General features: G+C 59.9%; 11 protein-coding genes across 11 annotated transcripts; 5 read left to right on the top strand and 6 right to left on the bottom strand.

Annotated features, from left to right (window-relative positions):
* Window positions 1-730: 730 nt before the first annotated feature.
* Window positions 731-7,120, bottom strand: LOC141477596 (uncharacterized). The gene is made up of 10 exons (XM_074166828.1): window positions 7,009-7,120; window positions 5,273-5,515; window positions 4,221-4,511; window positions 3,828-3,925; window positions 2,290-2,482; window positions 1,948-2,059; window positions 1,563-1,809; window positions 1,243-1,282; window positions 853-958; window positions 731-773 (listed from the first exon to the last, which is right to left on the bottom strand). The coding sequence occupies exons 1-10, from the start codon at window positions 7,118-7,120 to the stop codon at window positions 731-733; spliced, it is 1,485 nt and encodes a 494-aa protein (XP_074022929.1).
* A 2,085-nt stretch (window positions 7,121-9,205) lies between these two features.
* Window positions 9,206-19,219, bottom strand: LOC141477197 (uncharacterized). Its single transcript, XM_074166284.1, has 9 exons — window positions 19,108-19,219; window positions 13,715-13,957; window positions 11,476-11,766; window positions 11,051-11,148; window positions 10,599-10,791; window positions 10,405-10,483; window positions 9,967-10,013; window positions 9,462-9,533; window positions 9,206-9,327 (listed from the first exon to the last, which is right to left on the bottom strand). Exons 1-9 carry the CDS (start codon window positions 19,217-19,219, stop codon window positions 9,206-9,208), a joined length of 1,257 nt encoding a protein of 418 aa, XP_074022385.1.
* A 4,041-nt stretch (window positions 19,220-23,260) lies between these two features.
* Window positions 23,261-31,734, bottom strand: LOC141477198 (uncharacterized). Its single transcript, XM_074166285.1, has 7 exons — window positions 31,623-31,734; window positions 27,741-27,983; window positions 25,735-26,025; window positions 25,367-25,464; window positions 24,915-25,107; window positions 23,517-23,588; window positions 23,261-23,382 (listed from the first exon to the last, which is right to left on the bottom strand). The coding sequence occupies exons 1-7, from the start codon at window positions 31,732-31,734 to the stop codon at window positions 23,261-23,263; spliced, it is 1,131 nt and encodes a 376-aa protein (XP_074022386.1).
* Window positions 31,735-43,157: 11,423 nt separating this feature from the next.
* On the top strand, window positions 43,158-54,152 carry TESK1 (testis associated actin remodelling kinase 1). The gene is made up of 10 exons (XM_074166451.1): window positions 43,158-43,376; window positions 50,296-50,417; window positions 50,557-50,605; window positions 50,835-50,981; window positions 51,157-51,239; window positions 51,601-51,691; window positions 51,938-52,021; window positions 52,528-52,617; window positions 52,740-52,890; window positions 53,119-54,152. The coding sequence occupies exons 1-10, from the start codon at window positions 43,158-43,160 to the stop codon at window positions 54,150-54,152; spliced, it is 2,070 nt and encodes a 689-aa protein (XP_074022552.1).
* A 2,451-nt stretch (window positions 54,153-56,603) lies between these two features.
* CD72 (CD72 molecule) lies at window positions 56,604-60,112 on the bottom strand. The gene is made up of 7 exons (XM_074166589.1): window positions 60,028-60,112; window positions 59,852-59,941; window positions 59,534-59,623; window positions 58,496-58,810; window positions 58,101-58,249; window positions 57,619-57,770; window positions 56,604-56,771 (listed from the first exon to the last, which is right to left on the bottom strand). Exons 1-7 carry the CDS (start codon window positions 60,110-60,112, stop codon window positions 56,633-56,635), a joined length of 1,020 nt encoding a protein of 339 aa, XP_074022690.1. The 3' UTR covers window positions 56,604-56,632.
* A 1,698-nt stretch (window positions 60,113-61,810) lies between these two features.
* LOC141477558 (uncharacterized) lies at window positions 61,811-64,113 on the top strand. Its single transcript, XM_074166768.1, has 6 exons — window positions 61,811-61,961; window positions 62,073-62,171; window positions 62,748-63,020; window positions 63,153-63,301; window positions 63,526-63,623; window positions 63,978-64,113. The coding sequence occupies exons 1-6, from the start codon at window positions 61,817-61,819 to the stop codon at window positions 64,111-64,113; spliced, it is 900 nt and encodes a 299-aa protein (XP_074022869.1). The 5' UTR covers window positions 61,811-61,816.
* A 4,583-nt stretch (window positions 64,114-68,696) lies between these two features.
* Window positions 68,697-71,937, bottom strand: LOC141477590 (killer cell lectin-like receptor subfamily G member 1). Its single transcript, XM_074166816.1, has 6 exons — window positions 71,889-71,937; window positions 71,309-71,419; window positions 70,714-70,794; window positions 69,917-70,065; window positions 69,548-69,651; window positions 68,697-69,027 (listed from the first exon to the last, which is right to left on the bottom strand). The coding sequence occupies exons 1-6, from the start codon at window positions 71,935-71,937 to the stop codon at window positions 68,832-68,834; spliced, it is 690 nt and encodes a 229-aa protein (XP_074022917.1). The 3' UTR covers window positions 68,697-68,831.
* A 587-nt stretch (window positions 71,938-72,524) lies between these two features.
* Window positions 72,525-76,020, top strand: LOC141477199 (uncharacterized). Its single transcript, XM_074166286.1, has 11 exons — window positions 72,525-72,670; window positions 72,728-72,936; window positions 72,976-73,033; window positions 73,133-73,470; window positions 73,589-73,663; window positions 73,782-73,859; window positions 74,803-74,859; window positions 74,938-74,973; window positions 75,061-75,105; window positions 75,299-75,445; window positions 75,542-76,020. Exons 1-11 carry the CDS (start codon window positions 72,525-72,527, stop codon window positions 75,877-75,879), a joined length of 1,527 nt encoding a protein of 508 aa, XP_074022387.1. The 3' UTR covers window positions 75,880-76,020.
* A 12,717-nt stretch (window positions 76,021-88,737) lies between these two features.
* On the bottom strand, window positions 88,738-94,645 carry TMEM8B (transmembrane protein 8B). The gene is made up of 12 exons (XM_074166332.1): window positions 94,464-94,645; window positions 93,748-93,955; window positions 93,460-93,593; window positions 93,066-93,325; window positions 92,441-92,796; window positions 91,912-92,008; window positions 91,562-91,685; window positions 90,196-90,338; window positions 89,871-90,049; window positions 89,634-89,780; window positions 89,443-89,559; window positions 88,738-89,239 (listed from the first exon to the last, which is right to left on the bottom strand). The coding sequence occupies exons 3-12, from the start codon at window positions 93,489-93,491 to the stop codon at window positions 88,904-88,906; spliced, it is 1,791 nt and encodes a 596-aa protein (XP_074022433.1). The 5' UTR covers window positions 93,492-93,593; window positions 93,748-93,955; window positions 94,464-94,645; the 3' UTR covers window positions 88,738-88,903.
* A 4,142-nt stretch (window positions 94,646-98,787) lies between these two features.
* Window positions 98,788-103,273, top strand: LOC141477474 (TATA box-binding protein-associated factor, RNA polymerase I, subunit C-like). The gene is given in 15 exon segments (XM_074166677.1): window positions 98,788-98,919; window positions 99,020-99,113; window positions 99,338-99,444; window positions 99,537-99,632; window positions 99,722-99,792; window positions 99,884-100,131; window positions 100,216-100,326; window positions 100,452-100,575; window positions 100,693-100,764; window positions 100,875-101,010; window positions 101,105-101,233; window positions 101,378-101,552; window positions 101,693-101,830; window positions 102,122-102,954; window positions 102,956-103,273. Coding segments are annotated over 15 exon segments (2,784 nt in total).
* A 298-nt stretch (window positions 103,274-103,571) lies between these two features.
* HINT2 (histidine triad nucleotide binding protein 2) lies at window positions 103,572-104,807 on the top strand. The gene is made up of 5 exons (XM_074166159.1): window positions 103,572-103,634; window positions 104,042-104,191; window positions 104,303-104,407; window positions 104,552-104,624; window positions 104,716-104,807. Exons 1-5 carry the CDS (start codon window positions 103,572-103,574, stop codon window positions 104,805-104,807), a joined length of 483 nt encoding a protein of 160 aa, XP_074022260.1.
* The last annotated feature ends 6,592 nt before the right edge of the window (window positions 104,808-111,399 follow it).

Genomic DNA, 111,399 nt, shown 5'->3' on the forward strand with positions numbered 1-111,399 from the left:
ACAGCCACAGGAGAGACAGAGGGCCTGGCAGCCATCAGCACTGAGCTGGGGTCATCCTCCCAATCTTCTCCGCTCCCTCTGAATGTCTCCTGTGGTCATGGACAAGGACTGGAGTGACTGATCTCCAGCCTGGCCACCTTTACCTGTGGAGAACAAGGGTATCCAGTGCAGAGGCTGCTGCCTGCCCTGAGCAGTGTGGGCAGCTCATGCCACAACCACTGCCTGCACACATGAGTGTCTGAGACAGGCTGGAGCACAGGGCAGTGCCTGGGACAGCTTGACCCCTTCATCCCAGCTGTGCCCATCCACAGGTCCCCGGAGGTGCCTGCTGGTGCCCAGGTGAGAGCATCAGTCCATCAGCCTGACCTTTCTGAGACCCCTCCCAGCAGATCTCTTCCTTAGGCAGGATGACAAGGCTGTGGGTCCCTCAAAGGGCTGAACCATGAGCCACCCTTTGGGGTGCCCATGTCTGCCCCTGACCCTGCTCTAGGCTGGGAGCACTGCCTGGAGCCACATGCTGCCATGTGGGGCTTAGTGGTAAGAACCATCCTGACCATCCCAAACACCACAGGCCTGGGGCAAATGGAGAGACGTGTCAGTGAAGAGGATGAGCAGATGTTTCTCCTGAGGGTCAAGCTCTCCTGGGAGATCTCTGCTCTCCTCGCAGTGTCAGCCAGCCCTACCGCCCCTTCTGTGACGGTGGTCCAGGGAATTGCATTTTCCTACCTCTTTAATTGTCCTCCTTAGCTTTACTGGGAAAAGACTTCCTTTTCCTGGAAAAGCAAAGGGAATTCCTTAGTAAGAGACTGGTGTTGCCCATGACCCTGCTGAACCTGTCCCCTCGATACTCACCTGCACAGCACAAACCACAGGATCCCGGCAGCCAGGAGGAGGAGTACCAAAAGCACAACAACCCCGATCACAGTCCCACGCCACGGGGCTGGATGCTGCCCTGCATCTAACACAACCAGGAGTGAGTGCCACAACCTGGGCCACATGCTGGCAACAGTACCAACGACGGCAAAGGGTATGTGCAAGTGTGTAGCTGTATGCCTTGGCTTAGGTTTCTTCTGGGTTGGAGGATTGCCCCATGTATGAGAAACAAAAGGCTTCCTCTACCCCCAGGAGACCCTGCAGGTCCTGCACTTGGCCAGTTCCTCTCTGGAACAGGAACTGGCCAGGCTGGGAAAAGGGAACATCTAGGAGAAACCCTTGGGCACAGGGAGCAAGGAGCCCACTTACCTACAGAGAAGCTGTAGCAGACGCAGGTGAACTTCTCTGCCTGTAGAAGGAGATGGGAGGGAGAGCTCAGGCCACTCCTGCCCCACTACCCACCCTGCGGGCAAAGGCCTCCCACTCATGGCCACCGAATGCCCCAGCTGTGGCCAAGGACCCGGAGACACTGTCCTGCCAAGGCACTCGGGCTCTCACCGCAGGGGCTGGGAGAAGAGTCACAAGAGTGGCATTGCCACTCGCCATTGGCAGCTGGCCCAGACCCCAGAGAGGGGCCCGGCCATGGCTGGCAGTGTCCCCGGGGAGCAGGAGCCTCCCATGATGGGTACCTGTTGCGAGCGGTGGACATGGCGGAGAAGGGCCATGTAGTCCCATCCCGGCCGGAGGGCAGCGTTGTGGTAGCCTTGCCCATGGGTCCCATTGCCCAGCACAAAGTCCATGGGGGCGGTGAGGTTGAGCACGGCGGCCACATAGGTGCCAGGCTCCTGGCTGGCGTTGAAGGGCTGTGGCTCCCCCGAGCAGGCGCCTTCCAGCGCCGTGCCGTTGTGGCCCACGGCCACGATGAGCTGGTGCTCCCTGCAAGGCAGGGCGGTGAGAGGGCTGGGGGAGACGGGGATGGCGAGAGCAGGACAGAGGGGGCTGCGGGCAAGTGCTGCTGGTGGGGAAAGCCATCCTGGGGCTGTGGAGAGCAGAGCTGCCGGGGGCTGCCCTCACCTCGCTGCTGTGGGGGGACGGGCGATGGGGCGTAGGGGGAGCACGGCCGTCCCGTGGGATGGGGAGATGTCATGGACGCTGCGGCAGCTGATGTCAAGAGGGTGCGGGGTGTCTGGAAGGGAAGATGCAGAGAGATTCCGGAGGGGAAGAGGGATGAGCAACAAGCGGGCAGTATGGCGGGGGCAGTGCCGGGAGCAGGGGCAGCCCCGGGCAGTGCAGGCTGCAGAGCACAGCTCCTCTGTGCCCAGGCTCCTCCGCATCGTCCAGGAGGCCACCGGGGGCTGCCTCAGCCGGGGCACACGCCATGCCCACCCCGGAGGGATGGGACACAGCGAACCTTACTTGAGCCCTTGGTCTGAAACTCCCAGAGCGACGCAGCCCCGGCTCCGGCGGCCGTGAGTCCCTGAATCGTCACCACGTAGCTGCTGTCGGGGCTGTGCTGAGGCAGCTGGTGCTCAGTGATGGAGCTGCTCAGCCGCAGCCGCTCCATCTCCAGGAAGCTGCCATCCTGCACACTCCTTGTTGTGATGTTCAGCTGGGGAGAGGAGACAGAGCTGGAGGGCAGCAGCTCCCACCTGCCCTCTGGGATCTGCCCACAGCACCCCGAGACAGAGCAAAGAACCCCTGTGAGCCTCCCCTTCCCTCTGACTGCTCCAGGTGTGGAAGCTTCCCGGAGAGGAACCAGCAAGAGCCTTAGCCCCATGCATGGACCTCAAAGCAGAGAAGAGGAGGAGAGGAGGAATTTGAAGCCCACGCTCAAGACGTCAGAGTGGCTGCCTCTGTGAGCAAAGGGTCAATTCTCTGTGAAGGGCTGGGGGCAAGAGGGAGGCCATTTCTTTGAAGAGGTGTAATGAGCCCGCAGCCAGGTCACTGGGATGATACTGCAACACCACAGGCACTGTGTGACATCCCCCACAAGATGAGCCCTGAACTGCTCTTTCTTCTTGTGCAAGATTGGACTCCAAAGGCTTTGACTACATAGAAGAGGGAAGATAGAATTCCCACAAGGGGTATGGGTGGAGGTTCCCCATTTGCTTATGCATCATCCAAATTTCTCCTGAGATCCCAGACCATCCTTGTTGCTGGCAGGGTCTTTATAGAAATCACATCTTGGTAATATGCAAAAAAAGGAGCTAACTGAAACCAGAAAAAGCATTCTTTTCACAAACAGACATATCTGGGAGCAGGTAGCAGCTCAAACAGATCCACAGCAATGCCAGCAGGGCCACTGTTTGCTGTTTTCTCCAGGAAAGATCTAAGAGGGGCATGAAAACCCAGCATGTCTGGGTCCCTGTCACCCCATGGAGAGGTCTATTCTCAGAGAGGATACCGTCACACTTCCTCAGTGTCAGAAAGCAGGGTTGCACTGTGGGAAGAGCCCCAAACCCACAGACAGAGGAGGTGCTTCTAGCCACACACTGAGGAAAACACGAAGGAATGGTCCAACTCTCCATGAAGAAGAGGGGTTTTCAGGGGACAACCAAAACCACAGGGTTCCCTGTGGCAGGAACCAGAAACAAGAAGACAAGCGACACAGGAAGCCCTGGGAGGCCACCCCAGCAGACACGTCACCCAATGGTGCACACCGAAAAACCGCAAAGTCTGCCAAACCCCAGCCTGAGCAGATCCAGGGAGGAAGCCCAGAGGGGAGGAAGCCCCCACCACCTCCCCGGCCAACACCATAGCACAAAGAATGTCGAGGGTAAGAGAGAAAATACTTCTGTTGATCACAGCCAGATATTCGCCTGGACTGGCTGGGAACTGCAGGTCATCACAGCTTTCCCTTCCCCACTCTCCTCACCAGCCTTCACAGAGCTCCAGGACAGGAGGAGCCTGGCAAGGTGAGGGGGACCGTGAGGAGTCTGTGGTCCCCCTGATACCTGGTATCCAATGATCTCTCCTTTGCAGGATGGCAGCGGCTTCCATGTGAGAGACCCCGTGTTGGGATCCAGCCACAGCTTCTCTGGTTTGTCCGGCACTGGAAGCACAGGAGGATGGGGTCACACATGGGGCCAGTGAGGAGGGTCTGAGCCCAGAGCAGGGTGCAGGCAGCTCCTGGCCCAGGGGAGAGTGAGGAGGGACGTGGTGTTTCCAGGGTCCTGCACAGCCCCTTCCCCAGAGACCGGGATCCGAGTAGCCCTGGCTCCAGAACCATCACTACAGGGAGTGGATAATCAGGTTTAGCTGCCGGGCAAAAGGGACATTGATCCACCTCCCCTACCTGTGGCATAGCCCAGGAGTGTCCCTTCTCTCCTGTACTCATCTGCACATACCTGTTTCCTCTGTGCTGACCAACCATGAGAAAAGAATCGTGCTGGGGGGCAGGGAGATGGTGACATTGTAGGAAGTGTAGGGCTGCAGAGGGGGACAGGTGAATGTCCCCTGCTGGCCTTGCAGCATCTCCTCTCCCTGCACCTCCTCAGCCTCACAGGGAGGGGAGGAAGGCAAGGCCAGATGGCACGTGGCCCGCATGTGCTGGCAGGCATCAGGGAACTTGCAGGTCCAGTTCAGTTTGATGCTGGTGCTGGAAATTTCCAAGGTCCCGGGGACAACCTGGAGGACCTCTGTAAAGGAAACATTGCAAGAGAGTTACTTCCTTCCCTTCCCCTGGCAGCCTTGCACAGGCGCTGCGGTCAGACAGCCCTGCTCCCCACCGAGCTGAGTGCGAGGGAAAGGGAGAGGCTGAAAGGGGTGACTCCAGCTCTCTGGCAGGGGAGCACAAAGAGGCTGGACAGGGATGAATGTGGGTGAAATGTCTGGACTACTACTGCTCAAGCCAATTTTTCCCACCGAGTCAAAACTAAAGTATCTCTGGGTCCCAGCATCTCTATGATCCAACAGATGCAGCTCTTAGGAAGACCCAGCCCTTTCCTGCTCTATATAGATTCCAGAAGAAAGGATCGTTTTCCCAGGCTGTATAGTGAGATATGGATCTCTAGGACACCGTATGGAGTAGCCCTCCTAAACCACATCCCCAGGAACGGGCTGTGGGAAAAAGACCCCTTGCTGCTTCCCTCAGGCCTCCCAGGAAAAGCCAGAAGGAGCAGGAGCTCAAGGAACGGGGGAACCCATGAGGGGCTCATACTATGCACAAAACTTGTACAGTGACTGATGGACCAGCATTTGACCCTGGCACCTTGTGGCATAATCGAAGAAGCCAGGGATATTTCATGCCTCATGGACCTGCCACATGAAGTCAGCAAAGCACCCAAGGGGACCAGATGGGGCACCCTGAAAGTTTGGGTCACGCATGGCACAGACCGCCTTCCCCTGCTTAGGAATGGCAGAGCTGGGCAGCCAGAAGACCTCCTGATGCATCCCTTACCAATGCACTCCAGCCTGGACTGAACGCGGGTCCAGTCACCTCTGGTGTTTCTTCCACGCCAGACTTCCCTGTTTACAAGTTTCCCATCATGGGTGGACTGGACTTCACTTGAACATTTGACGTGGGTGAAGGATGGCTGAAAACCATCGATGCAACTCAGCATCACTTCTTCATTCTTCTTGTAATTTTCCTGGTCTGGTGTCAGACGCAGTCTTGTGTCCCATCGGGGCCTTTGGCACATTCCTGGCAGAGGTGAAAGTGGGTGTTAGTTGGTGCAGGAGGTGATGAGGTGGGACATGGAGGGATGGTGGGAGAGAAATCTCCAGCAATCCATCCAGCCCCCCACATCTGCCAGGATGTGACCTGCAGGCAAGTCTTGTTGGGAGGGGGCTTTTCTTCATTTGCCCAAAGTGTGAAGGATCACCCTTCCATGAACCTTCCCCATCCACCCTCATGTCCAGGGGCACTATATTTTCTCCTCTACAGCCCACAGCAGGGACCTTCCCAGGACAATCACCCCTGCACTAGGAGACTCCCTCCAGCCTGTCCTTCAGAAATGTCACCCACTCCGGCACAGGCTGTCCTTGATGGGCCTTGGCACCACCAGCCCTGCTGGGATGCATGTCTCTCCAGCTATGGCTCAACTCATCCCTCCCACAGGGACCACAGGTGCCCCTGTTACACTTCTGGAGTCCCTGTGTGGGCTCAGTCAGTCCCTCAGCTACTCGCCTCCTGCCCCATGCCACCATGCAGTGGGACATAGGGATGAGCAACGCCTTCTCCATTCACATCCTCTGCTTTACCACAGTCCATGCCCCTTTGCCCTGCCACAAGCCCTGCTCCGTCCTCCACATCCCCTCCTCGCCATATTCACTATCCTTTGGGCTGAGCAGGCACCGCCTGTCCCATCAATTTGCTGAGTGCTGTGATGGGAGGCTTTGTGGCAATGACTCCTATAGTCAAGGGTGCTGGCACCTGGGAAGGAGCACTTCCCTGTTCCAGCCTCTGAAAGGGGCTCTGGGAGTCCTCAGAGTGCTCAAAATACAATCTTCCTTCTTCTGAAGGGACAAAGATGGGATGTCACAAGGTTCAGACCATCTTCTGAACAGCCACAAAGAAGTAGAGACATGCTGCTGAACACGCCACTTACGTTCAGGGTTTGCTCTCAGACAGCCCTCATAGCAGAAGGCAAGAGATGCCCATCTGAGCACCACAGCCAGCAGCTATGTCCCACTGATCCACAGCCACCAGCTACCCCATGCACAGGCACCCAGCTGCTGCCCACGCCCAGGACCATCCAGCTGTCAAAGCAAATTCCCTTTTGTTCTGCTCTCAGCAAGCACAGTGTCCCTTGGGCACATGTGGGGACAGGGTGGGTACAGAAAGTGGCAGCCCTGCTCGCTGAAGACCCTTCGCCTGATTCACAATGCATGAGTTCATGCCTGATCCAAGCCTGCAGCTTTCAGGGAACGATTGGCAAACCAGCTCTGTGCAGGACATGACCCATTCCCGACCATCCAGCCCAATCCCATCCTTCCCACAGCACCCCCAGTGAACCCACACAATAGTTCCTGCCCCTAGGCTCTCCCAGAGATAGCAGGCATCCCAGCTGACACAGCCTGAGGGGTCCTCTGGGCTCCTGCCTGGGGCTGCAGGCAGTGAAGTTGCCTATCAAACTTGCAGGGGAAGGAGCAGTAAAATCTTATCCTGAGGGGAGAGGAGGAACCCATTCTTACCTGTTTCCCAGGGTACTCCATGGACCTTGGGATCAGGTCCTTCCTGGCCCTGTGCTGCCAGCAGAGATACAAGGACCAGGAGAAACCTCAGAGCCAGCAACTGCAGGGCCATGCTACCATGAAGTCTTCAGGCAGGACTGAAATCTCAGCCCCCCTTGCTGCCCCTGAGCCCAGGCATCCGTTACTCACTTCGAGACTTGCAACCACAGGAAATTTCGTGAAGCACAGGAGACTTCCTCTTTGGTGCTGCCTTTTGCTGCCTTTTTTCCCCAGGGGCATCCAGGCTCTGGTACTCAACAGAAGAACCCCTGTCACCAAGACGCCAGGGTTTCCCCCCAAACCTTGTCTAGTTACTGGACTGCATTCAAGAAGCATGGCTCCTATTCCTTTGCCTGTTTCTGAGGCAATATCCATGTGCTTCGCAACACCACTGCATGGGCTGTAGAGTGTTGATGAGTCACTGCACTTCCCCTCAATAATCACAGCAGATGGATGACTTCTGAGAAAGCACATAAAGAGCTGTCAAGAAGCTGGGATAGGAATAGGGATGTAAAAGGCAAGGAGTACCTCAGGGCCTGAAAGAGTCCTTGACCCTTCTGAAAGACACACTCAACCCACACCCTCTCTCATCCTTCCCTGATCCTCCATCCCCAGCTACCTCCTCCTCCTCCCCCTCAGCCTGGCAACACTCTGTCCCCAAGTGCGCAGACCACCTTGCTCTCCAATGCCAATTGAGTGTCTGAGGAAGCTCTCAGAGCTACTAAACCCTTGTTCCTCAGCAGCTCCTGATTTTCTCTTTCTCCAAAACCTCCCAGGGGCCTTCCTGGGATGCCTCAGATCCCAGAAGGCTCTATGATCAGACATGGGGATTGCATAGGAGCAGAGATGATGCTTGTCTCTCAGCTTTGCCCGTGGCACATGCACAGGACACACTCCTGCCCAGGACAAATAGAGGGGAGCACCACCGTTCACTCCACTACACACCCCATTAAACACATGGCAGAGCTACCCAGCACAGCAGAGGAGCACAAACCAACCCTCCATTTCCCCATATCCCAACGCTGTGCATTCCCCTTTCTCAAACAGCAGCAGCCACATGGAGTTAAGCTCCCTCATCGCCTCACTGCCATCGAGACCACCTTCATCAGGCATGCAGATCACACCAATGAAAGTCCATGGGAAGACGTTTGGTCCCAGGAGCCAGTTGCAAGTACCATGATAACGGCCAGACAACTTATATGAAGGACTATCAAAGCATGTGTTTACTGGCACATGCAGGTCATCCCAAGGTGAAAAAAAAGGCTGGAGAAGAGTGTGGTCAATTTCTCCATCTTCTAACAATGTGCTCCTCACCAAGGAGAGCCTTCGGGCTGTCCCTCAGCAGCACACAGGCTGCACTGGGCACCAGCATCCCAGAAAGCCAGAGAGGCAGTGGCTGATGGAGGCTGCACCGGGGCGGCAGCAGCCGGGATAGAGCAGATGCCAAAGGACACAGAATGGGGTCTTCCCAAGAAGGACAGGCCCAAATGCACCTCACAACATAGGAGAAGAGCATTGAGACCAACAGAGCAGGTCACAGACCAACACAGAGGTCCAGCTAGACCTGGTTGAGACCATGCTGCCTGCAGGGTGGGGAGGAGGGAAAGTAGGAACTCAAAACATTGCACGGGGAGTACGCGGCTTCTCAGATGTGCTTCCTCAGGGCTGCCAGGGGCAGGAGAAACCTGGTACAAGCTCCTCCACAGGTACAGGGCTTTCACACACAGAACAGGGAGGAACCACAACAAGGCGGGAGCCGTCGTGGGACAGGCAGCTGCTGCAAACCAGAACAATTTATTGGTTGTTGGGACACAGCAGCACGTGCAAGGGCAGCGCGGTTAGGCCAAACTCAAGCAGAGGCCAGGGTCTAGAAGGATGTGGGGCTACAGAGTGGGAAAAGAGGGACTGGGACCCAGCGAGCTGCTTTGGTCTCAGAGGGCACCTGCAGGCATCAGGAGGAGGGTGATACAACTTTGCCGGAGCACTGGAGGACTATCAGAATACATCCTTGCTGGCACAAGCAGGTCACCTCAGGCTTTGGGCTCATCCTGCTCTGTGACAGAAGATGCTGGAGCTTGATGAGAGGAGCAATAACCCAGCACAAGCTATACAAGGTCCTGCTTCCACCCCAGGAAAACCAAGCCTGGAGAAGGGGCCGTCAGCACTGAGCCGGGGACTTCAACCTCATCTTCTCCTTTCCATCACTGCTCTCACTGTCTCCTGAGGACTCCAGGACCGGCAGGGTCTGAGGCAACATCTCTCCAGCCTGGCCACCTTTACCTGCAGAGACCAATAGCACCCAGGGCAGAGGCTGCTGCATGTTCTGGAGAGCCCGGGAAGCTCACGCCACCACAGCTGCCTCTCCAGCCTCTCCCTGCCATGTGTGGGAACAGGCAGGCCTCTCTGTGTCCTACCTGCGTCTTCCTCTGCCAGAAGCGTGCCCTTGACCACACAGTAATTATCCACGTTCTCATAGGGCTGGAGCTCTGGACGGGATGACAGAAACAGGCTGAGAGCCCAGGGGTGACTGGAGAAGGAGCAGGGCAGCACCTGGGGACTGCAGGACACCCTGGGACACACCCGAAGGGCCGCAGGGTTGGGCAGAGGTCTGTTTGTAAGGGAGCAAGCACGAATGGCAGCTCCCAACCCTCACTGGCACCACGGGTGGACCCCAGCCGGAGGTGGACCCCAGAGCTGCTGGAAGAGGCAGCTGGAGGAGGTTCTTATCTGGGGAGAGCAGGTGTGGGACACGCTGCTCTGTCAGGTCAGCCAGAGCCAGCTGGGCTGCCTACAGTCACCACAGGATGGCAAGAGGACATGCAGATGTTCTTCCTGATAGCCAGGCTCTCCAAGCACAGACCTGCCCCTCTCCTGGCTCTCTCCCCAGCCCTAGAGCTGTCTCTGTGATGGCAACCATACCTGTGTAGTGGTCCTCTTCAACTTTGCTGGGCAAGGCCTTCCTTCTCCTGGAAAGGCAAAGGGCAGTCCTGAGAGTTGTGAGAGAGGATGAGGTGTCCCAGGGCTCTGCTGAACCCAGCAGCAGAGGCATGAAGAGCTCTGCACACCCTTCCTCTGGGCCTCTCACGAGCATCCCAGAGAAACAGCAGTGGTGGCAGCAACAGCAACAAGGGATGGGGTCTCTGAGTGCATATGGACCCTGACCTAGCCATCAAGGAAGATGGTCATGAGCCACAGCCAGCAGCCCTACAACTAAGACACAATGACACCGCCAGCTGTGTCCTGGGCACCCAGAGAAAGGTGGGAGCAGTGAGAAGAACCCCCTCTCCATCCCCAGATACCCCAAAGCACAGCATGGCCTGAGGCAAACCTACAGCCCCAAGCTTCCTGCCTACTCACCTGGACAGCACAAACCACAGGATCCCTGCAGACAGGGCGACCAGCACCACCACCACCACGACCACCGTGACCACCGTCCCTGGCCACAAGCCCAGAGGCTGCCCTGCAACTAACATATAGCCGGGAGTGGGTCCCAGTCTGTACCATGTGCCAGCCATGGCCCCAACCACGGCATTGGGTGTGTGCACCATTACCCGAGACGTAGGTCTGAAATTCCAGGATTGATGCAGCCCCAGCGCCAGCCGCTGTGAGGCCCTGCACTGTCACCATGTATTTGCTTCCAGGTGCCTGACGAGGTGGTGTGTACTGAGTGACAGACTGGTTCACCATCACCTGCTTGAACTCAAGGAAGCTGCCATCGTGTGCTCTCTGGGCCGTGATGTTCAGCTAGAGGAAGGACAGGGATCTGGTGGGGAGCAGCACCCACCTCCCCTTCTGCACAGGGCAGCTCTTTGGAGAGGGGCTGCTACTGCTGGCTGAGGACAGGAGGGGACCTCAACCCACCAGAAACACCAGCAGTGTAGAGCTGGTGTGCCCTGGCCATGGAGGGCTCACACCTCTCCCCAGACTGCCTGCACAGAGCTCCAGGCAGGGAGGAACCTGGCAAGGTGAGGAGGACGCTGGGGAGTCCATGGTCCCCTGGTACCTGGTATCCAATGATCTTCCCTTTGCAGGAGGGCAGCGGCTCCCACGTGAGAGACCCCATGTTGGGATCCAGCCACAGCTTCTCCGGTTTGTCTGGCACTGGAAGCACAGGGGGACCAGGTCACACATGGAGCCAGAAGGAGGGTCTGAGCACAGAGCAGGGAGCAGGCAGCTCTTGGCCCATGGGACAGGCTGCAAAGGGACGCCCTCAAGCAGGGTTTGCTCCCCACAAAGGCTGCATGTGCCACAGCAGCAGCAGCAATGGTGTGGTGAGGAGGAGAGTGAGGAGGGGACATGCTGGGCCCTGCACAGCCCCTTCCCCAGAGCCCCACAGGATCTCTGGAGCCCTGATCCCAGGAACATCACTGCAGGGAGCAGATGCTTGGATGAAGGGCACCTTTACATTTCATGAAAGAGGACACGTACCTGTTTCCTTTGTTGTGAGAAGCTGTGTGTACAGGACTGTGTTGGGGGGCAAGGAGATGGTGACACTGTAGACAGTGAAGGGCTGCAGAGGGGGACAGGTGAATGTTCCCTCCTGGCCTTGAAGCATCTCCTCTCCCTTCACCTCCTCAGCCTCACAGGGAGGCGAGGAAGGCAAGGCCAGACGGCACGTGGCCCGCATGTACTGGCAGGCATCAGGGAGCCTGCAGGTCCAGTTCAGTGTGATGCTGGTGCTAGAAATCTCCAAGGTCCCAGGGACAATCTGGAAGTCCCCTGCGAAGGAAACATTGCGAGAGGGTCACTCCCTTCTCTTCCCCTCCCAGCCTTGCAGCCAACCTCCATCATCCCCACCATTCCCTCACCAGCCTGTCCACACAAAACCATCTTGAATTCTCCCAGGCAACACTCAGGCACTGTCTGCACCTTCCTCTGGCCCTGGACCATTCCCAGGGGTACTCTGGGTGATGCAGGGACTCTGGCAGGGTAATGGCAAGTACTTGAGGCTTCTCGTGCTCTTCTCCAGGCAGACCTGGCTGGCTGGTCTGGGCACGCTGACTAGGACCCTATGTGCAGCAGTGAGGACTTGTCCCCTCGGTGCTCTGCTGGTTGGCCCAGCTACCAACAGCACGGACACAAACCTGGGATGCATCAGCAGTGGTTTTCTATGGAGTGAATGTCCACGCCATGCCCTGACCACCCCTCTCACAGGGCACCAACACTGTGAGACACATGTGGCACCGCTATCTCTGCCTGGTGAGAACAGGCTGCGAGCATTGGGAAAGTGGCTGGTCCTCTCACTCACCCTCACAGGTCAAGTTCCCCTCCACCGGGTTCCAGCGGCCTGTGTCTTCTTTCACAATCCAGCCGCTGCGAGGAATCAGGGAGTCTTGACCTGGGTACAGCTTCACGCAGACCATCTCCGTAGCAGAAGACCAGTACCCTTCAGTGCATCTCATTTTCACCACTTCCATTGGGTTGTAGGTCCCCTGATCTGGGTCAAAGATAAACCTGGGGTCCCACTGGGGCTTCTGGCATTTCCCTGTACCGACAAGATAGGAAGGTGTTAGCAGGGCAGAAGGTGCCCCCACAGGGCATACAGGGGATCCCCTCCCTGGCACAGCACAGTGAGGAGTGGAGCTCCAGGACACCATACAGAACAGCCCTCCCACACCACGTCCTCATCAAGGGGATGAGGACAAGAAGGGCCCTGCACTGCTTCCCCACATCTGCCGGGAAAGGCCAGGAGGAGCCAGAGCTCCAGGCACTCATGTCTCCATGCAGTGCTCAAACTTGCACTAGGATGAAGGGCTTAATTTTTGGCCTGGGGCCTCACAGACCCATTGGTCTTGCCTAGCATCGTGTGACAGCACCAGCTGGCACAGGCTAGAAGGGCACAAGAAAGCTTGGGTCACACATGGAGCTGCCCCCGTGGGACCTGCTCAAGGATCCAGAGGAGAAGCATCCCCTTCTCCTCCCACCCATGTCTCCACACTCCCCCTGCTCCAGGCAACCAGCCCCGAGCCTTCTCCCTGTGGCCCAGCCTGAGGGCTCACAGTGCACATGGCGAGTTTCATTCCCGACATTCAGCACATCATACTGGGCTTCTGAATCCAGCACAAGCTGGCCCTGGCCTCCCTCACAGAGGACCACAACACCCTGAGGCCTCCTGAGAAGGCAGCAGAGCCTGAGCCCAAAAGCTGGCTGCTGCAGTGACAGCATGCAGCAGGGACCAGGAGGGGAGACCAGCACATGGGGACAAGGCCAGGCCTTTTCCCTGCCTGCACAGCCTGAGAGGACACAGGGGACAGAGACCTGCGATCCCTCAGAACCTGGCATGATGGTTTCGGCCACATTGCCACACATGCCAGTCTGACCTCCAGCACTGTAGCCCACCACCCCTTGGCACATGTTCTTTCCAGAAGCCCCCAGTGAGCACCATGTCACCCATGCATCTACACCAGGAACCTCCCAATCATTTGTGAATTGCAGGCTGGAGCCCTGCATCCTGTGAGCTCTGCCCTGGCCACGCACAGGCATCTCTGGCCACTGCCCCCACCTCGATCCCAGAACCCATTCCTGTGTGACCCTCCAGGACTGATGCTGGCACCAGCCCAGGCCCCACAGAAGGTCCCCTGGAGCCCCTGTGCATGCACAGCCCACCTTCCCCTGCTCAGGAAGGGCAGAACTGGGCAGCCGGGAGACCTCCTGATGCCTCCCTTACCGATGCACTCAACGTTGACTTGAATGTGGATCCAGTCACCTCTGCTGTCCCTTCCACGCCAGTCTTCTCTGTATACTGATTTCTCACCTCTGATGGCCTGGACTTCGTTTGAACATTTGACATGGGTGAAAGATGGCTGGAAATCCTTAGGGCAGCTCAGCATCACTTCCTCGTTCTTCTTGTAATTCTCCTGGTCTGGTACCATCTGGAGTCTTGGGTCCCACTGGGGCCTTTTGCATGTTTCTGGCAGAGGCGAGAGTGGGTGTTAATTGGGGCAGGAGGTAACAAGGTAGGGCAGGGGTAGGTGGTGGCATATGAGCAATCATTCGGTTTGTGGTAGAGCAGGGCAGCTAGGAGACCTCCTGATGTCTCCCTTACCAATGCACTCCACCCTGGACTGAATGTGGATCCAGTCACCTCTGCCATCCCTTCCCAGCCATAGGTCTCTGTATAAAGGATTCCAGCTGGTTATGGTCTGGTCTTCCCCCAAACATTTCAAGCGGGTGAAGGATGGCTGGAAATCCTTGGGGCAGCTCAGCACCACTTCTTCGTTTTTCTTGTAATTCTTCCGGTTCGGTGCCAGCTGGAGTCTGGGGTCCCAGCTGGGCTTTTTGCACGTTTCTGGCAGAGGCAAAAGTGGGTGTTACCACAGCCCGCAGCAGGGAGTTTCCCACATTGTCTCTCCCTGCCCACCACCCCTGTGTACTAGGCTACCTCCACACAGCCATCCCCACACTCAGCACAGCTCTGTGCCTGCCCGGGACAGCCCACGTCCCCATCACCCAAGGGAGGGCATTGCTCTTCCCCCAGCTGCATCTCCCACAGCCTCCAGCCCCAGCGCCAAGGGCTGAGCCAACCCCAGGCACTCGGAGCTCCCTTCAGGCCCCTCCACTCCAACTCCTGGGGCTGCATAAGATGTCCCCAAGGACCCTCACTTGCATGGGCAGCAAGGGGCACATGTAGACTTGTGCACTCCCAAGTGGCACCTGGAGGTGCAGCAAAGACCATAGCACTCCCGTGGGCACCTCATTGCTGGTCCCAGATCCTGCCCCAGGCCCTGGCACCCATCAGCAGGGCCCCACGCCTGGCCTGCTCAGGAAAGACTGCAGGAGCTGCCAGCTTGCCCAGCTGGCTCTAAACTGTCTCTTGTCTCCTGCCTGGCCTGGCCTCTTCAACACTTTGCACAGGCAACACAGCATCAAGGAGGGACTGTGGCGTGCCTGCTGCTCAGCTGGACAATGTCACAAGTGGCTATCAAGGGTGAAGGCAGAGCGGGTACATGGGAGAGTTGCTGCTACTTCACTTACCAACACACTCGACGGCTCTCTCAATGTGTGTCCAGGCACCTGTGCTGTTCCTGCCCCACCAGGCATCTCCATAAACTGCTTCTCCAGAACTGATTCCCAGAAATTCCCTTGCACATTTGACCTTGGTATAGGATGGCTCCAGATCTCCAGAGCAGTTCAGCGTCAGTTCTTCATTCTCTTCATAACTGGTTTTGTTTGGAACAAACTGGAGTCTTCCATCCCACTGGGGTTTTGGGCACTTCCCTATCAGGGTAAAAAGTGTGAGATTCCTTCTCAGGGACAGGGGATGCTTAGGCATTGGAGGAAAGATTAAAGAGCTCTTTGTCAGTTTTTCATTGAAGAAACTCTCTATTCTGTGGAAAAGTGGAGCCTGTGTCTCACTGGGACACTGGCAGAGGGGAGAAAGATGTCAGCACTCTGGGAATGGGGCTACTGTGGGTCTGCAACTCCAAGGACATCACCCCAGTAAGGCAGTGGCATGCTTAGCTTGTTTGTTTAGAGCTTTCCTGTGCAACAGGCGACAGGAGAGGGACTAATTGGAGCATCTGAGCCAGGACCAAGAGAGAGACCAGTAAGGAAGACACCATGGTGCAAGTGCGGCCATCTCCCTGGGTGAGAAAATGGACAAAGTCTTTTTTAAACTACCCAGTGTCCAGCTTGGCTAAACAGGGAACTGAGCTGCAGCACAAGAGGCAGTAAATAGGAGGTGGAAAGAGAAGCTGCAAAAGATCAAGAGAAGCACTGTGTCTGTGTGCAGAGAAGGCTCTGGGAAAGCCCAAGCTCAGCCAGAGCTGACCCTTGTAAGGGATGTCAGGGAATGCTACTGGGCGTGCAAAAGGGGAGCACTTCCCCATCCTAGACTTTGCCAGGGTATCTGTGGGTCACAAAACTGCTGAAAAGAGGAGTTTTTCTATCCCAACAGGATAGGGATACAGTGAGAGGTTGAGCGAATATGGCTTATTTAGCTTGCAGAAGAGGAAGTTTGGCACAGCTCTCTCCTCCTCATGACTCTGACCACTCTGATTCGGAGAAAGAATGGTTAAACATCGTTAGTGTAGATTTAGTACAGCTTGACAAAAAACAGAGCTCAGAGCCCAGCATTCCAAGACAAGGACCTGGCCTTGTGTTGTAAGCACAATGTATAAGATAGTAGGAACAGCCTGCACACTAAGGAAGAACCCGATTGTCTGGGTAAAGTGTCCATCTGGTCAGGACCAGTTTCACGGCTTGGGGTCCAGCCAGCTCAACATTCTAAGCCAAAGGTAAAGGTACACGGTGAAGAAGACTGTGAGCCTTCCTCCAGAAGACCCCGGCCCACAACCACCGGACAGCAGTACACATGCGGCAAGGGGAGGAGACTTATGATAATGAGTTCCTAGAAATAATTAGAATAGTAACGCCTTTTCTTAGAATTAATTATAATAACCCAGCCCATATTAATGAATATGTAAGCTTTTTATCATAAATAGACACTTGTTTTACGAGCCGGTGTGCAAGTTTGGAGGAGCGATCCCCCTTGCACCTGGTGCCACAATAAACATGCCTGCTTTATAACTCTTTGGGAGTTGTAGAGTCTGTTTCCGCACCTCAACTCCCTGACACACGCGAGAGTCCGGTTATTTCAACCTTGTGCCCAGGCACTGCTCAGGGGCACAGGCCTTATCATCACCCCTATCTCCAGGACTCCCAAGCCTCCCCTCGGTGCTTGAGACCCCATTCTCTTGGGCCCCCTCATGCCCAGGTGGGCAGTGCCGCAGCGACAGCCTCCACAACCAGAGCTCACCCAAGCTCCAGAGAAACTTCCCAGGGAAACAAGCAGGGCAAAGTGCCACAGCCTCAAGCTGAACCCCTCCAGCTGCTCCTCCTCCTCCCAGTTCACAGCTGCACCTCTCCATCTGGAGCCAGAAGACACTGGACTGCTCTCTCCCATGCTCTCTCCACCAAAGACAGGGGGTCTGGGAGTGCACCAGCCCCAGTGGGCATCTGCTGCCATTGCACACCCTCCTGACTTGGACCCTCAAGGAACCTTCCAGTACCAACAGCCTGCCCTGCGACCCCCAAAGCTACGTTCACAGCGCTGGACACAACACTCCACTCCACCCCACTCTGTGCACCCAGCCTTTTCTCTGCACTTCAGCCAAAATGAGCCTGCCTTCTCCTGCTCTGGTAGACATGCCACCCAGACTGGCCTCACCCAGTGCAAACCAAGTCCGTGAGGAGTCATCGCAGCAGCAGGTGGCCTCCACTGAAACAGGATGAAACACCTCTCTGCAGCCACAGGCATCTCCACGACTGCCCGCTTCCTGCCAGCCGGTGCTTACGCTGGAACAGGGGCATCACCACACTTCCCTTATCAGGCAGCAGGTTTTCATGCCATCATCTCAACCTGCACCCAGGTCCTCCACCGCAAAGGACAGTGGCCTCCACCCCCATCCTTAGTGATCATGTGTGTTGTCCAGGCAGTACACTTCTTCCCTTGCAGATGAACCTCTCCCTGACAGGTGAGGCAGAAATAGCCTTGTGCAGAAGGAGGATGGGGGATGCAGCGGGAGCAGAGCCTGGATCACTCAGGAGGCTAATGATGACCTGCAATGCGAGAGGACACACGGACAAGCAGGTGGCCCTCCAGAGGGAGTAGAAATCAACACAAAGAGCCACTGAGGAAACAGCTGGCAAGGCCAAGGGACAAGAAGGGACATTAGCAAGTGGGAGCAACGGGAGCACGAGGTGGGCGCGTGCAGACCTCAGCGGGCAGGGGAAGGTGAGCAGAACTGGGCCATAGGCACAGTCAGCAACTGACACAAGCCTTTGCTCTCCAGGTCTGGTCTAGAAAATGCATGTGGGTAATTCAGACGTTGATGGCTACCTCTGAACAGCAAGGACACAGGAGACAAAGAGAAAGTGAAAAAAGCATATGGCTATGGCCGACATGATTCCTTGACAACACTAAAGGATAACAGCCAGAACTTCATTTTGGTACCCCACACATCTTCTGCAGACACAGATCCAAGGACTCTCCCCCAGCCCCTCAGAGCCAATGCCTTTACCGAGCCAATCACAGCCTCCCCCAGCTGGGACTCCTCAGGACAAGGAGGGCAGAGCCATGACTATGGACAGGCCTTCTCGGGATGGGCTGTGGGGAACAGGAGAAAGGGCCAGGAGCTGCTGTTGGGATGAAGGGAACAGGCTCCATCCTGCCCTGGGTAGCAGAGGGCATTGCTGGAAGGGCAGCCTCCCTCCAGCCACCAGCGATGGGTAACATGACTCATGACCCATCCAATGTCTTGGTAAGCCACTTCTGCTCCCATTTCCCTCCAGAGGGAATGACTCACACCTCAGGCCCCCCTAGACCCTGCTGCAAAGAGCAGCCCAAATGCTGTGCCCCAAGACCAGGTTGGATGGGTCTTTGAGCAACCTGCTTTAGTGGGAGGTGTCCCTGCCTATGGCAGGGAGGTTGGAACTCGATGATCTTTAAGGTCCATTCCTACTCAACACATTCTATGATTCTATGATTATATGGCCTCAACAAGTACCAGCAACCCCAGGACACAGCAGACAGTTTCCACACAAAGAGCCCAGCAGAAACCCAGGAGGTGCCTGTACTCCTCCTGGCATGGAAAAAGAACAGAACAACACTGTTAAAGAACAATCCCACCAAACTACAGCTCTACCGACCATGTGGGAGAGAGCAGATGCTCCAGCTAACACAGGGATTATCTTACAGCTCCCCATGCCTTTGCTGAGCATCACCACCATCTTCCCCTGAGACAGGGATCTGCTCTGATTGTCCCAGGAAGACCACGTACCATGGCTTCATCTGTCCACTGTGCAACAAGAACCGGCCACCTCCTGCTCCCAGGGACACTGCCCACTCCCCAAAGGGACAGTGCAGCTCTCATGCTCATGGAGACTTTCCCAGCACACCAAGGCTTCCCCCCACCATGACCCAGCGGATGCCTAAGTGTCTCAGGACCTGCTTCAGCCCTCCCCAGCACCCCAATGAACAGGGTAAAGCTGCACAGCAAACAGGCAGGGAGAGGAGCAGCAAAACCTTTTCTGCAAGACAGAGGCACGACCCATCCTTACCTGCTTCCTCGGCTCCCCCCTGGTTCTTGGGACCAGGGTCCTTCTGTATCCATGCAGGCAGCTGAGGGGCAAGGACCAGGAGAAAGGACAGAGCCAGCCCTCGCGGGGCCATCCTGGCACAAAAGTCCCCAGGCAGGACTCAGTCTGAGCCTCTCGGGAGAGGTATCAGTTCAACCCAGCGCAGGAGAGGTGCCAACACAGAAATGAAACAGCCACGTAGGGAAATCACATGTGGTGCAAAAAAGCTTCCTCTTCAGATAGAGAGCATCCCACTGGCCACAGGACTTCTCCTTGCCCATCTGCCCACAAACAGCACCAGATCCAGCCTCGATGGGGTCTCCTGGGTGCCTCAGTCCAGCCTTTTTGCTGGCTACCTCAGGCCCCTGCTCCCACAAACACCTCCAAAACCTTCTCAGCTCCACTTCACTCCTCTCTCCCTCCAGATCCAGTGGTACATGTTGAGAAAAACACCACAGCTTCACCTGCCCAAGCCCATCCCGGGGTGTTCTCAGCATGCATCCCTTTTGCCTTGTGCTCTCTCTACTTATTCCCTTGAACTGACCCATCCTCAACAATCCGGCCACTGATCCAGCCACTATAGACCTCTCATATCTGATAAGCTCCTGAACCAGCCAGATGTAGGTTTTTTCCAGTCTCCTCCAAAGCTTTCTGCTACCCTGCTCTGAGTTCCACTTTCTCAGTACCTTCTAGGATGTGAAGTGCCTTGAGATGGACAGTGCACACAGCACTGGGACTAAGAGGGTCTTCCTGCAGCTGGATGGAGAAGACTTCTTCCTGTCCCTGGCTAGGTCACGTTCGGTCTTCGGGTATGGGAGGGAATTCCCTGGGTGCTCCTGGTTTTGGGCCATAACCCCAAGGATGGCTCACTCACACTCCCCCAGTCTCCTGTCCCGGAAGACATCACCACCAACCTCTTCTCTTAAGTCCATTTCCAGCTCGCACACTGTTGCATGGCTTCAAGCTTCCATGAGTCTTGGCTCCCTGTGCTGTTGCAGCTTCTCCTTCAACCCTGTGGTTTATATGGCGTCTCTCTCTCTTTCAGTTCCTCATGCTGAAGGGCTCCGGATTCATTCTTATTAATTGCTTATAGTCTTATCCTGCTGTGGTCCATCCTCCTCCCTCACCCTGCCTTCACCAAGATGCAGGCAGCAGGCTGGCATGCAGCTCTCCTGGCACGGGGAGCATGGGCACAGGCAGTTTGCCAGAAAGCTCTCTCTCCCTGCCTACATTCCCTGAGAACTGTGCTGACCTCATGTCGGTAGGCACATGTGTCCAAGACAGACAGACTTGGGACAGACCCAAGTTCAGCAGCCCGAGAGCTTTCTGTCCACAAGCTCCCAGCGTACATCCATTGCAGAGTGGGTATTATCCATTCTGGGATTATTTCATTCAGGGACCCTGGGGTAAGATCCTGCTGGAGCTACACCAAAGACTGAGAACCAAGCCCTGCCTGCGTGACCTGATGGCTCTGAGGTTGCGTTTCATGGCTCACAAGTCAGGATACTTCACTGGCCCTCCTGTCTTTCTGCTGTGGCCTGGGATTCCTGCAAACTCCTCATATCGCCTATCAGACCTCCACCTCTGTACCCCACTGCCCCTCAGCACATGTTTTTGCCAGAAGGCCGCACGGAACCCAGTGTGACTCACGCACCTACACCAAGAACCTCGCACCAACCTGTGGGTTGCAGGATAGGGCCCCGCACGCCAGGCACTCTGCCCTGGCGTGGGCAGCTCTGGCCACTGCCACCCCTCTGACCCCAAAGTCCCTTCTTGCTGGGACTCTCAGGGACTGAGGCTGGCACCAGCCCCAGCCCCACACAGGGTCCCCTGTAGCCCCAGGGCAAGCACAGGGCAGGCTCAAGGGCTGTCTCAACACCGCCCTCAGCAGCACCTACCATTTCCCCAGGCAGGCAGAGCCCAAAACCTGCGCACAAACAACCCACCTTCCCCTGCCCATTCTGGCTGTCAGAAAGGGTGGTTCTCTCGAGGACTCAGAAGATGTGCAGGAGATGCATCCTAACTCCATGCATGGCAAGTGCAGGAAAGCCACAACTTGCAGATTTTGGAGGTGACTCGTGAACCCAGGAGGCTTGTGGCATTCCCAAGGAGAAAAGATCACAACCCCAATCGAGCTACCAAAGGAGCTGGCAGCTGTCCAGCTGCCACCTTCTGTCCCTGGGCACCTAGCAGAAGTGTGCAACCAGGACAATGCCTCAACCCTGCACTCGTGGGGCCGTGCTGCATTAATTGCCAGGGCAGGACCGAGGTCTCAGCCTCACACACTCCCCCTCAGCACACATCTCTGCGACTGCCTGCAAGAGGTGCAAGCACAGAAATCAAATAGCCACGGCATCTGGTTCAAGAGGCTTCCTTGTCGGAGGAGAAACCTCCGTCAGTGTCAGAGCCACTGCTTTCTGCTCTCAGTGCATGGAGACGCTGTGTTCAAGCTCCAAGGCTTCTCAGGATCCTGCAGTAGACAAGCCCAGCCTGGTCCCAGCTGGATCATACTGCCTTCACATATAATCCTGCAAAGAGACATCCCCAAACCTCCCCTGGACATTCTCCTGCCAATGGAGGCTGTTCCTGCACCTCCGTGCTCCCAGATTTGATAACTTTGTTGTCCTGTCCCACTGAAAGACACTCCAGCCAGTCTGTCCTCTGTTAGCTGGGCAGGACAGCCTCACGTGTGCAGTGATGCTGTATCCCAGAATCCCAAAACTGCGATTCCCAAATGGACTCGAAGGTGCAGTGCTGAAGCAGCTGCCCAAATCTCTGAGACAGGATGAGGGCACTGATGTCCTGGAGAATACTCAGGAACAACACAATTGTTAAGATTGATAGGAATCAGCTATGAAAGGAAGCAGCAGAGTAAGAGTGAAAGAGGTGGCACACTCCGGCTGTGACAGAGCGTTGCTAGAGCGGCCTCAGGCAAATGACGAGCTAGTAGAAAGAGGAGAACAAACTGAGCTGTGGACAGAAGGGGAAGTACAGCACTGGAAAGACAAAATATCCAGGCAAAGAAAACAAAGTGTCGGAGTCAGAAGGTCACACGATTGGCTAGAGGTTTGGCAGGGGAGGGAGATGATACTGAAGCAAAGACCACAGTGACTCTGTGTTCAGGGTTGTAAAAAGCACATCCCACAACCAGCTTATCATCCCTGAGTCCAGGGAACTCAGGAGAACCCATGTGCCCAAGGGCAGGAGAAGAAAGGGAAGCATCCCAGGTGAAAGACAGAGGTGGAGAAGAGTGTGGTCAATTTCTCCATCTTCTAACAGTGTGCTCCTCACCAAGGAGAGCCTTCGGGCTGTCCCTCAGCAGCACACAGGCTGCACTGGGCACCAGCATCCCAGAAAGCCAGAGAGGCAGTGGCTGATGGAGGCTGCACCGGGGCGGCAGCAGCCGGGATAGAGCAGATGCCAAAGGACACAGAATGGGGTCTTCCCAAGAAGGACAGGCCCAAATGCACCTCACAACATAGGAGAAGAGCACTGAGACCAACAGAGCAGGTCACAGACCAACACAGAGGTCCAGCTAGACCTGGTTGAGACCATGCTGCCTGCAGGGTGGGGAGGAGGGAAAGTAGGAACTCAAAACATTGCACGGGGAGTACGCGGCTTCTCAGATGTGCTTCCTCAGGGCTGCCAGGGGCAGGAGAAACCTGGTCCAAGCTCCTCCACAGGTACAGGGCTTTCACACACAGAACAGGGAGGAACCACAACAAGGCGGGAGCCGTCGTGGGACAGGCAGCTGCTGCAAACCAGAACAATTTATTGGTTGTTGGGACACAGCAGCACGTGCAAGGGCAGCGCGGTTAGGCCAAACTCAAGCAGAGGCCAGGGTCTAGAAGGATGTGGGGCTACAGAGTGGGAAAAGAGGGACTGGGACCCAGCGAGCTGCTTTGGTCTCAGAGGGCACCTGCAGGCATCAGGAGGAGGGTGATACAACTTTGCCGGAGCACTGGAGGACTATCAGAATACATCCTTGCTGGCACAAGCAGGTCCCCTCAGGCTTTGGGCTCATCCTGCTCTGTGACAGAAGATGCTGGAGCTTGATGAGAGGAGCAATAACCCAGCACAAGCTATACAAGGTCCTGCTTCCACCCCAGGAAAACCAAGCCTGGAGAAGGGGCCGTCAGCACTGAGCCGGGGACTTCAACCTCATCTTCTCCTTTCCATCACTGCTCTCACTGTCTCCTGAGGACTCCAGGACCGGCAGGGTCTGAGGCAACATCTCTCCAGCCTGGCCACCTTTACCTGCAGAGACCAATAGCACCCAGGGCAGAGGCTGCTGCATGTTCTGGAGAGCCCGGGAAGCTCACGCCACCACAGCTGCCTCTCCAGCCTCTCCCTGCCATGTGTGGGAACAGGCAGGCCTCTCTGCGTCCTACCTGCGTCTTCCTCTGCCAGAAGCGTGCCCTTGACCACACAGTAATTATCCACGTTCTCATAGGGCTGGAGCTCTGGACGGGATGACAGAAACAGATGTGGGACATGCTGCTCTGGCAGGTCAGTCAGAACCAGATGGGCTGTCTGCAGCCACCCCGGGATGGAAACATGCCCTCCTGCAACAGACCTGCTCCTTTCCCAGCTCCCACCACAGCTCTACACCCCTCTCTGTGATGGGAACCCTACCTGTGTAATGGTCCTCTTCGGGTTTGCTGGGCAAGGCCTTCCTTCTCCTGGGAAGGCAAAGGGCAGTCCTGGGAGTTGGGAGAGAGGTTGAGGTGGCCCAGGGCTCTGAAGAACTCAGAGGCAGAGACATGGAGAGCTCTGCACAACCACCCTCTGGGCCTCTCATGAGCAGATGGACAGCAGTGGTGGCAGTGACAGAACAGCAGCAAGAGATGGGATCTCTGAGCGCACATCCCTGCCCCATCCCAAGGAAGATACTCATGAGCACCAGACAGCAGCCCTACAGCCAAGCTGTGTCCTTGGCATAGAGAGAAGAGTGAAAGCAGTGAGGAGAATATCCTCTCCATCCCCAGACACCCCAAAGCACAGCATGGCCTGAGGTAGAGTAGCAACCCCAAGACTCCCGCCTCCTCACCTGGACAACACAAACCACAGGATCCCTGCAGACAGGGCGACCACCAACAACACCAATACCACCACTGTGACCACCATGCCTGTCCATGAGCCCAGACGCCGCCCTGCAACTAACACACAGCCGGGAGTGGGTCTCAGTCTCTACCATGTACCAGCCATGGCCCCAACCATGGCACTGGGTGTGTGCACCATCTGTAGACATGCGTGTCCAGGCTCTGCCATCCTGTATGCTGCAGGGTCAGGCAGCGAGGCACAGTCTTCCCTTGCCCTCATGTTTGCTGGGCGGGGCAGAGGGAGGCTGGCTCTGGAGCACAGGGGCTTGTCCCATCTCCCATATAAACCAGAGGGTCAGGAAGCCTGCTCAACATGGCTGCACACAGCAAGAGGACACACAGACCCAGGCTCAGAAGCCCTACTGCTGTCAGACCTCGAGCCCCTCATGCACCCAAATACAGGGATGGGTATCCTCTTCTTTAGTGGAAGAGCAGAGGGGCCAGCTCTGCTCTCAAAATCACAACCAGGAGCTGAATCCATGAAGCTGCTCTGGGGACCAAGTGATGCACCACCTGGAAACAGGACTCAACCAACCCCATATCCCCCACTGCTGAGTCAGGCTTTCAGGGTGCCCATGCTTCCTGCCCTGCTTTTGGTGGGACAGGCTGGGTGCACACACAGCTCTGGAAGCTGCTCCAGACTCAGCACTCACTCCTCAGCCAGATCAAAGGCACAACAACCATTACCCGAGACGTAGGTCTGAAATTCCAGGATTGATGCAGCCCCAGCACCAGCCGCTGTGAGGCCCTGCACTGTCACCATGTATTTGCTTCCAGGTGTCTGACGAGGTGGTGTGTACTGAGTGACAGACTGGTTCACCATCACCTGCTTGAACTCAAGGAAGCTGCCATCGTGCGCTCTCCGGGTTGTGATGTTCAGCTAGAGGAAGGACAGGGATCTGGTGGGGAGCAGCACCCACCTCCCCTCCTGCACAGGGCAGCTCTTTGGAGAGGGGCTGCTACTGCTGGCTGAGGACAGGAGGGGACCTCAACCCACCAGAAACACCAGCAGTGTAGAGCTGGTGTGCCCTGGCCATGGAGGGCTCACACCTCTCCCCAGACTGCCTGCACAGAGCTCCAGGCAGGGAGGAACCTGGCAAGGTGAGGAGGACCGTGGGGAGTCCATGGTCCCCTGGTACCTGGTATCCAATGATCTTCCCTTTGCAGGAGGGCAGCGGCTTCCACGAGAGGGACCCTGTGTTGGGATCCAGCCACAGCTTCTCTGGTTTGTCCGGCACTGGAAGGAGGATGAAGTCACACGTGGAGCTGGTGAGGATTTGTCTCCCACAAAGGCTGCATGTGCTGCAGCAATGCCAGCAATGGTGTGGTGAGGAAGAGGAGAGTGAGGAGGGGGCATGCTGTGCTCCAGGGCTCTGCACAGCCCCTTCCCCAGAGCCCCACAGGATCTCTGGAGCCCTGATGCCAGGAATATCACTGCAGGGAGCAGAGGATCAAGCTGAGCTATTGGGCAAAGGGCACCTTACATTACATGTAGGAGGACACGTACCTGTTTCCTTTGTTGTGAGGAGCCGAGTGTACAGGACCGTGCTGGGGGGCAGGGAGATGGTGACACTGTAGACAGTGAAGGGCTGCAGAGGGGGACAGGTGAATGTTCCCTCCTGGCCTTGAAGCATCTCCTCTCCCTTCACCTCCTCAGCCTCACAGGGAGGCGAGGAATGCGCTTCCAGCCGGCACCTGGCCCGAACATGCTCACAGGCATCAGGGAGCCTGCAGGTCCAATTCAGTGTGATGCTGTTGCTGGAAATCTCCAAGCTCTCAGAGACAACTTGGAGGATATCTGTGAAGGAAACATTGTGAGAGGGTCACTCCCTTCTCTTCCCCTCCCAGCCTTGCAGCCAACCTCCATCATCCCCACCATTCCCTCACCAGCCTGTCCACACAAAACCATCCTGACTTCTCCCAGGCAACACTCAGGCACTGTCTGCACCTTCCTCTGGCCCTGGACCATTCCCAGGGGTACTCTGGGTGATGCAGGGACTCTGGCAGGGTAATGGCAAGTACTTGAGGCTTCTCGTGCTCTTCTCCAGGCAGACCTGGCTGGCTGGTCTGGGCACGCTGACTAGGACCCTATGTGCAGCAGTGAGGACTTGTCCCCTCGGTGCTCTGCTGGTTGGCCCAGCTACCAACAGCACGGACACAAACCTGGGATGCATCAGCAGTGGTTTTCTATGGAGTGAATGTCCACGCCATGCCCTGACCACCCCTCTCACAGGGCACCAACGCTGTGAGACACATGTGGCACCGCTATCTCTGCCTGGTGAGAACAGGCTGCGAGCATTGGGAAAGTGGCTGGTCCTCTCACTCACCCACACAGGTCAAGTTCCCCTCCACAGGATGCCAGCGGCCCGTGCCGTTCTTCCCAATCCAGCCGCTGCGAGGAATCAGGGAGCCTGGCCTTGGGTTCAGTTTTGCACATTTGATCTCCATGGGAGGAGGCCAGTGCCCCTCAGGACACCTCACCTTCACCGCTTCATTTCGGTTGAAGGTCCCCCGATCTGGGTCAAAGATAGACCTGGGGTCCCACTGGGGCTTCTGGCATTTCTCTGCACCAAGATGGGAAGGTGTTAGCAGGGCAGAGGATGCCCCCACAGGGCATACAGGGGATGAAGCAGGGGATCCCTGGCACAGCATGGTGAGGGATGTAGCTCCAGGACACCATACAGAACAGCCCTTCCACACCCATCAAGGGGATGAGGGCAAGAAGGGCCCTGCGCTGTTTCCCCCACATCTCCTGGGAAAGGCCAGGAGGAGCCAGAACTTCAGGGACTCGGGGCAACCATGAGAGGCTTGTACAAAGCTTGCAGAGAGGCTGGTGGACTCTGTGGGGACCACAGCACCCTGAAGCCTTTTGAGAAGCAATAGAGCCCGAGCCCAAAAGCTGGCTGCTGCAGTGACAGCATGCAGCAGGGACCAGGAGGGGAGACCAGCACATGGGGACAAGGCCAGGCCTTTTCCCTGCCTGCACAGCCTGAGAGGACACAGAGGACAGAGACCTGTGATCCCCCAGAACCTGACATGATGCTTTTGGCCACCTTTACCACACATGCCAGTCTGACCTCCAGCACTGTAGCCCACCACCCCTCGGCAATGGTTTTGCCAGAAGCTCTCAGCGTGTCCCATGTCACCCGTGTTCCTACACCGGGAACCTCCCACCCACCCATGAATTGCAGGCTGCAGTCCTGCACACTGGGTGCCCTGTCTTGGCCTGGCACGGGCAGCTCTGGCCACTACCAGCACCCCTATCCCAAAGCCCCTTCCTGCCAGAACCCTGAGAGACTGATGCTGACACCAGCCCCAGCCCCACAGATTCACCAAAAGCACTGAGGCAAGCACAGGGCAGGCTCAGGGGCTGAGTCAACACTGCCCTCACCAGCACCTGCCATTTCCCCAGGCAGGCAGAGCCCCAAACCCCCTGTGCCCACACAGCCCACCTTCCCCTGCTCAGGGAGGGCAGAGCTGGGCAGCCAGGAAACCTCCTGATGCCTCCCTTACCGATGCACTCCACATTGGACTGAATACGGATCCAGTCACCTCTGCTGTCCCTTCCATTCCAAGCTTCTCTGTGTACTGCTTTCCCGTTGCTGATGAACGGGAATTTTCCTACACACTTGACATGGGTGAAGGAGATCTGGAAATCCTTAGGGCAGCTCAGCATCACTTCTTCATTCTTCTTGTAATTCTCCTGGTCTGGTACCATCTGGAGTCTTGGGTCCCACTGGGGCCTTTTGCACGTTTCTGGCAGAGGTGAAAGTGGTGTTAATTGGAATGGGAGATGTCAAGGAGGTGGGGCAGGGGTAGGTGTTGGTATACAAGCAATCCCAGCAACGCCTTCAGTGACTGAAGGGAGAGTGAAGGTTACACATCTGTCTGCCAGGACATGGACCCTCCACAAAGCTTGTTGGAAGGGGGCTCTCCTTGTGAGTGTCAGCTTGGTCTGGGGTCTGCCCAGGCAGGGGATGGATGAAGCTGTGCCAGAATTCACTGGGGGAGTGGTCTCAGGGGGATCTGAGAGGCCCTGATCAGGCATCAGAAGTGCATCCCAGGCCACAGTGGTGATGGTGGAAGGTCAGAGATGGATGAATGGGACAGGATTTGACCACAGGTCTCCATAAGAGGCAAATCTTCATAACCTGCTTACCAATACAAACTATGTTCCCCTCAATGTGGATCCAGGCATCACTGTTTTTCCTCCCCAGCCACTCATCACTGTTTAGAGACCCAGAATAATTCCGTGGCTGAGCTCCCCCTGCACATTTGACATGGGTGAAGGATGGCTGGAGACCATCGTTGCAGCTCAGCGTCACTTCTTCATTCTTTGTGTAATTCTCATGGAATGGTGCCATCTGGAGTCTTGGGTCCCACCTACCAGGCCTTTGGCATGTTCCTGTCAGAGGTAAAATAGGATGAGGAATATTTTTTGAGATCTGACAAGAAGCTTGTGACAGGTGTCTCCTCCTCATGACTCTGACCACTCACCGTGACACATGCAAAAGTCCCTCTATTCCCACCTTGTGCCCAGGCACTGCTCAGGGGCACAGGCCTTATCATCACCCCTATCTCCAGGACTCCCAAGCCTCCCCTCGGTGCTTGAGACCCCATTCTCTTGGGCCCCCTCATGCCCAGGTGGGCAGTGCCGCAGCGACAGCCTCCACAACCAGAGCTCACCCAAGCTCCAGAGAAACTTCCCAGGGAAACAAGCAGGGCAAAGTGCCACAGCCTCAAGCTGAACCCCTCCAGCTGCTCCTCCTCCTCCCAGTTCACAGCTGCAGCTCTCCGTCTGGAGCCAGAAGACACTGGACTGCTCTCTCCCATGCTCTCTCCACCAAAGACAGGGGCTCTGGGAGTGCACCAGCCCCAGTGAGCATCTGCTGCCATTGCACACCCTCCTGACTTGGACCCTCAAGGAACCTTCCAGTACCGACAGCCTGCCCTGCGACCCCCAAAGCTACGTTCACAGCGCTGGACACAACACTCCACTCCACCCCACTCTGTGCACTCAGCCTTTTCTCTGCACTTCAGCCAAAATGAGCCTGCCTTCTCCTGCTCTGGTAGACGTGTCACCCAGACTGGCCTCACCCAGTGCAAACCAAGTCCGTGAGGAGCCATTGCAGCAGCAGGTGGCCTCCACTGAAACAGGATGAAACACCTCTCTGCAGCCACAGGCATCTCCACGACTGCCCGCTTCCTGCCAGCCGGTGCTCATGGGGCTGCACTCCCTTACGCTGGAACAGGGGCATCACCACACTTCCCTTATCGGGCAGCAGGTTTTCATGCCATCATCTCAACCTGCACCCAGGTCCTCCACCGCAAAGGACAGTGGCCTCCACCCCCATCCTTAGTGATCGCGTGTGTTGTCCAGGCAGTACACTTCTTCCCCTGCAGCTGGATCCCTTCCAGTGCCCTAATGTCACACACTTCACTGCAACAGCCAAAAGCCTTGACAGACATGAAACCCTTGATTCAGTCTGAACCTCCTTAGGCATCCCCACCATGCACCTGCCCCCTGCCATCACTAACCCCATGAAGCAGCACATATGTCCTCACACTCCTGCCCAGAGTGACATCCAGGATCCTTCCTACCCCAGTAGAGGATGGGTAACCTGCCCAGCACCAAGCGTCTGACCAGGGACACCAGCCATCGGGGAAGGAATCCCTCTGCTCCAGGAAAATGAACCACGCTTCAAAGGGCAGATTTCCACCCGTTGAGGGGAATGGTTGTTCCTGTTGGTACTTGTCAGGAAACAGGTTCTGAAGGCTGGATGTCCCTGAAGTGCTCTACAGTCTGAAAGGTGAGGCAGAAATAGCCTTGTGCAGAAGGAGGATGGGGGATGCAGCGGGAGCAGAGCCTGGATCACTCAGGAGGCTAATGATGACCTGCAATGCGAGAGGACACACGGACAAGCAGGTGGCCCTCCAGAGGGAGTAGAAATCAACACGAAGAGCCACTGAGGAAACAGCTGGCAAGGCCAAGGGACAAGAAGGGACATTAGCAAGTGGGAGCAACGGGAGCACGAGGTGGGCGCGTGCAGACCTCAGCGGGCAGGGGAAGGTGAGCAGAACTGGGCCATAGGCACAGTCAGCAACTGACACAAGCCTTTGCTCTCCAGGTCTGGTCTAGAAAATGCATGTGGGTAATTCAGACGTTGATGGCTACCTCTGAACAGCAAGGACACAGGAGACCAAGAGAAAGTGAAAAAAGCATATGGCTATGGCCGACATGATTCCTTGACAACACTAAAGGATAACAGCCAGAACTTCATTTTGGTACCCCACACATCTTCTGCAGACACAGATCCAAGGACTCTTCCCCAGCCCCTCAGAGCCAATGCCTTTACCAAGCCAATCACAGCCTCCCCCAGCTGGGACTCCTCAGGACAAGGAGGGCAGAGCCATGACTATGGACAGGCCTTCTCGGGATGGGCTGTGGGGAACAGGAGAAAGGGCCAGGAGCTGCTGTTGGGATGAAGGGAACAGGCTCCATCCTGCCCTGGGTAGCAGAGGGCATTGCTGGAAGGGCAGCCTCCCTCCAGCCACCAGCGATGGGTAACATGACTCATGACCCATCCAATGTCTTGGTAAGCCACTTCTGCTCCCATTTCCCTCCAGAGGGAATGACTCACACCTCAGGCCCCCCTAGACCCTGCTGCAAAGAGCAGCCCAAATGCTGTGCCCCAAGACCAGGTTGGATGGGTCTTTGAGCAACCTGCTTTAGTGGGAGGTGTCCCTGCCTATGGCAGGGAGGTTGGAACTCGATGATCTTTAAGGTCCATTCCTACTCAACACATTCTATGATTCTATGATTATATGGCCTCAACAAGTACCAGCAACCCCAGGACACAGCAGACAGTTTCCACACAAAGAGCCCAGCAGAAACCCAGGAGGTGCCTGTACTCCTCCTGGCATGGAAAAAGAACAGAACAACACTGTTAAAGAACAATCCCACCAAACTACAGCTCTACCGACCATGTGGGAGAGAGCAGATGCTCCAGCTAACACAGGGATTATCTTACAGCTCCCCATGCCTTTGCTGAGCATCACCACCATCTTCCCCTGAGACAGGGATCTGCTCTGATTGTCCCAGGAAGACCACATACCATGGCTTCATCTGTCCGCTGTGCAACAAGAACCGGCCACCTCCTGCTCCCAGGGACACTGCCCACTCCCCAAAGGGACAGTGCAGCTCTCATGCTCATGGAGACTTTCCCAGCACACCAAGGCTTCCCCCCACCATGACCCAGCGGATGCCTAAGTGTCTCAGGACCTGCTTCAGCCCTCCCCAGCACCCCAATGAACAGGGTAAAGCTGCACAGCAAACAGGCAGGGAGAGGAGCAGCAAAACCTTTTCTGCAAGACAGAGGCACGACCCACCCTTACCTGCTTCCTCGGCTCCCCCCTGGTTCTTGGGACCAGGGTCCTTCTGTATCCATGCAGGCAGCTGAGGGGCAAGGACCAGGAGAAAGGACAGAGCCAGCGCTCGCGGGGCCATCCTGGCACAAAAGTCCCCAGGCAGGACTCAGTCTGAGCCTCTCGGGAGAGGTATCAGTTCAACCCAGCGCAGGAGAGGTGCCAACACAGAAATGAAACAGCCACGCAGGGAAATCACATGTGGTGCAAAAAAGCTTCCTCTTCAGATAGAGAGCATCCCACTGGCCACAGGACTTCTCCTTGCCCATCTGCCCACAAACAGCACCAGATCCAGCCTCGATGGGGTCTCCTGGGTGCCTCAGTCCAGCCTTTTTGCTGGCTACCTCAGGCCCCTGCTCCCACAAACACCTCCAAAACCTTCTCAGCTCCACTTCACTCCTCTCTCCCTCCAGATCCAGTGGTACATGTTGAGCAAAACACCACAGCTTCACCTGCCCAAGCCCATCCCGGGGTGTTCTCAGCATGCATCCCTTTTGCCTTGTGCTCTCTCTACTTATTCCCTTGAACTGACCCATCCTCAACAATCCAGCCACTGATCCAGCCACTATAGACCTCTCATATCTGACAAGCTCCTGAACCAGCCAGATGTAGGTTTTTTCCAGTCTCCTCCAAAGCTTTCTGCTACCCTGCTCTGAGTTCCACTTTCTCAGTACCTTCTAGGATGTGAAGTGCCTTGAGATGGACAGTGCACACAGCACTGGGACTAAGAGGGTCTTCCTGCAGCTGGATGGAGAAGACTTCTTCCTGTCCCTGGCTAGATGAGGCGGGGTCTTTGGGTATGGGAGGGAATTCCCTGGGTGCTCCTGGTTTTGGGCCATAACCCCAAGGATGGCTCACTCACACTCCCCCAGTCTCCTGTCCCGAAAGACATCACCACCAACCTCTTCTCTTAAGTCCATTTCCAGCTCACACACTGTTGCATGGCTTCAAGCTTCCATGAGTCCTGGCTCCCTGGGCTGCTGTAGCTCTCCTGGGCAGCTCCTCTTTCAATTCTGTGGTTTCCCTGCACAGAGGAGTATGATTGCTCCACGGTTCAACACAGTCAGTGTTCTCAGAACAATTGCTGTCACTCAGGCTGCTCTTGAATACCTGGATGGGAATGGTTGGCGCAAAGGACCATGGCAGGTCCATTCCCAGGAACCACCATCCTCAGGACCACAGGACAGTGCTTGGCGTACCTATCTGCATTACCTCAGTAGAGCAGCAACACCAAGGGGTTTCTAGGAGCTACTTCTTCCTAGCTTCCAGAAAGAACATCAGTATTCAGGAACATCAGTACACTGATGTGACAGTCCAGATGTTATGAGATTGATGGGGTAAAGTCTTCTAGCACACTTGCAGCACGAGGAGAAACAGCACTAGACCATGTCCTCCCCGTTTACTTGGTGGTTGCCTGGGCTTTGGGAACCAGGCTTTTTCTGTCCCTGTGCAGCCACCAAAGGTGCAAGGATCCAGGAGAATGGCCACAGCCAGCACTCACTGGGTCATTTACTCATAAAATCCCAGCATTAGATGTGGACACTCCCACTACCTCTCTTTGCCATATGAAAGAAGCAAAAACAGTAAAAGAAAACAGTCAAGCTGCAAAAATACACACGGTTCAGGAGGCTTCCTATTGCAGCTGATGTATTTATTTTCTTTTCCCCTATCTTGAAATGTACTGCAGCCTAGCAATTTGTGTTGGGCCTCTTCCTTCTTAGAAAGTCACAATTATTTGAGATTTGTTGCCTTAGTGTGTAGCATGCACTAGAAAAAGGCTGAATACCAAAAGCCAGCGCACTCAGTCATATGCCTAGCTCTTACACAGTCTAACTAACATTAGAGCTGCCAATTCAGTTGATGCCTTGCTTCATGTGGAGCCACATAGCAGAGTTCAAATGAGAGAAGGTTTCCAAGGGACTGTCAAGTCACACAGCAACTCACGAATCCACACTTGGCCTGGAATGGTCAACGGGAGGTGACGAGCTCCGGCTCCGTGTCACCATTCACTGCACTTCCAAGAGCACATCGTGCGCGGGCTGCACGTACCCTGCGTACACCACTCTAGCTCTTCCAGCAGGACTAAGTCTCGCAGAGCCATCTCAACACATCTTAGATGCTTTCTGATACAGATTTCCTGCTATAGCATACAGCAGATGTCTGCATTTTTGCATATAATAAAGCCAGCAAGCCACACGCCTCCCTCTCAGTTGAGCAGTTGATTTGATCATCGTAAACGTGATTGATGAGCTGTTTCCTGAAGATCTGGTTCGATCGTCAATGAACTAACAGGACTCAGACCTTTGGACTGAAGAGAGAAAAACCCAAACCACCTACAATTAACAGTCAGTTTTGCTTCTGATAGGGAAGAACATTGAGGGCTCAAAACCATCCGCAAAACCACAAGGAAAGGAGAAGTAGCTGTGGCTTTTGAGGATCAGGCTTTGTGGAAAGCACTGCTGACATTTCCACCACATTCCCCTGCAGTAAAGTCTATTTCCTTGTCAGACCTCACAAATAAAAGAAATGTATTTGAGGCTTATCCCTGACCCCAGCCCATACCTGTCCTTGAGGGACCCTTATGTGGGGTGTACCTACAGATCATCAGACACGGCCATGGTCATGGGGGTGGGCTGAGGCCAGGCTGGGATGCCATCCCACAGGTAGCGGGTAAGGATCAGGCCTGGGGAGGGTAACCCAGTCAGATCCAGCCCTGAGATGTCCAGGCAGAGTTCTGCTCCCTGCACAGCACTAGCGTGTGACCCTCTGTGATCTGCTTATTCCTGCTCCCATCCCCAGGGCCATCTTCAGCACGTCCCACCCTGGCTCTTGGACAGGTAACATGGCTAAGCCCAGGAGGTAGGCATTGTATGATTTGGAGCAGCATCTCAGGCCAGACTAGCTTCCCCCCAGTCTCTGCTGCCTGGAGGTGCTGCTTTCAGGGCAGGGTCTCAGCACCAAGACCAATAATTCTGACCAGCTCTTTCTGCCCCCTGTCAGGGGTGACATATTGTGCCTATGGTCTCTCTCGTTGCCTGAGTGGGGCAGCTCCATGTCTCCTGGATAAAACTTTTGCCCTGCGCCTCCTTCGTTGCACAAACCTCCCTACATTGCTCCCTTTCAAATGCTCCACCCAGCCCCATGTGCTGGCCCCACACGTCACAGCTCTCTGTCACAGGCAGCTGATGGAGTGCATGTGTTTGGTGGAGTCATGAGTCTCTCCTTCCATACATGGGTCTTAAATAAAGGGCTTGGCGTTTCCCCTTTTTCAGTTCTTGGCCTGTACAGCTTCCAGAGGAAAGCAAATCCCGAGGAACCGCCTATGCCACCCAGGGTAGCTGGGAACAGAGAAGTGCCCAAAATATCCTGAGCCAGGAAGGAACCAGATGAATAGGCAAGAAAAAGCCAAGCAGCTGTTTCCCCGGTGAAATGGAGCTGGTGGCCTGGTGGAGGGGGGAAGGTGGCACAGCTGGTGGTGTTAGCTGGTCTTCTGGTGGCTACACAGCCCTTATCGTCCTGTCTGGTGGAGCACCAGTGATGCCTTGGAGGAGGCATCACTGCTGCTGGGGGACCCTGAGCTGGCACAGCTCCCACCTGACCCCTCCCAGGATGTCCATCTGTGTCCTGGCCTTGCAGTTGTCATCAGCAGAGTGCTGTGCCTCCCCAAAGCAGTATCCCTCATACACGGGGCACCAGAAAGACCAGGTGTGGGCCCCTGTTCTGGGCCCCCCTTCCTCAGTGTGTGGCCCTGCAGAACCTTCTGCGAGCCTACCGGCTTCTCCCAGACTTGAGCCACTGATCAGGGCTTGCTGTGGCATGACACTGTTCCCCATAAAGGCTGGGCAGGTGGAGGAAAAGGAGGAAGGAGGACACTGCATCCTGGTAAGCCAGTGCGAGTGGTGGGGGTGGCACGGTGCCCAGAGAGCAGCTGCCCTTTGTTGTATAAACACGTGCATTAAGTCACATGCATTTCCAGTCCAGGATCAAGCCAAGGGGAAGATCCTGAGCAGATCTACAGCAGCACCACAGCTGACCTGGGGGCAAAGGGAAGGTCCCATCTCGGGTAACCACCTCCCATGGGGAACCCCCCCTTAGCCTGCCCTGCTTTCCCTTGGCCAGCCAAAATCCCACAGAGCCCAGGGCAATGAGACAAGCAGGCTGGGGAGGCAGGTTTCCAGGCGGGAGGCAGTGGGGAGGAAGGGTGGTTGCTGCTTCACCCCTGCCATGGGGGAAGTCAAGTCTCTGGAAGGCATTGGGAGGAGGACATCAGCCTCCCTCTGGGAAGCCTGGCGAGACAATGCCTGTGATGGCCCTTCTTTGTGAGAGTCCAGCCTACAGGGCATCCACACAAATGCTCTGGAATGTCCCATACAAAAGGACTTGCCATGCATCATGGTGTGACTTACATGCCAGGTGCTGGACCAGTGGTGACACACTTGGCTCACCCACAGCCTGCAGCACCCGGTCGCTCCTGGCTGTAATTACCCCAGGAGACCAGTTTGTCCAGTGCTGGTGCAATCAGCCACTGCAGAACAAGGGCTCAGCAGGGTGGGGTGGCCAGCCACCCATAACACAGGTGGACAGAAATTAGGCCACAGTAATCAAAGGTATTAATGTGTCATGGTGGCACGCAGGTGCTGCCTGGGAACGGGGCTCCAGCATGCAGGGCACAGCCCTGCCCCAGTCATCTCAGCTCTACCTTTCTCTGGAGACAGCAGAGTCAAGACCCCAGGTCAAGGCAGCACTGCCACCACTTGTCCTGGCTCAAATATCATTTGCATTTGCTGCTGCTGGCCTGGTAGCATCAGCCTTGCATCTTTGCCACTAACGTAGTTGAGTAGCACCCACTCTCCCTCATTTTTTGCCCTCTGTGGGGTACAAGCCCTGCTGCCTTGCTCTGCTGTGTCGTAGAGATGTCCCCACATAGAACAACACACACCTCCTTCCCTTGCCTTTGTCTTCGCAGCAGATCCTGGCACACCTTGTCTGTGCCAGACTCATCCACGTACACCAGGTTTTTCTGCCCAGGGCCCCATGGAGCACGCTGATGAACCTCCTTGGAGGTCAGGGTGCCTTGACTCACGGAAGAGGGCAGGAGATGAGAAAGGCTGGCAGCGCTGCTCACAGAGCTCGCTAAACATAATGAGATTTTCAACACCCGGGAGAAGAGCTGTGATTGAATTGGCTGCAAGCAGCAGCACGACAGCAGCTTCCACACCGAACATGGTACAGATGCCTTCCCTTCCCACACCAAGCCGTTCTCCAGCCCATGCTGCCTCAGCCTGCCCTGCCTGGGCAGGGGGTGGCCAGGGCATGGGGATGAGGGAAAGGGCTGTGAAGTTCCCCCAGTTACAGGGAGCTCCCAATCTTGCTGATGCATGGAGAGCTGATGCTCCGCTTTCCAGCCCCTCTGATGCCTGGGCAGAGCATCACTGTCCACAGGTGGCATTGGGGACCTCCAGGTGAAAGGCTGCTGTGGACATCCAGAGCCCAGCACCTTCACCCTGCTCCTCTGTGCTCCAGCACAGAGAGTGGAAGCCAAAGAAGAAGGCAGGAGTCACAGGAGGTCAAGCACACGGCTCAACTCTCCTCTCTGCATGGAGGTGGCCATGTCCATGTTTCCTCCTGGGAATGGCCCTGGCACATGACCTCCCTTGAACCTGCCCTATTTAGCACAGGCTAGAACCGTGTCAGAGAAGCAGCCAAGCGCCATGGACGATTATAGGGCGTCATGGTTTCAGCTGATATAGTGCTATGTTTTGGATTTGGGGTGGGAATAGTGTGACAATGCACTGTCGTTTTTGGTTGTTGCTAAGTTCTCAAGGCCTTTTCTTCTCCTCACACCACCCCATCAGCGAGCAGTTGGGGGTGGGGCAGGGAGGGCACAAGAAGCTGGGAGAGGGCAGAGCCAGGACAGCTGACCCCAACTGACCAAAGGGGTATTCCATGCCATGTGACATCATGCTCAGTATATGAAGCTGGAGGAAGAAGAAGGAAGGGGGGGGACACTTGGAGTGATGGTGTTTGTCTTCCCAAGTAAAGGTTAGGCGTGATGGAGCCCTGCTTTCCTGGGGTTGGCTGAACACCTGCCTGCCCATGGGAAGCAGTGAATTAATTCCTTGGTTTGCTTTGCTTGCGTGTGCAGCTTTTGCTCTACCTCTTAAGCTGTCTTTAACTCAACCCATGAGTTTTTTCTCACTTTTACTCTTCCGATTCTCTCCCCCATCCAAACTGGGAGGTGAACGAGCATCTGTGTGGTTCTAGCTTCCGGCTGGGGTTAAACCAAGACACAAGGCCATGCTCAGGCCAAGGAACTACTCAGAGAGGTGAATGACTGCTGGGTCCCAGGAGACCCTGGAAACACCTACCTCTTGCTCAGGCACCTGGGAGAATAAGTAGAGGTCCATAGTCTCTGCCCAGGGGCAAGAGGGCAGAAGGGGCTGGGAGCACCTCTCTTGCCCATGCTGCTGTGGCCAGAGAGGAATGCATCCTTCCCAAACAGAAACTCAGAGCTCAGAGGGGAATGATTCTCCAGCCTGATGCATTGCTTTCCTCCGGAAGGTTTTCCTTTGTCGGCTCTGGGATGGGAAAGCAAGCCAGGGCAAGGCTGAGGATGTTCGTTTGTTAATGTAGGGTCTCTGGGGTGGACTGCCACGTGGGTTTGTTCTGTGGGGCCTCTGGCAGGCACTGTGCTGAGCTATGCATGCCCTCACTGGACTTCCTTTCCACATTGCTGTGCTGTTTCTGAGTTCCTCCCTGCAGGAACTTCAAGCCAGGCAGATCAAAGAGCAGCAATGAACCACAGGTGGAGGCTCTTCCCTAAAGCCATAGGCCGCTGGGCACTCCCAGTCCTGCTCCTTGCCCTGCTCTCCTGCAACTGGTGCTGTGGGTCACAGGGCTGCTCCCACCAGTTCAGCCAAGGCCAGTCCTGGACCTGCTCTGATGTGGTCCCGCTCAGCCCACCGCTGCAGCCAGACCAGGTTCTTGGCATCTCTTACATCTGGTGGAACCACAAGCACTTCAGTGACGCTGCACTGTGGCTGGGGAGTATTATTAATAGCCTGGCACTGGGCAAGACATGAAGCAAGGCTGGCACAACCTCCTGGGACGAGTGTGGAGCTGCTGAGAGGCCCATTGCCCAGGGCCAGGTCAAGAAGGCAAGCAGCAGGCTTGTTACCTGCTGGGCAGCCTTGGAGGATGGGAGCATGGCACGTATTGGGAGATAAGCTGTTCAGGCTAGCTCAGGAGCAGGGTAGGAGGTGCTGGAGGTGGTAGCATTGCCCCTACCTGTTTGGCACAAGGTCACCAGCTCCTGGTGACCAATGAAGCTCTCTGCAGTGCTGGTTCACTGCAAGGATGTACTTGGCCTCACATGGCTGCATGTCAAGAGCTGCTTGTCCCTCCTTTTCAGAGGTAGTGGAGTTTTTTTTAATCAGTGTTCTCAGTCTTTTCAAATTCACAGCTCACAGGGCTTCCAGCAGGTACATACTCAGCTGCCTTCAGGCATCAGCTGTTCAGTCCCCTGCCATCCTATTGTGCATCCTGGCAGGGTCACCAGGGTTTGTCTGAGGAAAAGCAGAGCAGGGAGCCGAAATCACTGCTCACCTCTAAGAGACAGGGATGGGATGAGGATGCTGCCTCCACAGATGCCACGGTACCGGCACCCCGGTGTGGGAAGCATCGACAGGAAATAATAGGAGGCAGTAAGCAAATGCTGCCAGGTGCTGTGCTGACTCTGCTCACAGAAAATCAATGACACAACAAATATTTGCAGCCCTCCCACTGCACACAGCCCTGCATTGGCCTTGCACCTGGAGTGCCAGGAAGGGAACGGGTAGGGCAGCAACGTGCCTGAACAGCAGCGGGGACCTCGTCAGCCCCTGCTCGCAGCTGGAGGTGGGCTGCACAGCCTGCAGCCATGGTGGTGGGAGCAGAGAGTGCACGGCCCCGCAGCACACAGTGCACTGGGAAACGTAGTCCTGCTGCAGCACCTCTAATGTGGGCTGTTGGGCATCACCAGACTGCGCATAAGCGACTGGGGCTGGGACATTCTCCCCTGTACTCAGGGTTCCTCACACTGACCAAGCCTCCTAGCACGTTGCAACAGACCCTGCTGTGTCCCCATCTCCTGCTTCCTACGGGGCAGAAGAGGGAGGTGTTTGTCAAGGACCGGCCCTCTAGCAAGCAGGGAGCCGGGGAACATGCAGGACACAGGTAGGTGTAGAGATCTGCTTGGTGATGAGCGGTAATGTGGGGAAAGAGCAGAGGCTGTCAGGAAACAGGGGTGAGAGGACGCCTAGGATCAAGAGGCTGCACCCAGTTCTAGGAGCAAGCACCAAAGGCTGTAAGTCATTTGAGTCAGTTGATGCTCCTTGTCCTGCTCAGCTCTGGGTGTGCACAGCACCTCCAAGCTGGAAAACCCTCATGAAATGAGGCCTTGTGCCAGCTCTGGCACAGTTTCACACACTCACTCCCTGCAGCCATTCCTGGATCCCCTCACAACAGCAGCCATTGATTTTCCTTAGTGTTTGCAGAAAAGAAGCCTCAGGTGTCGATGAGCTCTCGCATGTGAGTGCAGAGGAGGGGACTGCTCCAGTTCTGGCCCCGGGGCTCTCAGCAGGGCAAGCCTTTGGTAAGGGTGGGTTCCTGTTGGCTGATCCCAACTAGAGCTGTGCTGTAAGGACCCAGTGCCACAGGTGCTGGTGTGGAATAGAGATAGGGTTGCAGCGAGCACTAAGCTTTCTGCATGGATGTGTCCCTCACCGCCCTGCACACATCCTGACCACTTCACGGCCATGGTGTGCCCCGACCCTTACAGGACACTCCCAGCCCCTGCACCTCTCCAGCACCAGCCTCCCTGGGCTGTTTGAAGGCTCTTGCCCCTGCTCTGCCTGGGTGATGCACCTTCCCAGCTGGCAGGGAGAAGATGTTTGTTAATCCCAGAGCCTTCTCCCTGTGAGAGAGGGAGGGTGCAGAGCCCAGGCAGAGAAGGGCAAAGAGGATGAAGCCCCCCTCTCTCTCCCCTTGCAGCTCCACAGAACCAGAGCAGAGCCAGGCAGATCTTCCTGCTCTTCCTCACCAGGGCTTGAGGAGCTTAAGTCAGGGTTTGCTGCAGGCTCAGCCCAGCCTGGCTGTGCACCCAGCTGCCCAGTGTCCCTGCCTGCAGCACGGGTGGGATTTGGGACACTGGGGACCTTTAGCCATATCTCAGATCAACACTTCTGTGCCAGGCAGGAGCAGACCGTGGTGAAAATAGTACAGTAGAGTTACCAGCGCTGATGAGAGAAGGGATGGTAAATCCTGCAGCAGCAATTTCCACAGTCAGGGCCGTCTCCGGGGCTTTAATTTATCCGTTACAACTTAATTGGATGTAAACCCAGTCACTTGTAAGCAGCAGGAGCCCTGAACAGACAGTGGTCCTGAGCTTCTCTCTGCAAGATGCCTCGCCAGGACTCTCCATCTCCGCTGCGGTGCCGTGTCCCTCAGGGGACAACTACTCACGTCCACTCAAGGGAAAAGGAGAGGCAACGTTGCTCTCCTTCTCCCTCCAGCTGAGCTGGTTTTTCTCCTCTGAGTGGCTTCCTACACCACTGAGGAGCTGGTCTGTGGGTGCAGCAGGGTGCTCAGATTTTGGTTACCAGAGCAGGCAGGCAAGGCACCCACTGCCATCCCAGCAGCTGGTCATCGTGGTGGAAGGGCAGAGTCTGCAGCCTCCCATCCCCACACGCAGACACTGGTCTCTCCTCTCCGTGGCCATCACAGGAGGCCCAGGAAGCTGCTCCTGTCATTCTGCCGGGCTGTTGTCAGTGGAACAGATGCATGAGGCCTGGGAAGCCCGGGAATGTGGCCTGTTGGACAAGAGAGGTTCCCCATGGCTGCACCAACCATCCCAGCACACACCATCAGCCACCCTGGCAGGCAGAGGCACCAGGCTGGAGCAGTACTGGTGAGGAACGGGATGGCTCAGACCCTACCAGGCAGGGTCTGGCAGAGCCCTGTCCCAAGGTTCTGCCTCCCTACGTGTAGGAAACTTGCCCTGCACAGACCCACTCCCTTCTGTAAAGGAGCAGAAATACCATGCATTTCTAGGGGGGTTTGCATGGGGCGGCTTCCACTATAAAGAAGCCAGAGGCTCAGTCCAAGTGCTCTAGTCCAGAGTTATTCTCCCTCCTAGCACAAGAAATAAAACCAAAAACCAGGGCTCATGGTCCATGGTGTTTACGCTGTGTTTGGTGGCACCTGGAGCCGAGCACTGGCCAAAAAACTGCCACAGTGGGAGACACTCCATATGGCTGCTTTTCCCAGCAGGGGATGTGGAGCCAGCATTACTGCACAGGGAAACAAACAGCTGGAGCAAAGCAGTGCCAGGGCGGCTGCGGCGGCTGGGCAGCAGAGGAGGGCTGTGGCAGCAGCCGGGGAGGTGGCTCAGGCAGGGCTGGGCCGGCATGAGCAGGTGGATGCCGAGGAGAACAGCAGAGAAATGTATGGGATGGAGCAAGGGCAGATCCAGCTGCAGAGGGTCCCTGGGCAAGAAGGACAGGACAGATCATCAGCTGAGCATGGAAAAGTGCAGGGGGAGCAGGAAGAAGGAGGAAACCGGGGAAAAGTGGAAGAGCTCAGGAAAAGGAGTGCAAAGGGGTGCAACAGGCACTGGGCATACTGTCATGGAGAGGCTGCACTTCCCTGCTCCTTGGACAACAGACCCCAGGAGATGGGTGCACAGGGAGAATCAGAGCCCCACATCCACAGCATCCATCCAGCCTAGTGACAGCTGTGAGGAGAGACCCGAGCCTCTACCAGTGGGACCCATCCTGGCAGCGGCTGCTTGTATGGGGGGAATGGGACACACGAGACTGGAAGAAGTGGGGCTGGATATATGGGGAGATCAGGCCCCCACACCCTTGGCCCATCCGCTCAGAGACTGGGTGCTACGAGGAGAAAGAGAGTCCCATATCTACAGTGAGCATGCAGGTGGGACTCAAGGTAGACAGAGAGTTCTGCTTCTACAAGGAGCATGCAGGTGGGACCTAGGGGAGAAAGAAAGTCCTGCATCTACAGGGAGCATCCAGGCCGGGCCCAGAGTAGGGGCAGATCAGCTCACGTCCCCGCAGCCCATGCAGGCGCATACAGAGATGCCACGGACCCTGCCAGGGGCACGGCGGACCCCGGGGCGTCCGTGATCCCCGCCGGGGGGGTGGCACCGGCAGGTCTCGGCGGCGGCGGCGGTTCCCAAGGAGTTAAGGGCTGTCCCCGCCCCGTCTCCGCCCCGCTGGTGCCAGCGCTCGGGGCGGCGGAGGCGCAGCGCCGGGCCGCGGCGGGGGTCGGGGCTGCCGGGCCATGAGCTCCGTGCTCCCCGCCGCGCCGCCCGCCCCGCGCCACCGCCGCCGCCGCCGCCGCCGCTAGCATCGCCCCGGGGGGACCGGGGAGAACGCGGGGGGGTGGGTGGGTGGTGGGGGTGGGACGGCGGCGCGGTGGGGAGGTGGGAGGCCCGGCCCGGGGATGTGAATGGCGCTGGGTGTGCTCGGCGGGACCGACATGGAGTGGGAGAAGCTGCCGCGGCGGCCCGGGGAAGGCGAAGGGGAGGCGGCGGGGCCCTGGCCGGGCTGCGGGCGGCTGCGGCCCTCCTCGTACCGGGCGCTGCGCAGCGCCGTCTCCACCCTGGCGCGCATCGACGACTTCTACTGCGAGAAGATCGGGGCCGGCTTCTTCTCCGAGGTTTTCAAGGTGTGGGGCGGGCGGGGGGGGGGGGGAGGAAGAGGGGGGGTGCGGGGGAGGGAGCGGGGATGGCGGTCCCCGAGGCATCCCGCTGGGTTTTGGGCATCCCCCGGGGACCGCGCCTCCCACGCAGGCATGGGGTGCAGGGGATTTGGACCTCCCCATCCCCGGCAGCAGGGCGAGGTCGGGGGGGCGGGAGGGGGGGGGGGGGGATCGTGCGGGGCGGTGCCGTACGACGGGGACCTGGGGGTGCCGGGGGTCTGGGGTGCCGGGGAGCCCCGTCCCCACCGGGGATGTTGTTCCTCCATCCCTTCGCGCAGGGGGAGGGGAGCGCCGGCCGTGTTTACAGCTCCGGGAAGACTGAGCGCTCCCGAGTGACAGCGGGGCCGCGGGGCGGGGGGGTCTGAGCACGGGTGGGGTGGCGGGCAGCCCAGCCCTTGGGACTCCTGTGAAAAGCCTGGAGACCCGAACCTGCCGGACCCAGGGTGTGCCTGTGGCAGGGGATGCAGGCAGCGTTTGGGGTGATTTCTAGCGTTGCTGGGCCTGCTCCAGGCTGTGCTGGGCAGGTAGATGTGCCGGGTGCCTCCCGAAGGTGACCGGGTCTGGGAGAGGGGTGTGATGCTGAAAAGCAGCGCAGAGGAAGGTCCCCATTTGGGAGGCCAGAGGTGCCTTTGTCCCTGGGACTGCCAGAGGAGGGACGCCCGTGCATGGCCCACACCCTGATTGGGTGCTGGTGGGGAGCTCAGGGTCCCAACAGTGTGACAGAGGTGCGTGGTGACAGTATCTTGCCAGCCCACACAGTACTGTGCCCTGCCCCGCTGCCACCGGCCACCTCTCCACATTCGAGGGGAGGTGTATGCACATATTGTTTTCATCCTCAGTGTCTCTTAAGGTGCCACAAGCCGTTGGGCAAGGACTGCCCTTAAGCCACACTTCTAGTGGCTTTGCCCCCTTCGAAGAGCACCTTTGGGCTGTGCAGGACCCTCACCACCTCCCACCATGGTCGCTGGGATCCTGGGCAGCACTGTGTTGTGTCCCTTGTGCGGGACGACGTTCCCATGTGCAGCACAACTGGGCGTCCACATCCCAGCGGGACCCTGGGGCCCCTCTCCAGACCTGGTGCCGCTCTCCCCTCATCAGGGAGACCCCAAGACCCAGATCCTCTGCAGCCGGGGAGAGATGTCCTGCAAGGGGCTGTGCAGGTGTGCAGAGCCTCCTGTGTGCTCCCTCCTGCTCCTGTGGAGCCATGACCTCTCCACTGGCCAAGTTCCTGCTATTGATCTCTGGCTTGGAGCACGCGGCAGCACCTTGGAGCAGAGGGAGGCATTTAATAATGTCAGGCGTGGATACGGCTCTTTAATAATGGATGCTCCCATGTCTTGGCCAGGCCACAGCCTCTCCTTGCCTCGTTGTTTCTGTTTGCCTGGGCCCTGCAGGAGCCACAAAATGCTCCTTCTCCCACCCGTTGTTCATATTCTTGTGGGGCCACTTTCATGTAGGATTTGGGGGAGCAGCAGAGATTGGGGGGGGTGGGAGTGGGATCAGGCAGCAGGAGCCGACATGTGTGGATGCCGGAGAGGAGGCAGGGGCAGGAGGGGGCCAGATGGGGCTTTGTGCTCGTGCGGTGGGTTGCGTCCAAGATCTCAGCAGGATGGTGGGGCAGGCCCGGCATCTGAGCTGGGGTTTGGCTGCCTGAGCTTGCGAGGAGGATGGGGCTTGGCAGGGCAGCACAGGACCCGTTTTCCTCCCACCTCACTTGTTCCTGCTGGTGCTTTGCATGGCCGTGGGCACTCGCGGCTCCCTCCTCCGTGTGGCTGCTGGGTCCTGCCTCATTCCAGCCTTGGTGGGCGTGGGGTACAGGGAGGGGACCTGGACATCTTTGTCCCTAGGTAGCTCAGCCCTGGTGTGCAGCCGAGCTGGGGCCAAGCAGGGTGCTGGGGTACTGGCACAGGCGTCTGACACTTCTCCCAGTAAAAGGGCTCAGCATGTCTGAGCCCTGGAGTCCCAAGATTGCCCTGGAGTCCCAAGGTCGCCCCTGGGTTGAGCCTTATCCCACTCCAGCCACTTCTCTTGGAAAGGCTGTCCAGAGCAGACGGAGACATCAGTGATGGAAAGCTGCTTTTTTCCCTGTTGTTCCCTGCTGTTCCCTGCTGATCCCCCGCTGTGCTGCAGAGCTGGGCCTTTTCCCTCTGGAACAGCTGGTTTCCATTGCCTTTCCCTGTGCGATTTCAGAGGCACCAGGCCCACCCATTTTCTCGGGTACACGGACATTGCAACGAGAAATACCCATCTCCAATAGACTGAGCAGATTGAGCTGGGTGTGTTTGTGCCAGACATTTTCTCCAGCCCTTAAACCACTGTTGCTTCTCCTCCCTATATCCCTCTCTTATTTCCCATGTGTGGCCCGCGGCAGGGTGGGATGTGTCTTTGTGTGTCTTTGCTCATCCAACTCTGCACCTTATGCCCCGCTGTCACACATCTTCCCCGAGATGCTGCTTCCCAGGGCACAGCCCTTTGGTGTGCTCAGCCCAGCAGCCCATTTCCATGAGGTGCCAAGCAGGGAATTGATGGCTCACAGCATGAACAGAGCTTGGGAGAGGGCTTCTCTGGCGCTGCTGCCCACCACCGTTTGAGATTTTGTATTTACTCTGGATTTACCAGGGTAACTAACAACCTAACTCCCTCCCTCTTATCTGCTGCCCTTCATCAGTGGACCTTGCCTTGTTTTACAAGGGAGGGTGGAGCGGCGTGACACAGATGGAGAAACTAAGGCAGGCGGGGAGGAAGTGAATTTGCCGAGGTCAGCCAGCCTCAGCGACGCCAGGAGCAGCCCTGGCCCCGCTGTCGCCGCTCGGGAGCCCCGGGCGCTGGAAACATGTTGTGCTGACTAGCCAGAGACCTGCCGGCACCTCTCCTGCGCTGTCACAGGGCGTGCTCTGGGCTTTGCCGGTGGTGGCTGGCAGTGCCATGCCACCATGGTGTGGCACTGGCGCTGCCCCGGCTCCTGGTGTGCCCGTGGTGCTGCTCCTGGGAGCGCGGGAGGTGAGAGCTGCTGATGCTCAAGCATTTGTTGGGAGCGGGTGCTGCATGCCCGGCTCCTTTCGCTTCCCCGGAGGTAGTGTGTCTTGACTGATTCTTGCCTTTTCCATGCGATGAGCAGGTTTTCCAGTCCCACCCAGTAAAAGACCTGTTGCGCTACTGGGATTCCTGCGAGCTCAGGCGCAGCCATTGCAGGTGGCTGTGGGATTACCGGTGGCGTTGGTACCTCCCTTACCTGCCCTCCCGTTTTTCCCTGCTGGGCTCTCCGGGGCGAGGGGTGCAGGATGACGTCCCTGTATCTGTGTGACTCTGACTTGCCTGTGCCATGCTGGGGCAAGGGAGCATGCTTGGTGTGGGGCCATATGCGAGCCTGTCCCCAGTGCGGGGTGACGGGGCGGGGGGGGGGGGGAGGCTGGCTGCTGAGCCCCCCTGGGTTGGGGGATGGCAGGGAGGCTTTGCCCGGTGTCTAGACGGGAGCGCCGGCTGCGGGGAGGGAGCAAGCCGTCTGCTCGCTCTGATTAGCATGCTCTTTAAATAAGACTCTAATTTCCGCTGTTAAAAGAGCTCAGATCCCTTGTGCCCAGGCTGGGGCTGCAGCCAGCCCCATCCCATCCCCCAGCCTGGTGGGCTGGCAACAGATGGGATGGGGACTGACGCGCTACGGCACCCCGGATCAGGTGTGGGACCCCCCCCTGAAGCACCCAAGGGAGGGGCCATGTGGGGTGCTGGTGGGCCTCGGTGAGGGGAGAGGGCTTGTCTGGCTCCTGGGTGGAGGCCGGCAGCTTGTGTTCCCCCCTCCTCCCCCCCCACCCCCCCACACCCCGGCATGGCTGCCCAGCTGAGCTCAGCTCTGGGGAATGCGCTGGGATTCCTGGGCGCCATGCCAGAGCGCGGAGAGGCGAGGGGGGACGCCGTCCTGCCCGGCGAGGTTCTCCCACCCGCTGCCTTCCCTGGACGGTGGGGGGAAAAGGAAACCCCCTTAGCAAGGGGCTGTGGCCAGCCTGGGGTCATGGCTTGCTCCCTCCTCTGGTTCTGGAGAGCAGCCAGGGTGCTGGGCTGGTGCTAGCACCTGGCTAGACTGGGTAAACTGGTGAATGCATGTGGGAGGCTGTTGGGAAGCCCAAGAGACCATAACCCCTTCCCTGCCGGCTCGGGCAGGGGCTGGCCTTGCAGCACGGAGCGTGCAGGGGAGACAGACAGCAAGCTGAAGGCACTGGATGCCCTTGAGGAGGTCATGCCCCATTGGGGCTGGGGCTGTCCCGGGAGCCCCTGGAGCCTTCTCTGCCCCTGGGGACGGAGTCCTGGAGCAGAGCACCATGGCAGGGCAGTGCTGGCAGGGGGTTCCTGGGGTCCCTGGGAGAAATCCCGGGGAAGGGGCTTTCACTGGACCTTCCTTCCCCCAAGGCTGCCTCTCCTCCGGGATTAAGGCGTTAGACCCCGTGCGGCTGCACTCGGACCTGACCCAGCCTATGGCAGGAGGCTGATTAAGAAGGAATTAAGCCACGGGCACATCCTGGCTATGTGGGGTTGATCTGGTGCCCACCGGGGGCTGCTCCCTGATGCAGGGACGGTGCTGCTGACAGGGACGCTGCCAGCCCCACAGTGCATGGCCACTGAGTGCCAGCACTGTGCATACCGCCCGGCGTTCCCGTTGTGGGCGCGTGGCGCCAGAGTCCAGCCCGCGGCCATCCCGGCGGGACCCAGCCTGCCTGCGCCATCGAGCCGGGTCCTGGCGCCTGGCAGCTGCTGGTGCCAGCCAAACCGACCGAGCTAGTCCTGCCAGCCCCATGCTGAGCTGGGAGGGAAGGCAGTGCTGCCACCGGGCAAGATGGGTTGGGAACACCGGGCTTTGCTGGGCAGTGCTGGGGGTTTGGTGAGGCTGGGGGTTCCTGCTGGCCTTGTCCATGCTCTGAATCTCTTGGTCTTTGGCTCTGCAAGGAGCTGGAGGGGGAAAGGGAGACCTTGCCTGCCCTGCTTTGGCCAGGGAGGTCCCCGCCTTAAAGCCCACACAACCACCAGAGCCTGGGAGCCCCATTTCTGTATCTGATGCTGCCTCCCAGATGGGGATGGGGTGGAGGGAAGGCAGCAATGGTGGGGATGGAGTGGGGGTGCCCCTTCCACTGCCTGCTGGTGCAGGTGTGGGCAGGGAGTCCCCAGACACCAGGACTGGTAGCAGTGCCAGGGACTTCAGGGGGGAGGGCCTGGGGTGCCATTAGATGGGGCGTCCTGGGTGCACACGGGGCTGGAGGACCCATGCTCCCCACAGCAGCGACTGTGCCATCATGCTGCAACAGGCTCTCCCCAAGCCAAGGAGCTTTGTGCTCAGCCAGTGCTCAGCGAGGAGGAGGAGGCATGGGAAAACCCATCCTCCCTTCTCCCTGGGATGGGGACCCACAGCAGGAGGTGTCTGGGTGTCTCCTCCTCGCTTGTCCAGGGTCCCTCCTGATGTCTGCTGCCACATGGCCCCTGCCCACGGGCCAGGGGTGCCGGCTGGCCGGCTGGAGCTGGCTGGAGGTGACACAGGTGTAACCAGAGCAGGTAGCCCATGGGCAGGCAGCTGCTGAATTATTCAGAGCCTCTCCCTGAAGTCAATGAGCTGGTGGTGGCACAGTGGGGTCGGGCCAGGCTGTTGCCTCTTGCTTCCACTCTGCTTGGGGCTGGTTTGGCCTTGGTACACCCAGATATGTAGAGGGATCTTTAAAAAGCGCTAATTTCCCCCCAGGACCTTTGGCAGGGGAAGCTGCTGCCCCTCCCCTGGGTAACTGGGTACTAGATGGGTCCCCATCTCAGCATGCACCCCAGGACAACTGCTCCCCGAAGCAATGCCAGCTGTGGAGTGAGAAGAGGGCCCCGGAGGGCCCAGCATGCCAGCCTTCCCCTGTTGTGATGGGGACAGGGGCCAAGCTGCCAGCAGGGTGGGGGGCACTGGGGACCCTGCCTCCAGCCAGCCCCCCGTGTTTTTCCCGGGGAGGCGATCCCTGAGGCGAGGGGGGGGGGTGGGATGGGCCAGGGGCTGGCACCGGCACAGCAGCTTCAACCAGCATCGACTAAAAAGGAGAAGAGCAGGGAGCTGACGGCAGCGCTGAGGAATGCCTGCACCTCCGTGCACAGCTCGGTGTATGCCAGGGAGCAGCTGGGATCCACCGGGTTGTCCCCCCCACTGGCTGCTGCTCTGGGGGTTCCCATCCCACCCCTAGCAGCCGCTCAGAAGGGGACACTCAGCAGCTGTACACTGCCCCCCTCCCAGCCCCAGCACAGTGCTGGGGCAGGGGATCCCGTGCTTGTCCCTTGCCCTGCAAGCCCCGGTGGAGAGCTACAGAAGGGGTGTCCGTGCTTGGCCACACTCCCAGCTGCTGTTCCTGGCGGGGTACCAGACCCCCAGCTTGCATGACAGCGTCAGGCTGGGGCCAGCTAAATATACAGCCTCGTCCAAGCACTGTGCCCCGCCAGGCTAGGGTCATGCACCAGGCCAGCACTGGCCACCCCCAGAGCTGGTTTGGGGGGCAGTGTGCCCTCTCTGTCCTCCATCCTATGCTGGTAGGGTCTGGCTGCGTTGTTCTGACCTGAAAAAGCCCTCCCTGGTGTGCCCCAATCCCGCACAAGCCTTGGGGTCACAGCTTGGAGGAGCTGCCATTGCCTCTCTGGGAGGGCTGGGCAGTGTAGCATGGTGGGGGGAGCACGACAAGGGAGGTGCCTTGGGGACAATGGGGATGTGCATCATCCACACTGGGGGTCCTTGGAGTGCTGCTGCGCAAGGAGAGCCCTCCATAGCCCTAATGGTCACTGGAGCGCCCCATGCCTTGGGTTGGGGTGGGTGCTGGATGCGGTCTGGTGTCTGGGGGGGCTGCAGAGACACATGGGGCTCAGCCACCCTCGCACCCCCCTCCAGGTGCGGCACCGCCAGTCGGGGCAGATCATGGTGCTGAAAATGAACAAGCTGACCAGCAACCGGGGCAACATGCTGCGAGAGGTGCAGCTGATGAACCGCCTCTCGCACCCCAACATCCTCAGGTAGGACCTGCTCCCCCGCTGCCGTCCTTGTTGCCCCCCTTTTCCTTAGCCTGGGAGGTTTAGAGCTACCACCGGTGCTGGATGAGCCCCTGGGGCTGTTCCCCACCACGGCCACCCTCAGGTCCCCTCTGTCTTGCAGGTTCATGGGGGTGTGTGTGCACCAGGGACAGCTGCATGCGCTGACGGAGGTGAGAGCGGGACAACAGCCGTGAGTCTCGGGGTTCCTGCAGGCCTGGGGAGGGAATGGCAATAGCTGTGGTGACACTTTCTCGGCCCATGGCACATGTGCAGGGCAATGTCTACTGGGGGCTTGTGCTGTGGGGTGTGTGGGAGATGCTCTGGGATAAGAGATGGCGATCCAGCATTATGGGAGGAAGAGGGGGTGCAGTGACGCAACGGTCTGGCTCTTCCCATCAGTACATCAACGGTGGGAACCTGGAACAGCTGCTGGACAGCCCTGTGCCCCTCTCCTGGTCCATGCGTGTCAAGCTGGCCCTCGACATAGCCCGTGGCCTGCGCTACCTGCACTCCAAGGGCATCTTCCACCGCGACCTCACCTCCAAGGTACAGGATGCTCCAAGGCATCACATTCCCCTCCTTGTCCCATATCCATGTTGCCGCTCCAGGCATGGCCGGCTGGGCAGCAGGAGGCTGCGCTGTGCCAGGGCATCCTGGTAGCGGTGGCCGGCAAGGCAGGACTGGTGTGGTCAGTGTGACAGGGGTCCTCCTGTGCCCCCAGAACTGCCTGGTGCGCTGCGAGGCCAACGGCTACACAGCTGTAGTGGGTGACTTTGGCTTGGCGGAGAAGATCCCTACCTACAGGTGCGTGGGCAGTGTCCATCCCCATCCTCGGGGTGTGAGGTTTCTAGCCCACTAGGAGCAGGAGCTGGGGAGGGATGGATGTTTAGGGTGCAGCTAGAAGGGCGGGGATGGGGGGCAGTGGGGGTGGTCTGTGGCGAGGGGGTCTCGGGGACAGATGGACATGTTTGGGGCTGGCTAGGAGGGGATGGAGATGGGGATGGTGTGGGTGGTGAGAGGTGGGTTCATGGGACGCATGGAGGAGGCTTAGCCCAGGAAGGGAGATGGAGATGGTGATTCGGGCTGCCCCAGCCAGTGGGAGGATGAGAAGTGGGAAAGGGGCAGGGGGCTTGGGCAGCCCCTGATGTCCCATCATGTCCCCCAGCGAGGGCAGCGAGAAGGAGCCGCTGGCCGTGGTGGGCTCCCCGTACTGGATGGCGCCCGAGGTGCTGCGAGGGGAGATCTACAATGAGAAGGTGAGGCTCCGTGGCTGCCACGCGTGAGGCTTTTTCCAAGCTTGTGCCATTGGCAGCTTTCAAGATTTGTGGCCCTGGGGGCGGTGGGGCACATGGAGGGAAGGAACTGGACATTCCTCAAGTGGCAAGGTGGCAGGGCCACCGGTGGGGCTCCATGGGTAAGAGGGGGGCTGTGGGTTCACAGGAGGGTGGGCACATCACCTTGGGGCTGCAGGCTCCCCCCCAGTGACTCCCTGCTCTCTGCAGGCCGATGTGTTCGCGTATGGCATCATCCTGTGCGAGATCATCGCTCGAATCCCTGCTGACCCCGACTACCTGCCCCGCACTGAGGTGACTCCTGGGGATGGGGACAGGGATGGGGATGGGGACAGGGAGGGAGGGCAGCAAGCAGCAGCACCACAGCTGGGACTGCTTCCCCAAATGAGGGGGACCATCCTTCTGTGCTGGGCAGAGCTCTGTGTGCAGGATCTGCCCCACATCTCGGGGCAGGGGTGCTGTGTCCCAGATGTCTCCTGGCAGCAAGTGCTGCTCCCCAGGGAGGGATGTGCTTTACCTGTCCTTGGAGCCTGGAGTCGGCCTGTGTGGGAGAAGGGGATGGCAGCATTCAGGCAGGGAGCAGGAGGGGTTTGTGTCCCAGCATCCCCCAACTTTGCCCCAGCTTGGGGTGACCCCAAGGTCCCCCCCTTGTTGTGCCCCAGCCACAGTGCTGCCAGGTCTGCACCCCAGAGTGGCACGCAGTCTGTGTGGGGAGGGGGGAGACAAGTCACCCTGGATCCCCCAGGCCATGTGGTGCCCCAGGGCACCTGACCTCACTTTTCCTCCTTTCCCTGGCACAGGATTTCGGCCTGGACATCACCACTTTCCGCACCATGGTGGGAATCGACTGCCCAGCCACCTTCCTCCAGCTTGCTTTCCACTGCTGCAGTGTGAGCCTCCCTGTCTCAGCCGGGGGCGGGATGGGCAGCCGTGCCTTTGTGGGCAGGGCTCCATGGGGTGCCGGGGCCAAGGGGGGCACACAGAGCTCATCGGTAACCCCTTCTGCCCACAGATGGAGCCCACCTCTCGCCCCTCCTTCCTGGAAATCACACAGTGCCTGGAGGGTGTCCTGCAGCACCAGCCAGGTCCCGAGGGCACCGGGGCCACCCTCTTCAGTGGTGGGGAGAGCCTGCCTACGCCTGGGACAGCGGCCACGCTCAACGGTATGTGGGCACCTCAGGGGGATGCAAGGAGGGGGGATGTGGGGTGTCCCATCCTTTCCCGGCAGCCATAGGGGAAGGAGGCAGAGGTTGCATGAGGTCTGCAGGATGGGGCCGGTCACTGTCACCCCCCCAGGGTGCACCCCTGGGTTGTTGGGTGCCCAGCACCCCATGGCACCCCACACCTGAAGCTGCTGGCGGCCGGTGACCCGCTCCTGTCCCCGTGCCCAGGGGTAGCCGGGAGGGTGGCCAGCCGCGCCGAGCAGTCACCCCTGCGTGAGCTGGGGACCCAGCACCTCCAGCCGGACCAGCGCCTGTCCCGCAGCCAGTCCGACATGTTCCCCCCGAAATCGCCCACCCTGCTGCGGCCACCAGAGCCTTACGGCGGGGCCAGGACCAAGGAGATGTTCCCCCGCGTCAACCCCTTCTCCCAGCGCGAGGACCTGAAGGGGGGCAAGATCAAGCTCTTCGACACACCCAGCAAGTCAGTCATCTCGCTCACGTTCGACCTGCCACCCCCGGCCCCACTCCAGCTCAGCACCCCCGTGACACCCGAGCCCACCGTGGAGGTGCAGTGTGACTTCTCGGCCCCCGCCGCCATCCCCCGCAAGTGCCACTCGCTGCCCGCCTCCCCCGAGCTGCCCCGCCGGGGGGGCCTGGAGCTGGGCATGGGGTCCCCCCATCCCCCTGCTGACTCCCAGCCCCCTGCCCTCCTCCCGCCCCCAGCTTGGGGACGAGCCTCCCCTCCCAGCCCCGGGGCAGAGGAGCGGATGGACTGCGGCCTCGACAGCCCCGAGCCGCCGCAGCCCCCACCGCCACCCCCCAACAGCAACTTCATCCGCACGGCATCCTCGGGTGCCCGACCCTGGCAGCCGGAGCCCCGAGCCCCCAACGGGCTCCTCTTCAACAACAACCACGTGGTGGTCAGCAAACCCCTGGCTTGGGGCAGTGGGCTGGAGCATGGCTTCTCTGAGCTCAGCATCCCCTGCGCGGCGACGCTGGAGCGGACGGAGCGCACGGCCATGCTGCCGGGGCACAGCTCCGGCACCGTGCTGGAGCAGGATGAGGTGCTGCCCTGCCCTGGCTGCTGCCTGGGTCCCTTCAGCTTCGCCTCCGTCTGCCACCGGCCAGCACCCAGCCCGCCCCGCTACCAGAACCTCAACTGCGAGGCCAAGAGCCTCTGCCACGACCGGGGCCACCACCAGAAAGCCTTGGGGCCGGTGCTGGCAGAGCCCAGCCTGAAGCTGCCGGAGGCACAGTCCTAGTGCCGGGGATCCCTGGGGAGCAGGGATGCGTCCGGCTGCCCCTCGGACCCCCCACCTTCAGCCACAGGAGCCCGGTGCGTCCCCACGGTCTGTCCTCACACTGGTGGCCGTGGTGCCCCATGCCGTGGCTGCCACGGCGCTGCCCAGGCGCTTGGGTGCCCATCCCATTGGGTTTGGCCTCGGGGGGGTCTGTGGGGATCCCTGGGGTGGGCTGGGTCCCTGCTGGGGATTGAAGTGCAATAACACCCCCGCCCCAGGCATACTCCAGCGCTGCAGGGCTGGTCCCCCGTGGGACCCCCAGGGCTTAAACCTTGGGTGCAGGACCCCCCTTCCCCAAGGGCTCACCTCTTTGCGGGCTCTCACGGAGGGGTGTGCAATGAGCCTGCCCCCCCGGGAGAACCGGGAGCCCCCGCAGCCCCCCAGGCTGGGAGGTGAGCGGGGCTGGGCTTGGGGAAGGGGGGTCAGTGTGTGTGTATGTGTGTTTTAGGGGATCCTGTGGGGCTGTTGGGTGTTCCCATACTGCCCCACAAGCATGGGGAGTGGAGCCGGTCCCTCCCCGGGCTGGGAGAGGGGCAATGCCCCTGGGGCAGTGCACAAGAGAGGATCAATTGCCAGCGCTGGGGTTGCCCTTGCCCACCAGCTGCCGAGGGCTGGGTGCTGAGCTGGCACGGCGCCTTGCGTCCCCCCCGCACACAGGGACAGGAGCAGGGTGCCGTTCTGCGGGGGGAAGGGGCCGATGGGGATTTTGGCCAGGCTGCCTGGCCCTTGGCAAGGGTGGGAGCCGGCTTTCCTCCCTCCCGCACAATGCACTGGTGAATGCAGAACTCTTGTGTTTTTTATTATTAATAATAATTGCTAGTAATATATACCCAGCTTATTTAAAGTGTTCAATAAAAACTGAATGTCCTAGCGACCCAGGCTGCCGCTTCTGTCTTTTGGATGCGTGTCAGATGCGGATGGGACCCCAGCCCCAAGAGGTTGCATGGTCTTGCCTTCTGGGGAGCCCCTCAGGGACCAGAAGCCAGCCTGGCTTAGCCCAAGATCTCAATGTCCCTGAAGTTGAAAATCTCAGTTGAAATGGCTTGAGTGAAATTCCCATTTATTATTTAGGTTCTTTGGGTTCATGCTCTTGAGTCTGTTTGCGGTGGTACACAAGGAAGCAAAGAGCAGACAAGCTGTGTGTCTTTATTGCTACAAAGTGGGTTCAGCCAGCGGGCAAGACAGAGGAGTGACATGTGCCACCTCCAGAAAGCCTGCCTTTTACACTCTTTAGCTCTTCAAGCAAGCTAGTTCACATAGCAATTAATCAACTATATATGGCACACATGACCCTGTAATAAACTCAGCGCGTCTTCGCCTGGTTGAACACGACTTCCTCTCTTCTTGCCTGGCTGCAATGTTACATGAGGGCTATTTTGCTTAATCTTCACATGCGCACGTGTGTGGTAACTATTTAAAGTCCCACTGACTTGTCTTGCTTTAAAGCGTCAAGTCCACTGCAAGTGCCGGCGTTGCTTTTGCTTTTGAGAGGCAGCATCGCATCGTACAATCCTAAAGGTCATTGCTGTACTTTCTAATTAGCACAACAAACCACCAACCACCAGCACAGGCGCCGGATGGTTCAGGCACAGCTTCCTTCTTGGGTGCCCAGGCTTTGCTGGGTTGCCTGAAAGCCGTGGCCAAGCTGCTCCTGGGACGGGGCCAGGCAGAAAGTCCCAGCTGTGGGGAGGGGACCTGGCCCGGTGTCTCCAGCTCCCACATCCTTGCCTCCCGGCAGCGCAGCTCACTCTGTGCTGGGGATGTCGCGTGGCTGAAGGGCTTGCTCTGCTCTGCGGCCGGGCCTGGGCTCCCCACCAGCCCCCGTGCTCGGGCAGACCCAGCATACCCTGTGCAGGTGTGGGGCTGGGATGTGGGACCCAAACCGCTCTGCTGAAGCGCATCAGCTGGGAGGAAACGGCCACTGCCGCCACCTTCCCCAGCCTCGTGATGCCCGAGCATCACTGGGCATCACTGGGAAGGACCTGGGCGGGGGTCTGTGAGAGGGAGTGGGTTGCTTGCACAGATGGGACATCCTGGGCAGGGTTGCAGCAAGGCTGAAGCGGAGGTGGTGTGGGGTGCAGGTGCTGCAAGGGAAGGCAGAGCGGGAGGGTGAGGTGCTGCCCAGCCTCCATGGCACACAGTGGGGCTGGGAAGGCAGCTTGGCAAAGGGGTTTTCCCCATCTTGCCCCTTCGTTCCACCACAGCTTGGAGGGGGTCTCTTGAGCTACTGCAGACCAGGGGCTCCCATGGCAGCGACGGGATGGAGGCAGGCTCCATCCAGAACAGTCCCTTTCCAAGGGAGGGGGTCAACATGCCCCAGGCAGAGGGCCAGGCTCCCTGCTGGCCTCCATGCGCACCCCACGGGCCCCACGCACCCCAGGGCTCAGCAGAGCCTGTCACGGGCACACTCACCGCAGCAGTGCTGGGGCCGGCAGCCATCATCACAGGAAGGGGGAGCTCGGCCCTGCCGCCTTCTCACAGATCCAGAGGTGTAGGTCGTCAGGACCCTCGCACTGGGCAGGTTTGATGTTCCCACGGCTTATTATGGCACAGGACCCGTTCAACTTCGACTGCCACGGCCTGGATGGGGAAACGACACATCAGGGGGCTGCCATCGCCCTATCCACTGCTCCCTGCCGAGGCAGCTGGGGCTGCCTCTTGCATGCTCGCGCAGGAGGGGTTGAATGCTGCAGTCAGAAGGGGGATCCCCCAGTCCTCCCCGACTGATTTCAGGCGCTGAAGCCTCACCCCCCTTCCTCAGGCAGGCTGAGAAACCCCTCCGCAAAAGGTTTGCATCCCCACGGCACCTGGCAGTGGGGAGAGCCCGGTCCTTCCCACAGGTGTGTGGGTGGCCAGAGGAGCTGCCCTGGGCCATGGGGTTGCGGTGGGGTGCAGCCCCCCACCGCGGGGCTGAGGATGGAGAGGCCGGCAGCAGGCAGGGGCTGGGCAGCCAGCACCCAGCCAGACGGCTCTGTTCCTCCCCACTGCTCTCAGACACCACAAGAGGAAGCCGTGGCGAGATGGGGAGGGGGTGCATGTGGCAGGGAGGAGCCCAGGACCCTTTGCAAGCAGGAAGGCTCGATTTCCCCTCGAGGAGAGACCAGGGAGGCACATGGGAGATAGAGGTGGTGCTCAAACGCATTGTCTTGGCCCCAAATAAAACTTGTGGTTTCTTTTGTCCCCTTTCGCCGCCTCCTGCCTGTGCAAGCCCTGCACAGTCCCCACCCGAGCCCTGGCTTTCCGTTTTCACAGCCTCTGAGCACATCTTACCACACCACTGCACCCACCTCCACTCCATCTCAGCTGCTTTGATGCTCTCTGTTCCCAGTGCTCGTGCCTGGGACAGGGTACCGGTAGGATTTAAAGCGCTTTCAGAAGCCTTACAGGAGGAGAGAGGATTTCAGCAAGAGGCTGTGCTGCCGGGTACCTTTCGTAAAGGGAGCCATCCACCCAGAACCAGGCATCTGAGACTCCATCATCATCCGGGTCCCCTTCCTCCAGCCAGCCATAGTCATACCAGGGGAAGCTGGTCTTCTGCAGCCCAATCCAGTATTGGACGTCTGCATTCCTCAGAAAGGTCTGGGGAAGGAGAAAAGGGCCTTTTAGTGGTTTTACCATGGTACCTATATGCTGCGGTGTTTGCAGGGAGTCGTCATCTCCCCAAGAAGCCCCTGGGACTGGAGCTCCTTGGGGCAGGACAGCTGAGCAGCCCTGGTGCGTTGCTCCAGCTTGGGCAGCATCCGGGGTGCCAGAGGCTCTCTGCCCCAAGTCCACCACCAGCCATGTGCTCCAGCTTTGCACCTTCCAATGTTTTGGAAGGCCAGGGGTCCCCAGAGCAGTGCTGGCCCACTTGGGGAGCCCAGGGATGGATGCATCAGCTCCTGCCCTCACCTCCCCCCAGCACCCTACCGGCACGGTCCAGCGACTCCAGGATTTGGTGACCAGGAGCTGAGAATATTTCTTCTCGCACTCATCTCTGCTGTCTTCCCAGGTCTTCTTCTCCGATGAGATGAAGAGGCACTTGCCCCTGTACAGCAACCAGCCTGAAGGGCAGCAGTCTGGGGACAGGGTCACAACTCGGGTGTTTCCTCAGCCAGAAATGCCCTTGGGGTGACTGCAAACAGCCCCGCATGTTCCCAGCAGACATCATAGGCTCAGCCTCTGGTCCAGGCACAGCTTCAGCCTTTGGACCACCCTGTCCCCACCATGTGGCCCAAAAAGCCAGTGCTTGTGCCTTAGGACTGCACCTCCTGAGGGCTGCCAGTCCCCAGGGGCACCCCATCCCTGCTCCACCATCGCCCTACCTATAGCCGTGCAGGAGCGCAGGATGGCCACAGTGCTCTCGCTGCTGTTGAGCTTCCCCTGTACCTCCTGCATCTCCTTCTCTGTCTTTCCCAGGACCCCCATGACGCGCCTCAGCTCGACCTTCAGGTTCTCCACCTCTAGCTGGCTGCTGTTGCCTTCTTGCCACGCTCGCTGCAGCTCCGCTCTGGCCAACGCCAGCTCCGTCCGTGTCTGCTCCAGGCTCTCCTGCCGTGTGCTCACCTCCTGTGAGAGGTGGCGCCGCTCGGCCTCATGCTCACGGGAGGTGTCCTGCAGGCTGCGGGTGACCTGCCAGTCTGGGGACAAGGTGGGTGAGCTGGGGCACAGAGATGGGACAGTCCTGGGCAGGGGGATGTGGAACTGACCCTGCTTTGGATGTAGGATGGGCAGGACAAGGCAGGGAGGTGTTGTTCTGGATGGGAAAGGATGGGAAAGACACGGCAGGGAAGGGGCTGGGCAGGACCTGGCAGGGGAGGGTGTAGGAACCAGGTGGCCCAGAGAAGTTGTGGATGCCCCATCCCTGGAAGTGTCCAAGACCAGGCTGGATGGGGCTTTGAGCAACCTGGTCTAGTGGGAGGTGTCCCTGCCCATGGCAGGGGGGTTGGAATGAGATGATCTTTAAGGTCCACTCCAACTCAAACCATTCTATGATTCTAACACAGAGAGCAGGGCAGGGGCAAGGAGGGTGCAGCAATACGAGGCTGGGAAACGCCTGGAAGGGAAGGGAAAGGAGGAGGAGAAACACAGAATGATGTGGGGAAGTTGGGGGATGGGAGGCAAGGCCATGCATCCCAAGGCCAAAGGAGGCGTGGGATGTATCCCATGATGTGTGAGGGACACAGGCCAGTTTGCGGTAGACGGGGCAGAGGGACCCAGCCACAAGCAGGGTACGTGGGCATGCCTGCGTTAACCCTGAGCTCTTCCCCATTCAGTCATGGCAACCTGCCCCAGCCCAGCTGCCTCCCTCTCCCCATGCTGCCCAGCCACCCCAGTCAGAAGTCCCCAACCCCCTGACTCACAGCAAGCCCCCAAGACGATGGTGGCCACCAGCAGCAGCAGGCAGGTCGCCAGCAGCCCCACAAGGATGCACCACCGCCGGGACCAGCGCCCTGCAAGACACAACCGACCGGAAGCATCACTTAGTGAGCTGGGAAAACCCTGGTGGCTAGCCCCCAGACCTCCTGCCTGTGGGCAGCGGAGTGGCAGCATGATGGCACAGGTGGCAGAGTGTGAGTGCTTCCTCTCTTCAAGGATGGGAGCGGGAACACCCCTGAAACACCACCCACTCTCCACAATCGGACCTCCACTGGTCCCCTGGGCTCCAGCTGGTCACTCACCTGGGCTGGGCTGAGCCCCATCCCCATCCTGTGCCGTCGGCGCCGGCTGGGTGTTCTCATAGGGACTCTCCGCCTCATCCATGCCCAGGGCTGTTGGAGGAAGGCAGGGGAGAGTCGCTGAGCCTCCTGGGATGGGTATGGCGAGGCCACCATGAGGAGGTCCTGTGGGCTCTCACCTGCCTCTAGCGCCTGGCTGGCCATGCTCCGGCCCCCCACCATCTTGGCAAACCTCAGGTCAGCATAAAGCACGCTCTGGGCCATGTGGGCAAGCGCCGGGCGAGCCCTGAGCCCTGCTGACTCCCGCTCTGCCCTTGGGGTGCCTTTCTGAGATGGTCCTGCTCCCCGGCGATTGTGTCGTCTCTCAGGGGTGCAAACGAGAAGTGCAGCCAACGTCTGCAGAAGCAGAAGTTTGCTCTAAGGTGCAGCGGATGGGACCAGCGAGGCACAGCTGCAGGGCCTAGCACCGTCTTCATTGGTCCCAGCACCACCGGCCTGTCCCCTCCCACGCCCCGAAAGTGCTCATAGTCCCCCTGGGCACACACAGCACCAGGGCAGCATGGCCTGAGGTTGGGGCGGTAACAGAGCAAAGATGGACCCAGATTTCTGGGCCAGGAGCAAGCTGGGAGAGAGCAGGCTGAACCCGGACACAGGAGCACATTGCCCTGTGGAGGGCTGGAGTTCTTCATGGGCACAGATTTCCTCTCCCAACCTCTGTTTATGTGAAATTCCCTATGATGTACCTTGTGCTGCTGCCTCTCCTCCTTTCCCTGGTCCCCTCTTAGAAGACACCAGCTTCTGTGCCGCTCCAAACTCCCCTCCAGAGATTTGCATACAGCAATGACACCTGCTTTGTCTTCTCTTCCCCAGACTACAACCCCAGCACTTGCAGCAACTCCTCCCCAGTCCCAGCCTCCAGCCCCTCAGCATCTCAGAGGTCTCTACTGAACTGCATCCAGAGAAAGGCAGGTTTCAGAAGGGGTACTGAGTTGGGGAACAGCTGGGGACATCTGGACACAGCCAGTTCCTAGGACAGGTGTGCAGGGATGCTGGCAGAGCATGGCATTGCAAGGCCACTCTCCATCACATCTGCAAGAGGAGGGGAAGCCCTCCATCACTGGTGAAAGGCAAAAATCACGGCCAGCTTCAAAGGGGGCAGGAAGGAGGTTTGGAAAGCTAAAGGTTGAGAAGCTTCCACCCAATCCCCAGAAGAAGATGGAGCACGTCCTCCCTGGCATACAGTGGTCCAGGGCCAGGGAGGACATGGTGGTGGCTGTGGGGAGCCCAGCGGGATTTTCCAAGGTTGAGTGGCCCCTGCCCGACCTGCCTGCCTGCTGCTGTGGGAGCACTGAGCTGGAGACGAGGGGAGAGCAATGGGGCCCATTTATCATGACCCTCTGAGGTTTGGGACATGGTCCCCTGCGGTCTCCTTGCTGGTAGAGTGGGGAGACGTGGCCAGGAGAAGGGGAGAAGAACAAGAGCTCACGCTGCAATATGGAAACCCCATTTAGGCACTAAGGCAAACATCTCTTCACAGCAGCGATGCTCAAACCCCGGAACAGAGCACAGAGAGGGGGAACCTCCACCCAGCATGGGGCCAGCCCCAGAGCCACCAGTTCCCACGTGGAAGCCAGCTCTGCTCTCCCCTGACCCAAGGATTTGAGTTGATTCTGGGTAGTCTGAGCCCTGCAATTCTGCCCAGCACCCCAAGCCTGAGCTGCACTGCCCTGACGCCACCCCAGGGGACCTCGAGCAGTTTCGGGGCGTGGAAGGGGACAGGATTGCGGTACCAGGGACCAATGGTAGGGCGCCGGCCCCCGTTGCTGTGCTTTCCACATCTCATCTGCCGCACCTCACAGCAAACTTCTGCTTCTGCAGGAACCAGGCACACTTCTCCTTTGCAACCCTGAGAGAGGGGGCAAGCGTGGCTTAGCAGGAGCCGTCTGAGCCTCCAAGGCAGCCCAAGGCATGGCCCAGAGTGTGGTCTATGCCGACCTGAAGTTTGCCACGGCTCCCCCGCTTCCCTCCCCCGCCTGCCCCACAGCCCCCGATGAGGACGACAGCCCCTATGAGAATGTGCCACTGGGGCCAGTGCCCGTGGAGCCCAGCCCAGGTGAGAGCCCAGCAGTGGCCACCACTGGGGGGATGCCCTGGGTGCAGGGTGGGTAGCATGTGGTGGCAGGGGGACCACGGGGTGATGCCAGTGGGTGGCCATCTCTTGCAGGTCGCTGGCCCCGGCGTTGGCGTGTCCCTGCAGGGCTGCTGGCAGGCAGCCTGCTGCTGCTGCTGCTGGTGGTGGCTACCGTGGTCCTGGGAGCTCGCTGTGAGTCGGGGTGAGGGTGGTGGGGCATGGGGCAGTTTGGGAAGGGAGAGGGGGCAGCTTGGGGAAGGAGGGGGGGAGCACCAGGAGCAGGTTTGGGGCTGGATGAGGACCAGGCTGCTGGTGGGTTGCATGGGCTGTGGGGTGCCTAGGGCTGGGGGAGGGCCTGGGGCTGGTGGTCCGGGGGTGGTTGCTGACTTTTGCATGGCCACACTGAGCTGCCCCTAATCTGCATGTACTGCCTACCACTGCCTTCCCTTTCCCTCCCATTGCATTCACTTCCCCTTCCCTCTGCTCTCCCTCCCCTTATCCTCCACTTGCCTTCCCCTCGCTTCCTATTACCTTCCTTTTCCCTTCCCATTGTCTCCCCTTGCCTCTCTTTGACCTCCCACCACCTTGCCTTTCCTACCCATTGCCTTTCCATTCCCTTCCATCCCCTCCCCTTGCCATCCTTGGGGCTGCCTTGTCCTCCCCATGGCCTGGACATGCCCACCCAGCCCCCTGAGCAGGGTCAGTTTCACATCCCCCTGCCCAGGACTGTCCCACCCTGTTGCCCCAGCTCACCCACCTTGTCCCCAGACTGGCAGGTCACCCGCAGCCTGCAGGACACCTCCCGTGAGCACGAGGCCGAGCGGCGCCACCTCTCACAGGAGGTGAGCGCACAGGAGGAGACCCTGGAGCAGACACGGACGGAGCTGGCGTTGGCCAGAGCGGAGCTGCAGCGAGCGTGGCAAGAAGGCAACAGCAGCCAGCTGGAACTGGCTGTGCTGCAGAAGGAGATGCAGGAGGTGCAGGGGAAGCTTATCAAGAGCGAGAGCACAGTGAGCAGCCTGCGTGCCTGTGTGAATACAGGTAGGACCATGGTGGGGTGGGGGGACAGGCAGTGATGCTGCTGGGGAGATGTCGGGGCTGATCCCAGCCAGGCTGGGCCCCCCCGGAATGTCCGTGGGAGGGTGAGAGTCTGAGCCATGCCCCTGCCCCCAGAGTGCTGCCCCTTCGGCTGGGTGCTCTACAGGAATGTGTGCCTCTTCATCTCGGGGGAGAAGAAAAGCTGTACACAAAGCTGTGAAGACTGCAGAGATAAAGGCGCTCGGCTGCTGGTCCAAGGCAAATGGCCGTCATGGAAAATGCCGGTACAGAGCAGGGGGCTGTGGCACTGCAGGAGAGTGGGGGAGATGGTGGGGCTGGGCAGACCCCCGTAGGGTCAGCAGCATCTGTGGAGGTGCTGGGATGGCACAGCGAGCCCTGGGTTCCCACCCTGCAGGCTATGGGGATGAGCATGGCTGGTGGTGGAACTCCTGGGCCCCAGACTGTGGCTTGGCATGGGGCAGGTGGTCAACAGCTTCTTTTCCCCCAGGATTTTATGAAGGGATCTAGTGCCCTTTACTGGATTGGAGCAAAACTTCCTACTGACACGAAATGGTATGTTATCTGGCAGGACAGCAAGCAGTTGTAAATGCAGCAGTCCTTGGCACAAGCACCTGCCCTTTAGCCATGTCAGGGAGGTACCGTTTTACCCCTGTGAGACCCACCCTGGCAGAGGGGTTGATGCTTCAACAAACTGGGGGGGGGGGGAAGGGAGGGGGGAGGAGGGCCTTGGGCAAAGCCCAGCTGTGGGGTGCATTGCTGGATCTTCAAGTGGAGGAGCAGGAGGCTTGGGGAAGGAACATGGCCCTCCCTCATACTGGTCCCAGTGCCAGGTGCCCTGCCTGCCCCAGCAGCACTGGGACCTGTGGGAAGAGGTGTCCACTGTGAAGATGCTGTCACTGCTTCTCTGAGACGTGCCCTCTCTCCTAGGTGCAACTCAGGTGCAATAGAGTGTGAGCTGTTAACTAACAGGAAAGCAGACATTTATACATGGAAGCAGTACCAGTGGATCTGCGAGAAGCCCCCACAGTTGCCCGATGCATCTAAGAGCCTTCTTCCTCTCCTGGGCAAGGCTTGACAGTTCTGCCACCCCACTCCATCACAGGACTTGGGGACATGAGCTGGGGATGCACCCCAAGACCCTCTCCCCTCTGCACACGCATTGTCTCAACCACATTGCAAAGTGCTGGGAAGGGGTGTGTGTGTTTTAAAGCAAGGTTCATCAAAAAAAAGATCTCCTTCCCCTCTCTCACATTCATGCATACACTTATACTAGCTTGCACCAGCCTTCTGTGTGTCCCCATGTGCCTCGGCCAGCACAGCTCGCAATGACCTCAGCCAATGCACCTCCCTCAGGTCTGCCAGTGGGGCACTGATGGCAGGGATGTGCCATTTGCTTCTCTTTGGAGCTGGGGGATGACAGCACCATTGGTGTCCCCAACCTGACTTTGGGGGATCCAGAGGATTTACTGCCTGTCCCTTCCCTCAGCATCCACAGCTCTCATCCTGCCCTTTCTCCTGCCTCCATCACCTGCCCAGGGCTTGGGGCTGAGCCTTGCCTGGCAGAGGTGCAGGCAGTGGTGCCATCAGCATGAGAATCTGCTGGGGAGACCATGTGGGACATGAGGGAGCACTGAGGAGCCCTGAGACCATGGGGGGTAAATAAGGGAGCCCTGAGGCCATGGAGGAAATGGGGGTGCAGTGAAGATCCCCAAGATCATGGAAGGCAAATGAGGGAGACCTGAGGCCGTGGGAAGAAACTGGGTGTGCAGCAAGGAGCCTTAAGACAGTGGGAGAGAGGGGAGAGCACTGGGAAGTGGAACACATGGAAAAAGGGAGACCCCTGCCACCACAGGGGAAAGATCCCTAAGACCTGAGTGGGACCTGAGCTGCTGGGCGATGTGATGAGGGGACCCCTGTCCATGACCCAGCTGGGGTGGGTGGGGGAGTCCAGGGGCAGCACTGACCTTCCCTGTCTCAGTGTTTCTGCAGAAAGGCACTTTTCAGAGAGGGGGATGAGGCGGGGACCACATTTTCAAGATGGATGTGGGCAGCTCCTGGGAGAGGAGGTTTGGAAGGAGGCTGGTGGAGCCAGCCCACAGCATGGTGCGGCTTGGAGGTTGGAACATGACTGCGGGAGATCCCCTACAATCTCAGTTATCGTGCGAAACAAGGACTTGTTGTGTCTGGCTTGTCCTGGCAAGAACAGGCTGCCTGCCCCTGGAGCCCTGATGTCCAGACACCAAGGTCCGCAGTGACATTGGACTCTGCCACCCCAAGGACACACTGCTGACTCCTCTCCAGCCTCCGGTTTGTGGGTCCCCTGTTCAGCATGCCCGCTTGTTTGCCCATCTTGATGCCTGGGGTTTCTCCTCCCTTCCCAGCTGGAGGAATCACCCTTTCCCCCATCCAACATCAGCAGGCTCCCATGAGCGATTCCTCCACGTGCCTCTGAACACCAGTCTTGTCCTCCAGTATACCCACTACTGCCCAGTTTAGTATTGCCTGCCAGCTGGCTGAGTCCATCCCCTTCCTATCATCAAGGGCACAAGTGAAGGTTTCAAGGAGGATCAGCCCCAGGATTGACCCCACAGAGGTCTTGTCAGCTGGACAAGGGAATTGCTGACACCCCCCTGCAGCCCTACCGCCATTCAGGTTTCCACCTACCACCTCCTCTTCTCCCAGCCACATCTTCCCACTCTGCCAGCAAGGAGACCATGGGAAAGCATGTTCCAGACCTCAAAGGTTCATGACAAATAGCCCCCACTGCTCTCCTCTCACCCACAGGCCAGTGTTCCCACAGCAGCAGGCAGGACGGACAGGCATCACTGGCTCTTGGTGAATTCTGCCTTGGCTTTCTGTGCCTAGACCGTCACATGCCCAGGAGGATGTGTTCCACCTTCTTCCTGTGATAAAGGCTCTTCTCTGACTGGGAGAACAAAGCTCAGCTCTGGGACAGCCTCCATCACCCAGCTTCACAAGATGCAGGAGGCACCTCCCAAATCAGCCTCAGCAGAAGGCAGCAGAGGTGAGCGGGGCTTGGTACCAGCGTCCCCTCCCTGGGTCAGGGGAGCCGGGGCTGGAGGGCAGGGGCTGGGGAGGTAAGTGTGAGCATGAGTGTGGAACACAGAAATACAGTCTCATTTCCATAAGTCTTGTTTTAAAATGCAGACGCCTTCTTTCCCAACCTGTATTCCCAGAGCTTGGCAATGCAGCTGAGGCGACAGTGAAAAGGGATGTAGCTGTGCAGGAGGGGAAGGGTGTCTTTGCTGTGCACTCCCAGCTCCTGTCCCTCAGTCCTGTGATGGAGAGGAGATCTCAGTGTTCACTCCTCGGCCAGGAGAGGAAAGAGGGTCTTGGATGGGCTGTTCGGACTTGGGAGGGTTCTCACAGATCCATGGAAAATCGTTAGAGTAGTAGGAGTTCCTTATACCCTGGGTGTTCTTGCACAGAGGGTGAAGGGAAGGAGCATGTGAGAGGTGCCGCCACCACACTCCCAGCCCACTGCCAGCCCCACAGTGCCCCCCATGCAGCTGCAGTCCCAGAGCCCCTTAGATCTGGCAAGTATCTGGGCAGGAAGGCCAGAGCACTGCCCCTGCTCTAGCATTGGTCCCTTGGCCAGAACAGATGCCCAGGCAGTACCCACCACCTCTACCCATGTCTGGGGAAGGTAGGAGAGGTGCAGGTGGCCAAGATGAAACAACTTACACTTCATAAGGATTCTCATACAACCCCTGAGGTTTATCATGATGATTTTGATATCTCCTTTGGATCCAGTACATGGCACCAGATACCTGCACAAAATGTTGGGGGAAGCAAAGCTGTCAACTGCCTGCCCCATGCCTGGCAGCTGCCTGGTGCCTGGGAGGCCCAGCACCAGGAGCCCCATGTCTGCTCCAGGCTCTGCTCCTGTGCACTCACCTCCTGTGAGAGGCTGCCTCATGCTCATGGGAGGTGTCCTGCAGGCTGTGGGTGACCTGCCGGTCCAGGGACAGGGTGGGTGAGCTGGGAGACCAGGGTGGGATAGCCAAGACAAGGGGACATGGGACTGACCCTGCTCAGGGGGCAGGATGGGCATATCCAGGCCATGGGGAGGACAAGGCAGTCCCAAGGATGGCAAGGGGAGGGGATGGAAGGGAATGGAAAGGCAATGGGTAGGAAAGGCAAGGCAACGGGAGGGAAGGGGAAGGCAGTGGTAGGCAGTGAAGGCAGATGGGGGGCAGCTCAGGGTGGCCATGCAAGAGTCAGCAACCACCCCCAGTCCACCAGCCCCAGGCAACCCCCAACCCTAACAACCCCCCAGCAGCCCCGCCCTTGCCCAGCCCCAAATTGGCTCCTGGTGCCCCCCCTCAAACTGGACACCCCCCCCCAGCCCTCACCCCAACTCACAGCAGGCCCCCAGGGCCACGGTGGCCACCACCAGCAGCAGCAGGCTGCCTGCCAGCAGCCCTGAGGCGATGCACCAACACCGGGGGGCCAGTGACCTACAAGAGATGAGCACCCACCCACAGGCATTACCCTGTGGTCCTGCTGCCACCACATGCTGCCCACCCTGCACTCAGGGCATCCCCCCGGTGGTGGCCACTGCTGGGCTCTCACCTGGGCTGGGCTCCACGGGCACTGGCCCTAGCAGCACGTTCTCATAGGGGCTGTCATCCTCATCGGGGTCTGTGGGGCAGGTGGGGGCGGGGAGCAGGGAGGTTGTGACAAACTTCAGGTCAGCATAGACCACGCTCCGGGCTATGTGGGTGGGTGGGTGCTACCTCGGGTGGCAGCATTTTGGGGACTCGAGGCTGCCTTGTTCCACTGCGGTCATATGGCAGGCTGTGGCCAAGACCACATGAGGTGGAGCCACTTCTTCATGTGCAGCAAAGCAGAAGTTTGCTTTATTTGGAAAGTGCTACTTCTGAAGCCGCTCTCAGTTTGGGGGTTGGGGGATGAATGAGCTTCATCCTGGGCAGTATGCCCTGCATCCACCTCCCCGAGCTGAAAGGAGTCCCAAGACCTGTGTGTACTGATCACAGTGGGGCCATGCAGCCCCATGCATCACCCTCTCCATCCCATCCCCTGCTCAGGAGACAGGATGCAGTGACTGTGATGTCTTGGTCCTCCACATGTGCCAGGAGAGACTCCCAGGGATGTCCAAGCTGGAGCTGCGTGCTGCTGGCACAACCCAGAGGTGATCTGGGTATACCAACACCATAACAGCCCCCAGGACCAAACTGCTCCAAGCCAAGCCTCAGCAGGCCTTTTAGGCTCTTGCACATCACCCAGTCTCAAAGCCAAATGAAGGCGTATGCTGTGACCTCCTCAGAATGTGCAGGCACCACAAGACAAGCTGCTACCCAGCCCAAGCCCTCCACGGGACCGGAAAGGCAAAGTGTCACCTCTCAGCTGCCTTTACTGAGAAGCACAAAACCCAGACAGCCACCATGATCAGAAAGCCCAGAGCTTTGGGGGACTTGCTCCAGCCTGCACAGGAGCTGCTCCACGCTGCCACCAAGCCATGACGGTGCTTGGGTCGATGCTGGCTCCTAGCCATTTCCTTCAGTGCTGCGGCAGCTGACATTTTCCACTGGGCAGCGATGCAACCAAGTCAGTGAGCTGGAGGATGCACCTCCATCCCACCACCCTCATCCCCCCAAAGCCAACCACAGCATCCAAGTGCCAGAGTTTATTGGCAAAGTGCAGAGATCCAGGGGGGCTAAAGCAGTTTGAGTGAGGAGGTAGCGGCACCTGAGGATGCCCACATACTGGGAACAGGGTGGTGGGACAGGCTGGAGGTCCCCGTGGTCATCAGGGTCCCACACAGGTGTAGGTGGTGTTTCCCCAGAGGAAGGCGGGGGACGAGGAGCGAAGCCACTGCAGGGTGGCTGCGTTCTGCTCGCAGACCCAGCCGAGGGCTTCACTGCACCAGCCTCCTGACAGACCTGAGCCTGAGAGCCTGCCACAGGCCAGGAAGGAGCTGGTGGAGCGCTGGATTGGGAAGAGTCTGCAGGGAGAGAGTGGGCTGAGATGGGATGGGCAGGAGGAGCTGGGGTTATCCCAGCAGTAGCTCCTCCAGCCAGGGACCAGAGGCTGCACTGAAAGGCTCTGGGGACAAAGCTCACCCTCCCCATGGAGCACTGTCCCTTGCCACCCTCCTCCCAATTAGGAAAAATGTTCTGATGTCCCCTAACCCTACCTCTGCCTGTTTGACATGCAGCCCCCAGGCCCATCATGCACACAGCACCCCCAGGTCCCTCCTGGCAGGGCTCACCACCAGCTGCACCAAGCAAAGCCTGGGAATCTGCATTTGGGGGACCATCCTAGCCCCTCACCCAGGCAGGGTGTGGGCACCAGGGTCAGGCCCCAGCAATATTCCCTTCCTTAAAATGCCCCAGTGCAGCCCTGGAAAGACCAGAGGTGGCCATCTCTGGCCTGCCAGTGGGCTGCCTGTCCCCCTGTCACCTCCCCGTGCCCTGACGCTGGACCCGCAGCAGCCCTGGCTGGGGACAAGCTGACAGCCTCACCCCTGCAGTGCAGTGCCATCCAGCCACTTCCAGTCAGACCTGGAGCTGTCTCGCTTCAACCCCACGTGGAAGGCTTCCATGTTGGCTGTGCGCACCAGGAAAGCCTAGCACAGGAGAGGACCCTCATGAGCTCCTTTGGGGGGACACTCAGCCCCAGGTACACAATTAGTGATGGGGGCTGCACAGCTCAAGCACAGCATCGCCGTCTCCCTGCCTGGAGGCTTGGCTCAGCTTTAGGCCCATGGGCCAGAGCCAGGGAACTGAGACGATGCTGGTGACGGCTGGGTGACTGCTGAGGGACCTTGAGGTGCTCACCAAGGCAGCCCGATACCCGTGAGGAGTTGGACAGGCCAGGCAGGGTGCACTCACCAGGGTGGTGTTGGCTCGGATGGTGACCAGCTGTGCCCCTCTGGAGCAGCAGTCCTCCCTGCTCTGCTCCCAGGTCTTTTTGGCAGAGGAGAAGTAGTAGCAGTGCCCCGCATCCCAGAGCCAGCCAGTCGGGCAGAACTGGCATCGCCCTGTACACCAGAAACTCAGCCTGCAGGAGCAGCTGGGAGAGGGCAGCTGCCACCAGCCACCAGCCCAAGGGACAGGAGGGTGACAACGGGCAGCCAGGGTGCCACCTAACCCAGCACACTCCTGTGGCTACCCAGTGGAGACAACCCTCTGCTTGCCCTTGCTCTGGAGCCCAGCTCCCACACCCCAACCCCAGCTCCCCAGTGGGACCCCAGGGGAGATGGGTTGGTTACATGAAAGTGCTGGCATCAGGCAAGTGGGTCGGGAAGGGGAGCTCCAGGTTTGGGAGTGTGATACAAACATCATTTGCAAAAGCTGAGAATGCAGTCAAAATTTCAGTTTCACCAGAGACTGGTCGAAAGACAGCATCCAATGCCATCTGGCACACAGATTTCATGGCAGCCATGAGCCTGGTGCGCGCCCGGGTGATGCCGAGCTGCTCTGGGGTCATCTCTCCTGAAGGGATCCCAGCAGCACAGCCTGTTCAGCAGCACTGGGGCAGCTCTCCATGCCATGAGCCAGGGGACAGGCAGCAAAGGTGAAGGAAGACTTGTCGGGGGGAATGTCCTGGAGTAGAGACAGATCCTGCCTCTTGAAAGGAGCGTCCAGGCCCTCTCCAAACCTCGACCAGGAGCCCACTGGGCTCTTACCTCTCATTGTCTGTTGCCCGTAGCTGGGGCTCTCCTCCATGCTCCAGGGACCATGGGCACAGCTCGCCTGTTGTCCTAAATCTACAGAAGAAGAGCACAGGAGTGTCCTTGTGAGCCCTGGGCTTCAGCTCCCAGCAGCAGCCAGTGCCTTCTCCCACGGGAGAGCCCTGCGGCTGAGGGCATCCCCCTCTTTAAGTGACCTTCCAGCCAAGCCTGCTGAGGTCCTTGTGGTTTTTGCTGTGCTTGGGAGCCCATCACATGACAAGCTTTCGGGGAAAGTGCTTCTGCCTTTTGGTTTCAGTGTCACCACTCTCCCTCATGTATTCATTTTGTTGCCATGCGACAGAGCAGGATGCCCCAGCGCCGTCCCCAAGCCCACGCTGTCCCCCCACCATCCTCCTCCAGCCTGGTAGGCGAGGTCTTGTCTCACCAGTTTTTCTGATTGCCCCAGGACCCACAACGCTCTCAACTCCAAGCAGGAGGGCCCAGCTCCATGGCCAAGCTGTAACTCTGTCTGCTGGTACATGGGCCCCATGGTGCCAACCCCAACCCCAAGACCCCAGCTGAAGATGTCCAAGCACAAGCGGGTACTCACAGTGGAAGCTCAAGGCAACAAGGATGATTTGTGCCAGCAGGAGCATCAGGGAGAGGAGACCCAGGCTGAGGACTGCCCAGCACCAGGGAAGCCGCACCGGCTGCTGAGGAGCTGAGAAAGGCAGTTAGCTTCGATCCTGGGGGCTTGGTGTAAGCAGTGGGGACCACCCAGCTGGGAAAGGACTGTGAACCCTGGGCAGGGTCTCAGGAGGCAGCAGGGGAGCCCAGGAAAATTGAGGGAGAGCCTGTTTGCAGCACTTTGACCCTCCCAGAAGTTGTCTCCCTGCAGACGGCGCTTGGCACAGGGGGGCAGAGAGCAGAGCGTGGGGTGCCTGTGTGCGCCGGTGGCACTGGGGTGCAGAGGGCATCCTCTGCTCTTGGGTCCCTTTTGCCCTCCACCCCAAGAGAATGCAGTCTGCAAGAGGGCTGGAGAGGAGCTGTTTGGGAGAAGATACCCAAAAAGACGGAGCGAGGGGAACAGGACTGGGGGAACAGCTCTGCAGAGGTCAAGGGGCTGCAGGAGGGCAGGGGACCCACCAGGAGAGTTGGGATACCAGGGGCAGGGAGCAGCGTGCCATTACCTGGTGTGGGAGGAAAGCGCAGATCGGCGTACGTGACCCCCTCTTCCATCTCTCCCTCAGTCTCTCGCTCTGCGCCGCACAGGGGAAACAGCAACCCCCTCCCAGCCCCCTTTGGCAGCCGGGTGTGACGCGAAATGGAAAGTGTCATTTCCTGGCCAGATCCCCAGAGGCACCACCTGGGCCACGACCCTGGGGGGGTCACAGTGTTGCCACCCACTGGGTCGAGGAGGAGCCCCAGCCAGTCTGGCACCCAGGCGTTCCTGCCATGAGGGAACCCCACACCCCTGGCTTCAGGGCAGCAAGTGGTGGGGACGGCTGCCAGCTCAGATGTGGGGCCGGGGCAGCGCTGGGCAGCCCTGTCGAGGCTGCTGCCCACTGCCACGAGCCCTCGGTGCTGAGCAGATCCATCCTAGGGACTGTGCAGGGAACCCGGGTGTCCTTGGAGAGCAGGACTCAGGGCCCTGTCCACATCCCCAGGCTCCGTGCTCTCAGAGCAGCAAGGCCACAGCCTGTTTGCTCAGATGGGGTTTCTGCTGCCTTTTTTTTGCATGGGGCTGCAGCTGCGTCTCATCCTTGGAAAGCAGGGGTGGGGGATGGGGTGCTCTTTTCCTTCCCTGAGCCTTTAGGGCAGCCGCAATGAGCGATCCTGCCCTGCCCGCAGAGCTGGGCTACCCCAGCCTCTGCGGGGGTGGTCCTGCGCCGGGCTCCCTGCCCCACACCTCTCCCGCCGGGCAGGGCAGGGGCGGGGATGCCTGCGGGCAGACCACGACCCCCTCCTCCGGGTAATGGGGGCGGGGGTGGGGGTGGGGGAAGGGGGAGAGGTGGGCTGGCACGGCCAGGACTACGTTTCCCAGCGGCTCCTCCGGGGGCCGCACATGCTCGGTGCGGCTCCCGGCGACTCCCGGCAGCTCCCGGCGCGGCGCCCGGTGCGGCGCAGGGGAGCTCAGTTGCGGCTCCCGGCGGAGCTCCCGGCGAAGCTCCCGGCGATTCCCGGTGCGGCTCCCGGCGGAGCTCCCGGCGGCTCCCAGTGCAGCTCCGGGTGCGGCTTCCGGCGGTCTTCCCGGCGATTCCCGGTGAAGCTCCCGGCGGCTCCCTGTGCGGCCCCCGGTGCGGCTCCTGGCGGCTCCTGGTGCGGCTCCCGGTGCGCCCTCGGCCGAGCCCCGGGGCTGAGCCCTGCCCGTCCCAGCCTCACCACCGGCCCCGGGGCCGAGATTTTCCCCGGCACCCACCCTCACCCCGGGCAGCATGCCCCGCGGGCGAGCATGGACGCAGGCGGAGGTCAGCAGTCTCCTGGCGCTGGTGGAGGGCTCGGGGGAGGCCGCCCTGCTCATGGCCTCCACGTCGAGACCCAACGAGGCACTGTGGCGGGAGATCTCCCAGGGACTGGCGGCAGCCGGCTACGGGCGCAGCGTGGCCCAGTGCCGCTCCAAGTGGAAGGCGCTCAAGCAGGCTTTCCACTCGGAGCGGGAGACGCGCCGAAGGGCCGGCTGCCACTCGCCCCGGCTGCCCCCGCACTACCGAGCCATGAAGAGCATCTGGAAGGCGGCCGGGCGGCCCGTCTTTGGCGAGCGGAGGATGCCAGGTGGGTGATGGGGATGGGCGGGTGGGCTTGGCAGGGTGGCTGCGGGTGGGATACTGAGGGAGCACTGGTGCCGTACAGCCACCCAGGGTATCTTGACAATCTCTTTCTCTTCCTCTAGATCTGGTGAGGCAGCGCCCCAGGAAGCGCAGGTCAGCCCTTGCTGCCCGCTCTCCATCCTCACCAAAGCTGCCAGGTACCTGTGGGCGCAGGCAGCCAGCATGGGGCTTGTTACCGGCTGTGGGGTGGCAGGCACCCCTCGTCTCCTGGTTATTGAAGCTCTTTTCTGCTGCCCCCTCACCCTCCTTCTGCAGAGCGTGATGCTGGCAAGGATGCCCCGGGCATGCTGCTGTCCCCGCTGCTGCAGTGTGCGAAGGATGAGCCAGACAGCCGTAAGTACCGGTCTGCCCCGCTGCACCGGGCTGCACAGCCACGGCTCCAGCCCAAGTCCATGCCAGCATGATGGGAATGAGGGGCTTAGAGTGTTGAGAGGGCCCATCACAAGTCCCTCACAGCAGGGATGCTCTCCAATGGGGGTGTTGGGTCTTCTCTCTGTAGAAGCTTTAGATCCAAACCAATCCAGAGCGTGAGGGGATGGGGATGGGGCAGGAGGGGTACCCGGCTCTGACCCAGCCTGAGGGCATGGCAAGGCTGCTAGCTGCCCCGAGGCAAGTCATGGGGCTCAAGGTCTCTTAAGAGACGGTGGCCCTGGTCCGGCCCAGGGGCCTCTTGTGGCTATGTGGCACTGCAGGGCATGTGACTCCCCTTCCTTTGCCAGATCCTGGCTTCCCCTTCCCCGGTAATACCATAAAGCTTCAGATGAGTTAGGACTGGGTGTGAGGGCCAAAGGTGTCTGCAGCTCCCCTGCCCTGCAGCCCACCCAGGGGCAGATCCTGCAAGCCCCCCTCACTGTGCACTCTCCCAGGGGTTTGGCACTGAGGTGACACAGGATACGTCCCTGGGTCTGACTCGCATGGGCGCCCCCAGCCAGCATCCCACACTGGGTAATTACCTTCTGTCTCCCTAAATTCCCCCTGCAGTTTCAAGTGGATGTGGGATTCTCCTTCACTTCCAGTCCTAATCTGTTGTGTAGCGTTGCTGCGCGCTGCTACGCCGCTGCTGCCTTCCAGCCCAGAGGTGGCTGCATTGCAGTGGTGGGTGAGTGACTCCTGCTTTTGTATCTAGCTCGTGAAACACTTTGGGGCCCTGCAGGGTGCTGTGGAGCTGTGGCTAGGGCATGTCGGGCTGCGGGGCTGGCCGAGGCAAGCCGGGCAGACCCCGGGCTGGTGGTGATCCCCATCAGATGATGCATCTCTCCTCTCTGCTCTCTCCCAGCAGCTCGTGGTGGGGACCACATCGCTGGAGTGCTGCCCACTCCCCCCGCTGTGCCACGTAAGGCTTTCCTTGCCCCACTTGCCCCGTAAACCCCCTCGGCCCCATGAGCAGGGTCTGATACAGTTCTCATTGCAGACGCTGGTGGCTGCTTCCCTTCCCTTCCCCACCTGGGTGAGTACCATGCCAAGGCCACCATGCTTGTGCACCCCAGGGCAGGAGGCAGCCGCAGCTCACGGGCTGGGTCTGCTTCCCTTGCAGGCTGTAACGCCGCCCTGAAGCAGGAAAAAGCTGAGCAAAAGGCTGGTAAGGGTCTGCAGCTCCGAGCAAGCCCCCCTGCTCCAGGGGAGGCAGCTCTGTCCTGTCCTGTCCATGGGGACGGAGGACGGGGCCTCCCGCAGCCAGTGCCAGCCTGGGGCTCTGCAGCATGGTCAGGCTGAGCATGGGGCTTGGGTGGCTCCAGCACCCTGGTTGCTCCCTCCATGCCAAACCATCGCAGCAGGTTTTCCTGGTGAGACATCCCCGGGGATGGGAAGAAGAAACCGAGTGCTGCCAATGGCCACCGCAGCCCTGGGCTCCCCTGGGATGGCTGCCATGAGTGAGCAGCCGGCAACGAGTGAAGAGGCGTCGGATGCAAGCCTGCATGGTGGGTTGTTCCTGCAGCATCCCGGGAGCCTCATGGTGGGTTCTTGGAGCAGTGCTGGGGGTTTGCTACCACTGACACCCCCCCCTCTCGCTGCAGGCTCCGGTGTAGCAGGCTTGCTCCAGAACGTCCAGCAGCTGCTGGTGCAGATCCTACAGACATCGCGGCAGCAGCAGGCACTGCTGGAGAGCCTGGCCAGTGACACCGTCTCCCACCTCCACCTCCTCTCCCACAGCCTGGTGCAGGTGGGCGAGACCCTGCACCAGCTCCTGCTCCGGCCGCAGACCCACCTCGGCCCCCTCAGCCACTACAGTCCCCATGTGCCCCTTTTTGAGGGTGGCCCTGGGGTGCCCTGTTCCCCTGGCTCTCCCCACACCTCCCCGGATCACAAAGAGGAGCCTCAGGTGTCCCCTGCCTCTGGCTGCATACCCCCGTGAGTGCCACCATCCTCAGCCCCAGGGGCAACAGCTTCGCTATGCAGCCACGGCACAAATCTTTATAGCAGAGGCCCTGGATATTTTGGAAGTTTATAGAAGAGAGACATTTTAATAAAATTAAAAATAGCTTTTTTTACCAGTAATGATAATTGAGCGATTCTTTCCCCCTCTCTGGGGGACATTCCCCTTCTCACTTTCGAGATGAGCGGAAGGGGAACTCGGTTATTTATAGCCTCTGAGAAACTCCCAGGCCACACACTGTGGGGCAGATGTGCTTTCTCTGCCCCTGCCCACTCCCTGTCAGCTTCCAGCTGCGCCTGGGACTGGCAGGACCTGGAGGACTGGGCTGGGGAGGGGAGCAGGGCTGCCATGGGAGGGCAGAGAGTGCAGCTGGGGCACAGGCTGCATCCCTGTGCAAGGGAAGGAACTGGGGTGGGCGATGCTGGGCAGCACTGGGGCTGGGGAGGCAGTGTGTGCTGTGGCCATGGTCCCTCAGTCGCCAGGTCCTTGGTAGGTCCCTTCTGGTGGGTGAGCTGGGGGATTGCAGCATGCTGCAGGGAGCCATGTCCTGCTCGCACGACATGGATCACCATCAGGTAGCAGTAGTTGCTGGCCTACCATGTTTGTCTGCAACATTCTGCTTGGCAAAGCAGTCACTGGCTCTTACCTGGACCCCCACCACCTCCACCAGGATGCCCACATCTTCCATGGAGATGGGGTGGACGTGCCAGCTGCCTCCAGAATCTCTTGGGCACATCCAGGGAGAGGATGTCCTGGCATAGGGCAGGTAGACATCAGGACAGTAGTCCTGCCATGCCACATGCTGCTTGCTGGAGGGCTGATGGGTGACCTGCCACTTCTCCCAGGAGAAGGGGGACTCCATGTAGAGGACAGTCCATGCCGTCTCAAGCCCAGCCAGGAAGGTGGGCAAGCACTCTGTGGTGAAGTAGTCATAATCCATCTTGAGGATGCAGCAGGGCTGGCACTGCTCAGATGCCATGCATTACCCTCTGGGTGAGGTTGCTGTACGTGTGCCTGTAGCTCCACAGCAAGATGTCCCTAAATTCCTGCCCTTCCCACTGCTCACCCCAACCCACTGCTGCCTCAGGTGCCTGCCCCACCCTGAACACCATCTGCCAGGGACTTGCTAGGGCATCCCACATCCTCCAGTTGATGTGCAGAACCTCCATATGGCCCACCATGGACATCACCAGAATGAGCAGCACACACCAATGAGCTTGAGCACCTCATTGGTGGCGAAGCCATGGAAAGGGGACAGGGGCATGGCCAACAGGGCCACCAGTGAGGAAGCCGGGGGTGGCAGATGCTACAGCACCAGTAAGCAGCAACTTTGCAGTCCAGACAGCATCTGGCAGGGGAGGAGCGTGGGCGAGCAGTGCTGGGAAAGCCCGTTACCTCTCACGGCACCATCCCTCGCCCCATGCCAGCTGCACGGCCTGGGTCAGAGAGGTCTCCGTGCTGCGGAGACGTATCAGCACCATGATGCAGTGGGCAGGGAGATGGGGCCTGTGGGGGCTGCCGAGAGCAGATCCAGCTTGGGTGGGGATGGTACTCCCACCGTTACACACAAACCATCTTCCGTGCTCCTGAGCAGGGAGCAAGAAAGAGGTTGGTTGCTGGCCAGTAGCTCTGGCCCCAAGCCTCACAGCGGTGGGGCCACTGCCTGAAAACAACTTTGCTCTGGCTTTCCCCACCAGGGGCTGATTGGGGTGGACAAAGGTAGGAGAAAGGTTGGATCTCCCTCCTTGAGCCCTGCTGCTTGCAACCAGAGAGGCTGCAATGGGAGGGCACCTTTGGGCGGTGGTTGCCCGTAGAATCACAGAATCTTAATGGTTGGAAAGGACCTCTGAGATCACTGAGACCAACCATACACACACAAAAGACCCCCACAATCTTGGGCACTAGTGCATGCCCTGAAGTGCCACATCTACATGTTTCTTAAATACCTCAGTTTCTTAAATACTTCTTAAATACCTCCTATTTAAGAATACTCAACCACCTTCCATGCTCCCCACCACCCTGCTATGCTCCCTCTCATCCTTCCGTGCTCCCCACTACCCTGCCACGATCTCCATCATCCCACTGAGCTCCCACCACCCTGCTGTGATCCCCATCATCCCACCATGCTTACCACCACCCTACCATCCTGCTCTGCTCCCCACTCCTCCCTCCAGCCCTGTGACACCTCCACTCCCGTTCCCCGAGCCCTGGGGGTGGTGGGGCAGTGGGGCAGGCACTGTGTTCCCCTGCACAGAGAGAGGGCAGGAACCTGGCAGGAGGTGAAATGCAGTGACGGGTGCCGGGGGATGGGTTGCAGTAGGGATGCTGCCTACATAGGAGGGGGTGGTGTTGCAGCAAGGCCTGAAGTGGGGTACTCTGGGGGTGTCAGATCGGGGGTGCATGGGGTGGCATAGGAGTTGCAGTGGGAGACAGCGACGTGCAGGACCAGGAACTGCGGGGTGTCAGACCGAGCATGCAATGGGGTACGTGGGTCTGTAGCGAGGGTGCAGTGGGGTGTTGGGGGGGGGGGGGGGGGCGCAGTGTGATGCACTGGGGTGTGTATGTCTGCAGCAAGGGTGCAGTGAGGCACGCTGAGGGTGCAAGGGGGGGGCTGCAGTGGGGTATGTGGGTCTGCAGTGAGGGTGCGGTGGGATTGCAGCGAGGGCACATTATTGGGGTGCAGTAGGGTGGCAGTGGGGCTGCAGAGGGCGGGGGGAGGGGGGTGCAGGGGAGTGCAGGGACTGTGCAGGAAGGGTGCCAGAAGGGGTGCAGGGGGATGAAGAGTGGGTACAGGGGGGTGTGAGGGGGATGCAGGGGAGGCGCACAGGGGGTGCAGTGCGGTGCAGGGGGGTGCAGGAGGGGCGCAGGGAGGGTGCAGTGCAGTGCGTGGGGATGCACAGGTTGCAGGGGGGTGCGGGTGGGGGGGTACAGGGAGGGTGAAGGGGGGCTGCAGAGGGGGCTCAGGGGAGGTACAAGGGGAGAGCAGGAGGGATACAAGGGGGGGTGCAGGGTGGGTGCAGAAAAGGCCGCGGGGTTAAGCGCGGGGCGGGCAGGGCAGGACTAGAGTGACAGCTCGGTAGCCAATAGGAAATCAGGGAGGGGCTCAGGGGCGGGGTCAGAACACCTCCCCTCCGCACCAGCAGGGGCGTGGCCGAGGAGCACTCTAGCCAATCGCAGAGGCTGCGGCGGAGCCAATCATGCAGCGGGGCGGGGCGGCGCGGGGCGGGGCGGCGCGGGGCGGGTCTTCCCCGTGACGTCACGGGAGGGGATCCTCCTGGGGGGCGGCTGGGGACATCCCCGCCGCCCCCGCGGTCCCCCGGTCCGGCCGAGCCTGCCCTACGGCTGGGGCACCGCAACCCCCCCAGCTGCCCCCCCCCCCCCCCCCGGTGATAAGGGGTTCTGCTTCAAACCCCCCGTTCGGGGCAGGGGTGTGTGGAGTGGGGTGCTGGGGGTGCCCTGCCAGGGTCACTCACGCTGCAGCCTCTGCTCCCTTCCCTGCCCCAATGCAGCACGGATTGGGGTGCCCCCTGCCTCTCCCACCCCTAGAGAGGTGCCAGAGGGACAGTGGGGCAGTGGCTTGACCCCAACCCCTTCCCAGTGAACCCCCAGACTTAAACACAGGCACCGGGCAGTTTCAGCAAGGGGAACCGGGGCTGGCACCAAGGGGACGGCAGGTGGGGAAGCGTCTGGGATAGCCAAAGCCATTGCCCGTTCCTGGGGGTGTCCATCTGAAACAAGCCCCGTGCCTGGTGAGATCCCTCCCTCTCCAGACACAGGCAATGTGCCCGCGCTTGCAGAGCTAGGGTGGCAGCCAGGGGAGCACGGGGAAAGCCTGGGGAGAGGAAGGCAGGCTCCTTTTTGGGCATGCAAGGCTTCCTCCAGGCTGGAAATGGAGGTGAAAGAAGCAGCAGATCTCAGCAGGACTTCACTGCTGCCGTCTGGTGGCCCAGGGACCGCGGGAGTCCTGCTCTGGGCAGCCAGGACATACGGTTCCTTCGCCCTCCATCCCAGACAACAGCTTGCAACAGGGCAGCTACAGCACACCAAGAATCCCCCCATGCCCTCCTCCTTCCCAACAGCTATGCGACCCCCAGGGCAGCTAGAGCAGACCCTTGGGGTAGTGGAGCCCTGGGGGAGGATTTTTGCCTGGATTTATCCTGCTCCGGAACACATCAAAGCTGCGCCACTCTCCTGATCCTCTCCTTCCTGCATGGGCTGCCCCAACCTAGAGCCTGTATATAATGTGTGGAGGAGTTGAAATAATAAAACGTTTTTACCTGCCAGCAGAGCAGGCAGTAACGCCTTTGTCCCTGTGTTACCAAAGACCAGCCTCTGCTTTGTTTAGAACAGTGTGCTAACTAAAATGTTGTTTGTTTCCTACTAACCTTCTTACTGTATGAGAAAATAGTTAATTACTGAGCTTCTTACTCTGTAAGAAAATAGTTGGTCACCGAGCTGATAGTGATAAGGATGGAATAAAAAGAAGTAGCTAATCACTACAAGGTTTTCTCGTATGTCAAAATACGTACTCCTATACCAATTAGGACAGAGCTGTGACTACTTCAAGGAATATCTTTATCAACCTCAAGAAGTTGGCAAACTTACAGGAAAGTTTTACTGTTCTGAGATGACTCAGTACCCTGAAAGGATAATGTGAGGAAGGGTATTCCTACCCAAACGACCACTGAGGAGCTCACACCTGCACAGAAGTGTTCTGCCAACGCCGCAAAATTTAATAAGCATGTGCAAAAGGGCTATTCGGTCATTTTAATGACTATGTAAGCCCGGGTGGAGTTATGTGTTGGGTAGGCAGAATTACGAGAATCTTTTCTGTATAAATAATGGGTGAATATCCCCGGTAAGGTGTGCTAGGTTTGTGGATTTCCACCTAGCACCCGACATCAAATAAAGCAATATCTCCTCTCTAAACTGCTTCTGGTTCTGAGAGCTTTTGTTTCAGGTAACAGCTGTACCCCTCTCCCAGCCCATGCCTGAACGCCGTGCCCTGGAGGCCATGCTGTGTGCCCACTGGAGCCTGGTTCCATCCCGCAGAGCAGAGGCACGGGTAGTGCGACCCAAACAACTGCCCCGAAAGCAGCTTTGGGCTGTGTCCTGAGGTTGCCTGCTCTCACCACTCAGCCCTGCGGCTTCCCCACTGCATCAGCCCCTCCTCTTCCCTTTCCTACCCCAAAGTGTGCCCTAAGCCCTGGAGTCACCTGATGAGGAGCACACAGAGCCCCCTGGCCGTGGTTCATCCCATAGCCCAGCTCTGGTGGTCACCCTGCTAAAGCCCCTGGCCATGGCCAAAATCCTGAGTGTTGGCGGTAGGAACAGTCCCCTGGCTCTCGAGCCTTGCAATATCCTTCTTGTCATGTCCAAACGCTGGAGGAGAGGTTTACCACGGGCAAACCATTGGGGTGCAGCGTGACTCCCACCAGCACCCCCTACACACAGTGCTTCTACCTTCTCACACCTCTCCGTCTGCAAGTGGTCAGCATTTCCACCTCAGTGCTTTCTCCCAGCCTGCTGAACACCCAAACTGCTGCCAGAGACGGGTCTGCAGCCTCTGCCAGTGGGCTGCCCAGAGAGATGGACATCTCTGGGCATGCTGGTACCCCTTAGTCCCATCAGACACTTCTCTATTGCACTGTCTTTTAAAACCACAATGTTTTTCAACAAAAAAGGAGTCACTTTCATCAGCAGCTCTTAACACTTCATAGGGGGGCTGGAAGGCAATAACGGGGTATTTGCGTTCATGCTCATGCCCTGAAGGTCTCACATGCTGCAAAGCAGCATCCAACATCTCCCCCCGCAAACAGCCACCCAGATGGGGTACGGCACAGGATGGATTAGGCAGAAGTATAACTCCAACATTCAGAACGGAGTGAAGTGGGAGAGGGTGTCTAAGGACAAGGAGAGGAAGCTGCTTTGAAGTGTATCACAATGTTTATCCTGATGTCAAAAGCACTTTTTTAATGAAGCGGCTCCCCTCTTTGAAGCGGTGCTGTGCCTGGATGTGGCTCAGGCACATCTTGCGCGGTGCCTGGATGTGGCTCAGGGAGATCCTGCATGGGCTTCACCCTCATCAGACGTTAATTTCTCTCATGTGATTTTCATGAAAATAAAAAACAACCTCCATGTTGTAGCAGACGGGATGAGACAGAAGTGAAGACTCAGGGATGAGAGCAGCCAAGATGCCTTTGGACCTGCTGGGCAGACAATGGGATCTGAGACTGAATTTCAGTTGAAGGCAGGGTGCAGGCAGATGCTCAGTGTCTGGGAGCCATTTGGCACCTCTCCACAGCAGGGACTACACCCCAACCTCGGGGTGTGCTTAGAGGGTCCCTTGAGCAGAGCTGGATATTGCTCCAGGTCCTCGCCTGAAACAGGGAGGAAGCCTCCAGCTCAGATTATCTATCTTCCCTGCAGGAGACGCCTTCATTAGTTAATTAGAACAACAATCCCCATGGGCTCGTCTAGAATTCGTAGCTCTGCTGGCAGGAGATCTGCTGACTGCAGGCAAGCCCTGGGACAAAGCTTCACTGGAGGACGTACTGCCTGGAGCCCACTGGGATTCACCTCCCCTCCAGCTGAACCAAGAGCCTCTGGATTGCACTTGTTCCAAGTCCATAGAATTTTAGCCAAAATATTCCTCCTCAAAATGTGGAGCCCTGGGTTTTAGCCCTGGCAGCGGTGAAGCATCTTTGTATGAAGTAAGAACAAACTGTAATATTCCCCTCAGTGTAGGCACCACTCAAACTCCAACAGGAAGATTCGATGTGATTTCTTTAATACAGCTTCCACTGGAAGCACTGTTCATACATAACAGCATATTGCTTGGCACTTGATTCTTTCAAGGGAAATTTTAGCAGTGGTATTTGAGTGGGGGGAAATGGTTTTTATGAGAAAACTTTAATCTGCAAGCCATAAAGGGAACAGTGGCTTTGCATCCCATGGAAAATGTTCTCAGCCTCCGCTAACATGGTTTTTATCTTCCTCTGCAGGCTTGCTTCTTAAGATAAATATATCCAGGATTGCATTTGGTGTAACAGTTTGCTTTCTGTTGGTGCGAGGATGATTTCTCACGAGAGTAACTGCCTTAATTTTCTACCACTTGACAGTGAACGCAGCTGCACTTTGTACTTGTAGACTTTGTTCTTGCAATTGCAGCCCACAGGAGATCCTTCCCCTGCTCGTCGGCCACAAGGCTGCTCCTTCAGCATTGTTCTTCTGTGTTGATATTCGGGCCCTGGATGTCTGCTCTGGGGCTAGAAATCCTTGACTTTCTTGTCATAACACAAAAGGCAAAGGCTTGCAAGACATACAGGTCCTACCCCAAGACTCATCTGAAGGAAGTAGGTCCACTCTGGTGCATTTCTGGACACCCCCAAAGCCTCATTGCTACAGCAAGACCTCAAAGTTGATGTTGCAAAGTTATTTGCAATTTTACGCTGTTGCCAGGATCTTCCTCAAAGCCTTTTTGGGGGTTTGCTCTGGTTTTCCATGTAACACCATCCCCTTCCCCATGCTCTTGATTTTGATGGCTTCCCCTCCTTGAGGAATGCCCTTGCCCACCCGTTCACCTTCTCTGCTCCTCAGCCACAGTGGCCCTGCAAATCTCATTAAAGGACATGTTCATTTACTGGAAGTCTCCAGCATGCTGCTGTGAGCAATTCTCGTGCTGTCTGCAGGCGCTCTGCCCTCCTGGCTGCTCTATTAATTTATTTTAGCAAGCTCCCTGATTTCTATGCAGTTCCTTTGATGAAGTTAAGCACGATTCAAGTGGCTTTTCCGCTCGGCAGAACAGCTCTTCAACAGCCTTTTTCTAAATTGCCGAGGATAAAGTCCCAAGTCCACCTCCACCCATGTGGGTTCCCCCACCAGCCCCTCCAACAAAATTACCAGCAGCTAAATATCATGATGTTTTGCTTCACCACATTTGCCTGGTCTCCTGTGTCACAGTGTTGCCCTTCCTCGTCCACTGTTCCCCTCCGGCCATGCGACCATGGCAGCTGATGGTTGTCCATTGACACAGCCCCCCTGTGATGCTCCGGTCCCTGTAGATACAGCTAAGCCATTTGTCCTTAATCTCCATGGCCCCTGCACTCATACCTTCATGTAAAAACCAGGTGTCCCCTGCCACCCCGCTGTTTTCTCACACTTCCAGGTGTTGTGGCACAGGGTGCTGCTGGGGCAATGCTGGTTTCTGGTGTCCAGAGCCCATCTCTAAGTCCCTCGTCCCTGCTCTGGGCTGGCTTTGTCATGCTCAGCTCAGCCCAGCCCCGGTTGCATGGAGCAGGTACCCAAGGCATGGTGCTGCCCCAGAGCAGGGACCTGGAGAGATGCCCCATGGCAGGAGCAATGCACGAGCATGCACTGGAGCTGGGCTTGCTCCACCTGTACCTGGTACATCTCCCACTTGTGGGTGCCTGGCTCCCACCTGGCCCTCGGTCATCACCCTGCAGACCGGGGCTGAAGTTTTGAGAGGTCCCTGACATGGGATGTGGACTGGGAATGGCAGTGGGGAGGGTGAGACATGGGGCCAGGCGGTGGGGAAGAAGGAGGGGTGAGCAAGCAGGCTCCGCCTGGGTTGCTCCAGGGGAAATGGGGTCCCTTTTCATGCTCAGAGCTGCTCCCCCCAGGTTGGCCATGGCCAGGCTGCTGTCTGTGGGGCTGAGGGATGGCCAGGGACAGAGCAGGGAAGGCGGCTCCAGCGCCTGTGATCTGCGCGACAGTGCCAGCCGTGGGTGATGGATGGGTCTGTGTGGGGAGGGTGGTGGAGCCTTGCTCCTCTGATGAGAAAATCATCGAGTGGCTGCAGGGCACGCTGGGCAAATTGCAAAGGAAAAGAGCAGCCAGGCCATTCTCCCAGCCTTTTGTCATCCCTAGAGAGGCACGGTGACAGCCATGTCCAGCCAGGGAGTAAGCTCTGGCTGCACTCACGGCAGGATTTACATCATCTGTGGGGGAAAGGCTTCATCTCACTGGGGCCTGTCAGCAGACCGAGCAGGAGGGGGGCAAGGACGTCCCAGGGCACCAGTGGGAGATCTGCTGCCTCTGGCCATGGTGTTTCATGAGGATACAGGGAGCAAAGGTTGAGATGGAGGCAGAGCAAGATGGTGCATCCCTCCCTATACACCTGCCCCTGCACCCTGCAGAGATAACGCCATCCTTGGGGTCTAATGGCACAGGGACCACCAACTCTCAGGCAACCGAGCTGGTGTCACTGACAGCCACGCTGCCACCTGCACCCCACAGCCCCTCTGGATGGCAAGGGGCATGGCACCTTCCTCCCACCCAGAGAGACCCCAAAGGCTGGGACCTCTCGCCAGCCCCGGCGTGCATGGGCAGGGAGAGGAGGAGGGATGACGGGTCCTGCCTGCACGCACGCAGCCTGCTGCAGGGCTCAATAATTCAGGCCTGATGCATTAAAGTTGTATGGCGTGCGATTGCCGTCTGCAATGACAGACTGCGTCAGGGCCACTGTCTGGTGAGCCTGACCCGGCAGACATGGACAGGCGGTGGCAGGAGGGTCCGGCAGCCCCGCACAGGGAGGACAGGCTGTGGGCAATGGGCAGAGCATCCCTGCAAGTGGGAGTTAGGGATGGGAGAAGGTTGTGGGGAGAAGCAGGGTCCCAGCCTTTGGGATAGGCATTTCTAGGGAGCAGGGAATGCCAGCCCAAGGGCACTGACAGCCCAGCAGGCAGGATGGGGCTGGCATGCAGGATGCTGAGCTGGGATGATGCTGTCCCCAGAGCCATCCCATTCTCCTGCATCGCCTGTGTTCCCTGCATCCTCACTAGAAAAACAGAGGCCACGAAGGCTTCTGCTGCCCTAGACACCTGGCCAAAGCCCTTCTCAGCTGTGTCTGTCCCCATGTCCCTGCAGCCACCAGCCCTGGCAATGCTCAAACACCCCCCATCCTTCCTCAGCACTGAGGAAGAGAAGCTCTTCACTGGCTGTTCAGGGAGTTGGTTGCCATGGGGATGTCAGATGTACCTGGTTGTTATAGGGACACTGTTGCCATGGTTATACAGTTGCTGTGCCTGGCAGAGGCTGGGATGGAGCATCAGGAAGGGTGTTTACACTGCAGGGGGTGGGGGTCACGAAGACCCCAACTCTCTGAGCAGGGGGAGGAAGGTGGAGTCCAGCCTTTGCCCCAGGTCCACCCCCATGGGGCCAAGGTTGGAGACCATGGGGAGCACACCGGCAAAGCTCACCCAGAACCATAGGGCTGGATGGGCCCATGGTCCTGACTTCACAACAAAGGAGAGGTGGCTGAGGGGATGTGGAGTGTTCCATGGGGGGGTCCCAGCATGGTCCCAGTCAGGCTTGGTGGGAGACACGGTGCCACACAGCATGCACTGGGTGTCCCACAGGCGAGAGCGACTTTACTGTGCTTGGTGCCAGGAGCACTGAGTGAAAACCTTTCTGTCCTGCAAGACTGCAGGTCCTGGACTTGCACCCCACCGCAATGGCTCCTGAGCTGTGCCAGCCTCCTGGGCAGGGGAATGGGTTTCTGCCCAGCTGGGGGGTGAAGTAGGGAGAGGGATTCCCGGCTCTCAATAGGCAGCCTACAGGCCCCAGGGGATGAGTTGGGCTGGCAAAGTGTGCCTGGATCCCCTCCAGCGCTGCTTGGCTGAGCTCCTTCCCCGGCAGTCGACCACTTGGCCTGTCCTTGAGACGAAAAATGCAGCTGCAGGTTTAATTAAAATGAGAGGAGAGCTGAGCTGCCCTGGCAGCCCAGAGAAGAGGAGTCCAGCAGAGCCAGTGCATGCCTCCTCTGGGCATCCCCAGGCAGCTCTGCCAGCTAAAACACCTCCCCACCTCTGCCAGGACCTCCTGGGGGTCCAGACCTGCATGGGCCACCCCATAGTATCTGTGGTAGGGCAGGCCAGGAGCTGCACTGCTGCTTGCAAGGGGAATGCACATCCCACCACATTCTCACTAGGCTCTGCTATTGTAGGGTCTACACAAACTTGGCCAGCAGTGGGTCTGCACTTCAGCCCTACAGCAGTGATGAGATGTGCAGGGGCTCTACAGGGGATGAGCTGCATGGATCACTGACATCTCCATGAAATTGGGGTGCATTTGTGCAGGACCACCCGCCTAGCTGGTGCATACGCCAGGATGGCACAAGCCCCGTGCTTGGCATGTGTTGCACTCCAGCATGTTGCTGATGTGAAAGCTAGCGCTGAGCTCCTCATTCTCTGGGGGCTGTTACTGCTGGGGGGATGCAATTGGACTTGGTGAAGTGAATAACATTCTTAATTAAAAGATTAAACCTTAATCAGCTGCCTGGCTGGACCAGGCTGCCACATTTCGTGTGGCAGAGAAAGGGCTGGAGGGTGAGCTCTTGGGGGAAGAAGGGAGGCAGGTGCAAGTCCACCACCCCCTTGCACAGAGCCCCTTGGACAGTGACCGGGGCTCCTGTCCAGGCACCCCAGAACACACCCTCATCAGGCTGGTTCCTCGTGGCCATCATACCCTTCACAGACCAAAGACATGGGCAGCAAAGCCCTGAACCCACCACCATCACTGTGGCCCTCAGCAGTTCACACCCTCTTCTACCCCTGCCCGCCCCATCCATGTTATCCCCTCCAGTCACCCCTGCAGCCCCCTGAGCCCACCCTGCTCCAGCCAGCTGGGGCCCAGCTCCCAAGCACCAGGTTTAATTAGATTGCAATCCTATTATGGAGCTGCCCGCCCGCCCGCAGTTGCTAATCCTGTTAGGCATCCAGTAAATCTCCCTGTGCCGGCTCTGTCCCCGGAGCACAGGGAGGGGAGCTGCTGGTGGGTGGGCTCTGCTGAGCCAGAATGTGACCACCGTACAAAGCTTTGCTGGGGACTCACCTCCAGACCCCCTGCGGGGTTGGGAAGAGCCCAGGGGGATGGAGCAGTCCCTGCAGGGGTGAGAAAGGGCAGTGGGGTTTGCCCCTCTCCTCTCTGGTCCATCTTGTCCCCTCTGAGCTGCAGGAGCTGGGTGGAAATGCCCTGACCTTGAGCCATACACACAGCCTGGGGTGTTTCCCACCACACCACAGTCATCACCAGCTCAGATGGGTGCTGAGCCCTTGGGTCTGACCACAGGGGAAGACAAGGAACAGGAACTGAGACAAGGTTATCCCAACCAGATAGGGGGTACGGTCTGTGCAATGCCCCCTCACTGACGCTCAGTGCTCTGCAGAGACAGGGCAGCAGGAGCTGCTCACGACTGGTGGCACCAACAGGGACACAGGGCCACTGCTCCCAGGTGGGTGCACCCATGTGTGGGGCGCCAAGAGCGGGGCTGCTTTGGGCACCAAGGCTGACACCAACGGGGCTGTGGGCTCCTGAAGATGGCCCTTGCAGGCAGTGCATTCTCAGCCCCCTGCATCAGCACAGCAGGCAGCTGTGGCTGCCTCCCCAGTGGCAGCTACCCCCAGGGCTATGGGCTCCCCACGGTCCTGCCGGCTCAGAGAGGACCCCAGCTGCCGTGGCACAGCACAGCTGCCCATGGGTCAGGCATTACAGGCCTCCTGCGAGAGCACAGGGCCACAGCAAAGTCATCCCGGCTCTGCAGCCTGCCCTACAGTGAGATAAAAAACTGCATCCCCTGGCCCTCCAGCCACCTTGCTCTATGCCAGAGCTGCGTCAGCCACAGAGCAGCCCACCACAGAGTAGCAGTGCTTGCTACAGACCCCTGAGTGAGAGAGGGAAACCGTTGCTATTCCTCCCTCCGCACCCAGCCATGTCCCCTGGGGACCTCCATGGGCCTACACAGAGGGGAGCGTGGCTCCAGCTCAGCCTCAAGTTCCCCCAGCTCTGCACCAGACTGAGCTGCAGCAACTCCTGGAGACAAGTTCAACCAGGCTGTAATTGCAAGAACAGGGTGGCACAGGCAGCTGTGCACCCTCCCGGAGGAGTTCTGGCGCTCCCGGGGACAGGCGGCCAGCAAAGAGAGCGGGTGCCAGGCCCCACAGGGCTACTGTCTGTGCTGGAGGAGTCCGGGCTGCCATCAGCATCAGCTGGTACAAATGCTGTTGATGGAGGCTACGGCCGGGTCGACGAGTCCCAGCTCCTCCTGTTCGTTGACACAGAGCTGGTACCCACAGCCCTTGCGCCGGGGCAGCGGCCCCAGGCGCCTGCTGGGCTTGGCACGGGGTGGCAGCAAGAAGCCCACGCTGCCGGCGATGAGGAGATGCCAGATGCTGTGGATGTAGAAGTAATTCTCCTCTGTCTCCACGAAGGCGTAGAGCAGCACGGCAGCCGCCGCGATCAGCGCTCCCGGGCACAGGTAGAAAGCCCAGCGCTTCCAGGTTGGTGGGTAGCAGTGGCGGCGCCGGATGGTGCGAGCCGTCTGTGGTGGGGAAAGGGGGGCTGGAGGAGACAGCCCCAGCAGGGACAGGCACAGCCCCTGTGCTGTGGTGCCACATCCCCCAGGAGACAAGCAGGGGGGTTCATGGGGAAGGTGCTGGCAGGGGAATGGGGCTGGACAGCTGGGCAGGATGCTGAGCGCAGCCGGGATGGGGACGTAAGAGGACAGGGGTGGCATCTCCTTACCCAGGCGATGGCCATGATCCCTAACGCGAAGAGGCTGGGCCCCAGCAGGTTCCAGAGCCCGTGGCGGTCCATCTGCAGAGCCATGGAGAGCAGCATGGCCCCCAACAGGTACAGGACCTGTGGGGCAACATGGCACCAGTCATGACGGGTTCTCTCTGTGCCCAACCCATGCACCCCCTCCCCACACTTGCCTGCTTGACCACAGGCTGGAGCCGGGCCATGGCGATGACAGTGACCCAGACGGACATGAGGGAGCCCAGAAAGTCGCAGAACTGCAGCACATCATATTCCATGATGCAGAACACCACAATGCCCGGCTGGTCACAGGCATGGTAAAACTGGGGTGGGGGAAAAAGGGGATGAGAGCTGCCTTGCATGGCCCTGGCCCCTTGCCTGCTACCCCTATCTGCCCCTGACCCCATGCTCACGGTAGAGAAGAACATGGTGAAGATGTAGACAGCGGCTTCCAGGAGGTAGTGGCTGCGGACAGCAATGGCCACAGGAGGCACGAACATGACGTTGCTGAGGCACAGCAGCAGCGTGGAAAGGAGCTGGAAGCCATAGGAGAAAGCCTCGGCGTTGTCTGTGCAGCCCCAGCCATTCCAGCCTGTGGCCAGGGAGAGCTGCTGTCACCCCTGCAGCACCCACAGGGTCTAGGGAGGGAGCAGGGGAGCCCCTTTGCAGGACCCTGTGGAGCAGGGGGATAATGGGGTGCATAACACCTGGGGAGCAAGGGAGGATATCAGCACTCACCAGCTTTGCACTCGCAGGCGGCGTACAGGTAGTTGTTGGTGCGCAGCAGCTTGCACTGGCCGTAGATGCCACAGTCATTGATGCAGGGCGAGAGGTAAGCGCGCAGGTACACCTCGGCTGTCACATTGGTGCAGGGCTCGAACCTGCAGCACAGGAGAAGGTGCTAAGCCCTGGCCCCGTGCCCCACAAGCAGCTCCTGCCTCCATCAGAGGCACCCGTTGCACCCAGACTGGCAGGCGATGGCAGACCCAGGGACGGGGTGAGTGCAGAAATGAGCTGCTTTGGCGCTGCATATGGCAGCTCAGAGCTGGTCCCCAAGGATCTTTGTGCTGCAAGTGCCTGTGCCAGGCTGGGCGAGCAGGAGGACCCACTTTGCCTTTAGCGGGCTATTTCACCTGGATTTCGCTGTGCAAACACCATGCCCTGCAATGCCTGCATGCGACCACGTCAGGGAAGGACTGACTGCAGCTGGCAACTCAGAGTGAACTAGAAATGCAGCGGAGGAGTCAGAGCAGGCACAGCATCCACACACACAGCTCTGGGCACACCTCGGCAGCCTCCGGCATGCAGGAGCAGAGGCAGAACCGCGTCTAGATGGCACACAATGAGCACTCCCTGTGCCCACACAGGCACCTCAAGATGCACAAGCATACACAGGGCATGTCTGCACATGTGCCTGCTGTCCCTGTGTGTGCTCAGGCAGCCAAATCTGCATACACATAAAGAACACACGCAGCCCTGTCTGCTTGCACAGACACGAACACCCCCACGCGGAGCTGTCTGCATGTGTGCATTAAACATACATGCAGTTCTGTCTGCATGCATGCACTGAACATGCACACAGCACCATCTGCATGGCGCAGAGCCCCACATGGACTCTGACATGTACAGACACACACACAACAGCCCCTCTCCTCTGCAGGGCTCTCAGGCAGACACAGAACCGGTCCCTGGAGATGCTGAGCAGAGCAGGGGCAGAGCAGCCTGACTAGAGCTGCCCCCTCATGCACACAGCCGAGCCCTGCCCTTGCAGTGACAGCTCAGTCTCTTCCCAGGCGCAGGTACAGATGGGCACTGCCGGAGACATAGGCAGGCACCAACAGATGCACGGCATTTTCAAGCTGACAGGCTCTTCCTAACCGAGAGACAGAGGGAAGAGCCACAGGGACCCGCAGATGGCCAGGCAGGTGCAAGCTCGAGCCATCCATGCCCACGCAGGCACTCACATGGTGACACACAGCCTGTGAAGCCACGTGCACACACACGAGCGGTGACAGGCAGCGCAGGGGACAGGCATACCCACAGACCCACAGGCCATGGTGGGGACATCCCCCACACAGGGAGGTGACACTCTGGGGGCTCTTACCCATGCTCCGTGGCACAGAGGGAGCGCAGGCTCAGGTACCAGCTGCCTGTCTGGGGGTAGGGTATCCGCAGGCGGCTGAGGCTGGCCGTAGCATTGACGGAGAGCAGGAAGCCTGCCAGGGACTCTGTGGGCCGGGAGAGCTCCAGGTGAGCAGGGCAGGGGGCAGCCCCTTCCCCTGGGACAGGGACAAGTCCCACAGTTGGGACAGGGACAGAGCACCCTGTGCCAGGCTCCGGGGCCAGATGCTGTCTGGTCACGGCCTCTGCCGTCTCCCACCCAGCCTCTCGCCAGACATATGGAGGGTGAGAACTCTACAGCCACAGCAGATGGACATGCACAGGCCAGCCTACCTGTCTCACAGGTGACCGACGTGTTATCACCAGATGTCAATGGGACTTCATGGTTTAGACAGCCGAATACTGTCACGTTCTCGCCACACAGGGAGCTCTGATGACAGAGGAGGAGATGGCCCTAAAGCAGTGCTGGGGATGTCCCCTACTCTGACAGCACACAGATCATGGCAGTGCCCTAACCCACTGCCCATCTCCCAATAACATCTCAAATCCACATCATCATCCTGCCCTTGGAGCACCCTAATCTGTGCTCCATCACCCAAGAGCAACCCAAATCCACGTCATCATCCTGCCCTTGGAGCACCCTAATCTGTGCTCCATCACCCAAGAACACCCCAAATCCAGGTCATCACCCTGCCCTTGGAGAACCCTATTCTGCTCCATCACCCAAGAGCTCCCAAACGATGACCCAAGAGCACCCCAAAGCCTGTCCCTCTCCCTGCTTGCAGTCCCAACATCACCCATCTCCCAGCCCATTCCCTCTGCACTGCGCTGCCCCATCTGGGGCACAGCATGGCCACCTCACCACATTGAGCCGCAGCTCCAGGTTGAGCACCCCACCACTGTCCAGAACTGGTAGGAGGTTGATGACGAAGACAGCAGGGCGGTCAGGTGGCACTGACACATTGGGCCCAAAGAAGATGTAGAAGTGGACGGAGAAGGTGTCCAGCTCATTCCGCAGCGTGGGACGGACCGGCCAGCACCGCTCACCGGCGGGTGAGGCAGTGGGGACAGGGACCGGGTGCTTCGTGCCGTTGGGGCTGGTGGGCGGAGGGCTGTCTCCCAGCCCCAGCCCACCCGCTGAGCCGAAGGAGTGGGGCATGTTCATGGAGGCACTGGAGGGCAGGAAAGGTGACCGGGCCAGGCTGGGTCGGGAGCAGTCTGGAGGGCAGAGTCATCAGCCTAGACACCGCACAGCCCCTTCAGCCCCCTTTTAGCTCCCACTTCCCCTTCTTGCCCACTGCTCACCTCCTTCTGCTCACCTCACCTCAGATCTCCAACACCTCCCGGTGTCTACATCTCAGCAAAGCTGGGTATAACCCTGCACCTGGCTAGGGCCAGATCCTGCAGGCATCCTTTACCCACCCACACCAGTCACCCAAGCAGAGTCAAGACCATGACCCCACCCATATCTCCCCATGCACACTCACCTGTGAGCTGCACGGTGACCTGGAAGGAGACAGGGCCTGGCACCCCGGGGTGTTTCTCCACCAGCACATAGTACCAGTGCTGCCAGAAGGGTAAGTCCAGTGTCAGCTGGCAGGGAGCATGCTCCCGGCAGTCCAGCGCCGTGGAGTTGTGCAAGGGGGGAGCCTTAGCCCGTACACGCAGCCAGAGCGGGCAGCCCTCGGCCCCTCTGCACCGCAGCACCTCCACCAGCACCCGTGACGTGTAGCTGGGCACAAACACCCTGTGGGACAGCAGTGTCAGGTCCAGCCCCTCACCATGAAGCAAGAGGGCTGGGGAGGTAAGACAGAGGGATTGGGGACTCTAAGCTCCCCACCCTGGGGATGGCCCCTCCTTAGGACACCCTCTTACACTTACTTGTAGAGGCTGGAGCGGTTGTGGGGGGCCATGCTCTGCTCGGTGACATAACCAGGGTACAGCACAGCGATGTTCACCAGGCGCTGCACAATGAGCTGTGGCTGGAAGAGGTACTGGCACTCCTCGTAGAGCCCCTGCACCAGCAGGACAGTCAGCACGGGGCAGGAGGCATGGGGCACTCGTCCCATTTGGGACATATGCCCCAGGCGCTGCCAGCCCAGGATAGTCAGGCCCAAGCAGAGCCCTGAAGTGCGCCCTGACACCCCACTGTCCCCCTAAACCCTTCACCTTGACGGAGATCTTGCCCTCATCTTTGGGCAGGTGGGCAGCCAGGAACCAGTCCCCAGGCAGCGGGCTGGTGACATTGAACACCCCCGTGGTGCGGTTGGGCAGGGTCCAGGTGAGGGTCAATGCAAAGGAGCCAGGGACAGCCGTGTCCCTGGGGAAGTGTGTGTGCAGTGGGTTAATGACAGAGGGAGCCCCTGAACGGAAATACCTGCAGGAGAGACAGCAGTTAGCAGGGTGCAGGTTGGGCATCGTGGCAGGGCCATCCTGCCCTACACATGGAATTCTGTCCTCCGTGCTGTTAGGAAGCTCAAAGACATCATGGGTAGCCACCTGTAAGCTGTGACTTTGCTGGAGGCCATGAGCTTCCCTGGGTGGGTGGGTGTGTGTTCAAGCAAAACTGTTCATGTTTGAGATGCACAAAAGAGTGGAGCCTGCAATGGTCCTGGGAAGATGAATCATGGGGAGTGGGTATGCATGTGTTTGTGTGCATATATGTGCACATATGCACATGTGTGCGGGAATGAGAGTGCCTGTGTGCGCGTGCATGCATGAGTGCTCCTCTGTATGTGTTCATGCATGTACATACATGCACATGTGCATGTGCAAGCAAGAAGCAGACAAGAGCAAGCTAGCTCCAGGGCAAGTCCAGGCATGGGGCAGCAGGGGCAGGCAGAGGAAGGATGGAAAGAAACAGATATGGCAGGCTGCTTACTCACACGGTGATGCTACGGTCTGGGCATTGGTCCCCGAATGTGCCACCCTGCTCCTTGAAGGTGATGAGGTTCCAGACAGCAATGACTGTGTCCTCAGGGATGTGGAAGTGGAAGAGTTCAATGCTGGCAAAGGAGCGGAAGGGGCTGAGCTTGCGTGGTGTGCGGGTGAAGTAGTCGGTCACAAAGAGCCCATCTGCAGAGGAGACCCAAGGGACTCTCAGTGGGGTAAGGGACTGAGGGGGTGCAGCACCGCTCCCAGGCCAGGCTTGCCCACTCAGACTCTAAATATGTCCCAAAACTGGCAGCCTGGAGGCAGGAGGCGCTGGGACTGTGCCTTTTCAGTGAGTCCCCAGGGCTGACGTCGGCTGCGCCCAGCTGCGTCTCCCAGACGCAGTCTGCATCATGTCTGGTTCACCATTGCCTCAAGCCCAGTTCCCTGAGCTGTGGGCACTCATCCTCTGGAGCTCGAGGAGTCCCTTGTCCCTGGCTGCTTTGGCCAGTCTCTGGCCAGGTGCAGCCCACCTCTTTCAATGCATCATCTTCCTCAGTGAGGACCTGCTCCCTGCGTTTTACCTGTAATAAAGGGCCATTCCACACAGCTCCAGCCGTGTCCCAACAGGTCATCTCCCACAGGGACACAGATTCCCCTCTTCTCTGCCTGCTGAGGATGCTCAGCTCAGAGCCTATTACAAACCACAGAGTCCCACCCTAGAGCCACAAGAAGGAGCGAGCCGTGCACTTCCTGCACAGCCTCCCAGCTCTCCCATGGTTTGAGGAGGAGGAATGGTGCACATATGTGTGCACATATGCACACGTGGGTGCTGTCTGTGTGCATGGCAAAGAGGAGGCATGCACACCCACATGCATGGGCGTGTGTGGCTGTGCACAGCCCCATGTCTGCAAGACACTTCCTACAAGCTCACTGCACTCACTGGGGCCACCTCTCCCTGCCCAACTGCCTGACTGTTTGATTTCTAGGGATTTCCAGGAGCCCTGGTAGCAGAGGGGCAGCCAATTCCTTGGCACAGTAGAAATAAGAGAGCAGCTGTAACTTCACCCTACCATTGCCACACTTCCCTAATGGCAGCCTGGGAGACTTGTCCATTATTCCTCAGAGATGCACGAAGGAAGAGATGCACCTCCGCACAAGCTGCCAGCAAGGGGGATGCCAGCAGAGGATGGACTGGGAGCAAGGCTGTACCCAGGAGGACTCGTTCAGTGGGGAGTGGGATAGCTAAGAAGAAGAGCTGCTTTGCACAGCGTGTGGCTGGCAGGGAGTGCGCACATGTGCTTGTGTGCACGTGTGTTTTTGCTGCGTGTGTGCAGCCCCAGCTGGCTGTACACTGACATGCATCTGCTCCCTTGCCTGGAACAAAGGCAGCTCCCCCTCCCTTTCACTGACAGCCGACACAAGCCAGACATGAAATACCTGTCTCAACGCAAGAGCACCGGAGCCCAGTTTCCCCATCACGAACCACCAAGCAACTCCACTGCTCGCATCCCTACGTGGGTACAGTGACCTGGCAGGAGACCCCAGGGAGGAGGGAATGTGGAATGTAACTCTATGAAGTGGCATGAGGTGAAGCACTCGGAGCTTCCCGGTCCCAGCACAGTTTCCCCCATGCCCACCTGCCTGGAGCAAGGTGGTGGGAGCCAGCTGCAGGCAGAGGTTCAAGCCGAAGCCCCATGGCAGCATGGCCAGAGCACGGGGCAGGATTGCTGGAGGACAGAGCGTGATTTCTTATCCATGAAGCGGGGTCGGGGGGCAAGGAAAGAAAGTGGCCCTCTGTTCCAAGCTAGTGGCCAGAGCCGCGGGACCTCAAAACACCCAGGAGCAGGGGCCCGGGTGGCGGTCGGCGGTCAGGACCGCGGACAGCTCCAGCGGACTGCGGTCAGCACCGCGGACAGCTCCCGCGGCGGCCCCACCGCCACCCCACGGCGGTCCTGCAGCCCCCGGCCACCCCCCCCCCCTCTCCCCAGGGGACGCCCCCTCCGCCCCCCTGGGTACCCCTCTGCGTCCCCACCACCAAGCCAGCTCCCGTGCCCCACAGCACGCACATCGCCTCACACAGTCCTGCCAGTGTCCCTCCCCACCGTACGTCCACCTCTCCGCAGGCCGTCCGTCCTTCCTGCCCCACTGCAAGACTACAGCCCTCTGCCCTGGGAGTCCACTGGGTCCGCAGTCCCCCCCCCCCGGGACCCAGTGCCCATGCATCTGTCCCATTCGGGTGTTCCACTTCATACATCCCGCCTGCATCCTCCAGTCACGCACACTGCTGTGCCCCACTGTGTGGGCACCACATGCCCTATGGCACGCTTATTGTCACGGCCCCACTGCACACACAACCTTGTGCCCTATCGCGTGGGCATCTGGTACCCCCTGTGCATGCATCCCCATGCCCTCTTATGCAAACACCCCATAGCACGTGCACCTTTGGGTCCCATCACACCCATCTCTTGCCCCATTGCACCTCCTGCCCCATTGCACACACCCCCCATGACCAGTTGGGCACATTTCTTTGCCCCCAAACCCCCCTGCACATGCAGTCCATCCCTCACTGCACAGACTCACCGTGTCCCATTGCACACGCATCCTGCATCCCACAGGAGGTGGACACTGTGCCCCACTGCACACCCACTAGCCTCCCCCCAGCCCCCATTCTCACCCACCCCTTGCCCCATTGCATGCACACCCCACATCCCATTGCTTGTGTACCTCATATCCCTTGCAAGCACGCCCCCCTGCCCTACGCCGCAAGCACCCTGCGCCCCACCGCACACCCACACACCCCCCACGCCCCACGCCATGCAGGCCTCCTACCCATTGCAGACACCCACCCCACGGCACTCACTCCCTGCGCCCCACTGCATGGGGAGTGCAGCCCCATCCCCGATGCACACGCACCCCTTAACGTGCATTGCTGTGCCTCACGGCACACGCACCTCCTGCGTGAGCACTCCTGCGCCCCATTCCCGTACCCGTCCCGGTGCCTGCTCGCGCATGTGCCCCACATACTCGCTGCCCCCCGCCCCGCGCTGCCCCCGTCCCCGCGGCACTCACCGGCGGGCGGCGGCAGGAGGAGGAGGAGGAGCGGCAGGAGCAGCAGCGGGAGGCGGAGGCGGGGGGCGAGAGGCCGCCAGCGCCGGCCGCCCCCGCCGCCCCGCCGCCCCATGCCGCCGCGCCGGCTGCCGTGGGGCGCCCGCCGCCACCAGCCTCGCCGCGCGCCCGCGACCATGACGTCACTCGCCCCGCCCCCTGGGCCGCCCCCTCGCCAGCACTGGCCCCCACGCGCGTCACTCGCCGGCAGTGACGACCCGCCCCAGTCCCCCACGCCTCCCACCCCCTGCGCGACACGATCCCACCGGGGTGGACACGGCGCTGCTCCGGTCACCGGGGCGCAGGGGCACGCGTGGGGACGGGGACGTGGGGCTGGGGATCGGGACACGGAGCTGGGGACAGGGCCACGGGCGGGGATAGGGAGACGGCGCTGGGGACGGGGACACAGCTGGGGATGGGGACATGGGACTGGGAACAGGGACATGGAGCTGGATGGAGATCAGGATACAGTTTGGGGACAGGCATATAGGCTGGGGGACAGGGACATGGGGCTGGACGAAGGACACAGGCTAGGTGCCTGCACTGGGGCTGGGGGCAGGGACATGGGGCTGAGGGATAGGGACACGAACTGAGGACAGGGACATGGGGCTGGAGACAAGGATACAGACTGGGGACAGAGGTGCGAGGCTGGGGGGCAGGGACATGGGGCTGGGGACAAGGATATATACTGGGGACAGGAACAATAAGTGCGGACAGGGACATGGGGTGGGGATGGGGACGTGGTCTACCGCAGGGATATAGGGCTGGGGAACAGGGACGTGGGGCTGGAGAACAGGGACACGGGGCTGGGGGACGGGCACGCGGACTGGGGACAGGGACATAAGGCTGGGGGACAAGGATTACAGGCTGAAGACAGAGATACAAGGCTGGAGAAACGGGACAGGGGTCTGGGGAGGGGGACATGGGGCTGAGGACAGGGACAGGGACTGGGGACACGAGGCTGGATACCTACGCAGGCAGGGGGAGCTGGAACAGCGTTTTCTCCCCCCGGCCGCCAGGGGGCGGTATCGCTCGACGTCTCGCTGCCGGCGGCGCCGCTCTGGTCTCCACTCCGTTCCCGGGCGCTGATTGGTGCGCGGCGCCAGCAGCGCGACGCCCTGGTGATGCCACTTCCGGTAGCGGCGGCGGTCTTGCGCGGGAACCGACCGGTGACCGGTCCGCGACCCCTCAGCTCAGCCCGGGCTTGGGCCCGCTCCCCGCCCCGGTGCCATGGAGTTCCCGGCCGCTCTCTTCCCTTCCTACTTCGGCGCCGGCCCGCCCCGGGAGGAGGGGGGCCCCGCTCCGGCCGCCGGCTGGGGCGAGCGCGGGCAAGTGCTGGAGGCTGGCCCCGGCCGCCGCCAGGTGAGGCCGCGGCGGAGCCTGGGGAGATCGGGGAGGGCGGGGGGAGCCCGGTGTGGGGTGGGCAGGGGCCGCGCTCACCTCCCGCCTCCTCTCCCTGCAGGCCCGGACGACGTTCGTCCCCTGCCGCGGCGGGACGGGCGAGAGCTGGGAACCCGCCGACGCTGCCGCCGTGCCTCTCCTGCCTCCCAACGCCAGTGAGGGCCTCAGGGGCGGGAGGGGGGTTTGCTGTCCCGTGCAGAAACGGGGGGGCATCCCGTTCAGCCTGCCCACTGAGCTGCCCACTGCCTCGAGATCCCTACCGGCTTTGCCGTGCTGGCATAGGGAGCTTTACCAGCTCTCCCCGGGGGAGCAGGGATGGTGCTGCAGCAGTGTGCCGGTACTTGTGCGGTACCAGCAGGCCCCTGCCCTCTCCCCGCAGGCAGCTGGGTCCCCTCAGTCGCTCCTCAGGACATCCTCTACCGTGGCATCCTGCGCAGGAAGCTCCAGGCAGGCAAGTGCGGAGCTACTCTGGACTTTACCAAACAGGTAGGGCCTGGGGTGCCACATCCCAACAAAGACCTGGGAGGCCAGCAGGGGATCGCTGCACATCCCAGCCCCTCCCTGTCCTTCCTGCACAGCTGAGCCACTTCTTTGTGGATCACCCTGAAGATGCATTTGGCTCCCTGGGGCAGCTGCTGCACCAGAACTTCTACCTGGGCGACTCCAAGCTGAGGGTCAGTGTTTGTTCAGGGATTACGACTCTGCCCCCAGCTCTCCCCTTGCAGCTGGCATTTCCAGCCTCTGCCCCCTCTCCTCCCTGCAGAGACAGGCCCGGGAGTGCACCATCCGGATGACGGCCCTAAGGGAGGAAATCGACCGTTTGGAGGCCAGGCGGTAAGTGTCCCTATGTCACCTGCCCTGGAGAGGGCTGGGGGGGCTCCTGCTCTCTCCCTCCCCCTACCTGACACCAGCTGTCCCCCCACAGCGGCTGTCCACGGAAGAACCTCGTCCCCCGCCTGCGCTGGTTCTCCCACCTCGCCCGCGACTGGCTCTTTGAGGTGCCACTGGGGCTGCTAGCGGACTGTGTACACGAGGACCTGCTGCTGCAGTGGGCCAGCCTTCTCTTTGACGACAGCCCTACAGGGGGGGCACTGGCCTGGCTGCCCCCCAAAGACATGGGGGCATGCACAGGCCGCCTGGTGTACCCTGGAGGGCAGGCCATGAACCACCTCTGTATCCTTCCCCATGGGGTGTCCCTGAGGAGGGAAGTGTGTGTGTGGGGGTGTCATGTTGCACTGCCCTTAGCTGGCACCCCAGATTTCCAGGATGTGGTGCTGGAGGAGCTGCCCTGTGCCAGGGGCTCCCCGGTGCAGTTTGAGCTCAACGGGCGCATCCGGCAAGTGGCAGCTGCCCGGGCGGATGGGGAAGGTGAGCCAGCCCCGGGATTCATACCCTGGGATCCGTACCCCGGGCTGGGCAGGCCACAGGGTGGAGGGGTGGCAGGGAGCCTCTGGAACACTGCTGTCTCACATGTCACCTCTGTCCCCTGCCAGATTTCGTTGGCGTCCGCTCAGACTATCACTGCGGTGTTTGGAGGGTGCCAGGCAGGACGGGGGTGGCCCCCGCCCCTCTGCAGGTCATCCGCACCAGTGTCCCTACTTCCTGCCTCACTGTCAGGTAGGCGCTGGGGGAAAGGAGCCTTGCAAGGAGGGGGCCTCTGCTGCCTCTGCAGCCTTCCCGGTTGTGGTGGATGCTCTCGCCCCCGCGGTGATGCCGTGCCCCCCTATCCCACAGTCCTCACCTCCCCGGGGAGCTGGCCGTCTGCACCCAGAGCGGAGCCGTCTACCTCTGGAGCGTTGAGACAGGGTGAGATGAGGCACTTGGGGCTGGGAGGGGGCTCATAAGACCCCAGGTGTCAGGGGAGGGAGAGCCAAGCAAGAAGGGCAGCTCTGCCCTGCGCTGCCTTCTCCCCACAGGCTGCAGCGGCTCCGCCACGACCCCCAGACCATGTTTTTTCGGGACCATTCGCCCTGGCGCTGGAGCGACTTCACCGCCCACCCGCGGGTGCTGAGCTCCGCCGACCGCACCGGCCTGCAGTGTCTGGACACCCGGGTGAGCCCAGGAGGGTGGGCATGGGCCTGGTGGTGGGTGGGGGAGAGGGTACCCCAGCCCAGGATGCTGACAGCGCCCCGTTCCGCTGCTCCAGGCCCCTGAGAGATGCCACTTCGACTTGTTCAAGGTGGGCGAGGAAGCTGGCTGCCAGCAGGGCGAGCGGGTGGTGCTGCCCATGTACCTGGGCAGGGCTTACCCCTCCCAGCACCTTGTCACCACCCAGGTGAGTCCCACCACACCCCAGGCTGGGGATGCCCCAGATCAGCCCTGGCCCTCCGGCACCCATGGGGCAGGGGGATCACCCAGCTGAGGGGAGCTGCCACGGTGTGTTGGGGTGAGCCCGAATGAGCTATGCCTCCCATCCCAGTTCTCTGTGTACGTGCTGGATGAGCGGTTGCCGCTGGTGCCTGTGCTGAAGTGGACGCACATGATGAAAGCCCCCCCTCTTTTTGCCCACTTGACGCCGGGGGGTCCTGGGAGGAGCCATAAGGTGCTGCTCGGCGCATCCCGCACCCAGGAGCTGCTGCTGCTGCAATATCGGGGTGAGAAACAGGGGCTCTGGGGGTGCTGTGGGGCTGGGTCCCCTCTGTGCCCGCATCGCAGCCTCCTTGCTGCTGGGACCGGCTGGCTGCCACCCCCCAATCAGTGCTCAGCGGATAATTTTTGGTGTGCCCTTCCGCAGGGGGTAGCCAATCAGCATGCCAGCTGGTGGAGACTCCGCAGAAGCTGCACAGCATCTCCAGCTGCCTGCAGCACCTGCCACCGCAACTCCCGCACCGACACCGCCTGCTCCAGCAGCGCCTCAGAGCCCCGGCTGCCGGTGGGTGTCCTGCGCCCCCTGGGGGTGCAGGTGTGCTGGGGAGGGGGCAGGATGTGAGATGGAAGGTGAGGGATGGGAGGGTACAGCCCTGGCTGTGCCCTGAGGTGGGGGCTGAAAAAGCAAAAGCAGAGCCTTGAACATCTTGGCGGAAGCAATTAATGATCTAGAAAAGGCTGTGGGGGGCAGGAGACAGCCATGGCGGGGTGAAGGCAGCCCCCACTGCTGGCCAGGTCCCAGAAAGGGCCGCAGGTCCGGGACCCTGCTGGCAGTGTCCCCTCCCTCTCCCCACAGGGCTGGCTGCTGCGCTGCGGGAGGATGGGCCGCGGGAGTCCCTGCTGGTTTTCCAGCTCTCCGAGGCCGGGGATGTCTTCTGCCAGAGGCTGACCCACGAGGCAGCAGCGCAGCCCCCTGCGCCCATGCCAGGAGACAAGGCTGTGGCAGCCGCCGGCTCTTCCCCTCTCTTTGATGATCCAGCCACCAGCCCCCTGGGCTTGGGCAGCCAGGAGGAAGAAGAGGAGGAGGAAGAGCAAACCTTCTATTTGTCCAACCTGGAGGTGATTATCGATGATGAGGAGGATGTGGGCACGCCAGTGGTCCTGCAGGAAGCAGAACATCCCCAGGAGCCTTCTGCCAGCCCCCAGCCCTCCCCGGCTGCGGCCCTGCAGTACCGCCGCTGGCTGAAGGCTTTTTCCAAGGGCTGCGGGCAGCCCCCGCGGCACACCCGGCCCCCCACCTTTGGTCAGAAGCGCCTCTTCACCCGTAAAGAGCTGGAGGAGCCGTCAGCCCCCAGTGCCCTGCAGGGGCAGGCACGCCAGCGGCTGCGCCAGGCCATGAAGGACGGGGGCTGCATCCAACGCTGGGACCTTCCACCCTCTGCCCTCCCGGAGTCCCCGGAGCTGGTGGAGGACCTGGACCCCCTGAGCACCCGTCTGATGACGGCCTGGCGCGGGGACTGGGATCAGTGGTGGGAGGAGAGGACGAGCTTCAGCATGGCCCAGCGGCAGCGGGCACTGCGGGAGCGGCGGCGGCAGCAGAAGCGAGCCCGTGGCCGCTGCAGCCTCTCGGCCAGCTTCACCTCCTCCCTCACCTACCAGTCCGAGCTCTCCGAGCTGAGCGACGCCGCCCCCCCCCCCGCCCCTCTCCCCCGCACCTCCACGGGAACTCTCCCCACCCGTGGGCGCCACGGGTGCCTCCCCCCCCACCACCCCACCTTCCCCGGCTCCCGACGAAGCCCTGCTCTCCTCCCAGAGCCTGCGCAGCCGTGGCATCCCCAAGGAGCGGCGGAAGACGCTGCGGGACTACCTGGCGGTGTGGGCCGATGGTCCCCCCGAGCCACCGGAGCTCCCCGGTAGCCAAGCCAGCCAGCTCTGCATCCCCTCCTCGCAGAGCCAGCTCTCCTCCGCCTCCCAGCCCCGCCGCAAGCGCCCACGCATGGGCTTCTGAGCCACCAATAAACCCCCCCACCCGTGACCAGCAGCCTCGGTCCTTGATTTTGGGGGAGGAGGGGGTACCACGCATGGATTCAGCGCCCACCCGTGGGGTGAGGGGGCGGGGGGAGCCATTCCACGCTCCTCTGCAGCGGGGGTGGGGGGTGGTTCGCGGGCGGGTCGCCGGCGGTGGCGCCCGAGTGTCACGCGTGGGCGGGTGGTGGGAGGGTGCGGGCCCTTTAAGGCGCAGGGTGGGGAGTGACAGGGGCGGGAGCCGATGGGGGCGGGAAGGGGGCGGGGCCGAGGCGGCGGCCATGGCGGCGGTGCTGGCGCGGGGGCTGGCGCGCGGCTGGGTGGCGCGGGCGCGCGTGGGGCAGGTGGGCGCGGGGGCGCGCGGGGGTGGGGGGGACGGGGACACACTGCCGGGGGTGGGGAGGCGGGGGGGACGGCGAAGGTGGGAAAGGGGGGGGGAAAGCCCTGCCGAGTCCGGTCGGGTCTTCACTCTTGAGTCGCTGCTCCCACCCCCGGACAAGGTCCGCGGCGGGCCCCCACGCCACGGGGACTCGGAGCACCTTTGTGCCCCCCCTCCCCACCCCTACCCCATGACACCCCCATGTGCAAACCCCATCATCCCCATGTGCCCCCCCCCCCCATGCGTCCACCATCATATCCATATGCACCGTCCCCGTCCCCACGCCGCGGCGTCCCCGCCACCCCACGCGGCTCAGTCCGTTAAGTGTGTGTGTCGTTCCCCCCCTTCCCTCCGTGTCCCCCCCCGCCCCAGCGGTGCGCGGCGGCCGGTGGGCAGGACGGGGAGGTGGAGAAGGCGCGGCGGGCAGCGGCGGCCGGCGAGGAGGCGGGGGGGCAGCCCACCATCTTCAGCAAGATCATCGCCCGCAGCGTGCCCGCCACCATCCTCTATGAAGACGACAAGGTAGCGGGGACAGCAGGGCGCTTGTCCCCACCGCGGGGGTGTGGGGAGGGGTGGGCAGCACCCACGGGTGCGGGGCTCACCCTGCTCCTCTCCCCCCCGCCTTCCGCCCAGTGCCTGGTCTTCCGCGACGTGGCCCCCCAAGCCCCCGTCCACTTCCTGGTGATTCCCAAGCGCCCCATCCCCCGGATCAGCCGCGTGGGTCCAGGGGACACCGAGGTGAGTCGGGGGGGAGGTAGGGGGATGGGGGGTGTGCCTGGGACATTTTGGGGGGAGGGGAGGGAACAATACAGACACGCAATACAGACATGCTGACCCTCCTGCTTCCCCCTCACACCACACCACCACCCACCCCCCCCGCAGCTCCTGGGACACTTGCTGGTGGTGGCAGCACGCACGGCGCAGGCGGAGGGGCTGGCCGATGGCTACCGCCTGGGTGAGTCTGTGTCCCCTCCCCTCCCATGGGTGGTCCCGGTGAGGGTGACCCCGGTTTGGGGGTGGCCTGACCCCTATCCCTCTCCCGGCAGTGATCAACGACGGGAAGCACGGCGCCCAGTCCGTCTACCACCTGCACCTCCATGTGCTGGGGGGGCGGCAGCTGGGCTGGCCCCCCGGCTGAGCGCCCCCTACACACCGCCCCCCAATAAAGCATCTTCTTGGCGGTGGCTTTGGTGTCACCTGACATCTTCTGTCAGGGTGGCCCTCTGGGGGTGGCAGAGCTGGGACAGCTTTGGCTTTGGGTGTCACAGCAGCAGGGACGCAGCAGCAGGACTTGGGGTGGGGATGCAGGTGGGACTTGGTGGGATGGGGGATCCCACATCCCAACCTGCCCTTGCTGGAGATGCTTTGGAGCCCCCCCACTTGGAGCAAGTGGGTGCTTTTTTGGGGGTACCCACATCCCACAGGGCAAAAGGCCCATACTGGTGTCGGGTAAGAGAGCACAGGCTGGGTGCCACAAGGGTGTCCCCAAGCTGGGGAACATCGCAGGGGTGCCAGGAATACCCCATGCCATGGGCAGCCCACCCAGCCCCATTGCCATGACAGCCCCTGTTCCCCTGGGCGACCCCCAACCTGCTCCTGGGTGCCCCCCAACCACCCCCTGTGTTGCTGCCAGAGCCCCACAGCTTTTCTGCATTGCAAAAGCAAGCTAATTTAACTAGATGCGCTAATTGAACATTTGCTCTTCCCCACCCCAGGGGGCCCTCACTGGGAGCTAGCTCCCCAGTGGTTCATTCCCCTGAGCTAGGGGCAGTGCAGGATGGGGTGCGAGGTGGGGGTGCTGCCCCCTCCACGAACAAACTACCACCGCACACTGTGCTTGCCACATCGGCTGTGCCTGCACCGCCAAGCAAAACTCACTGCACTGCACACCTCAGACCCCCTGTGTGTGCACCACTGTGCCAAACACATCACGCTGCACACTCCAGACCCCCTGTGTGTGCACCACTGTGCCAAATACATCACACTGCACACCCCTGAACCCCCTGTGTGTGCACCACTGTGCAATACACATCACACTGCACACCCCAGACCCCCCCTGTGCATGCACCACCGTGCAATATGCATCCCACTGCACACCCCAGATGGCCTGTGTGTGCACCACTGTGCAATACACATCACACTGCACACCCCCTGTGCATGCACCACTGCAATACACAGCGCATTGAACGCACCAGACCCCCCCCACCCCAGGGCTGCACCACCATGGAAAACTTGCTACACCACACACCCCAGACTCCCTGTGCACGCACCACTGTGCAAAACAGTGTTGCACCCACCAGAACCCCGTGCCTGCCCTGTGCTGCACACCCCACACCATGCACACACCACTGTGTGGAATGCATCGTGTTGCACACCCCAGACGCGCCCCCCTCCATCCCCACGCACGCAAAACACACGCAGCAGAACTCAGGCATGTTGACTGCAGGCACGTGACCGTGTCCACCCCGAGTGTGGCGCGTACACGTGTGTGCGGGCCACCATCGCCCCTGCACTCCCTGCCCTGTGCCTCCTGCTCCGCCATGGCTATATTTAGCGGCAGGGGCCGGTGCTGGCGCGGCGCAGGGCCCACCTGGCACCGCCGGCGAGGACGCCTGGGCCCCCGCCAGCCGCGCAGGGGACCGCAGCCCGCCGGGGAGAATGGCCGCTCTGTTCAGCCTCCGGCTTGGTGGCGCTGGCGGTGGCCCCCCCCCACCCAGGAGCAGCGTGGGGTGGTAGGAGAGCCCTGTTGCTTCCCCACCCCTGTTCCCACATGGGGAATGTTTTTGGGGTGCAAATGAACCTTAAAAATGTTGGATGCGGGACCTGCTACAGCTTGCAGCATGGGCTGGGGCCGCTCTTGGACATGGGACACCGACGCCCTGTGGCTGGGGACCACTCCTGGCTGGGGATCCCCAAGGGGGTGAAGACCCCAGAGAGGAGCTGGGGGTCCCTGGGGAGGTGGAGACTCTGAGCAGGGGCCAGAGATCCCCAGTGCAGCATCCCCCGGGGCTCACCCGGAGCAGCCCCCCAGGGATGCCATGCCCAGCAAAGGGCGAGCGCTGGCACGTGAGGTCAGGGGACAGACGCCTGCCATTGTGTCTCCTCCTGTGCCAAGTTTATTTTCTCAGTCCCCGAGCAGCCCTGGGGCAGCACAGCGGTCACGGCCTCATGGGGCTGGGATGGGGTGTGGGGGGGAGGGGGCAGGGCTGTTTTTGTTCTTCAGCCGAAGACTATCACAAATGACGCAAGTTCCCAAAAGAACCAGGCAGGGGGGCGGCGGGGGATGTGTCAGCCCGCGAGAGGCGGCCAGATGTGCTCCAGCAGCACCAGGGCTGCTGCCCCACGGCGATGCTGCCAGGGTGCAGCAGCCCCATGGCGATGCCCCATATGCCACCCCAGAGTGCTTTGCCCCACAGTGAGTGCACACTCCCTGGCTGGCATTACTAAGGTCCCTGTCCCACACTGTACTGCTGTGCCTTTAGCATCCCTTTGGTGTTCCCCAGGCACCCATGCTGCCTGGACAGACTTTTGGCTGCCCTGGGGACAAGCCCCTGCGTGTCTGGTGGGAATCTGGGGACAATCCTGGAAAGAGCACCCTGGGGTATAAGTTGAGGGCAGGGTGCCCAGGCTGCCACCTCCCAACCCCCCACCCCAGCATCAGCTGGGGTACAGATGCACCTCAGGGGCCAGCCCTGGGCCCAGGGCCAAGTGCGGGGGCACAACCAGCAGCATGCACCCCCACCACCCTCCCAGCAAGCACCCAGCCCTTGGGGCACCCTGGCACCCACCTCCAATGCCAGCAGGGGTGGTGCGGCCCCCAGCTTTGGGCGGGTGGAGGGGGGGGCCTTTGCTGAGCCTGAGCTCTGGAGCACGTCTCTCCCTCCTCCCTGCAGCTGAGCGGCAGATGGGCTCAGAGGAGCCCCAGCTTGGCACAGGGCCGAGCACCCGGAGGGAGGAGCGGTCCCTGCTGGGGGCCCCAGCCGGCCGAGGCCAGAGGGGCCGGGCACATCCCCAGCCAGGAAAAACAAGAGGCCCCAACACCGAGCGTGTGGCGGCCCTGGCGGTGCACACCGCAGAGCGCTGGAATAACAGCCCTTGCACCGGAGCCCGTCGTGTGCTATCAAAGGGCCCTTCTTCTGCCCAGCGTCTGCGGGGATGAGGGGCCAGGGGGCCCGGGAAGGGCTGGCGGCAAGGGGAGCTGCTCCACGCCCGTGGGGCACCGGCTGCACCCAGCCAGGCGCCGGGCCTGTCCCACCCCGGGGCCTGCCATGGGTCCCTGGGGCAGATGGGCACCAGGCCTAAACGGCGAGGGGTGTCCCTTGGGTCAAGGCATGGGGAGCAGCGCGTCCCCAGGGCAAGGCATGTCCCTCCCATTGCCCCAGTGGAGCCCACCCACCCCTGGCACGGTGCCCACCCCAAGAGCCTCTGGGGCCACCCCTGCCCTGGGGACAAGGCACCAGGGCCCGGGGTAGGAAGACACGGACCAGCAGGGGTGAGGATGATGCTCACAGTGAGCCCAGCCATGTGCTCTCCCCCTCCCTGCCTCCGACCACGCCCACTTACCCCTGGCCACGCCCCATTCAGTCCTGGCCACGCCCCCTTGCCCCTTCTCGCAATACAGATCCTGCCCTCTTGGCCCCGCCCCCTAGTGGGCCCCGCCCCCTTCCCCCTGCAGGCTCTCCGCCAATGGGGAGGTGCGCGCGCAGCCGGCGCCACCAATGAGCTTGCGGGCTGTGTTTACTGTCTCCATGGCGACGGAGAGCAGCGCCATGGAGGCGGCAGCGCCGCGGCGAGGGGCCGAGACCCCCCGAGGGTGAGGGCATGAAGGGGTGGAGGGCCTCAGCGTGACCCCCGAAGGAGATGACTGGAGGGCTAGGGGTCTGGGTGGGCTGGGAGCAGGGCCTGGGGAGCGTTGTGGGGACAGGGGGGCATTAGAAGATGGGGGTGGGGGTTGGGGGCACGGCCTGGATGGGGGTCGCACCTTCGGAGGACATGTGGGGCAGAGCCCAGGCAGAAGGTGCTGGGGAGTCCAGAGCTCTGGAAGGGGACACAGTGGGGAGGTGGAGGGGCAGGCCTTGGGAGGCAGAGCCTGGGCTGGGGACTCTGGAGGGGAGGTTAGGGAAGGAGGAGTAAGGCGGGAGAGGGGAGTTATGGAGGGGGAGATGCCTCTGGAGCACAGAGCCAGCAGCAAGCACTGCTTCTTGCCCCCCAAAGGGAGAGGTGTCCCTTGTCCCCCACTCCAGGGTGGGGGTGACATCGTGAGGCACCCAGGGTCCCTGGCCTCAGGGCCCTGCCCACATTGGTGGGGGCCGGGAACATGGTGGGCAAGGGAGGGCTGAAGGATGTGTCACACTGCCTTTTCACATGGACTGTCCCCACCTGCAGGGTGGCTCTGACAGGCCATGTGCCTCCCATGTGCCCTGGGGAGAGGCCACCATGCGTGGTCAGGTTCCAGAATGATGTCCTCCTGCCTGAGGTACTCATGGAGAAGCCCCTGTGCCAGACAGAGACACTGATGGCCACAGCTGAGATGCCACAGGAGATATCAGCCATGGATGAGGTGCCCCAGGAGACGCTGTTGGCCATGGCTGAGCTGCCCACTGAGGCCCTGCCAGCCGTGCCCAGCGTGGTGCCACCTGCCGAGGCTGGGAAGGATCCCTGCAGCGTTGAGCTCCCTCCCTGCGCTGGAAAGGCGGGGACTTGCCCTGGTGAGGAGCCCCCCATGGCGGTGCCGGTGCTGCCTGCCTCCCTGCAGACGCCAGCGGAGCAGCCCCTCCGGTTGGTGCCCCGGGGGACCTGCTTGATGCACAACTGGCAGGAGGAGGTAACACCCCACCACCATCTAAGGGGAAATGCTCCTCAAAACCCACCCCACCATGTCCCACATGCTGATGCCAGGAAGCCCCCTGCTCCTGGGGAGCCCCCTCTCTAAAATAGCTTCCCTTGGCCGAGCTGGAGCTCCATGGATGACCTTGAGCCCAGTAGGATGGAAAGGGGATGAAATTCAATAGCACAAAAGGCATGGGTAGGCACGTGGGGAGCGACAGCGAGGCTTTGGGAGGAGAGTGGAGACCTTGCTGTTGGGGCGGTTGGAGCTGGGTGTCACAGCCCATCACAGAGATGCGGGGACATCTGCTTGGGCCAGCCAGGCTTGAGGGCGGGGGTGGAGGGGGGGGGGTGGAAACATGGGCCAAGCCATCCCACAGCCTGGGGACACCACTTCCCAACCCTGCCCAGAGCCCCATGGGACTATCAAAATCCTAAAAGCTGGGAGTGGGCATGGAGCACTGCAGGGTGGGCTCCTGCCCCCTTCCCTCAGGCCCTGCTGTCTGTCCCCAGAGAGCCACAAACCACCTGGACATCGTGCCAGGGCAAGAGCCAGGCAATGAGGGCTTCACCTACCGTCACGGCCACCCTGGGCTGCTCGCCCACCAGCTCATCTCCTGGCCCACTCACAGCACCACCACGAAGGACACCTACCGCCCACCGCACAGTGTCTTGCTTCTGGGGCGAGGTGAGGCTGTAAGCTTCCCCCTTCCTCCTCCCCCCCCCCGCCCGGCAAAAGCCATGTAGCCTCCAAAACAGTAGCAAGGGGATCTTGGCTGGGGGGCTGATGGCACCTTCTTCCCCTCAGGGCAGCGCGAGGCCATGCTGGAGTACATGCTCTACCAGAAATACAGGCAAGCCTGCCCCCTTGCATGCCACCCATCCCTGGAGCCGTGCCCCAGACGAGGGAACCCTGCCGCAGGTCCCCGCCTGGGGTGGGGGTGATCCCGGAGCTGAGGGGTGTGGGGTCTCCTCTGCCGGCAGGAAGGAGATGCTGGAGAAGATCTGTCCACCCCGAAAGCCCATGGAGTCAATCTCCACCACACATCGGGACTATGGTGCCAGGGGCTGCCAGTTCACGCCACCGCCCACCACCCAGGTACAGGCAGGGGACAGCCCCCCAACCTTGCTTGTGGCAACCCTCAGGGAGCCCACAAGGCTACTGTGCCCCCCGCCCCAAGACATGCCGTTCACTGCTGCTCACTGTTACATTGCTTCCACCTGCAGCCCCACAACTACTGCACGGAGCAGCCCCGCAGCTTCTGGCTGGAGCAAGCCCATAGCCTGCCTGTAAGCCCCCTAGCACCCTGCCCTGCCGGCACCCAGGGGATTCAGCTGCTGATGGGGACCTCTCTGCTTTCTTCTCCTCCAGGGTGTCACCGGCATCCGCAGCGGAGACAGTCCCTTTCGGAGGAACGCAGCCTTCACCACCCCAATCACCGAGTACCTGGAGCAGCCCCTGCCTTCCACCCCCCTGCGCAGCCGGCTCATGCAATAAAAAGCAGGGGGGCAGAGGTGGTCCTAGAGTCCTTGCCACCCCAGGGTTGTCCTCAGGTTGCGTGTTTTCAGGGGGAGCACCATGTCCCTGGCATCCCCAACCCCGCAGGGCCATGCAGCACAGGCATGGGGACACCCTCCAGCCTCTCTGCAAGTCACTGCAGTCCCAAAACTTGCTATGGCCCCAAGCATCCCTCCTTGGGCACGGAGGGAGAGCCCCTGGCACAGCCCCATCCCCTGGGACGTGCCCTCTCCCAGCGCTCGCAGCGGGTGACAGGCGTCCCCCATCCCTGTTCCCAGGCACAGGTGGGTTCCAGTAAGAGGCAGCTGCGGCGTGGCCAGAGCATGAGCTCAGAGGAACGCACTGCAGCCCTCACGCCAAAGCAAACCCCGCCGCGGCAGCCCTG

This window comes from Numenius arquata, chromosome Z (assembly GCF_964106895.1).
Source record: "Numenius arquata chromosome Z, bNumArq3.hap1.1, whole genome shotgun sequence".
Lineage (NCBI taxonomy): Eukaryota > Metazoa > Chordata > Aves > Charadriiformes > Scolopacidae > Numenius > Numenius arquata.

Excerpts from the sequence above, each read along its gene's own strand:
- LOC141477590 (XM_074166816.1), bottom strand. The coding sequence starts at position 71,937 with ATGGAAGAGGGGGTCACGTACGCCGATCTGCGCTTTCCTCCCACACCA. Across the intron at positions 70,066-70,713 it reads CGGGCAACAGACAATGAGAG|GGCGATGCCAGTTCTGCCCG; the intron begins GTAAGAGCCCAG and ends TCTGGTGTACAG. Across the intron at positions 69,652-69,916 it reads TCCGAGCCAACACCACCCTG|GCTTTCCTGGTGCGCACAGC; the intron begins GTGAGTGCACCC and ends CTCCTGTGCTAG.
- LOC141477198 (XM_074166285.1), bottom strand. The coding sequence starts at position 31,734 with ATGGCCCCGCGAGCGCTGGCTCTGTCCTTTCTCCTGGTCCTTGCCCCT. Across the intron at positions 25,465-25,734 it reads CCTCACAACAAAGGAAACAG|TGCCGGACAAACCAGAGAAG; the intron begins GTACGTGTCCTC and ends TCCTCCTTCCAG. Across the intron at positions 23,383-23,516 it reads TCTGGCAGAGGAAGACGCAG|GTAAAGGTGGCCAGGCTGGA; the intron begins GTAGGACGCAGA and ends TGGTCTCTGCAG.
- LOC141477596 (XM_074166828.1), bottom strand. The coding sequence starts at position 7,120 with ATGGCCCTGCAGTTGCTGGCTCTGAGGTTTCTCCTGGTCCTTGTATCT. Across the intron at positions 1,810-1,947 it reads CGTCCCCCCACAGCAGCGAG|GGAGCACCAGCTCATCGTGG; the intron begins GTGAGGGCAGCC and ends CCTGCCTTGCAG. Across the intron at positions 959-1,242 it reads CTGCTACAGCTTCTCTGTAG|ATGCAGGGCAGCATCCAGCC; the intron begins GTAAGTGGGCTC and ends TGGTTGTGTTAG.
- LOC141477558 (XM_074166768.1), top strand. The coding sequence starts at position 61,817 with ATGGCCCAGAGTGTGGTCTATGCCGACCTGAAGTTTGCCACGGCTCCC. Across the intron at positions 62,172-62,747 it reads CGTGGTCCTGGGAGCTCGCT|ACTGGCAGGTCACCCGCAGC; the intron begins GTGAGTCGGGGT and ends CCTTGTCCCCAG. Across the intron at positions 63,624-63,977 it reads CAGGACAGCAAGCAGTTGTA|TGCAATAGAGTGTGAGCTGT; the intron begins AATGCAGCAGTC and ends GTGCAACTCAGG.
- LOC141477199 (XM_074166286.1), top strand. The coding sequence starts at position 72,525 with ATGAGCGATCCTGCCCTGCCCGCAGAGCTGGGCTACCCCAGCCTCTGC. Across the intron at positions 72,671-72,727 it reads ACCACGACCCCCTCCTCCGG|GACTACGTTTCCCAGCGGCT; the intron begins GTAATGGGGGCG and ends TGGCACGGCCAG. Across the intron at positions 73,664-73,781 it reads ATCCTCACCAAAGCTGCCAG|AGCGTGATGCTGGCAAGGAT; the intron begins GTACCTGTGGGC and ends CTCCTTCTGCAG.
- LOC141477197 (XM_074166284.1), bottom strand. The coding sequence starts at position 19,219 with ATGGCCCCGCGAGGGCTGGCTCTGTCCTTTCTCCTGGTCCTTGCCCCT. Across the intron at positions 11,767-13,714 it reads AGTCAACGTTGAGTGCATCG|GGGACTTCCAGATTGTCCCT; the intron begins GTAAGGGAGGCA and ends TTTCCTTCGCAG. Across the intron at positions 10,484-10,598 it reads ATTTCAGACCTACGTCTCGG|GGACGGTGGTCACGGTGGTC; the intron begins GTAATGGTGCAC and ends GCTTGTGGCCAG.
- HINT2 (XM_074166159.1), top strand. The coding sequence starts at position 103,572 with ATGGCGGCGGTGCTGGCGCGGGGGCTGGCGCGCGGCTGGGTGGCGCGG. Across the intron at positions 103,635-104,041 it reads CGCGGGCGCGCGTGGGGCAG|CGGTGCGCGGCGGCCGGTGG; the intron begins GTGGGCGCGGGG and ends CCCCCGCCCCAG. Across the intron at positions 104,408-104,551 it reads TGGGTCCAGGGGACACCGAG|CTCCTGGGACACTTGCTGGT; the intron begins GTGAGTCGGGGG and ends CCCCCCCCGCAG.
- TESK1 (XM_074166451.1), top strand. The coding sequence starts at position 43,158 with ATGGCGCTGGGTGTGCTCGGCGGGACCGACATGGAGTGGGAGAAGCTG. Across the intron at positions 43,377-50,295 it reads TCTTCTCCGAGGTTTTCAAG|GTGCGGCACCGCCAGTCGGG; the intron begins GTGTGGGGCGGG and ends ACCCCCCTCCAG. Across the intron at positions 52,618-52,739 it reads TTGCTTTCCACTGCTGCAGT|ATGGAGCCCACCTCTCGCCC; the intron begins GTGAGCCTCCCT and ends TTCTGCCCACAG.
- TMEM8B (XM_074166332.1), bottom strand. The coding sequence starts at position 93,491 with ATGGCCCCCCACAACCGCTCCAGCCTCTACAA. Across the intron at positions 93,326-93,459 it reads AACCGCTCCAGCCTCTACAA|GGTGTTTGTGCCCAGCTACA; the intron begins GTAAGTGTAAGA and ends GCTGTCCCACAG. Across the intron at positions 89,781-89,870 it reads TCACCATGTTCTTCTCTACC|TTTTACCATGCCTGTGACCA; the intron begins GTGAGCATGGGG and ends CCCCCACCCCAG.
- CD72 (XM_074166589.1), bottom strand. The coding sequence starts at position 60,112 with ATGGCCCAGAGCGTGCTTTATGCTGACCTGAGGTTTGCCAAGATGGTG. Across the intron at positions 59,942-60,027 it reads CAGCCAGGCGCTAGAGGCAG|CCCTGGGCATGGATGAGGCG; the intron begins GTGAGAGCCCAC and ends TTCCTCCAACAG. Across the intron at positions 58,250-58,495 it reads GCGCTCCTGCACGGCTATAG|ACTGCTGCCCTTCAGGCTGG; the intron begins GTAGGGCGATGG and ends CCCTGTCCCCAG.